The sequence below is a fragment of the Ranitomeya imitator genome, chromosome 2, assembly GCF_032444005.1.
Source record: "Ranitomeya imitator isolate aRanImi1 chromosome 2, aRanImi1.pri, whole genome shotgun sequence".
NCBI lineage: Eukaryota > Metazoa > Chordata > Amphibia > Anura > Dendrobatidae > Ranitomeya > Ranitomeya imitator.
The window spans coordinates 456,843,550-456,987,728 of record NC_091283.1 but is presented as its reverse complement, the minus strand read 5'-3'; positions in this window follow the sequence as shown (position 1 = coordinate 456,987,728).

The following is a 144,179-nucleotide window of genomic DNA, read 5'->3' as shown; positions in this document are numbered from 1 at the left end:
TTCCACTATCCCTGAACACCGAAGGTGGTGGTGGACAGTGCAAATCGCTACAGCACAAGCGGTTTGGTGGTTAATGGACCCTGCCTAACGCTATCCCTGCTTCTGACGAAGCGGCAGCAACCTCTCCCTAAGCTCAGATCAGCAGCAGTAAGATGGCGGTCGGCGGGAACGCCCCTTTATAGCCCCTGTGACGCCGCAGACAGCAAGCCAATCACTGCAATGCCCTTCTCTAAGATGGTGGGGACCAGGACCTATGTCATCACACTGCCCACACTCTGCGTTTACCTTCATTGGCTGAGAAATGGCGCTTTTCACGTCATTGAAACGCGACTTTGGCGCGAAAGTCGCGTACCGCATGGCCGACCCCGCACAGGAGTCGGATCGGGTTTCATGAAACCCGACTTTGCCAAAAGTCGGCGACTTTTGAAAATGAACGACCCGTTTCGCTCAACCCTACTTGCCAGTAATGGTCAGCCTTTGCCACAGGTGGGGTACAAGGAGGTCACCATTAAGGTGAATTAAATGCCCAAAGAATGGTGATTATTGATATTGACCGACATGAATGTAACCCTATGATGACCATTGGTACTAATGTTATTGAAAATTGTCTTGCCGAGGTTATTGTCTTGTTACAACAGGTGGCCGAAACTGCTGGCTCCAGTGAGCAGAGAGTCCTGCAAAAAAGAAATCAGAGCCCTGGTACAAAGACAGCAGGTAGAACTATCTGGTGGAGAAATTGGCAGAGTCACAGTGAGTGATCCAATCCCCATTGCAATACCCCCCAGGAGTGAAATGTTAATATGGTGTCAGGCAGCAATAGACCTCAGAGGTAGGGTTGAGTGACTTTTACTTTTATAGGATCGGGTCAGGTTTCACGAAACCCGACTTTTTCAAAAGTCGGGTCGAGTGAAATCGGCCGATCCTATAAAAAAGTCAGGGTCGGCCGAAACACGAAACCCAATGCAGTGCATTGGGTTTCCAATGGTTCCCAGGGTCTGAAGGAGAGGAAACTCTCCTTCAGGCCCTGGGATCCATATTTAAGTGTAAAATAAAGAATTAAAATAAAAAATATTGCTATACTCACCCTCTGACGCGCCCTGGTACTAACCGGCAGCCTTCCTTCCTTAGAATCAGCGCGTGAAGGGCCTTAGATGACGTCGCGGCTTGTGATTGGTCGCGCGACCGCCCATGTGACCGCTCGCGCGACCAATCACAAGCCGCGACGTCACCGAAGATCCTTCAAGCGCTGATTCTTAGGAAGGAAGCCTGCCGGAAAGAAGCAGGGCGCGTCCGAGGGTGAGTATATTCCTATTTGGATATGTGTGGAGGTGAAACCCTCCTGAGTGTGTTAAGGCTTTAGGACTGAGCCGGATGAACTGGACACTTGTTTTTCTTTGCCTGAACCAAAGGCTATTTGCTTTCTGTTGTTTTGCCATATGGTTTATGAAGCAATAAACCCAGTGAACTTTAAGGGAACATGCCTCCTGAGTGTCAGCCGTCGCACCTGAGTGAGTGGAATCCCTAGAATTGGTGGAGAATGTGGGCAGCGTTCCCAGCAGAGACGTAAGTCTATTGTTTAATGTCCTGGGTCAAGTCTGTGGCAAGCCAGCAAGCGTCGCCGGGGAAAATGGAGGACCTGCTGAAACACTTGGTCCAGTTGCAGAGCCAGCAGGAGCAAAGGCAGCAAGAGACCAACAGGCTGTTGATGCAGCAGATACAACAGAGCCAGCAGGAGCAACGGCAGCAGATGCAACAGAGCCAGCAGGAGCAACGGCAGCAGATGCAGCTTCTGGCAACCTCCATCCAGGGCAAGTGAAGTGCCCCAACCCCAGGTCTGGCTGATGACGTCCACGTCCGGAAGACGGTAAGACGCGCATTGCAGAAAATGACCCCCGGGGATGATGTTGAGGCCTTCCTGACAGTGTTTGAGAGGGTCGCTGAGAGGAAAAAACTTCCGCCAGAGCAGTGGGCAAAGGTATTGGCGCCATACCTGACGGGAGAACCCCAGAAGGCGTACTATGACTTGACTGTTGTGAATTCTGCTCCTGGGCTCCCTCCGGTGGTTGTAAGTGGCACTTTTGTGCGTTCTGCTCTTGGGCTCCCTCTTGTGGTTTCAAGTGGTATGGCTGCTCCTTGGAGTTAGCTGTTGTCAGCTGCCTCCACTTATCATCTCCTCTCTCGCCTATTTAAGCCTGGCTGTTCCTTCAGCTAGTGCCACTTGTAAATGGTTCCTGGTTGGATTCACATCTCTTTGGAGTTCCCTGTTATCCTGACCAGTTCTGCAAAGCTAAGTTTTTGCTTACTTTTTCTGTCCATAGTTTGTGGTCTTATCCATTCTGTGCTTTCTTTGTTTGTCCAGCATCTTCAGTTTGAAGTATTTTCTGTCTTGCTGGAAGCTCTGGGAAGCAGAGTTACCCTCCACACCTTTAGTCAGGTGTGGAGATTTTTTGTGAACTCTGCGTGGATTTTTGTAGTGTTTTATACTGACCGCACAGTATTCCATCCTGTCCTATCTATCAAGCTAGACTGGCCTCCTGTGCTCATCCTGGTTTCATTCTGTGTATGTCTTTTTCCTCTCCACTCACAGTCATTATTTGTGGGGGGCTAATCTATCCTTTGGGGATTTTCTCTGAGGCAAGATAGTTTTCCTGCTACTGTCTTCAGGTGTAGTTAGCTCTTAGGCTGTGACGAGATGCCTAGGGAGAGTTAGGAGCATTCCACGGCTGCTTCTAGTGTTGTGTTGAGCTTAGGGTCTGCGGTCAGTACAGTTACCACTTCCCTCAGAGCTCGTTCCATGTTGCTCCTAGACCACCGCATCATAACACTTGACCTTGCAGGATGCCAAGGAGTATCACAAGTTGAAAGCCGAGATTCTCGCACGTTTGGGGGTGACACTGACTGTCAGGGCACAGCGAATTCACTCTTGGGCCTATCACCGGGACAAACCACCTCGTTCCCAAATGTTTGATCTGTTGCACCTAGTCCAGAAATGGCTGCAGCCAGAGTCATCTACGCCTGCTCAAATGGTAGAACGGGTGATGATGGATCGGTTTGTCCATTCCCTCCCGAGGCCTATACAGACTTGGGTTGCCCAGGGTGATCCCCAGAATGCCGACGAGCTGATCGGACTGATTGAGAGGTACCAAGGGTTTGAAGGCTCCTTCGGGAGGCAGCCCATGCCATACTGGGGGTCCCAGAAGGGAGCTGAGTCCCAAAAAGGGGTGGCGCGTCCAAGGTCACAAAGGGCGGGGGAGGTGGTGCCCAAGGTCCCTACGGGTGATATTATCTGTTGGAGGTGCCACGGGCCAGGACATATAGCTGCCCGTTGTTCCAAGACCACTGAGCAGATGGACTGCAGCATGGGACGCCGTTGTTCATACTATGCGTATCCAGCCTGCAGTGTGAACTCTCCGCCCAACGAGGGACCTCAAGCGTGTCCCGTAAAAGTGAACGGTCGAGCAGTAACGGCACTGTTAGACTCGGGGAGCCTAGTGACCCTGGTGAGGGCCACTTTTCCTCTCCACCTGCTCCCGGGAAAGAAGGTCGGAGTGCGGTGCATACATGGTGATGCAAAGGACTACCTGGTGGCCAGGGTGGACATTGAAACGGCATGTGGCACTGAGTCCCACATAGTCGGTGTCGTTCAGGACTTGTTGCACCCTATAATTATTGGCCGCGATTTCTGTTTGTTTTGGGATTTGTGGGGAAAAGGTTCTGAGCTCCCTAGCAAGAGTAGGGAACCAATGATCCCTGGAAGGATGTCGCCACACCCAGAGACAGACAGGTTTCCTTTTTGTGTTCTGGTTGGAGATGAGGAGGAAGTGTCCCCTGCATCTGACATTCTGGAGTTAGAGGTAACCGGTGAAAATTTTGGGACTGCCCAACATAGGGACCCCACACTGAGGGAAGCCTTTAATAATGTCACAGTTATTGACGGGGTGGTACAGGAGCCGGGGGCAGACACAAGATTTCCCTATTTTCTGATGAGTGGGGAGTTGTTGTACCGGGTCACGAAAATAAGGGAGGAGTTGGTAGAGCAGATGGTAGTGCCGGGTCCATATAGACGGAAGGTGTTGGATATGGCCCATTCACACATCTTGGGTGGACACCTAGGGGTGGAAAAAATGCAAGAACGGGTTGTGCAGAGGTTCTATTGGCCTGGGTGTCACCGGGAAATAGTGAACTATTGCAGGTCCTGCCCTACATGTCAGCTAACTGCTCCCACTCCTCATTTCCGGAACCCCCTTGTGTCACTGCCCATTATTGAGGTGCCGTTCGAGAGAATTGCCATGGACTTGGTCGGTCCCTTAGTTAAATCAGCCCGGGGCCATCAGTATATACTAGTCATCCTGGACTATGCCACACGCTATCCTGAGGCAATTCCCTTGAGAAATTCTTCCTCGAAGAGTATAGCCCGCGAGTTGGTCCATGTCTTTTCCCGGACAGGTCTGCCGAAGGAGATCCTGACTGACCAGGGTACACCTTTCATGAGCAAGGTGATGAGGGAGTTATGCAAAGCCCTGAAAATCTCCCAGTTGAGGACCTCGGTGTACCATCCCCAGTCAGATGGCCTTGTTGAGAGATTTAACAAGACTCTGAAGAGCATGCTGAGAAAAGCTATAGAGAAAGACGGTAGAGACTGGGATTGTCTCTTACCCTATCTGATGTTTTCCATTCGTGAAGATCCACAGGCCTCCACAGGGTTCTCACCGTTTGAGCTTCTATATGGCCGACATCCGCGAGGACTCCTGGATATAGCCAAGGAAACCTGGGAAGCCGAAGTCACGCCCCACAGAAGCGTCATTGAGCATGTGGCCCTGATGCAGCAGAGGATTGCAAAGGTGATGCCTATCGTGAAAGAGCACCTCCTCCAGGCACAAGAAGCTCAGGCCAGGGTCTACAACCGGTCTGCAAGAGTGAGGCAGTTCAATCCGGGAGACCGAGTTCTTGTGTTAGTTCCAACGGTGGAAAGCAAGTTCTTGGCCTAATGGCAAGGGCCATATGAGGTCATCGAGAAACTTGGTGAGGTAAATTATAAAATTCACCAACCGGGAAAACGGAAACCATTCCAAGTTTACCATGTCAACCTCATCAAGCCATGGCAAGATAGAGAGCCGACAGTAACTCCATCATTGTTAAGCAACCCAGAAGATGAGGTTGGAGCGGTTACTATAGCGGAGACGCTATCAAAGACCCAGAAACAGCAGTGCCGGGAGTTACTCCAGAAAAACAGGGACCTGTTTTCAGAGTTGCCAGGATACACAAAGGTCATAGAGCACGAGGTCCTAACAGAGCCACATGTGCGGGTGAATGTGAAACCCTATCGTATTCCTGAGGCTCGTCGAGAAGTTATCTCCAAGGAAGTGGAGCGTATGTTGAAGCTTGGAGTCATTGAGGAATTCAAGAGCGGTTGGTCGAGCCCAATTGTCCTGGTCCCAAAACCTGATGGAGAGTGGAGATTTTGCAACGACTGTCGGAAGTTGAATGAGGTCTCCAAGTTTGACGCTTATCCCATGCCCCGCGTTGATGAGCTCATCGAAAGGCTTGGGCACGCCAGATATATATCCACCTTGGATTTGACAAAGGGGTATTGGCAGATCCCCATGGCACAGGAACCCAAGGAGAAGACGGCCTTTTCAACACCTGATGGATGCTTCCAGTATGTACGGATGCCGTTTGGCCTACAGGGAGCTCCGGCGACCTTCCAGAGGGCTATGGATAGAGTCCTTGCACCCCATAAGGCCTACGCTGCTGCGTACCTAGATGATATCGTCATCTTTAGCCCGGACTGGGAGAGTCATCTGGAGAAAGTCCAAGCGGTGTTTGATGCTCTAAGAGAGGAGGGGTTTACAATAAACCCGAAGAAGTGTGCCTTGGGTAAGGAAGAAGCTAAATACCTAGGCTATATAGTGGGTCGTGGAGAAATAAAGCCCCAAATCAGGAAAGTGGAGGCAATCCAAACATGGCCAAAACCACTCTCCAAAAAGCAAGTTAAAGCCTTTCTGGGAATCGTGGGATATTACAGGAGGTTCATCCCGAACTTCGCCACAGTGGCTGCGCCTCTGACTGATCTGCTAAAGGGAACAAAGTCGGTGATGGTGAAATGGTCCGAAGAGACAGAGTCAGCCTTCCAAGAGTTGAAAGGGGCTCTATGTAAGCAGCCCGTTCTGATGGCCCCAGACTTCAAGAAAGAATTTATTCTTCAGACAGATGCCTCAGATGTTCGGGTAGGAGCAGTCCTTTCCCAAGAGCTACATGGGGAGGAGCATCCTGTTCTCTATCTGAGTAGACAGCTGTCCTCATCTAAAAAGAACTACTCAGTCGTGGAAAAAGAGTGTTTGGCCATAAAGTGGGCGGTGGACACGTTACGGTACTATCTGCTGGGTCGTAAATTCAGACTAATATCTGACCATGCCCCACTTAGATGGATGAGGGAAACAAAGGGTAGAAATGCTAGGGTCACCCGTTGGTTCTTAGCCCTACAGGACTTCAGTTTCCATGTGGAACATAGGGCTGGAAAGCTGCATGGTAATGCGGATGCCCTATCAAGAATCTCTTGTTTAGTGGGGGAAAGTGCCAAGCCCCACGGCTTTAGGCAGAGGGGGGAGGTATGTAGCATGGCTAAAGGGTGTGTAGTCGACGGGAGGTATGTGCCACATAAGTGCCTTGTTGCTGTAATGTAGCCCGGAGTATTTCTTTGTTGCACATAACCATGTATATATGTGTGTTTCAGGACCTGTGGTGATGTCAGACCACATGGCTAATCATGTGATGGGTTACTGGGTGTGGTTAGCTCTATATAAGACAGGCTAATGCTTAACACAGCAGATATGTGTGGAGGTGAAACCCTCCTGAGTGTGTTAAGGCTTTAGGACTGAGCCGGATGAACTGGACACTTGTTTTTCTTTGCCTGAACCAAAGGCTATTTGCTTTCTGTTGTTTTGCCATATGGTTTATGAAGCAATAAACCCAGTGAACTTTAAGGGAACATGCCTCCTGAGTGTCAGCCGTCGCACCTGAGTGAGTGGAATCCCTACAATATATATATATATATATATATATATATGTATATAGAAAGTATATGTATATACAAGTGCCTGTAGTTAGCTGGTGGCAAAATTATAAAAATCCTGTGTCCAACATGTCATACCAAATAGCCCATTAAAGCAGAAAAAATAGAAAAAAACTAGAAAAAACTTATGTGCCAATAAATGCAGGAAAAACTGCAAGGGGGATGGTGTGAGTGTAAAAGGAATACACAATAATTATGCGCGATACACGATGTGTAGCGTGATACAAATGGTGCACAAAACTAAGTGACAAATAACAAGGTGAAATATCAGCCAATGGGCAATATAAGGGGACGCTTACTTTATAGTATATGATTCCGGACACCACCAGTAGCTATCCAGGGCACCCCGACGCGCGTTTCGGACGCACTGTTCCTTCGTCTCCCTGATGAAGGAACAGTGCGTCCGAAACGCGCGTCGGGGTGCCCTGGATAGCTACTGGTGGTCCCCGGAATCATATACTATAAAGTAAGTGTCCCCTTATATTGCCCATTGGCTGATATTTCACCTTGTTATTTGTCACTTAGTTTTGTGCACCATTTGTATCACGCTACACATCGTGTATCGCGCATAATTATTGTGTATTCCTTTTACACTCACATCATCCCCCTTGCAGTTTTTCCTGCATTTATTGGCACATAAGTTTTTTCTAGTTTTTTTCTATTTTTTCTGCTCTAATGGGCTATTTGGTATGACATGTTGGACACAGGATTTTTATAATTGGGCCACCAGCTAACTACAGGCACTTGTATATACATATACTTTCTATATACTTTTTTTATATATATACAGTATATATATATATATATATATATATATATATATATGTATATATATGTATATATACATATATATATATATATATATATAACTCTTTAATATTTTTGTATTGTGTTGTATGGTCTACTTGATACTTAATAAATAAATATTTATATGATCACATTCTCTGCTGTAATGGTTTTATGGGATTTTTCTATGTGGTGAGCATGATTTTTCTTCCTGGCAGAACCTGTATATTCAGATAGTAGGCCCACAATCCTTACAGCCAGAGGGGTGGTTGAAGTCCGCAATGGGAGGGTACCAGTACGTGTCCTTAACTGTGGAGACAAAGAGGTCCACCTAACCAAATATGCCACACTTGGCAAACTGTTTACTGTTGATAATAATGCAATACAGGCAACACAACCCTTGGTCCCGTCTAAACACGCAGAGGACAATGGCTCTGCAGGACAAATGGAGGATTGGTGTCAGAAATTACACGTGTGCACTGACTATCCCATCACACCAAAAACAAGGGGCTTACCAGGTGGTCCATGAGTATGAGCGGGTATTCAGCAAATACTCACTAGTAGTGATGAGCAAATATACTCGTTACTCGAGATTTCATGAGCACGCTTGGGTGTCCTCCAAGTATTTTTTAGTGCTCGGAAATTTAGTTTTTATTGCCTCAGCTGAATGATTTACATCTGTTAGCCAGCATAAGTACATGTGTGGGTTGTCTGGTTGCTAGGGAATCCCCACATGTACTTATGCTGGCTAGCAGATATAAATCATTCAGCTGCGACAATGAAAACTAAATTTCCGAGCACTAAAAAATACTCGGAGGACACCCGAGCGTGCTCGAGTAACGAGTATAATCGCTCATCACTACCCACTATATTTTGGGCAGGTAAAAGGGGTATAACATCACATGCCCACGGGAACTCATCCACCCATCAAGGAGAGGTACCGGCCTGTACCTCCAGCTCATTACCAGTGTGCCAAAAGTATGTTGCGAGAGATGAAGGAGGCTGGGGTAATCCGAGATAGTTGTAGCTCCTGGGCAGCTCCATTAGTCCTCATCAGGAAAAGGATGGCACCATGAGAATGTGTGTTGATTATAGGCAGATAAACTGCATTACACATAAGGATGCATACTCGTTTCCCAGAATTGAAGAGTCATTAGCTACTTTAAAATCTGCTAACTAGTTTTCCACCTTGGATCTCACCAGTGGGTACTGTCAGGTTCCGTAGCAGAGGCGGATAAGGAGAAGACGGCCTTCACAACACCAATGGGCCTCTCTGAATTCAATTACATGCCATTTGAACTGTGCAACGCCCCAGGAATGTTCCAGAGGATGATGGAGTGCTGTCTCGGGCACAAGAACTTCCGTTTTGTTGTACCTGTACGATGTCATCGAATTCTCCAAGACTTATGAGGACCACCTGAAGCACCTGGCCGGAGTGTTTCACCCTCTGTCCAACTTTGGCCTGAAGGTAAAACCATCCAAATGCCATCTGTTAAAGCCCTAAGTGCGGTACCTGGGCCATGTGGTAAGCTCTGAAGGAGTGGCACCAGACAAGGTCACCGTGATCAGAAACTGGCCGAAGCCCAGTAACATCTATAAAGTCCTACAGTTCCTCGGGTTGGTAGGCTACTACAGAAGACTTATTAAAGACTTCACCAAGATAGCTGCACCACTGCAAGACCTGTTATAAGGCCAATTTAAGAAAACCAAGGGTAAGAATACCCCATTTGACTGGAACGACAGGAGGGATCCTTGGCTCAGTTGAAGATGGCTCTCACGGGAGTTATAATCTTGTAAATGGCAAGCAGTATTATAGTTATAATACAGTAGTATATTTTTGTACCGAGGAAGCATTATTATAGTAATTACTATATTTTTTTTTAGCTAGGGGGTAGTATAATAGTAGTTTTATTCTTGTGCATAGGGAGCAGTATTCTAGTAGTTATATTCTTGTACATGGGAGGCAGTACTATAATAGTTATAGTCTTGTATATAGGGGCAGTATTATAGTAGCTATATTATTGTACATTATTGTACATAGGAGGCAGTATTATACTAGTTATATTTAGTTATATTCTTGTACATAGTGGCAGTATTATAGTAGGTATATTCTAGTACATAGGAGCAGTATTATAGTAGTTACATTTTTGTACATAGGGGACAGTATATAGCAGTACATAGTCTTGTACATAGGGTGAGGTATTATAGTAGCAATATTGTTATATAGATTGCACAAGATTCTTTATAGACTTTGTGTGAATAAACTTCTCTATATCAGAACTTTATATAGACTTTATATGTTGCTAGGAGTTGAGGATTATCTAGTTTCTCTGGTAATGGGGGCGGTGTCTGTGCTGCTCTTCTATTGTGCTTTCTGTATTGCACACACTGTGATGTTTTCGCATGGCCTTGGCTTTTTCCATGCAGCTTTAGAGCTCTGATTCATCATGGAGCTACTTTCCTGTTGTATAACTGCAGCCAATCTATATCATCTTTATGTGTCATCTACGTCTTGTTGATTTAATCTTAGCGGGGTGTTAAATTTAATTTATTTCTGTAACGTCAGTGGTACTTGTGGATACAATGACACATTAGAGCACAATAAAGCACATTTTAGCAGAAGCTCAAGCTATGAGAAGAGAATGTCTCAGCTCGGTCATTGTGTGATGCATTTCCAGGCATCATCTCCTTTAGAACAAAATTTTGCAGAAACATGTAACTCCTAAGGGTATGTTCACGCATTGTGTTTTTCTCCTTATATTCCCCAATACATTTTACTGTGCTAAACTCAGCATTTCATTGTTCCAGCAAAGTGAATTTGATTTCTGAAATTTCATGCAAATGTTGCTTTTTTTTCCTGCAAACGGCTTGAAATTGGCAAGATGTTAATTCTTTTAGTGATTTTGCAGTATTTTTCACCCATTCTAATGACTGGAAGAAACACAGAAAAACAATATCAAAACACATGCAAAAATGTGCAGTGTTTTTACTGCAAAGAAACATGTTTTTCAGCATGTTTTCACATTTCCACCACAGAAGCCGATAACAAATGTCACTCACACAGCATGGGGCACAGTATCCCCACAGGTGGGGTTGTAGAGTAAATACAGTGGTTTTTGCCATAGTACTCCCACAGGCAGGCTTGCAGAGTACACATGGGTAATGGGGAATCAGGGTTTATTCTGGAGAGGCAGCCTGATAAACGGGTACCACATCCAAGAAATTAGCAGTCAAGCAAATTAAACACTTCTCAACTGAGTCAGCAGCAGTTGATGTAGCGAGACAAAATAGCCATCCATGATAATTAAGAGGCTCTGTAATTGTAATCAGTAGTTAAATCTTTTAAAGGGAACCTGTCACCCCCAAAATTGAAGGTGAGCTAAGCCCACCAGCATCAGGGGGTTATCTACATTCTGTAATGCTGTAGATAAGCCCCCGATGTATCCTGAAAGATGAGAAAAAGAGGTTAGATTATACTCACCAGGGCGGACAGTCCGATCCGATGGCTGTCGCGGTCCAGTCCAGCGCCTACCATCTTCTTACGATGATGTCCTCTTCTTGTCTTCATGCTGCGGCTCCGGCACAGGCGTGCTTTGTCTGCCGTGTTGAGGGCAGAGCAAAGTACAGCAGTGCGCAGGCCTCAGGAAAGGCCAGACGCCTGTGCACTGTAGTACTTTGCTCTGCCCTCAAAAAGGCAAACAAAGTACGCCTGCGCCGGAGCCACAGCGTGAAGACAAGAAGAGGACGTCATCCTATGAAGATGGGAGAACCCGGACCGGACCGCAACACCCATCGGACCTGACCGCAGCAGGACTGCCCCTGGGTGAGTATAATCTAACCTCTTTTTCTCATCAATCAGGATACATCGGGGGCTTTTCTACAGCATTACAGAATGCTGTAGATAAGCCCCTGATGCCGGTGGGCTTAGCTCACCTTCGATTTTGGGGGTGACAGGTTCCCTTTAACGAGCATTAAGGCAGGTCAAAAAGTTAAATTAGTTTTTAGGCACACTGCTCGTACAGACACGGCTGCACAGCACACAGAAGCTTTTGGGCACAGTACTCCCACAAAGTCTGATAATAAATTTCACTTACAGAGCATGGGGCACAGTATCCCCACAGAAGCTGGTAACCAATTCCAACCACAGAACTTGGGGCACAGTATCTCCACAGAAGTTGATAATGCAGCGTCCCAGAGTCCTGGTCGTTGCAGTAATGTCGCTCTGCCACTAAGGGGAGTGATGTTATGTCTGATTGCACTAAAGGAGTTCACCTGACCAGGTATCACAAGCACACATTACACTTCACACTCCGGCCACTAGGGGGAGCAAAAGGCACTATGTATTAGGCCACTCCTCACACTGGTAAAACTAGGGGTCGGATAGGAAGTTAGGACAGAACGCAGCCTGGGAGAGCTCCAGGGAGGACCTGTCAGGGGTGGGTTCCTGACAGGGGCCTAGCAGAAAGAATAGAGAGTGACGGAACGGCGCCTGCACTACCTTGCGGCGGTATCCCAAGAAAGGACACGAAGAGAAGGATATTGTGGAAAAGTGAGAAACGAGATCAAAGCACAAAGGAGAGCCAGTAGGAGTCGTGCCCCGAGAACGGCAACATCCTACTGAGGCGCATAGCCGGTGACCGGAACACTGAGGAAGTAACTGACCTCAAGCACTACTTCAAATACCGCAGGACAGTTAATTATAGGTTGGCTGTCTACCATACATCACCTAAGAAAACATAGGTGGCGAGCGTGGAGAGGGGCGTCTCTAGGGTCCCAGAATAGCTCCGAGCCTTCCCGTCAAACGGGTGCGTCCTATCCAGATAAACTTGGGGGACGGAGAGAGAGAGAGAAAGAACGAACACGAGAGTTGTGAGGACTATCCCGAATGCTAAGCAGGGAAGAACTACAACACACAGGCGCTAGTGGTAGGCACTGATTTCCACCTGCAAAGGGAACTCTGGATGTGCCTTCGGACCGGCCGGTCTCAGACAGCCCAGTTAGCAGTGCTCTGGATTGAGGATCCCGAAGTCTTCAGTAAAATGTAAAGAGACTGCAACACTGTGTCCTCGTTATTAACTGCGCCTCACACCATCACCACCTACACTATTGGGAAGCCCTGGGGATATACTTCACCTGTGGGAAGGTATATCATCTAGCTGCCATCACATCACCCCAGTGGACCCCAAGCAGCGTCGCTCACCCTGACCGAATACCACAGTTGGCGTCACGAAACCTTAGCCGACTTTCATCACCCCTTTTATTGGACACCCCTTAGCAGGGTCACGGACCAGGTCCAGCCACCGTGACAATCCTAGAACTGAGACAGAGAGGACCGGTACCGAGTAACCCACGGCCCTGCGTCTGGGGGCGCTCCAATAACAAATTTCACCCACAGCGCATGTTTTCACATTTCTCTCACAGAATCTGATAACAAATTTCACCCACAGAGCATGGAGCACAGTATCCCCACAGAAGCTAATAATACATTTCATCCATCTAGCATGTTTTCACATTTCCACCAGAGAAGCTGATGAAAAATTTCACAAAAAAAGAAAATGGAGCACAATACACCCACAGGCAGGGTTTCAGAGTACACACAGCGGCTTAACCCCTTTCTGCTATTGGACGGAATAGTACGTCAGATGGCAGAACCCCTGCTTTGATGTTGGCTCCGGCGGTGAGCCTGCATCAAAACCGGGACATGTCAGCTGTTTTGAACAGCTGACATGTGCACACAATAGGTGCGGGTGGAATCGCGATCCGCCAGCACCTTTTAACTAGTTAAATGCCACTGTCAAACTCTGACAGTGGCATTTAACAAGCGCTTCCAGCCATCTAGGCCGGAAATGTGCACACTGGTGACCCCCGCCACGTAATCTGTTGATGCTAGATTGCGCTCATAGCAATGCTGTAATTCCACTACAAAGAGGCAAACTGATTATCGCCTCTATGTAGCAGAAGCATGCCAAAATGAAAAAAAAAATGTTTTTAAAAATTCTAAAAAAATAAAAAAATATAAAAGTTTAAATCACCTCACTTTCTCCCCATTCAAAATAAAACAATAAAAAAATAAAACCTACACATATTTGCTATCGCCGAGTTCAGAATCGTACAATTTATCAATAAAAAAAGCATTAACCTGATCGCTAAATGGCGTAGCGAGAAAAAAATTAAAAATGCCAGAATTGCGTTTTTTTGGTCGCTGCAACATTGCATTAAAATGCAATAACGGGCGATCAAAAGAACGTATCTGTACAAAAATGGTATAATTAAAAACGTCAGCTTGACATGCAAAAGATAAGCCCTCACCCAACCCCAGATCACGAAAAATGGAGACGCTATGGGTAATGGAAAACTGAGCATTTTTTTTTAGCAAAGTTTGGAATTTTTTTTCACCACTTAGATAAAAAAGAACCTTGACATGTTTGGGGTCTATGAACTCATAATGACCTGGAGAATCATAATGGCGGGTTAGTTTAGGCATTTAGTGAACCTATTATGAAACATAAGAAATATTGGAGCAAAAGTCCAAAAAGTAATCAAAATGTAAATTTATTGAAAGTAATACACAATAAGTAAACAGACTAGGATAAGGTAATAAAAACAAGGACAGTGGTATCCTGACAGAAGATGTTATTATTTAACATGGGTAAAGTGCTCAAGTGCAGATTAGTTTAGCCATTTGGATACTTTTATCTTTTCTACTTACCAAGGACCTGCAAGGACCTGCTGGTCTTTTTCTTGCTGCACTTGAGCACTTTACCCATGTTAAATAATAACATCTTCTGTCAGGATACCATTGTCCTTGTTTTTATTACTTTATCCTAGTCTGTTTACTTATTGTGTATTATTTTCAATAAATTTACATTTTGATTACTTTTTGGACTTTTGCTCCAATTTTTCTTATGTTTCATGTTATGCTTAGGAGTGTCCTATAGGTGCACCTTTGAGATACCCACATGGGTTTTGGTCTCTGTGGCACCCCTTTATTTATGTTGCCCTGAATGGTATATGTTTATCTATTTAGTGAACCTAGCAAAAAGGCCAATCAAAAAACAAGTGTGGGATTGCACTTTTTTTTGCAATTTCATTGCACTTTAAATTTTTTACCATTTTCTGCTACACAACATGGTAAAACCAATAGTGTCGTTCAAAAGTACAACTTGCCCCGCAAAAAATAAGCCCTCACATGGCTATATTGACGGAAAAATAAAAAAGTTATGGCTCTGGGAAGGAGAGGAGCGAAAAACAAAAACGCAAAACCGAAAAAAGGTCCAGGGGTTAAGGGGTTAAAGGCACAATACTCCCACAAATATGGGGAGTTAAAGATTACAACAGTGGCTTTTGGCACAGTTATCCCATAGATATGGGTTAAAGAATACACACAGCGGCTTTTGGCACAGTACTGTCACAGACATGGTTGCATAAGAGTAGAAGAATGTTTAGTTGCAAATTTCTCCCAAAGACACAGTTGAAGATTATAATTTTTTTTTGGTATGCACGGTACTATCACAGACACGGGTGTAAAGTAGGATTGAGCGAAACGGATCGGACAAATTGAAAAATCACCGACTTTCGGCAAAGTCGGGTTTCATGAAAGCCGACCCGATCCTAGTGTGGGATCGGCCATGAGGTCGGCGATCAGCGCGCCAAAGTCGCATTTCGTATGATGTTTTCAGCGCCATTTTTCATCCAATGAAGGAGGACGCAGAGTGTGGGCAGCGTGATGACATAGGTCTCAGTCCCCACCATCTTAGAGAAGGGCATGACAGTGATTGGCTTGCTTACTGCAGCGTCACAGGGGCTATAAAGGGGTGTGCATGCCGACCGCCATCTTACTTCTGCCGATCTTACCATAGGGAGAGGTTGCTGGAGCTGCATCAGAAGAAGGAATATAGTTAGGGAGGGAAGATTAAGCCCAGAAACTGCTTGTGCTGTAGCAATTTCCACTGTCCAACACCACCTTTTCTTTGCAGAGACAGTGGCGTTTATATTTTTGTGCATCAGCGCTGTAGCTTATTAGGCTGCCCTATAAGGCTCCCTGATAGCTGCATTGCTGTTTGCACGCCGCTGTGCAAACCAACTGCTTTTTTAAAAGCAAAAATCCTGTTGCTCCTTTCTGCACAGTTCTCTTGTTTATTTGTCCACACTTTTGTGTGCAGCAGTCCTTTTTATTGCTGCCATACTTGTCCTAAGATCATTGTAGGGAGATTGAAATTGTACTACAGCCCTTGTATTTTTTGGAATATCTTCCAGCCACGTTCTGCCCCTTACATTGTGTAGGCCTGAGTTTTGTTGCAGTCTCCCCCCCAAAAAAGGGAGATTTAAATTGGCACTAAGTGGATCTACGTCAGTTCTGTTTGTCGTATATGTTCCAGCCATGTTCTGTCACTTACATTGTGTAGTGTAATACACTGGACCTGAGTTTTGGTGCAGTCTTCCCCCCAAAAAAGGGAGATTTAAATTGGCACCAATTGGATCTACGTCAGTTCTGTTAGTTTGTCATACATCTTCCAGCCACGTTCTGCCACTTACATTGTGTAGTGTAATACACTACGCCTGAGTTTTGTTGCAGTCTCCCCCCAAAAAAGGGAGATTTAAATTGGCACTAAGTGGATCTACATCAGTTCTGCTAGTTTGTTGTACATCTTCCAGCCATGTTTTGCCACTTACATTGTGTAGTGTAATACACTGGGCCTGAGTTTTGTTGCAGTCTCCCCCCCAAAAAAGGGAGATTTAAATTCTCAACAAGTTTATATACACCTTCTACCTTGTTTCACAGTACCATATAACAGTTGTTATTTTGGTTAGATTTTTCCAAAAATGAGGAAGTCTGGTGGAAGAGGCCGTGGGCAGTCGTTGCCAGCTGGTACTGGTGATGGTGGTGGTGGTGGAGCATGTGGTGGTAGTGGGAAAAGCAAAATAGCACCAAAGGCTCGAGGTGTTGAGCCAGCGTCATTGTCTGGCTACGCAAGGCCTCAAAGGCTCCCTTACCTGGGAGTAGGAAAACAGCTTTTAAAGCCGGAGCAGCAGAAAAATGTTTTGGCTTTCCTTGCTGACTCAGCCTCTAGCTCTTTCGCCTCCTCTTCTGAAAGTTCGAAATATAAAAGCAGTGAGTCACCAGTGGATGCTCCTTGTGTCCTTCACCCAAACCAAAAGTGAAGGATGCGGCAGGCGACACTGCAGTTTACTCCATGGAGCCCTTTACACATACCGTGCCTGGGTTAGAGAGGGAAATTGTTAACAGCTCATTACTAGATGAATCGGACATGGAGTGCACAGATGCACAGCCACAGCTAGATTATTATGCTGTTCCATTGACTCAGATCACTACATTGCCCTTGCAGTTTACTGAGCCAGAATATGACCCTGATGAGACTATGGTGCCCCGTCCCGAACGCTATAGCACCTTACACGGTGACACAGAGGAAGGTGCACATGACATTGAAGAGAAGGTGATAGATGACCCAGTTGTTGACCCAGATTGGCAGCCATTGGGTGAAGAGGGTGCCGCTGCCAGTAGCTCAGAAGCGGAGGAGGAAGATCCACAGCAGCCATCTACATCGCAACAGCTTTCCTCTGGCAGGCCCATATCTGGCAAAAAACGTTTGTCAAAACCAAAAACAGTTTTAGGACAGCGTGGCAATCCGGTTAAAGTAGCACAGCGTGCAATGCCTGAAAAGGTATTCCATAGTAGGAAGAGTGCAGTGTGGGAATTTTTTAACCAAGATCCGAATGATCAGTGCAAAGTTATCTGTAAGAAATACTCAAAGACCTTTAGCAGAGGGAAGAATCTCCAAAATTTAAATACAACATGCATGCTTAGACATTTAACCAGCATGCACTTGCAAGCCTGGACTAACTACCAAACATCCCGTACCGTTGGTGCACATGCTCAGAATGAAGGTAGTCAGCAACGCTACATTGCTTCCCTCACTGTAAGCCCACCGGTTAGGACAACACCAGCAGCAAATGTGGAGGTATCGTCGCAAGGCCAAAGTAGTCAGGGAATCACAAGGTTCTTGGTAGGAAACACTGTATGTAGGCCAACATCAAGAATACCATCACCAACCCTCTCTTAATCTGCCATGTCCACCACCACCCCCGCTAGTTCCACCATATGCAGCTCTCCAGTCCAACTCACCCTACAAGAGACTCTCATTAGGAAAAGAAAGTACTCATCCTGTCATCCGCGTACACAGGGTTTGAACGCCCACATTGCTAGACTAATCTCGTTAGAGATGATGCCCTACCCTTTGGTTGAAAGTAAAGCTTTCAAAGCCCTGATGGCCTACGCAGTACCACGCTATGACCTACCCAGTCGATACTTCTTTGTGAGAAAAGCCATTCCAGCCCTCCATCAGCATGTCAAAGACCGCATTATCCATGCACTGAGGCAATCTGTCACTAGAAAGGTGCACCTCACAACAGATGCATGGACCAGTAGGCATGGCCAGGGACGTTACGTGTCCATCACAGCACACTGGGTTAATGTGGTGGATGCAGGGTCCACAGGGGACAGCCATAGTGGGACAGTTCTGCCTTGCCCACGGTCTAGGAAACAGTTGGCTGTAGGCGTTCGCCACCTCTCCTCCTCCTCCTCCTCCAGAAGCGAAAGCTCGTTCACAGAGTGCAGTCACATGACCACTCCATCCGCAGCTGCCAGTGTTGCACACGAGGTGTCCCATTATGGAACAGCTAGTGGTAAGCGTCAGCAGGCTGTGATACAAATGAAGTGTTTGGGCAACAACAGACACACCGCGGAAGTACTGGCCGAGTACTTGCAGCAACAAACTCAGTCATGGCTGGGCAGTGTACATCTTGAGGCAGGCAAGGTAGTCAGTGATAACGGAAAGAATTTTATGGCTGCCATAGCCCTTTCAGAACTGAAACACATTCCTTGCCTGGCTCACACCTTGAACCTGGTGGTGCAGTGCTTCCTGAAACATTATTCGGAGTTACCAGCTCTGCTCCTGAAGGTGCGAAGACTTTGCTCGCACATCCACCGGTCGCTCGTACACTCCAGCCGTATGCTGAACCATCAGCGATCGCTGAATCTTCCCCAGCACCGTCTAATAATCGACGTTGCAACAAGGTGGAACTCCACACTGCACATGCTTCAGAGGCTGTGCGAACAGAGGCGTGCTGTCATTTATTTGTGGGAGGATACACATACACGGGCAGGCAGTTGGATGGCAGACATGGAGTTGTCTGGTGTGCAGTGGTCGAAGCTACAAGACCTCTGTCAAGTCCTTCAGTGTTTTGAGGAATGCACATGGCTGGTAAGCGCAGACGACGCCATCATAAGCATGAGCATCCCACTAATGCGTCTGCTGATGCAAAGTTTGATGCACATTAAGGAGCAGGCGTCTGCAGCCGAGGAGGAGGGAAGCCTTGATGACAGTCAGCCATTGTCTGCTCAGGGAACTCTCCTGGATGAGGTGGCGAAGAGGAGGAGGAGGATGATGATGGGGATGAATATTTATGGGAGGAGGATGCTTCTCAGGGGGCAATAGACACTGGTGGCGTTGCAAGGTCAGGCACAGGGTTTTTGTGGGCCACAAGTGATGTTGATTTGCAAGTAAGTGCTCTTCAACCCAGCACAAGCAGTGAATTGACACCTGGAAAATGGGCCCACATGGCTGAGTATGCCTTGCGTATCCTAAAAAGGGACCCCCGCATTATCAAAATGATGACCGATGACAATTACTGGTTGGCCTGCCTCCTGGATCTACGATACAAAGGAAAATTACAAAATATCATGCCACATGAGAACCTTGAGCAAATATTGGCTACCAAACAAGCAACTCTTGTAGACTGTTTGGTTCAGGCATTCCCAACACACAGCGGCGGTGATGGTTCTCACACAAGCTGTAGGGGGCAACATGGCAGAGGTGTTAGAGGTGCACAAATCCGAAGTTGCGTTGGACAGAGGGGTTTTATGACCAGGTTGTGGAGTAATTTCGCAATGACCGCAGACACGACAGGTAGTGCTGCATCGATTTAAAGTGACAGGAGACAGCATTTGCCCAGTATGGTTACCAACTATTTTTCCTCCCTTATCGATGTTCTCCCTCACAGCCTTTGATTACTGGGCATCTAAAATAGACACCTTGCCTGAATTGACTGAATATGCATAACAGGAGCTCGCTTGCCCAGCAGCTAGTGTGCTATCAGAAAGAGTCTTCATTGTTGCTGGTTCAATACTGACCAAAAAAAGGACACGTCTGGCTACCAGAAATGTTGATGATCTAACCTTCATTAAAATGAACTAATCATGGATTTCTAATTATTTTGCCCCACCTTCCCCTGCTGACACGTAGCTTGCCTGAAAAATGTCTTGCTTTTGGCCTCCTCTTACTGACTGCTCCAATTCCTCCATTTGCAGCTGCTGAATGTCCACCATAGGCCATTTTTATACCTCCCTAAATGAGCTGACTCCCTCCACAGGGCCGTGGTCACCACTTGGCGCAAGCACCCGTGCGAGTGCCGTTTGCTTGGACAGGTGGGTGTGCCCACTCTTGGACGACGGCACTGGCACAGGGTCCCTCATAGTACAATAAAGTGTCTCTGATGGTAGTGGTGCACAACCAACGTCAGACACACCATCGTAATATGAGGGGCCCTGTGCCAGTACCGCCGCCCACGAGAGAGTGTTCCCCCAGCTCGAACAGTGCTCTACCAGTTGCAAAACTTACCTCTCCCTGGTCCACCACTGTGTAGTCTGTGCTGTTAAATCCTTCAATGGGTCTCTGTCTGTATATATTTCTGTCTACAAAAATCTGTGGCAACTTTGAAATTCTTTGTTTAAATAAAACCTGGCATATACCTTTTTTCGCATCATACCAGTATTGTGTGCGGTAATTTTTTTCTATTTGGATTAACTGGACCACACGGTCCGTTTTACCAGCACCTGCTTGTCCCTGACCTGAGTGCACACCATTATCCCTATATAAATCCTTCAATGGCACTGCCAATACAAATTTGTTGAAATGATAGATGATAGTAAAAATATACAGGGGCCCTGGCCTCTATTTAGACCAGTTAATACTTTGCGCCAACTACCACTGTCTGCTACTCAGCAGAGGAGCCCACCCCTGTACCTAGCTATGCCACCAGTTTATTTATGAACAATTTTTTGTCAGGCATTTAACCCACTTTATTATTTTGGCCTACTAACTGTGTCAGCCACTTATTACAGTTGTCCTCCACTGAACAAAGCTATGCCGCCTGTGTACTCCTCTTACCAATTTTGAACTGCATTTAGCCTACTTACTTATTTGGGCCTAGTAACTGTGTCAGCCTCTCATTACAGTTGTCCTCCGCTGACCAAAGCAATGCCTCCTGTGTACTCCTGTTACCAATTTTGAACTGCATTTAGCCTACTTACTTATTTGGGCCTAGTAACTGTGTCAGCCTCTCATTACAGTTGTCCTCCGCTGACCAAAGCTATGCCGCCTGTGTACTCCTGTTACCAATTTTGAACTGCATTTAGCCTACTTTTTTATTTTAGGCCTTCTAAGTCTGTCTGAGCCACTTATTACAGCTGTCCTCCACTGCACAAAACAATGCCGCCTGTGTACTCCTCTTACCAATTTTGAACTGCATTTAGCCTACTTTTTTATTTTAGGCCTTCTAAGTCTGTCTGAGCCACTTATTACAGTTGTCCTCCACTGCACAAAGCAATGCCGCCTGTGTACTCCTCTTACCAATTTTGAACTGCATTTAGCCTACTTACTTATTTGGGCCTAGTAACTGTGTCAGCCTCTCATTACAGCTGTTCGCCGCTGACCATAGCAATGCCGCCTGTGTACTCCTGTTACCAATTTTGAACTGCATTTAGCCTACTTACTTATTTGGGCCTAGTAACCGTGTCAGCCTCTCATTACAGTTGTCCTCCGCTGACCAAAGCTATGCCGCCTGTGTACTCCTGTTACCAATTTTGAACTGCATTTAGCCTACTTTTTTTATTTTAGGCCTACTAAGTCTGTCTGAGCCACTCGTTACAATTGTCCTTCACTGAACAAAGCAATGCCCCCTGTTTAGTCCTGTTACCAATTTTGAACTGCTTTTAGCCTACTTTTTCATTTTTCGGCCTATATCTGTGTTTCCTCCTCATCCTGCCCATTGCCCAGCCACTGCTAGATGAGTCTGCTGGTACATTGACCCAAACTACTACATTCCCCTTACACTCTACACAGCCAGAATCTGACCCTGCTGAAAGTCAGGTTCCCTCATCAGGTGGGGGGGCATACTCGTTGGCACTGGCACAGGGCCCCTCATAGTACCCAAAAGTGTCTCTGGCAGTGGGAGGTGCCACCCGGTGCCACATCGCCGTACTATGAGGGGCCCTGTGCCAGTGCCAACTAGTGAGCCCCCTTGCTTGCTCAGGATCGCAGCACTTGCAATGTTGAAATACTTACCTCTCCCTGCTCCACTGCCGTGACGTATTCCACGTTTCCTGGGCCCACGAAAATCTTGAGCCAGCCCTACCCCCCCACAACTTTAGCCAAATGAGCGCCTATTTTCAATGGCTAACTATTATTATAAAGTAAATTAAGATTGACAAGCTTCAGTAATACGAATTGATGTTTTTGGCATTAAAATGGGCACTGTAGGTGTTTTCCTGTCCTCCACTCACTGCCGACTTTGATTCCCCATTGACTTACATTGGGTTTCGTGTTCCGGTTGGCCCACGACTTTTCGCAATAATCGGCCGATTTCACCTGACCCGACTTTTGAGAAAGTCGGGTTCGCGAAACCCGACTCGATCCTAAAAAAGTAAAAATCACTCAACTCTAGTAAAAAGTACACATAGAGTGTTTTTGGAAAACTGCGTACATGCAAAACCTAATACTATATCACACTGCAGCTGCGTCCTGTCTCTGCGCTAAGCAGAGCAGAAAAAAAAGAATCTTGAGCCAGGAGGAACAGATCCAAGTGGAAGAGGAGGCGGACATGGCAGGATAGGTAGAAGAGGCAGGGCAGCTCAGTGGTTAGCACTGCATGCTTGCAGCACTGGGGTCCTGGGTTCAAATCCAACCAAGGACAAGATCTGCAAGGCGTCTGTATTTTCTCCGTGTGTATGTGTGGCGCCCCTGAGGATTCATTCGCCACAGAGGTGCGGCGCCCCAGGGTCCTGGTCGTCGCAGTGGTATTTCTTTCCTCTCAGGAGAGTGATGCTACGTTTGGAGGCAAAGAAGGATAATTGCATCCAGGTATCACAAACATGCAACGCATTTCACACTCCAGGACACCAGAGGGAGCTCTTTCTCCTATTTATTAGGTCTCTCCCCACATAGGTAAAACTGGTCGCCTGTAGGGAAAGTTAGTCAGTTGCTGGCTGAGCTCCGCTCAGTTAGTTGGTCCCTGACAGGGGTGGGATCCTGTCAGAAAACTAAGGAGAAGGACACAGGGCTGTGCATGCCATCAGAGCTGCAACTCCCAGAAAGAGACATCGAAGGCAGAACTGTATTGCAGCGAGCGTGAAGGAAGTCATAGCAAAGGAGAGAATACCAGAAGGGGACCAGCCCTACACAGGCTGCCTCCTTCTGAGGCGCAGAATCCCAGTAGCCAGAATACCAAGGGAGTGACGACCTTTATGCTTTGCTCCAGAGACCAGCAGGACAGCTAATTTCACATTACCTGTCTGTCCAACACCCAGGAGGCACGGTGGCACCCCTTAGAGGCTTGGGCATGTTAGAGTCCCTATAAACCGCCTCAAGCCACCAGTCATACTGGTTTGTCCTATCCTATATGGGGGACAGAGAGAAAGACTTTCCATCTGGACAAGGGGACTCTGGACTCGCCTCCAAACTGGCCAGACTCTGCCTGTCCTGTGACCTGGTGCCCTGGACTGTGGATGCTGAAGTCTTCAGTAAAGGTAAAGAGACTGCAACCTTGTGTCCTCGTTCTTCTCTGCGCCTCTCACCATACCACCATCTACACACCGGGAAGCCCTGGGGACATACTTCACCTGTAGGAAGATATACCATCCAGCTGCCATAACATCACCCCAGCGAACCCCTTAAAGCAACGTCGGTCACCCTGACCGAATACCACAGGTGGCGTCATGAACACAAACTTTATCCCTTTAAAGACCTTTCCCTTTTACACGGACGTCCCAGGGCCACGGACCGGGTCAGCCACCGTGACATCCCCCTGTGAACCGCAGGACCCAGTACCGAGTACCCCACAGCCCCATGGGGGCGATCCCCATTAACAAGGCATATAAACAATATAATTAGGCTGATCACATAGCAATAACAAAAGCCCAAGAACCCTAACCCTCCCCAATCCCTCCCCAATTCTTCTTCTCCACAAACTTTTATTTTTGTGTATTTTTTAAAAATAGTTTTTATTTATTTTTTAAAACAACTTGTTTTTTAAAACAAGCTAACGGTTACAAAATGAAAACTAGCGATCTAGAGCCAGGAGGCGTAGGTCCAAGTGGAGGAAGAGGTGGACATGACGGTATAGGTGGAAGAAGCAGGTGAGGAGTAATCCAACACTGTTTGTGTTTTGTTTTTTCTTTTTTTGGGGGTACTGACTTAAAATAACAAAGAATGAACCCAAAATAAACTAACAAGCTACAACCAGACGGCAGAGGTCCAACTGGAGGAGGAGGTGGAGGAGGTTGCGGTGTAGATGCAAGAGGCGGAGGAGAAGGTAGCCAATTCAGTTTTTTTTAAAATTTGAAGAGGAGTCACACAAATGAAATGAATGGCAAGCAGAGTTGAAGACTCACTTGGTGCTGCTGTTAGAGTTGTCTAGTCAGCCAAAGGTATGGACAAGTCCTATAGGATCTAAGCCATTTTAAATTATGTTAGCTTCCCCACGTTGGATGTGGACAGGCGGATCCGCCTGTCTGTGATGACACCCCCTTCCATGCTAAACACATTCCGACAGTACACTTTTGCAGGGCAGGCCAGCACCTCAAAGGCATAAAGGGCAAGCTCAGGCTATGTATCCAATTTGGAGGCCCAGAAGTTAAATGGATGGAGCAGACTCATCAGATATATGGAGACATGTGGACACATGTCCTCTTCCATTATGTTGTTGTAATGCTGCTTCCTGCTAATACATACTTTATCAGGTGGTGTTGATGGGTGTTGTGGCATGTGGAGAAAGTGCTGCCACATTTCGGCGATGCCAACCCTGCCTTCCGAGGTGCTGGCGGTGCCCCAGCTGCATTGGCGACCTCCTTCTCTGCATTGCTCTTCCACTCAGCCTCCACTGTCAGGTGGGAAAACCAGCAGTAGTGCAGCGCCCCAGAGTCCTGGTCATTGCAGTAATGTCGTTCTTCCACCAGGGGGAGCGATGTTACGTCTGATGGCACCAAAGGAGTTCACCCTGCCAGGTATCACAGCCACACACACACTTCACACGCCGGTTCACCAGGGGGAGCTAAAGGTTCTATGTACTAGGCCACTCCTCACAATGGGTAAAACTGGTGGGTTGGTTAGGAAGTCAGTCAGTTGGAGCCAGGAGAGGGAGAGGGAGAGAAGCAGACTGGGCTCGGCCCAGGGAATTCCTGTCAGGCAGACAGAGGAACAAGGAAGTACATCAGCGGCTCAGTGGGAAAGAAGGACACGGAGCTGCGCCTGCAACCCATGTGGCAGCCTCCTAAGAAAGGACAAGAAGGGAAGTGTGCCGTAGTGAGTGAGCACAGAAGTCATAGCAACAGGAGTGAAACAACAGTGGGAGTCCAGCTAGAAGCAGGCTGCCTCCATCTGAGCGCAGATCCGGTGGCCGGAACACCGAGGGAGTAATAGACTCTACGCTTTACTTCAGAGACCGGCAGGGCAGTCGATTCCAAGTTGGCTGTCCGACCTAAACACCTAAGCAGACAAGGTGGCAACGCGGAGGAGGGGCGTCTCTAGGGTCCCTATAAAATAGCCTCAGGCCACCACCGTCATACGGGTTTGTCCTATCCATCTGGGGGACAGAGAGAGAGAAGTAACAACAGTGAGGACCTTATGGTAGCTAATGCAAGTAGGGACCTACTACGTTACTGTGCGCAAGGGGAAGGCTACTGATTTCTACCTGGATAAGGGGACTCTGGAATTGCCATCAGACCAGCCGGACCCTGCCTACCCTGTCATCCGACACTCTGGACTGTGGATGCTGAAGCCTTCAGTAAAGAATTGAAAAAAATGTACAGAGCCAATCCAAGATACCAAAAAATAATATATAAAAATAACAAAATCAAATAATAAGATACTAGGATATGGCCAATACACAAGAAAAAAGAAGTGGCTAACCACTGGGGATATATAGCAAAAAACCCTACAAACAAGAAACTCAGAATAATATAGACCTGAATAAAGAAATATATATAAGGACAAAAATAGGTATAAAATAAGCCTTTATTTAGACATATTGGCAATGGCACCAACAGTGTGCCTGTATACGGAGTAAAATTACAGATATATTATATATATAAAATAAGGACGGACTAAATACACATTCAAATTACAATATGGCTATCCCAAAATGACCGCCAGAGTCTATAACAGGACCAATGCATATGTATGATCTGACAAACAAAAGTGCATAGTGTCAAGAAATTGCAAATCTCAAGCTGATATCAAAAAACATAACTATGATGCTGCATCAAAATGAAATATAATAAATAATAATGTGCAACTTAAACACTGTGTGAACAGGATACTAATATGTGTTAATGTAAAAATATAAATGAAATATGTGAACAAAATGAAGTATGTGAAAAAAAAAAGTGTGTTAAGGAAATGTATATATACATATATATAGGGCCTGAAGAAAGACTAAAAAAAAATATATAGTGGCGGGTGTAGGTGCTCCGTATGTTTAAAATGTACCCAGGAAACCACACCTAGGTACAAAGAAACCACAGAGCAACTAATTAAATGATAAAATAGGCTGGGAGGAGCATTGTGTGCTTAAAAACCATGCAACAGTATATGATAAACCACTATGTGGCTACGTGTAAGTGTACTTAATGGCTAAACATAGTTAAGTGCTTATAGCACCTGCTACACAAAGGGATTAGCCACCAGAATCCGATCAATAATATGGATTACAACCCAGCACACAAAGGGTGGCATAAGATAAAGGATATACCTGTATAAGTCCGTCCGCTCCAAAATACAATGCACCCCGACGCGCATTTCGGACGCTACTCCTGCTTAAAGAACTGTGTATTGCCATTTACCGCCAAAAGATTCCCGCCAAAATTGCCGCCATTACTGCGCCACGAGGAGCGCATAAGAAGAAGAAGAAGGGCGTGGAGTTGTGGGCGTGAACGAACTGAGAAGCGCGAAAAACAATGGCCGCCCAGTCTAAATATTTCTGTATCTTGAGGACGTGTCCGTCAGCAACCGAAGTCCGCCTCCTGATTCTCCATGGCGGGCGGGGACAGCAAAACCAAAACCGTTCTCCAGAGGAAGGAATGGAGCTGGAGATCGGTGGGGATTCCCGAAAGGGAATGGCCCCGCATCGACTCCCGTCACCGGAGGATTACACCGGTATGCCCCCGCTGGAGAGAGTGGACCCCTGGGAGCTGTCCCCAGGAGCTCCGTTGCCGGCACCAGCTCTGGCGCCAACCCCAGAGGAGTGGAGTGGCACCGGAAGAACCACTCCATGTGCTGGGGCTCAGCATCCTGACATTCCGGGGTTCTATCTTCCTCCCGCCTTTACCCCGATCACCGCCGCAGTTGCTGGAGCCCCGGGGACTCCGTCACAGGGTCCCGATGTGCGCAAGCATAACCTGGGATCCTTCCCATGGGGAGAATACCGGCGGCATCAGATTGCGGAGTACAAGAAGGAGGTTGAGCAGGAGGCTCAAGGAGAACTGCTGGATAACCCTCCACCGAAGTGGCATGTTGTGGTGGTATACCAACCCCAGATGGAATATGGATTCATCCAGGAAATCGGGTCATCGGTGAGAGTCCACGTCACCCAGGAGGAAATGGAGTCCTGCCTGTGCGGAGACAACGCGGGTTCTGTCTTGAGCCCCGGGGATGCTGTGACCTATCGCCGGTACCAAAAAGGAAGCAGTTGGTGGTCTCGGGATGTGCAGAGATGCACAGCTTTGTTGACGGTGTCTGGAACCCTGGCAGGAGAACTTACTACTGACTTGGCTGCAACAACACCGGCTGTAACTTGCATCATCCATCAGACCACTCAGACTTTTATTTCTGCGCACGACCTGATCGTGCATGAAAGGCAGACTCACGGTGTGCACCTGGCTCCGGGAGTGATCTTGGATCGGAACCATCCCATGCCACAGAGGGCTACGTGTCAGGTAAAGCCCTGGTGGAGACCGCCAGAACTCGAGTAAACCTCGAAAAACCGAAACTGTACATAGTTCCTTTAAACTGCTTTTTCTTTACTTCAAATCCGTCCAGGGTTAATCCTTAAAGGGATCACTTCGTTTACCCGGGATCCCTATTTGTTCTAGTTTTGCACAAGTTATCATGGTTTTAAAGAACTGCGGAATCATGAACTGAGCGTGGTCACAAACTGTTCCTGTACATAGTTTGCACCTTCTTAAAGATGCTCTCTACTGGTTTTACAAGCAAGAAGACTTTGCGAAGAAACTGTTCCTGATGATGACGTGAAAGTTTCTATGGTCTTAAAGTTTATTACTGACTTGTTGATTGTTTGCACTACCTCAGAAAAGACTAGTTTCCCTCTTAAAGGGAATGTTCGGTTGTTGCACCTTAATAATGTTTACATAGTTGATAATATGTATCTAGATAGTGATGACGTACTTTAAATAAAAGTGAGGTTTTAGGAAGAAAGATGCAGTAGGCCCGTGGGGGTAGACAGATAGTCCTACATGTGAAAAAAAAGAAAAATAAAGACAATGTTGAAATTGCACATTAAGGGTTAATGATAGTATACCCTTAGAGGGTAATTGCACTTAGTAGATAGAATACCTGTATGGGTAATTGTATGCCATAGTATGTTAGTAATTGTTCCTTTTCTACTTTTGCCTTAAAGGGTAATATGCACAATGTAAATATGTTCTTGTTTGAAACGTTCAAGTGTTCTGACCTCCCATAAAGGGAAGCATTGTTAAATTAATTTGTTTCATAGCATTTCAAAAATTTTGCGTGTCTTTTGCTAACCTGTAATTGTTGTGTTCTTTTCCCAGCCCGGGAGTGCTGGATTTAACGGGGGGGGGGGGGGTGGGAGGGTATTGGGGGGAGTGCAGCTCCCCAGAGTCCTGCCTGGTCATTGCAGTAATGTCGTTCTTCCACCAGGGGGAGCGATGTTACGTCTGATGGCACCAAAGGAGTTCACCCTGCCAGGTATCACAGCCACACGCACACTTCACACGCCGGTCCACCGGTCCACCAGGGGGAGCTAAGGGTTCTATGTACTAGGCCACAGAGAGAGAGAAGTAACAACAGTGAGGACCGTATGGTAGCTAATGCAAGTAGGGACCTACATGCATTACTGTGCGCAAGGGGAAGGCTACTGATTTCCACCTGGATAAGGGGACTCTGGAATTGCCATCAGACCGGCCGGACCCTGCCTACCCTGTCATCCGGCACTCTGGACTGTGGATGCTGAAGCCTTCAGTAAAGGTAAAGAGACTGCACCCATTGTGTCTTCGTTATTTACCGCACCATGCACCATCCACCATCAACATCTACACTTCTGGGAAGCCCTGGGGATATACTTCACCTGTGGGAAGGTATACCATCCAGCTGCCATTCCATCACCCCAGCGGACCCCTAAGCAGCGTCGGTCACCCTGACCGATTACCACAGGTGGCGTCACGAACACTACCGTTATCTACGAACTCTGCCTTTTATTGGGCGCCCCTCATAGGGCCACGGTCCGGGTCGGGCCACCATGACATCCTCGCTGAGGGAACTGAAGGACCCAGTACTGAGTACCCCATTGACCTTACGTGGGGGTGATCCAGTAGTTTCTCTACCACCATGTTTTTATAGTCATGCATTTTGAGATCACGCTCCAGTGACGGAAGTAATGATCGTACGTTGTTTTTGTAGTGGGGATCCAACAGGATGGGCAACCAAGAAATCAGCATTTTTTACAATATGGGCAATTCGTTGGTCATTAAGCCGGCACAGCATGTATTGGCTCTTGTGTGCCAGCATGCCCAGAGGCAACAAAGAGTTGTCCTCTGTGAGAGGTGTATGGTCTGGGTCTTCAGTATCCCCTCAGCAACGCTACAATCATGCCCCTGAGCTGATTTGAGTGCCACCCTGCTGTAAATACGGTTGTTCATCGTCCACCTCATCCTCCCAAACCGTCACATGGCTGTATAGTTAAGTACCTGGCCACTAACCCACCCTCCGAGCCATGTATGGATGACAAGCCTGATATCAGTGTGAATTTGCCCCGCTCCTCTTCCTTCTGTGCCACCTTCTCATCCATCATGTCTTGAATTTTTTTTTACAGCAGGCATATACTGTATGTGGTATAGTAACGCTGATTATGTCATCATGAGCGCTGGGCATATTGGTGGAATAGTAAAAGCAGCACAACACAACACACACATCCTGCATGGAGGCCCACTCATGAGAGTGAGATACAGTACATCTGACTCAGAGCAAGTCCTATTCTCATCTGATTTTCAGATCTGACTCGGCCATTCAAGTCTATGGGGATCCATGAGAAATGTATGCAAATTGGAAGGCTTCCAATTTTCTTTAATTTTGCATTTGTGTCTCACTGATCTGTTGCTTAGTCATAAACTTGAATAAAAATGTGACCTTCTGAAGGGTTATTTATTAGCTTGGAAGCAAGCACCTCTTCAGTGAAAAAGAACAAAAGCGAAAAAAGCAGAATCTACAAGAATGACACATGAGAAAAAATTGGTCCTTTTCTGTCTTAATACCAAATCTGGCCCTGCCCACAGATATTGGTTGCAGAGTTTTTATTTTGGATGACCTCCACATAGCCTCCAATATACAGCGTGAGCCCCACATTGCCTGGAATATACAATGTAAGCCCCACATAGCCAGCAATATATAGTGTGAGACCCCACATAGCCTCCAATATACAGTGTGAGCCCCACAAGGCCTCCCTATATACAGCATGAGCCCCACATAGCCTCCTTATATACAGTGGCGTGAGTCTCACATAGCTTCCCATATACAGCATGAACCTCACACAGCCTCCCATATACAGTATGAGCCCCAGACTCCAATATACAGTGTGAACCCCAGATAGCCTCCAAAATGCAGTTTGAACCTCACCTAGTCTCGAATATGCAGTGTGAGCCCCACACAGTCTGCAATGTACAGTATGAGTCCAATATAGCCTCCCATATACAGTGTGAGCCCCACATAACCTCATATATACTGTATAAGCCCCTACATAGCCTCCTATATATAGTATGAGCCTGTCCCCACATAGCCTCCATTTATATAGTGAACCCCACATAGCTTCCTTTATACAGTACGAGCCCCCACATAGCCTCCTATATGTAGTATGAGCCCCATATTGCCTCCATATATACAGCATCAACCCTACATAGCCTCTTATATGCACTATGAGCCTCACATAGCCTCCATATTTACAGCATGATCCCCACATAGCCTCCTGTATACAGCATGAGGCTATGTACAAACATCCCACATGAAAAAAACACCACATACTCACCTTGCTCCCGTTTACCCAGCGCTCTGCTCCTGTCTCCGGAGCACTGACTGTCCGCAGTGCACATCTGATGCGATTAAATGACGTCATCGCATCAGCTGCCTCACACTGATTGGTGGAAGAAGGGACTGGCGGCCCCTTCCTCCATTAATGTATTTATCGATGTCTGCATGAAGGGGATGCGGATTGCGGTGAAAGCGGGCAGTGGCTCCAGATGGATGTCAGGTGGGGGAGGGCATGGAGAGACCCTTGGGCCACTGTTTCAGGCCTTCGGCTGTCTTAGACATCCGGCCGGATGTGGCAGCACTTTACCCTGATCTGCATTATAGGGTGGCAGTTGCTCCGGGTGGGTCTCTCTGAGTTAGGGTTCCGAAGTTACTGGTCCCTCTGCCCTCTGCCCGGTAGCTATGCTTCTGGTCCAAAATATTCACCACAATCTCTTTAAACTGCTAGTTTGCATCTCAATCTCTCAAAGCTCATGTTCCCATACTATGCTCAAATTTTAAGACAATTTCATTAATAATCATGGACATAAATCTCTTATCTAAAGTTATAGAAAATAGACTAATGCCACTACTTCTTAAATTAATTATTTACGACCAAGGAAGCTTTATGCATGTGTCACGGGTTTACCGTGAGGAGCCAGAAGACCGCAGCGTCTGATTTCTCCTAGTCCTACACTGCACTTCACCTTCATATTAAATGGTGTAAAGTCTCTCAGCTGCTCACTGTTAGCCACTACCATCTCCTATATAAACTGGGCCCTGGCTAGCACTCATTGTCAGAGTTAGCTTTTGTTGCATGGCTGGAGGTTGTTGGTGGTTGTAATTGGAGAAGGCGTTTGATGGATTTATCTGAGACTGTTGTTAGGTTTTGAGTGTGCGATAACTTCCTTTCTTCTCCTTCTTTGGTTTATCCCCACCCTTCACACCCTGCATACCTTTTCTTGTCTGTGTATTTTTGTATGTTTGGTAGTTTTCGTTATCCCTGTTCTTATTACCTTGTTAGTCTGGTTGGTGTAATGTGGTACACCACTACTCCCCTCTGGCATCTTCACCATCAGAAATAATCTAGGAAACAGGGCAAGCTAGGGCGCCCCTAGTGTTAGGGACAGGAAAGGAGCCCCTGGGCCCAGGGACACCCGAAAACAGAGTCGTGACAGTATGGCAGGAAGGCATATGACAATACCAACCCATAAAAGAGCAATTTCTCTTTCCCTGGTTTCTGTCAATGAAAAAGCATTAAACAGGATCCATTGGTAATTTACGACAAGCTCTCTCAAAAAGATCTAAATAGTTCCTACCCTTCTGGTTCTCTTATTCTACCAATGCCCTATTGCTAAAGAGCACTACTAAACACACAACTTGTAGTAAGCAATATTGCATTAAAAATATAGTCTCAATAAATACACGCTATAAATCTTGAAAGGATCCATTGGATATGCATTTATTAACATCCACATACAATAAAATAATAATTTCCATCATATTCATCATCGATGTGTCTCAGTATAGTGAAGATTTTGCTATTTGTTACCTCATAAGTTTAATCGGAGCCAGTGGAAGCCATTTTTTGGGATAAAACCATACCAGTGGTGGAAATTTATTATCTTATTGTAGGTGGATATTAATAAAAAAATATCTAATAGATAATTTCAGGAAAATCATTGCAACAATAGGAAACTTATGATGTATGTTTATTGTAATTTTACTATTACTAGAGTGTCAAGAAATGTTATCTGCTCCCTCTTCCATTGTTAAGGATACCCTCGATCGCTCTTCTACTCTATAATTGTCTAAGGGTCACTTCCGTCTTTATGTCTGTCTGTCTTTCTCTCTGTCTGTAACGGAAATCCCAAGTCGCTGATTAGTCACGGCAAAACAGCCACGACCAATCAGTGACGGGCACAGTCCGACGGCAAAATGGCCGCCCCTTACTCCCCGCAGTCATCGCCCGCTTCATACTCCCCGCAGTCAGCGCTCACACAGGGTTAATGGCAGCGCTAGCGGACCGCGTTATGCCGCGGTGTAACGCACTCCGTTTACGCTGCTATTAACCCTGTGTGACCAACTTTTTACTATTGACGCTGCCTATGCAGCATCAATAGTAAAAAGATCTAATGTTAAAAATAATTTAAAAAATAAAAAATAGTTATATACTCACCGTTTGTCGGCCCCTCTGATCCAGAACAGGCCTTTCCCACTCCGCGCGACGCTCCATGCATTGTGATCTCGCGAGATGATGACGTAGACCGCTACATCATCATCTCGCGAGACCGCAATGCACTCTTGGGACCGGCGCGCGCGAGGAGCATCGGTAAACGCTTCTCCTGGATCCCGGGCCAACGAAAGGTGAGTATATAACTATTTTTTAACAGGGATATGATGCCCACATTGCTATATACTACATGGGCTGTGAAATATACTACGTGGGCTGTGCAATTTACTACGTAGGCTGTGCAACATACTACGTGGGCTGTGCAATATACTATGTGGGCTGTGCAATATACTACGTGGCTGTGCTATATACTATGTGGCTGTGCTATATATTACGTGGGCTGTGCTATATACTACGTGGGCTGTGCAATATACTACGTGGGCTGTGCAACATATTACGTGGCTGTGCAATATATTACGTGGCTGTGCAATATCCTATGTGGCTGTGCAATATCCTACGTGGCTGTGCTATATACTACGTGGCTGTGCTATATACTACGTGAGCTACACTATATACTACGTGGCTGTGTTATAAGACAGTATAAGACATCTAGGTTCCATCACACTTATCCAATATACCCTTAGTGGACAAAATAAAGTGGTCTCTCAAGGATTAATACCTAACAACCCTCAGCTATCTATTTTTACATGAATTTGGAATAATGTCTTGCCACAATACCTATTTCTGTTCCAGACATTTCCTACATGCATTCCGCAAGCATATTTCCCACAGCTAAATACAGCTATTAAACTTTTTTTCTGGGAATCTATTAATTGGTGAATAATTGGTGGAGAAAAGTTGAACTTGATGGACCTAGGTATTTTTTCAACCAAGGGTATATAACTATATTTTACTTGTAAGCCTAGAATAAAGAAGCAAGTCTTATTTTGTCCCAGTGCCCCAGACACAAATGAGGTGAAGCCTTACCAGACAACGCCCAGTCTATACCATACTATTCAGACTAGCACCATAATTTCCATCTGAACAGATGGATTGAGTTAAAGTCTTTGCTGATATTGAGTTCACTGGGCTTTCTACTATGGGTAGGCACTTTGGTGCGACCATGAGACTTTTCTTTTCCTCTGTCAATGTAAGGAGGTGGCTGGGACCCTCATGTACCTTCTCTCTCCTATACACCGAGCACATGTGTCACCTGCAGCACCCTGATGGTTTCCTAATGTTTCATACTGTTATGTCATTGTCATATGCTCAGGTACAGTTTGCATTTAATGTGGTCTTGCTTTTAATATATTTAGAAGGCCGTAATGCCACAGCGAATATAAAAAATGTAGAGTAGGACTGCCCCATTATGAGAATGCCTTGGCGTGGCGGGGTGGCTCAAAGAATTGCTCAATTGTTTGCTAAATGTCCCATTTTGAAATACAGTTAGAAATCAATATGTGCATGTGCACTTTATGTATTGGGGTCTGACCATAAGCAGCGCTGGCTTCTCCCCTTTTTTATTATACCATTGTCATATGTTGTATTCTAAATGTGCATGTACTTGTATATAATTACTTTAGGGTTAGAATGAGCTAAACTGTTTGGGAGGAGTTAAAAAGGGGGTGGTGCAAAATCTTAGAATGTAGAGAGAGGACTTCCTGCTCCCAGAGCAAAGCCCAGGCAGGCTTGCCCAGGGCAGGACATGCACCGTAGTAAGGACAGAAGATTCCCCGGTTGGGGGATAAAGGCTGCCCTAGCTTGATGGGCAGTGTGGACGTACACTGGCTCAAAGGGATTGGCATCAGGAGAGATGCGGGGTTCGGGACCAGGACTGGAGCTGGTGTTGTGCAGTCTTCTGAAGTCACAGAGACAGAGCAGGAAGCATTGTTTTGTTTGCACTGTGTTCAGTAAAGCTCTGCCAATGGAACAGAACTTTGGATTGTGGTGTTTTCCTAAGTCTTCGTCCCCTGCAACCTGAGTGACTGTGAACTGAAGGTAACTGACTGTACTGCAGGACTGGGACTTTACCTGTCGTTTTATGTGCAAGGTGCCGACTGACTGTGACTTAGTAGACTCCCCATGACTACCACCCCGTGCCACCTGGTTACATTAACACAACACTTCATCACTGCATGGGAATGGATAGTTTGATAAAATCAGATGTCATCTGTGTGCAGTTCAATGGTTTCCTTGCACTCATTGACTTGCTTTGCCAAATAAGATCCCAATATTGGATCAAACCCATGCATGCAACTAGCTTTCCCTCGGACAAAGTTTGTCCGAGGAAAAATCAGACATCTGCACGGCCCCATAGACTAACATTGGCCCAGGTGTGGTCCAATGTTTTATCATATCACACTCAGACTAATAATATAATCATCTGCACAAGCCCTTAATCTTTTCTTGCTTTGTTCAATCATCTTGGATGCATGCACCCATTGCTTCTCCCCCTACATATATCCACATTTTAGATTCAGGAGAAAAATCTATAAGATCTTAACTCGTTGTTATAGATGTCCATCAGCATGTCATGCACCCTTCTGTTCCTGAAACATGCTGTCATTGCAATGCAGGAGTGGGCCCATGCTTCACATACAGTAGAAATAAAACGATTACACACCCCTGTTAAAGTGCCAGGTTTCTGTCATGTAAAAAAACATCATACCAAGAAGAATCATTTCAGAACTTTTTGCACCTTTTAATGTCACCCATAATCTGCACAAATCCATTGGGAAACAAACCAAAATCAATTTGGGTGGCAAAATAAGAAGAAAATAAAACTAAAATAATGTGATTGATTCATTGTGAACACCCTCTTTTAATTGGGGATGTGGTTGTGTGCAGAATTAGCCAATCACATTATACTCATGGAATAAATGGCGCTATAACAATAAATAATAATAATAATACTCATGTCACATGGTAGCCAGTATACTGCTGCCAACATTTACAGTGATTCTGATCAACGCCATATATAGTTTAGCTGTTTTAGTAAGATTTTCTTGACATTTTCTTAGTTGCATTTTACAGCAAAAGTCATGGTCCATAAACTGCTTACAACCCATCAAAGAGATCTTATTGAAAGTTATTAGTCAGGATAAGGGCACAAAAAAATTCTGAGACATTAGGTAAAACATGGAACTCTGTGAAGACGGTTATCAAGAATTGTCTTAAATTTGGCACAACAGTGATATTACCTGGAAGTGGACATCCCAGTCAAGACTTGATGAAAAGACAAAAAGAAAATTGGAGGTTTCCAAAAGGCATAAAGCTATATTAGGGGGGGGGGGGGGGGGGAGGAGGGGGCTGCAGGAATATCTGGTAAGTACTGGTTGTGTGCTACTTGTGACAACAATCTCCCATATTCTTCATATGTTTGGCCTGTGGGCTGGGGTGGTGAAATGTAATTTCTCCAAAAGAAAAACATACAAGTTCTGCTATATATTTCCAAAAGCTACACAGAGTCTGCCAAAAGCATGTGGAAAAACATGTTAAGGACTGATGAGACAGAGGTTGAACTTTTTGGCCATAATTGCAAAAGGCATGTTTAGCTCAAAGCCAACACTGTGCATCACCCAAACAGCATCATACCCACAGTAAAGTATTGTAGAGGCAGCATTATGCTTTGGGGCTGTTTTCCAGCAGCTGGAGCTGGGACTTTAGTCAAGGTGTAGGGAATTCTAAACAGTTCCATATATCTATCATTTTTACATCAAAACTTTCAGGATTCTGCTAAAAATCTGAAGGTGAAAGGGAATTTCACAATTCAGCACAATAACGACTCTAAACTTAACTCAAAATCAAACAGAGAATGGCTTCACCAGAAGTAGATCAAAGTTTTGGAATGGCCCAGCCAGAGCCCAGTACTGAATCTGATTGAAAATTTATGGGTTGGCCTGATGAGGGCGCTGCACACAGGAGATGCCCTTGCAATCTGACAGATTTGAACTGCTACTGCAAGGGAGAATGGCCAACTATTGCCAGTTGTAGATGTGACAAAAAGAGTGAATGCTGTCAGAAATTCAAAGGATACCTTATTTTTCAGACTATAAAACGCGCTGCTCCACACCACAAATTTGGGAGGAAAATGGGGTGCATCTTATAGTCTGAATGTAACTTACTGGGGGGAGGATGGGTCACCACTGCAGGAAGCCGGCAGTGGCAGTTTAGGGAGGAGAGCCACACTTGCGGTCTCTCTTGCATGTCTGGGCCGAAACTGTCTGGGCTGTTTCATGGGGAAGAGATTTCAGACTGGAGCAGTTCAGGCCACCTGATTGATGGGGGCAGGTCCGACATAAATAGCAGTCTGAGGGGGAAGACGGCAGACTTGGTGGGGAACGAGCTTGTGAGTAGTGAGACGGTTGATTCACTCTCGACGGACCCACGCCAGCTAGATGTACCTGTATCCCCGGCTAGCGATACTGCCGACACATACTACCCCCAGCCCAGAGAGACATCCGCGGTGACCAGGATAGAGTGCATACCTTGGCTTCACTCACCACTGTGGAGGCACCGCTTAGTCCCAATCTTGCGAGGCCTGCTAAGAACCGGCCTGTGCCTGTGGCTGTGTCCACTGGACTGTGTGCTTCAACTGTGGCCTTGTCTACTGAACTTTCCGCTTCTTCCACTGTGCTGCCGACCATCATCTCTACCTCACCATGTGCCCGGATCAGGAGCTCACGTGCCAAAGGACCTGGAGGATTTGTCATCGCCAGGAGACAGTGCATCGCCCTTCTACAGGACCGGATCAGAGATATCTTGAGCCACCTGCGGCGCCGCTGAGGGATCTTCCAGCCACCTTCCTCCAGCGCACAGAGACTGATAAGTTAACCTGTTACTTTCTTCTGCATTTGACTTTCCCCATCCTCAAGTTCACATCCTTTACCCCCTGCTTGCACCATTACTGTATATATATATACAGTGGGGCAAAAAAGTATTTAGTCAGTCAGCAATAGTGCAAGTTCCACCACTTAAAAAGATGAGAGGCGTCTGTAATTTACATCATAGGTAGACCTCAACTACAGGAGACAAACTGAGAAAAAAAAATCCAGAAAATCACATTGTCTGTTTTTTTATCATTTTTTTAGCATATTATGGTGGAAAATAAGTATTTGGTCAGAAACAAACAATCAAGATTTCTGGCTCTCACAGACCTGTAACTTCTTCTTTAAGAGTCTCCTCTTTCCTCCACTCATTACCTGTAGTAATGGCACCTGTTTAAACTTGTTATCAGTATAAAAAGACACCTGTGCACACCCTCAAACAGTCTGACTCCAAACTCCACTATGGTGAAGACCAAAGAGCTGTCAAAGGACACCAGAAACAAAATTGTAGCCCTGCACCAGGCTGGGAAGACTGAATCTGCAATAGCCAACCAGCTTGGAGTGAAGAAATCAACAGTGGGAGCAATAATTAGAAAATGGAAGACATACAAGACCACTGATAATCTCCCTCGATCTGGGGCTCCACGCAAAATCCCACCCTGTGGGGTCAGAATGATCACAAGAACGGTGAGCAAAAATCACAGAACCACGCGGGGGGACCTAGTGAATGAACTGCAGAGAACTGGGACCAATGTAACAAGGCCTACCATAAGTAACACACTACGCCACCATGGACTCAGATCCTGCAGTGCCAGACGTGTCCCACTGCTTAAGCCAGTACATGTCCGGGCCCGTCTGAAGTTTGCTAGAGAGCATTTGGATGATCCAGAGGAGTTTTGGGAGAATGTCCTATGGTCTGATGAAACCAAACTGGAACTGTTTGGTAGAAACACAACTTATCGTGTTTGGAGGAAAAAGAATACTGAGTTGCATCCATCAAACACCATACCTACTGTAAAGCATGGTGGTGGAAACATCATGCTTTGGGGCTGTTTCTCTGCAAAGGGGCCAGGACGACTGATCCGGGTACATGAAAGAATGAATGGGGCCATGTATCGTGAGATTTTGAGTGCAAACCTCCTTCCATCAGGAAGGGCATTGAAGATGAAACGTGGCTGGGTCTTTCAACATGACAATGATCCAAAGCACACCGCCAGGGCAACGAAGGATTGGCTTCGTAAGAAGCATTTCAAGGTCCTGGAGTGGCCTAGCCAGTCTCCAGATCTCAACCCTATAGAAAACCTTTGGAGGGAGTTGAAAGTCCGTGTTGCCAAGCGAAAAGCCAAAAACATCACTGCTCTAGAGGAGATCTGCATGGAGGAATGGGCCAACATACCAACAACAGTGTGTGGCAACCTTGTGAAGACTTACAGAAAACGTTTGACCTCTGTCATTGCCAACAAAGGATATATTGCAAAGTATTGAGATGAAATTTTGTTTCTGACCAAATACTTATTTTCCACCATAATATGCAAATAAAATGTTAAAAAAACAGACAATGTGATTTTCTGGATTTTTTTTTCTCAGTTTGTCTCCCATAGTTGAGGTCTACCTATGATGGAAATTACAGACGCCTCACATCTTTTTAAGTGGTGGAACTTGCACTATTGCTGACTGACTAAATACTTTTTTGCCCCACTGTATATATATATATATATATACATATATATATATATATGTACATATATATGTACATATATATATATATATATATATATAAAGAACCTGTTAACCCTTGCTCTTCCTCCTGTTTGTCACTGCATCCTACTCACCTGCTAGCATTCTACACTTGGCATGGTTGACAGGATGCAGTCCAATAGAATGCAGGTGGCAGACCAAGCAGTTGGGTGTGGCCCCAGGACTAGCCTTTCCCTGGGGGCTATGCTGAGATATTTGCCCAAATTCACGAAGAGCAACACTATGCTGTGGAGCTGGATTGAAAGCCTTAGAGGCATGATGAGAATGCACCCCATGACGCCTGCGCTGGAGGCTGAGGTGGCACTGGACAGAGAAGTCAGGGATTCAGTAATGTTACAGACCCCACGAGACAGGGATACCTTTAACAAGGTGCTACAGATCTTGGAGGAGACTCACGGAGACCCCACAGACGTCGGGGAACTGAGAACACATCATTTTAGCAGAATTCAGAGGGAGGGGGAGGCCGTAACTCACTATATGAATGCACTACAAGAGTTACACACTGCAATTATTAGAAAAGACGGCAGGGGAGTAGGACCCACAGACATAATGCTATGAGTAGTGTTGAGCACTCCGATACCGCAAGTATCGGGTATCGGCCGATATTTGCGGTATCGGAATTCCGATACCGAATTCCGATACTTCCCGCGTATCGGATACCGGAATCGGAAGTTCCCAGAATTCAAACTGAATGCAGCAGCCAATGAGGAATGATTGGAAGTGTGGGCACATCCTGTTTAGCATGGTGGGCATGTAAGTACTGGCAAGGCTGTGATTGGCTGCTGAAATGATGTCACTCTGCACTATAAAAAACGCTGCTGCCATTTTGCGCTCACTCTGCTGTGATTTCAGTTAGGGACAGGACGCTGTGTTCTAACTGAGGGCCAGTTGAGCTAGCTAATTGCTTTATTTTCCTTTCCAAAGGCTAATTTAGCAAAACGCTGTGTGTTCTTCACTGTTCACCTTGCTCTTGCCTTGCAGCGCTGTTTTAACAGCGTTCTGCAAGGTCTCTGTGTGTGTGTGTGCAGCTCACTCTGTAGTCTGTGTGCAGCCATATACCCGGTTGTATTCAGCTCAGGGGGGGTTCACACTGCCTCACACAGTTGTCCTTTTTTGCTCATAGTGCAGCCTGCTGCACATTTTTTCTCAAATTTCCTATTAGTGTTTTTCCACCCGTCTCCAGCTAAATTGTGGAAAAACACTACATAGGATAACCTAGAGGGGGGTTTTTGGGCCTTGCAGCGCCATTTACGGCTGTCTGCACGGTCTCCGTGTGAGCCCAGCTCGCCCTGTAGTCTGTGTGCAGCCATAGCCGGTTGGATTCAGCTCAGGGTTCGTTACTGGCTCATACCTTGAGAAAAATTTTCCTTTTTTTCAAATAGTGCAGCCTGTTTAAAAATTTAAAAAAAAATTCCCTATTAGTGTTTTTCCACCCGTCTCCAGCTAAATTGTGGAAAAACACTACATAGGATAACCTAGAGGGGGTTTTTTGGGCCTTGCAGCGCCGTTTACGGCTGTCTGCACGGTCTCCGTGTGAGCCCAGCTCGCCCTGTAGTCTGTGTGCAGCCATAGCCGGTTGGATTCAGCTCAGGGTTCGTTACTGGCTCATACCTTGAGAAAAATTTTCCTTTTTTTCAAATAGTGCAGCCTGTTTAAAAATTTTAAAAAAAATTCCCTATTAGTGTTTTTCCACCCGTCTCCAGCTAAATTGTGGAAAAACACTACATAGGATAACCTAGAGGGGGGGTTTTGGGCCTTGCAGCGCCGTTTACGGCTGTCTGCACGGTCTCCGTGTGAGCCCAGCTCGCCCTGTAGTCTGTGTGCAGCCATAGCCGGTTGGATTCAGCTCAGGGTTCGTTACTGGCTCATACCTTGAGAAAAATTTTCCTTTTTTTCAAATAGTGCAGCCTGTTTAAAATTTAAAAAAAAAATTCCTATTAGTGTTTTTCCACCCGTCTCCAGCTAAATTGTGGAAAAACACTACATAGGATAACCTAGAGGGGGTTTTTTGGGCCTTGCAGCGCCGTTTACGGCTGTCTGCACGGTCTCCGTGTGAGCCCAGCTCGCCCTGTAGTCTGTGTGCAGCCATAGCCGGTTGGATTCAGCTCAGGGTTCGTTACTGGCTCATACCTTGAGAAAAATTTTCCTTTTTTTCAAATAGTGCAGCCTGTTTAAAAATTTTAAAAAAAATTCCCTATTAGTGTTTTTCCACCCGTCTCCAGCTAAATTGTGGAAAAACACTACATAGGATAACCTAGAGGGGGGGTTTTGGGCCTTGCAGCGCCGTTTACGGCTGTCTGCACGGTCTCCGTGTGAGCCCAGCTCGCCCTGTAGTCTGTGTGCAGCCATAGCCGGTTGGATTCAGCTCAGGGTTCGTTACTGGCTCATACCTTGAGAAAAATTTTCCTTTTTTTCAAATAGTGCAGCCTGTTTAAAATTTAAAAAAAAAATTCCTATTAGTGTTTTTCCACCCGTCTCCAGCTAAATAGTGGAAAAACACTACATAGGATAACCTAGAGGGGGTTTATTGGGCCTTGCAGCGCCGTTTACGGCTGTCTGCACGGTCTCTGTGTGAGCGCAGCTCGCCCTGTAGTCTGTGTGCAGCTATAGCCGGTTGGATTCAGCTCAGGGTGCGTTACTGCCTCATACCTTGAAAAACAATTTCCTTTTTTTAAAATAGTGCAGCCTGTTTAAAATTTAAAAAAAAAAATTCCTATTAGTGTCTTTCCACCCGTCTCCAGCTAAATAGTGGAAAAACACTACATAGGATAACCTAGATGAGGGTTTTTTGGCCTTGCAGCGCCGTTTACGGCTGTCTGCACGGTCTCCGTGTGATTTAAACTAGCTCTGTAGCCCGATCTGCACAAAAAAAAAGTAAAGTTCACCAAACACAACTTAACACTTGTGTAGGCCACATTTGAAAAATAATAAAGTTTAGTCCACACTTTACAACATTAGTGTTTCTTACACCTGTTAGGAGGAGCATTTCAGGAATAAGCACACTAAGGCCTTAGTACTTTTCTGCTTATCTTTATCTGTCAACCAAGATGAAGAGGGCAGGGAGTAAGGCATGTGGGCGTGGGCGTGGAGCAGGGAGAGGAGCAGGGAGAGGACGTGGTGATTCTGTGCCTGCTGCGGGCGCCGGTGACTTGTCGTCACTCAGTTTCAGCAGGGAACAGTCCTTCATGCGCAGCTTTGTCGGAGAGCGCCGTGCACCGCTGCTGCGTGAAGACCAAATTGAAGCCGTTGTCGGGTGGATGGCAGCTAACGCCTCGGCATCGACTTCAGTTAGTGCCACATCCTCTCAGGCACAGAGCACTGGAGAGCAGCCATCTGTCTCTTCGCCACCTGCCAAATTGGCCAGGCAGTCAGAGAGCCCAGGACAGGAGCCATCTCTACTTCTGTTCTCTGAATCTCTTGGCTTGGAAACAGGGGGCCAGCCAAGCAGCATTGGAGAAATGGAAGAAGAGGCAGTGTGCAGTGATGCCCAACAGCTTTTTCTCTCTGACTCTGAAGAGGCAGGTGGGCCAGTGCCTCCGGTGACCACAGCGCAGTACGCATCTGATGATGAAACTCAGGTGCCGCTTTCTGATGCGTACTGTGCTGCCGAGACTACCCAGGAGGAGCAGTTGGTGGCAGAGGGTAGTGGAGATGATGAGGTCCTTGACCCATCGTGGCGTGAGGAACAGGAAGGTGGTGGGAGCAGCTCTGAGGAAGAGCTTCCCCTTACGGGCCAAAGAGGGAGAGGGAGGGGGAAGACTGCGGAGCCTGTAGCCTCCACTTTGGCACCCGTTAGGAGCCTGTCTCTTTCCAAAGCCAAAAAGGGCGCTCCCAAGACTTGCAGTGCCTGGTCCTTTTTTGACACAGTTGCAGATGACATTTGTTTTGTCAAATGCAAGCTGTGTCATCAGAAAGTAAAAAGAGGGAAAAATGTCAGCAACCTCAATACCACAAATATGTGGAAACATGTGCGGACCAGGCACGCGGTGGAGTTACAGAAACAGACTGAAGATGTAGGCCAACCAACAGCGGCAGCTACCACCTCTTCAGCTCGTGTTGCCTCTTCCTCCAGCTCACGCACAGCTGGTTTGGCTTCCTCCCAGGATCGCCATGGAAGAACCTCTGGCACTGTTGTCCAGAGACCTTGTGTAATTCCACCCACAGCACCACCTTCCCAGTCATCCTCACACTCCCAGTCTACTCTACAGCCATCGGTAGTACAGGCATGGGAGAAAAGGCGGGCATTCTCGGCCAACCACCCCCGAGCACAGGCTCTGAATGCAGGCATTGCCAAACTGTTGTCCCTGGAAATGCTCTCGTTCAGGCTGGTGGAGACTGACAGCTTCCGTGACTTGATGGCATTGGCAGTCCCACAGTACAAGGTGCCCAGCCGCTTTTACTTCAGCAGGCAGGCTGTCCCTGCCCTGCACAGGCATGTTGAGGCAAACATAAAACATGCGCTACTGAACGCCGTCAGTAGCAAGGTCCACCTCACCACCGATGCGTGGACCAGTCAGCATGGACAGTGGCGATATGTTTCCCTCACTGCCCATTGGGTTAATGTTGTTGAGCCAGGTACAGTTCGTGCGAGTGGCGCAGGACGTGTCCTGCCCACTCCAAGGATTGCAGGAATCCAGTCTGTACGCATCGACTCCTCCTCTTACACCAGTTCCTCAGATTCCTCTCTGCAGGATCCGTCACAGTCCACCTCCACATGGACCCGTGAACGTTTACCTATGACCGACATGAGCACAGCCGTGGCCAAACGTCAGCAGGCCATCTTGAAACTAGTTTCATTGGGGCATCGAAGCCACACAGCGCAGGAGCTCTGGAATGCCATCAAGCAGGAGAGCGATGTGTGGTTACTGCCAGCGAATCTCCAGCCAGGCATGGTAGTGTGTGACAATGGCCGAAATCTGGTGGCAGCTTTGGCCCTTGGCAACCTCACTCACATCCCATGTCTGGCACATGTGCTCAATTTGGTTGTGCAGAGTTTTCTGAGGGACTATCCGGATCTTGATGCCCTGCTGTACAAGGTCCGCCTAGAGTGTGCTCACTTGCGGCGTTCCAGCTTGGCCAGATCCCGCATTGCTGCTCTGCAGCGCCGATTCCGCCTTCCGGAACACCGCATCATATGTGACCTACCTACCCGGTGGAATTCCACGTTACATATGTTGGAGCGGTTGTGTGAGCAGCAGCAAGCAGTTATGGAGTACCAGCTGCATCAGGCGCAAAGAAGTCGCAGTCAGCGCCGATCAGACTTCACAACCACAGAGTGGGCCACTCTGAAGGACGTCTGCCAGGTTTTGCGTCCTTTTGATTATTCCACGCGGATGGCAAGTGCAGATGATGCACTAGTCAGCATGACTGTCCCCCTTATCTGCCTGCTTCAGCAAACTTTGCAAGGGTTAAGGGATGATGTTGTGGAAGAGGTGGAGGATGAGGAGTCACCTTTTCCATCAGCTTCTGGAGAGTCAGCGCCACGTGGTTCCTCACAAAGGGGTACGCAGGGGCCAATTTGTGAGGAGGATGAGGAGGAGTCAATGGAGGAGGAAGAGCTCCGTCCAGAGGAGGGAGCGACACAATTGTCCAGTGGTCAGTGTGTACAGCGAGGGTGGGGTGATGACGAGCGGGCAGAGATCATGTCTCAAGCAGGGGACAGCGTTTCTGGGCCAGTTGGCACTCTGCAGCACATGGTGGATTTCATGCTGCAGTGCCTGAGAAATGACCGCCGCATCGACCACATTCTCAACATGCCTGATTATTGGGTGTTCACCCTCCTCGATCCTCGCTACCGGGACAACGTCCAAAACCTCATCCCTGCGTTGACCCGGGAGCGTAAATTGCGGGAGTACCACGACACACTGGTGAATTCCATCATCTTCTCCTGTCCAACTGAGACGAGTGCTGCTAGTGCTTTACAAAGCAGCTCAGTGCGTCGAGGCAGTGGGGGAGGCTCTGCCCAAAGAGGGAGCAGAAGCAGTGCCTCTGCCCAAGGCAAGCCCAGTATGGCACAACTCTGGCACACTTTTGTGTGCCCGCCCCAAATGTCTACACCATCACCGGCGGCTCCAGTCAGCAGGAGGCAACGGTTCCGTCAGATGGTGACAGACTACATGGCTTGCCCTCTTACTGTACTCCCAGACGGCTCTTCCCCGTTCAAGTTTTGGGTCTCTAAGCTGGATACATGGCCAGAGCTAAGCCAGTATGCATTGGAGGTGCTGGCTTGCCCTGCGGCTAGTGTCTTATCGGAACGTGTCTTTAGTGCCGCAGGTGGTGTACTAACAGACCGTCGCATGCGACTATCCTCCGATAACGTTGACCGGCTTACTTTCCTGAAAATGAACCAGGCCTGGATCTCGCAGGAATTTGCCACTCCTCTGCCTGATTAAGTAATTGGGTGTCATCCAGGTCTCCTGCTGTGTTCATCTTTCTACCACCTGAACTGCTATTCCTGGGCTCCAACACCGCCAGTTGCGGCTCAGAAGTGTAGGCTGCACAGTAAAAACATACGACCCAGTGTTATTGGGTTTCAGTAACGTCAGCTGATCCCCAGCTGTGTAGCCAGCAATGTGTCCTGCGACCGCCACGCTGGCACAGCAACCTAAATGTAAGGGAACCTGCCCCCCCCCCCGTCGTTTGTTACTGAAAGAGCCATCTTGTGCAGCAGTAATGCTGCACAAGGAAAAGGTAGCTCTTTTTTTTTAGCTCCTTGCACACGCAGAACTTAACACTTATAAAATGTGTTCACTGATACCGTTATACTGTCCCGGAGCTGGGACTTTCCTTCGTAATGTGATGCAGCACAGCCGTCATTCCTACCCCCTTGGTGCCATGCGCTGCCTCCTCAGCGTTGTTTTAAGCTGTCACGGAGCCTGCGCTGTTCTGTTATCCCTTGGGCATGCCCTATTTGCGCTGCCTGTCTTCTGACATAATTTGGTGTCAGGCTGGCTGCGCCTGTGCGGCCGCGCTGCCCGAGATCCCGCCTCGCAGTGTCTTCTGATTGAGTCACACTGCGGGCCTGGGATCCATGGGCATGCGCAGTGCATATCTTCCCCTCGGGCTCTCGCTCATTTCCCTCCGCCTTTTTTAGACTGTGCGCCGTCAGCTGATCCCTAATAGCATGCCACGGCCGTGACACCGCACAGTCTGAAGAAGAGGGAAGGAGGGGAGTGAGAGTCGAGGATATGCACTGTGCATGCCCATGGTTCCAAGGCCCGCAGTGGGATTACGTTAGACGAGACTGCGAGGTGGGATCTGGAGCAGCGTGGACGCACAGGCACTGACAGCCTGACACCAAATTATGTCAGAAGACAGGCAGCGCTAATTGGGCATGGCCAAGGGCTAACAGAACAGCGCAGGCTCCGTGACAGCTTAAAACAACGCTGAGGAGGTAGCGCACGGCACCAAGGGGATAGGAATGACAGCTGTGCTGTGTCCCATTACGAAGGAAATTCGCACCTCCGGGACGGTATAACGGTATAAGGGGACACATTTTTAGTGTTTACTTCGGTGTTTGCAAGGAGCATAATTAAAAGAACCACCTTTTCCTTTTGCATCCTTAGTGCTGCACAAGATGGCTCTTTCAGCTACAAACGTCTTGGGGGGGGGTTAAAGGTTCTCTTTCAACTTGCTCCAATCAGGCTTCGGCCTACACTCTGTTCCTCTGCTCCTCCTGCTGTCCCTGGGCTCTAACACCGCCAGTTGGTGCCTGGAAGTGCTGTGTGCACAGTCAACAGTCGCTCCTCTGTTATTGGGGTTCAGTAACGTCAGCTGATCCCCAGCTGTGTGTGCGGCAATACCTCCAATCTGCTCCTCCTGCTGTCCCTGGGCTCTAACACCGCCAGTTGGTGCCTGGAAGTGCTGTGTGCACAGTCAACAGTCGCTCCTCTGTTATTGGGGTTCAGTAACGTCAGCTGATCCCCAGCTGTGTGTGCGGCAATACCTCCAATCTGCTCCTCCTGCTGTCCCTGGGCTCTAACACCGCCAGTTGGTGCCTGGAAGTGCTGTCTGCACAGTCAACAGTCGCTCCTCTGTTATTGGGGTTCAGTAACGTCAGCTGATCGCCAGCTGTGTATCCGGCAACGTGTCATGCGACCGCCACGCTGGCACAACTAAAATGTAAGGGGACCTGTCCCCCCCCCCAGGCGTTTGTTACTGAAAGAGCCACCATGTGCAGCACTAATACTGCACAAGGGAAAGGTCGCTCTTGAAATTATGCTCCTTGCAAACGCTGAACTACACACTCATGTAATGTGTCCCCTCACACCGTCCAACCGTCCCGGAGGTGGGACTTTCCTTTGTAATGTGACGCAGCACAGCCGTCATTGCTACCCCCTTGGCACCGTGCGCTGCCTCCTTAGCGTTGTTTGATTCCGTCATGGACCCTGCGCTGTTATGTTATCCCTTGGCCATGCACAGTTTGTGCTGCCCGTCCTCTGACATCATTTGTTGTCGTCCTGGCTGCGCCTGTGCGTCCACGCTGCCCGAAATCACACCTTGCAGTGTTGTCTAATGTGATCCCACAGTGGGCCTGGTATCCATGGCCATGCGCAGTGCATATACTAGCCTCTCACTCCCTTTCTTCACGCTTCTTCATACTAGGCGGCGTCAGCTGATCCCTAATAGCATGCCACGGCCGTGACGCCGCACAGTCTGAAGAAGCAGGAAGGAGGTGAGTGAGAGGCGATGATATGCACTGCGCATGCCCATGGATCCCTGGCCCGCAGTGGGACTACATTAGATTACACTGCAAGGTTGGATCTCGGGCAGCTTGGACGCACAGGCACTGCCAGCCTGACACCTACATGATGTCAGAAGACGGGCACCGCTAACTGTGCATGGCCAAGGGATAACATTACAGCGCGGGCTCCGTGACAGAACCAAACAACATTGAGGAGGTGGCGCCCGGCACCAAGGGGGTTGGAATGACGGCTGTGCTGTGTCACATTACAAAGGAAAGTCCCACTTCCGGGATGGTTTGACGGTGTGAGGGGACACATTATATGAGTGTGTACTTCAGCGTTTGCAAGGAGCATAATTTTCGGAGCCACCATTTTCCATGTGCAGTATTACTGCTGTACAAGATGGCTCTTTCAGCAACAAATGCCTGGGGGGGGGGGGGTTAAAGGTTCCCTTTCAACTTGCTCCACTGCAGGCTTCGGCCTACACTCTGCTCCTCTTTGATTCCCTGGGTTTCAACACTGTCAGTTGCCACCTGGAAGTGTTGTCTACACAGAAAAAACACTAGGTGATGTGTCAGTGGGGTTCAGCACCGCCAGCTGTTCCCCTGCTGTGTAGTCGGCAACGTGTCCAGCACAAGCCACGCTGGCACAACAGAACAAAAGCTGCCACCAGTGCAGGCTTCGGCCTACACTCTGCTCCTCTCCTCCTCCTGCTGACCCTGGTCTCAAACACCGCTAGTTTTTGCCCGGAAGTGCTAGCTGCACAGAGAAAAACACCAGCCAATGTGTTAGTGGGGTTCAGCAACGCCAGCTGTTCCCCTGCTGTGTAGCCGGCAACGTGTCCAGCACAAGCCACGCTGGCACAACAGAACAAAAGCTGCCACCAGTGCAGGCTTCGGCCTACACTCTGCTCCTCTCCTCCTCCTGCTGACCCTGGGCTCAAACACCGCTAGTTTTTGCCCGGAAGTGCTAGCTGCACAGAGAAAAACACCAGCCAATGTGTTAGTGGGGTTCATCAACGCCAGCTGTTCCCCTGCTGTGTAGCCGGCAACGTGACCTGCAAACGCCACGCAGGCACATGAACTGAAATTAAAGGGAACCTGGCCCCACCCCCCCAGGTGTTTCTATGTATAACAGCCACCTAGTACAGCAGTACTGCTGCATTTGTACAAGGTGGCTGACTTTTTATCCTTGCCCACGTGGAACTCAACACGTACAAAATGTGTCTCATTGAGACCATTCCACTGTCCCTGAGGTGTGACTTTCCTTTCTAATGATACGCAGCACCCCCTTGGTAGCGTTTCCCGTCTTTTGACATCATGGTTAGCTGGCTGCGCCTGTGCATCCGCCCTGCTAGAAACAACGCCCCTCGTTGGCATATTTATTTTGTCAGCGAGGGTGTGGTTTATGGGCACGAGCAGTGCATATGTTCGCCTGTCTTAACTCATCTCCTTCCGCCTTCTTCAGACTGTGCGGCCTCCTGGCCGTGGTAGGCGATAAGGGATCAGCTGAGGCCGCCCAGTCTGAAGCAGGTGTAAGGACATGTGTGAGCGGCAAACCTATTTACTGCAAAAGGCCACGAATCCCAGCCACGCAGTGTGTTTTTTGGAAAACACACTGCGGGTCTGGGATTCATATTCATTCCTAACCGCAACGGCCAACATGAAATGAGGTGAGAAGACAGGCAGCGCTCACAGCGCATGGCCAAGGGATCACAATAGCGCAGACTCCTGTACAGCTAATAACAACGCTCATGAATCTGCGCCCAGTACCTAGGTGCAAATTTTGACACCTGTGCTGCGTCTCCTTAAAAAGACAAGTCACGCCTCCACAACTGTTTGACAGTATAATGGGCTAAATAGTGTACGTGTTTTATTCAGCGTGTGCAAGGAGCAAACTAAATAGAGCAACCTTTTACTTGTGCAGCATTAATGCTGCACAAGGTGTGGCTCTTGTACCTTGCAACACCTGAGGGGGGGTTAAAGGTAACCTTTGATATTGGTTCAACTAGGCTTTGGCCTACACTCTGCTCCTCTCCTCCTCCTGCTGACCCTGGGCTCTAACACCGCCAGTTTTTGCCCGGACATGCGATCTGCACAGAGAAAAACACCAGTCAATGTGTCAGTGGGGTTCAGCAAAGCCAGCTGTTCCCCTGCTGTGTAGCTTGCATCGTGTCCAGCACAAACCACGCTGGCACAACAGACCAAAAGCTGCCACCAGTGCAGGCTTCGGCCTACACTTTGCTCCTCTCCTCCTCCTGCTGACCCTGTGCTCTAACACCGCCAGTATTTGCCCGGACATGCGATCTGCACAGAGAAAAACACCAGTCAATGTGTCAGTGGGGTTCAGCAACGCCAGCTGTTCCCCTGCTGTGTAGCTTGCATCGTGACCTGCAAACGCCACGCAGGCACATGAACTGAAATTGAAGGGAGCCTGCCCCCGACCCCCAGGTGTTTCTATGTATAACAGCCACCTTGTACAGCAGTACTGCTGCATTTGTACAAGGTGGATGACTTTTTCTCCTTGCCCACGTTTAATTAAACACGTACTAAATGTGTCTCATTGAGACCATTCCACTGTCCCTGAGGTGTGACTTTCCTTTCTAATGATACGCAGCACCACCCTTGTTAGCCCTGCCCGTCTTTTGACATCATTGGTTAGCTGGCTGCGCCTCTGCGTCTGCCCTGCTCGAAACAACGCCCCTCGGTGTCTTATTTTTTTGGACAGCGAGGGTGTGATTGATGGGCATGTGCAGTGCATATGTTTGCCTGTGTTCACTCATCTCCTTCCGCCTTCTTCAGACTGGGTGTCCTCATGGCCGCGGCAGACGATAAGGGATCAGATGAGGCCGCCCAGTCTGAAGCAGGTGTAAGGACATGTGTGAGCGTCAAACATATTTACTGCACAAGGCCACGAATCCCAGCCACGCAGTGTGATTTTTTGAAAACACACTGTGGGTCTGGGATTCATGTCCATCGCTAACCGCAACGGCCGACATGAAATGAGGTCAGAAGACAGGAAGCGCTCACAGCGCATGGCCAAGGGATCACAATAGCGCAGACTCCTGTACAGCAAATAACAACGCTCAGGAAGCTGCGCCCAGCACCTAGGTGTAAATTTTGACACCTGTGCTGCATCTCCTTCAAAAGACAAGTCACGCCTCCACTACTGTTTGACAGTATAATGGGCTAAATAGTGTACGTGTTTTATTCAGCGTGTGCAAGGAGCAAATTAAATAGAGCAACCTTTTACTTGTGCAGCATTAATGCTGCACAAGGTGTGGCTCTTGTACCTTGCAACACCTGAGGGGGGTTAAAGGTTACCTTTGAAATTGGTTCAACTAGGCTTCGGCCTACACTCTGCTCCTCTCCTCCTCCTGCTGACCCTGGGCTCTAACAACGCTAGTTTTTGCACGGAAATGCGATCTGCACAGAGAAAAACACCAGTCAATGTGTCAGTGGGGTTCAGCAACGCCAGCTGTTCCCCTGCTGTGTAGCTTGCATCGTGTCCAGCACAAGCCACGCTGGCACAACCGACCAAAAGCTGCCACCAGTGCAGGCTTCGGCCTACACTCTGCTCCTCTTCTCCTCCTGCTGACCCTGGGCTCTAACAACGCTAGTTTTTGCCCGGAAATGCGATCTTCACAGAGAAAAACACCAGTCAATGTGTCAGTGGGGTTCAGCAACGCCAGCTGTTCCCCTGCTGTGTAGCTTGCATCATGTCCAGCACAAGCCACGCTGGCACAACCGACCAAAAGCTGCCACCAGTGCAGGCTTCGGCCTACACTCTGCTCCTCTCCTCCTCCTGCTGACCCTGGGCTCGAACACCGCCAGTTTTTGCCCGGACATGCGAGCTGCACAGAGAAAAACACCAGTCAATGTGTCAGTGGGGTTCAGCAACGTCAGCTGTTCCCCTGCTGTGTAGCTTGCAACGTGACCTGCAAACGCCACGCAGGCACATGAACTGAAATTGAAGGGAGCCTGCCCCCCACCCCCAGGTGTTTCTATGTATAACAGCCACCTTGTACAGCAGTACTGCTGCATTTGTACAAGGTGGATGACTTTTTCTCCTTGCCCACGTGGAACTCAACACGTAAAAAATGTGTCTCATTAGAGACCATTACAATGTCCCGGAGGTGTGACTTTCCTTTTTAATGACACGCAGCATCCCCCATTGTTAGCGCTGCCCGTCTTCTGACATCATTGGTTGGCTGCCTGTGCCTGTGCGTCCGCCCTGCCCGACACAACGCCCCTCGTTGTCTCATATATTTTGGCTGCGAGGGTGTTATTGATGGGCATGTGCAGTGCATATGTTCGCCTGTTTTAAGTCATCTCCTTCCGCCTTCTTCAGACTGTGCGGCCTCATGGCCGCGGCATGCGATAAGGGATCAGATGATGCCGCTCAGTCTGAAGCAGGTGTAAGGACATGTGTGAGCGGCAAACATATTAACTGCACAAGGGCACGAATCCCAGCTGTTCCCCTGCTGTGTAGCCGGCAACGTGACCTGCAAACGCCACGCAGGCACAAGAACTGAAATTAAAGGGACCCTGCCACCCACCCCAAGGTGTTTCTATGTATAACAGCCACCTTGTACAGCAGTACTGCTGCATTTGTACAAGGTGGCTGACTTTGTCTACTTGCCCACGTTTAATTAAACACGTACAAAATGTGTCTCATTACAGACCATTACAATGTCCCTGAGGTGTGACTTTCCTTTTTAATGACACGCAGCACCCCCCTTGTTAGCGCTGCCCGTCTTCTGACATCTTTGCTTGGCTGGCTGCGGCTGTGCGTCCGCCCTGCCTGAAACCACGCTCCTCGTTGTCTTACTTATTTTGACTGCGAGGGTGTGATTGATGGCCACGACCAGTGGATATATTCGCCTGTCTTTACTCATCTCCTTCCGCCTTCTTCAGAATGTGCGGCTTCATGGCCGCGGCATGCGAGAAGGGATCAGATGAGGCCGCCTAGTCTGATGCAGGTGTAAGGACATGAGGGACAGGCGACAAAATTTACTGCGCAAGGTCACGAATCCCAGCTCAGCAGTGTGACTTTATTAAAAGACACTGCGGGTCTGGGTTTCATGTCCATCGCTAACCGCAGCGGCCAACATGAAATGAGGTGAGAAGACAGGCATCGCTCACAGCGCATGGCCAAGGGATAACAAGAGCGCAGACTCCTGTACAGCAAATAACATCGCTCAGGAAGCTGCGCCCATGCACCAAGGTGTTATTTTCGACACCAGTGCTGCTTTTCTTTAAAAAGACAAGTAACGCCTCCACTACTGTTTTACAGTATAATAGGCTAAATAGTGTACGCGTTTTATTCAGCGTGTGCAAGGAGCAAAATTAAGAGAGCAACCTTTTACTTGTGCAGCATTAATGCTCCACGAGGTGTGGCTCTTGTACCTTGCAACACCTGAGGGGGGTTAAAGGTTACCTTTGAAATTGGTTCAACTAGGCTTCGGCCTACACTCTGCTCCTCTCCTTCTCCTGCTGACCCTGGGCTCTAACAACGCTAGTTTTTGCCCGGACATGCGAGCTGCACAGAGAAAAACACCAGTCAATGTGTCAGTGGGGTTCAGCAACGCCAGCTGTTCCCCTGCTGTGTAGCTTGCAACGTGACCTGCAAACGCCACGCAGGCACATGAACTGAAATTGAAGGGAGCCTGCCCCCCACCCCCAGGTGTTTCTATGTATAATAGCCACCTTGTACAGCAGTACTGCTGCATTTGTACAAGGTGGCTGACTTTTTCTACTTGCCCACGTGGAACTCAACACGTACAAAATGTGTCTCATTGAGACTAGGGTTGAGCGAAACGGGTCGTTCATTTTCAAAAGTCGCCGACTTTTGACGAAGTCGAGTTTCATGAAACCCGATCCGACCCCTGTGCGTTGTCGGCCATGCGGTACGCGACTTTCGCGCCAAAGTCGCGTTTCAATGACGTGAAAAGCGCCATTTCTCAGCCAATGAAGGTAAACGCAGAGTGTGGGCAGCGTGATGACATAGGTCCTGGTCCCCACCATCTTAGAGAAGGGCATTGCAGTGATTGGCTTGCTGTCTGCGGCGTCACAGGGGCTATAAAGGGGCGTTCCCGCCGACCGCCATGTTACTGCTGCTGATCTGAGCTTAGGGAGAGGTTGCTGCCGCTTCGTCAGAAGCAGGGATAGCGTTAGGCAGGGTCCATTAACCACCAAACCGCTTGTGCTGTAGCGATTTCCACTGCCCAACACCACCTTCGGTGTGCAGGGACAGTGGAAGCTACATTTTTTTTTTTTTATCCCCTCAGCGCTGTAGCTCATTGGGCTGCCCTAGAAGGCTCCCTGATAGCTGCATTGCTGTGTGTACGCCGCTGTGCAAACCAACTGCTTTTTTCAAAGCACAAATCCTCTTGTTCCTTCCTTTCTGCACAGCTATCTTTTTTGTTTGTCCACACTTTTTATTTAATTTGTGCATCAGTCCACTCCTTATTGCTGCCTGCCATACCTGGCTGAGATTACTGCAGTGAGATAGTAATTGTTGGACACTCCCTGTTTTTTTTTTTTTTTTTGTGGGAGATTAAGATTGACATTTCTGCTAGAGTGCCATCCCTGTGTGTGCCATCTCTCACTCAGTGGGCCATAGAAAGCCTATTTATTTTTTTGCATGATTTGGGTTATAAAATCTACCTGAAAAAATCACTACATCAATCAGTGGGAGAAAAATATTGGCCTCAGGGCTTGTGTGCCACTCCTGACTCCTGTGTGCATCATCACTCACTCAGTGGGCCATAGAAAGCCCATTTTTTTTTTTTTTGCTTTATTTGGGTTCTAAATTCTACCTGAAAAAATCAATAAATCAATCAGTGGGAGATTAATATTGGCCTTTGGGCTTGTGTGCCAGTCCTAAGCGTGCCATCTCTCTCTCTCAGATAGTGGGCCATAGAAAGCCTATTTATAATTTTTTTTATTGGGTTTATAAATTTTCCCTGAAACAAAAAAAAAAAAAGTGGGAGATTAATATTGGCCTCTGGGCTTGTGTGCCAGTCCTGAGCGTGCCATCTCTCTCACAAATAGTGGGCCATAGAAAGCCTATTTATTTTTTTTGCTTGATTTGGGTTCTAAAATCTACCTGAAAAAATCACTACATCAATCAGTGGGAGAAAAATATTGGCCTCAGGGCTTGTGTGCCACTCCTGACTCCTGTGTGCATCATCACTCACTCAGTGGGCCATAGAAAGCCCTTTTTTTTTTTTTTTGCTTTATTTAGGTTCTAAATTCTACCTGAAAAAATCAATAAATCAATCAGTGGGAGATTAATATTGGCCTTTGGGCTTGTGTGCCAGTCCTAAGCATGCCATCTCTCTCTCTCAGATAGTGGGCCATAGAAAGCCTATTTATTATTTTTTTTATTGGGTTTATAAATTTTCCCTGGAACAAAAAAAAAAAGTGGGAGATTAATATTGGCCTCTGGGCTTGTGTGCCAGTCCTGAGAATGCCATCTCTCTCACAAATAGTGGGCCATAGAAAGCCTATTTATTTATTTTTTTTTGGTTTTATAAATTCTCCCTGAAAAAAAAAGGGAGATTAATATTGGCCTTTGGGCTTGTGTGCCAGTCCTAAGCGTGCCATCTCTCTCTCTCAGATAGTGGGCCATAGAAAGCCTATTTATTATTTTTTTTATTGGGTTGATAAATTTTCCCTGGAACAAAAAAAAAAAGTGGGAGATTAATATTGGCCTCTGGGCTTGTGTGCCAGTCCTGAGCGTGCTATCTCTCTCACAAATAGTGGGCCATAGAAAGCCTATTTTTTTTTTTTTTTGGTTTTATAAATTCTCCCTGAAAAAAAGAAGGGAGATTAATATTGGCCTTTGGGCTTGTGTGCCAGTCCTAAGCGTGCCATCTCTCTCTCTCAGATAGTGGGCCATAGAAAGCCTATTTATTTTTTTTTTATTGGGTTTATAAATTTTCCCTGAAAAAAAATAAAAAGTGGGAGATTAATATTGGCCTCTGGGCTTGTGTGCCAGTCCTGAGCGTGCCATCTCTCTCACAAATAGTGGGCCATAGAAAGCCTATTTATGTTTTTGGTTGATTTGGGTTCTAAATTCTACCTGAAAAAATCAATAAATCAATCAGTGGGAGATAAATATTGGCCTCTGGGCTTGTGTGCCACTCCTGACTCCTGTGTGCGTCATCTCTCACTCAGTGGGCCATAGAAAGCCTTTTTTTGTTTTATTTGTTTTCTAAATTCTCCCTGAAAAAATCATTTTATTTTATTTGGTTTCTAAATTCTTCCTGAAAAAATCATTTTATTCTATTATTTTTTTTTCCTAAAGTCTCCCTGAAAAAAAAAACAATAACAAATCAGTGGGAGATTAATATTGCCCTTTCTGCTTGTGTGCCAGTCTTGACTCCTGGGTGTGCCATCTCTGTCTCTCTCCAATTGTGGGCCATAGAAAGCCTATTATTTTTTTAGCTTGATTTGGGTTCCAAAATCTACCTGAAAAAATCACTACATCAATCAGTGGGAGATAAATATTGGCCTCTGGGCTTGTGTGCCACTCCTGACTCCCGTGTGCGTCATCTCTCACTCAGTGGGCCATAGAAAGCCTTTTTTTGTTTTATTTGTTTTCTAAATTCTCCCTGAAAAAATCATTTTATTTTATTTGGTTTCTAAATTCTTCCTGAAAAAATCATTTTATTCTATTATTTTTTTTTCCTAAAGTCTCCCTGAAAAAAAAAAAAAAACAAATCAGTGGGAGATTAATATTGCCCTTTCTGCTTGTGTGCCAGTCTTGACTCCTGGGTGTGCCATCTCTCTCTCTCTCTCTCCAATTGTGGGCCATAGAAAGCCTATTATTTTTTTAGCTTGATTTGGGTTCCAAAATCTACCTGAAAAAATCACTACATCAATCAGTGGGAGATAAATATTGGCCTCTGGGCTTGTGTGCCACTCCTGACTCCTGTGTGCGTCATCTCTCACTCAGTGGGCCATAGAAAGCCTTTTTTTGTTTTATTTGTTTTCTAAATTCTCCCTGAAAAAATCATTTTATTTTATTTGGTTTCTAAATTCTTCCTGAAAAAATCATTTTATTCTATTATTTTTTTTTTCTAAAGTCTCCCTGAAAAAAAAAAAAAACAAATCAGTGGGAGATTAATATTGCCCTTTCTGCTTGTGTGCCAGTCTTGACTCCTGGGTGTGCCATCTCTCTCTCTCTCTCTCCAATTGTGGGCCATAGAAAGCCTATTATTTTTTTAGCTTGATTTGGGTTCCAAAATCTACCTGAAAAAATCACTACATCAATCAGTGGGAGATAAATATTGTCCTCTGGGCTTGTGTGCCACTCCTGACTCCTGTGTGCGTCATCTCTCACTCAGTGGGCCATAGAAAGCCTTTTTTTGTTTTATTTGTTTTCTAAATTCTCCCTGAAAAAATCATTTTATTTTATTTGGTTTCTAAATTCTTCCTGAAAAAATCATTTTATTCTATTATTTTTTTTTCCTAAAGTCTCCCTGAAAAAAAAAAAAAAATCTAATCAGTGGGAGATTAATATTTACATTTGTGCTTCAGTGACAGTCCTGCGTGTGTGGCATCTCTCTCATTTGTTGCCACCAACAACAGAGTGTGTAACATTGTGCCTGATTTTCGTTGTGGTCTCACTCACCTGTAAAGGGGTAGCTAAATCATACTGAAGTTATAGCTCACCGTGTAAGTTGTGTGACAGCAACAAATACCGTTAGTTTGTTTACGTTTTTAAAACAATGAGGAAGTCTGGTGGAAGAGGTCGTGGCCGGGTGCGTTCATTGTCAGCTGGTAATGAGGGTAGTGGTAGTGGTGGAGCATCAGCTGGTCGTGGGAAAAAAAATATTGCACCTAAGTCTGGAGCTGTGGAGCCAGGTTCGTCGTCTGGCTACACAAGGCCTCGAACGCTCCCTTTTCTGGGAGTAGGAAAACCGCTTTTAAAGCCGGAGCAGCAAGAGCAAGTTTTGGCTTATTTTGCTGACTCAGCCTCTAGCTCTTTTGCCTCCTCTCGTGAAACTGGTAAATGTCAAAGCAGCGCGTCGTTAGTGGATGTTCACGGTCAGGGACAAGTCGCTTCCTTGTCCTCTTCAGCAAAAACAACAACAGAGAAGAATGCAGCAGGCGACACAACGGGTTACTCCATGGAGCTCTTTACACATACCGTCCCTGGCTTAGAAAGTGAAGCAGTTAACAGTCCATGCCCATTACAAGTTGAATCTGACATGGAGTGCACTGATGCACAGCCACAGCCAGACTACTATGCTGGTCCTTTGACTCAGACCACAACATTGCCCTCGCAGGGTAATGATCAAGAATCAGACCCTGATGAGACTATGTTGCCCCATCACGAACGCTATACCACCGACCGACACGGTGACACAGACGAAGTTGCACACGAGCTACAAGAAGAGGTAATAGATGACCCAGTTCTTGACCCCGATTGGTAGCCATTGGGGGAACAGGGTGCAGGCGGCAGCAGTTCTGAAGCGGAGGAGGAGGGGCCGCAGCAGGCATCAACATCGCAACAGGTTCCATCTGCCGGGCCCATATCTTGCCCAAAACGCGTGGCAAAGCCAAAACCTGTTGGAGGACAGCGTGGCCATCCGGTTAAAGCTCAGTCTGCAATGCCTGAAAAGGTATCCGATGCTAGAAAGAGTGCAGTCTGGCATTTTTTTAAACAACATCCAATTGATCAGCGCAAAGTCATCTGTCAAAAATGTTCAACTACCTTAAGCAGAGGACAGAATCTGAAAAGTCTCAATACAAGTTGCATGCATAGACATTTAACCACCATGCATTTGCAAGCCTGGATTAACTACCAACTGTCCCTTAAGGTTGTAGCACCCTCGGCCAATGAAGCTAGTCAGCAACGCAACATCCCTTCCGGCAGTGTAGGGCCACCATTTTCCGCACCACCTGCAGTATCTGTGCAGGTTTCTTTGCAAGGCCAAAGCAGTCAGGGTCAGGGAATCACCAGTTTCGTAGTAGGAAACACTGCATCTAGGACACCGGCGGTAACAATACCATCTCCCACCGTCTCTCAGTCTGCCATGTCCACCGGCACCCCCGCTAGTTCCACGATCTCCAGCTCTCCAGTGCAGCTCACCCTACCTGAGACTATGGTTAGAAAAAGGAAGTACTTAGCCTCGCATCCGCGTACACAGGGTTTGAACGCCCACATAGCTAGACTAATCTCGTTAGAGATGATGCCCTACCGGTTAGTTGAAAGCTAAGCTTTCAAAGCCCTGATGGACCACGCTGTACCACGCTACGAGCTACCCAGTCGACACTTCTTTTCCAGAAAAGCCATCCCAGCCCTCCACCAGCATGTTAAAGAGCGCATCGTCCATGCACTCAGGCAATCTGTGAGCACAAAGGTGCACCTGACAACAGATGCATGGACCAGTAGGCATGGCCAGGGACGTTACGTGTCCATCACAGCACACTGGGTGAATGTTGTGGATGCAGGGTCCACAGGGGACAGCAAGTTTGGGACAGTTCTGCCTAGCCCACGGTCTAGGAAACAGTTGGCTGTAGCCGTTCGCACCCCCTCCTCCTCCTCTTCGTCCTCCTGCAGAAGCGAGAGCTCGTCCACAGACCGCAGTCGCACAACCACTCCATCCGCAGCTGCCACTGTTGCACACCAGGTCTCCCATTATGGGGCAGCTACTGGCAAACGTCAGCAGGCTGTATTGGCTATGAAGTGTTTGGGCGACAACAGACACACCGCAGAAGTTCTGTCCGAGTTCTTGCAGAAAGAAACGCAGTCGTGGCTGGGCACAGTAGATCTTGAGGCAGGCAAGGTAGTGAGTGATAACGGAAGGAATTTCATGGCTGCCATCTCCCTTTCCCAACTGAAACACATTCCTTGCCTGGCTCACACCTTAAACCTGGTGGTGCAGTGCTTCCTGAAAAGTTATCCGGGGTTATCCGACCTGCTCCTCAAAGTGCGTGGACTTTGCTCACATATCCGCCGTTCGCCCGTACACTCCAGCCGTATGCAGACCTATCAGCGTTCTTTGAACCTTCCCCAGCATCGCCTAATCATAGACGTTGCAACAAGGTGGAACTCAACACTGCACATGCTTCAGAGACTGTGCGAACAGAGGCGGGCTGTTATGTTTTTGTGGGAGGATACACATACACGGGCAGGCAGTAGGATGGCAGACATGGAGTTGTCAGGTGTGCAGTGGTCGAAGATTCAAGACATGTGTCAAGTCCTTCAGTGTTTTGAGGAATGCACACGGCTGGTTAGTGCAGACAACGCCATAATAAGCATGAGCATCCCCCTAATGCGTCTGCTGATGCAAAGTTTGACGCACATAAAGGATCAGGCGTCTGCAGCTGAGGAAGAGAAAAGCCTTGATGACAGTCAGCCATTGTCTGGCCAGGGCAGTGTACAGGACGAGTTAGCGGGCGAAGAGGAGGAGGAGGACGAGGAGGATGATGGGGATGATTATATTTTTAATGAGGAAGCTTTTCCGGGGCCACTGGAAATTGGTGGCGCGGCAAGGCCGGGTTCTGGTTTTTGGAGGGACACAAGTGACGTGGATTTGCCTGAAACTGCCCCTCAACCAAGCACAACCGCAGATTTGAGAACTGGAACTTTGGCCCACATGGCGGATTATGCCTTACGTATCCTCAAAAGGGACACACGCATAACTAAACTGATGAACGATGACGATTACTGGTTGGCCTGCCTCCTTGATCCTCGCTATAAAGGCAAATTGCAAAATATAATGCCACATGAGAACTTGGAACTAATATTAGCAACCAAACAATCAACTCTTGTTGACCGTTTGCTTCTGGCATTCCCTGCACACAGCGCCCGTGATCGTTCTCACACGAGCTGCAGGGGCCAGCAGACCAGAGGAGTTAGAGGGGCAGAAATCAGAAGTGGCGTTGGCCAGAGGGGTTTTCTGACCAGGTTGTGGAGTGATTTTGCTATGACCGCAGACAGGACAGGTACTGCAGCATCAATTCAAAGTGACAGGAGACAACATTTGTCCAGTATGGTTACAAACTATTTTTCATCCCTTATCGATGTTCTCCCTCAACCGTCATTCCCATTTGATTACTGGGCATCAAAATTAGACACCTGGCCAGAATTGGCAGAATATGCATTGCAGGAGCTTGCTTGCCCGGCAGCTAGTGTCCTATCAGAAAGAGTATTCAGTGCTGCAGGTTCAATACTAACAGAAAAAAGGACTCGTCTGGCTACCCAAAATGTAGATGATCTAACCTTCATTAAAATGAACCACATCTGGATTTCGAAATCTTTTGCCCCACCTTGCCCGGCTGACACCTAGCTTTCCTATGAAAAGGTCTTGCCTGTGGACTATTCTGAATGCCTTTTCCAATCTCGTAATTTTCTGCACCTGATTGTCCAGCATACGACATGTTTACACCTCACTAAATGGCCAAACTCCCCACACGGGGCCGTGGTATCGACACTTGGCGACAGCACCCGTGAGAGTGCTGTTTGTCTGAAGAGGTGGGTGTGCCCGCTTTTGGTCGACGGCACTGCCACTGGGTCCCTCCTAGTACAATAAAGTGTCTCTGGCGGTGGTGGTGCGCACCCAACGTCAGACACACCGTTGTAATATGAGGGGCCCTGGGCCTGTACCGCCGGCCACAAGACAGTTTCCCCCCCCCAGCTCAAACAGTGCTCTACCACTTGCAAAATTATCTCACAGCTCCACCAATGTTTAGTCGATGCGCTGACATCCTTCAATGCCTGCCACTGACAATACCATTGTATTGACATTTTTGCTATGTTAGGCCTTCGAAGCCTGTCTGCGGTCACTCCTTCCACTATGCCCCCACTGACCACACCACTGCTGCCCATGTACCCCTGGAACCAATTTAAAATTGCCTACAGCCAGCCCAATTTTTTTATTTTAGGCCTTCGATGCCTGTCTGCGGTCACTCCTTCCACTAGGCCTCCACTGACCACACCACTGCTGCCCGTGTACCCCTGGAACCAATTTAAAATTGCCTACAGCCATGTGTTATTATTTTAGGCCTTCGATGCCTGTCTGCGGTCACTCCTTCCACTAGGCCTCCACTGACCACACCACTGCTGCCCGTGTACCCCTGGAACCAATTTAAAATTGCCTACAGCCAGCCCAATTTTTTTATTTTAGGCCTTCGATGCCTGTCTGCGGTCCGTTCTTTCTACTACTACTACACTGACCAGGCCACTGCTGCCCGTGTTCCCCTGGAACCAATTTAAAATTGCCAACAGCAATGTGTTATTATTGTTAGGCCTTCGATGCCTGTCTGCGGTCACTCCTTCCACTAGGCCTCCACTGACCACACCACTGCTGCCCGTGTACCCCTGGAACCAATTTAAAATTGCCTACAGCCAGCCCAATTTTTTTATTTTAGGCCTTCGATGCCTGTCTGCGGTCACTCCTTCCACTAGGCCTCCACTGACCACACCACTGCTGCCCGTGTACCCCTGGAACCAATTTAAAATTGCCTACAGCCATGTGTTATTATTTTAGGCCTTCGATGCCTGTCTGCGGTCACTCCTTCCACTAGGCCTCCACTGACCACACCACTGCTGCCCGTGTACCCCTGGAACCAATTTAAAATTGCCTACAGCCATGTGTTATTATTTTAGGCCTTCGATGCCTGTCTGCGGTCACTCCTTACAATATGCCTCCACTGACCACACCACTGCTGCCCGTGTACCCCTGGAACCAATTTAAAATTGCCTACAGCCAGCCCAATTTTTTTATTTTAGGCCTTCGATGCCTGTCTGCGGTCCGTTCTTTCTACTACTACTACACTGACCAGGCCACTGCTGCCCGTGTACCCCTGGAACCAATTTAAAATTGCCTACAGCCATGTGTTATTATTTTAGGTCTTCGATGCCTGTCTGCGGTCACTCCTTCCACTAGGCCTCCACTGACCACACCACTGCTGCCCGTGTACCCCTGGAACCAATTTAAAATTGCCTACAGCCAGCCCAATTTTTTTATTTTAGGCCTTCGATGCCTGTCTGCTGTCCGTTCTTTCTACTACTACTACACTGACCAGGCCACTGCTGCCCGTGTTCCCCTGGAACCAATTTAAAATTGCCAACAGCAATGTGTTATTATGTTAGGCCTTCGATGCCTGTTTGCGGTCAATCCTTCCAATAGTTCTCCACTGACCAGACCAATGCTGGCCGTGTACCCCTGGAACCCAGCTGAAAGTGCATGTAGCCTCCTTTTTTTCTTTGTTTTATATTTAGAAAGCCCAGATGAACTACGCTGTGCAACGGTTCAAGCTACCCAGTCGACATTTCTTTTGCGAGAAAAGCCATCCCAGCCCTCCACCGGCATGAAAAAGTCTGCATTGTCATAGCACTCAGGCAATCAAACAGTAGAAAGGTGCACCTGACAAGAGACGCATGGACCAGTAGGCATGTCCACAAAAAGTTACGTGTCCATTACGGCGCACTGGGTTAATGTGTTGGATGCATGGTCCACAGGGGACAGCCTACAAAGTCTGTCTGCAGTCCCTAATTCCAATTTTCCTCCGCTGACCACACCACTGCTGCCCGTGTACCCCTGGAACCAATTTTACAGTGTCTACAGCCTAATTTTGTTATGTTAGGCCTACTACGCCTGTCTGCGGTCCCTCCTTCCAATACTCGTCCACTGACCACACCACTGCTGCCCGTGGACCCCTGGAACCTATTTTTAATTGCATAGAGCATCCTTTTTTTAATAGTAGGCGTACAAAGTCTGTCTGCGGTCCACTATTGAAATTGTCCTCCACTGCCCAGAGCACTGCTGCTTGTGTACCCCTGTAACTTTTTTAAGCTGCAGTGAGCCACATTTTTGGGTTAAGTCCTACTACCTGTGTCTGTCTGCGCCACTCAATTCAGCTGTGTTCCTTTGAAAAAAGCTGAGCGTCAATAGTCTTGTTTTCAGCCTCTAGGAATTTTAAAACTGCATTGGGGGTACAACTTTGGTAGGGCCTACAAACGGTGTCTGCCTCCCCAAGGTGTGCCCCAGGTTTCCTCGCCATTGCTTCGATCTTAATGCTCCCGTTTAGTAGTTGTTGGAAACTACACTGCATTAGGCCTACAAATTGGGTATGGGGTGTAGAGAGATGGTGTGTTCCACTCCAAGGTGTTCCCCAGGTTTCGTCCACATTGCTTCGGTCTTCCGACTCTCGTTTAGTAGTTGTTGGAAACTACACTGCATTAGGCCTACAAATTGGGTATGGGGTGTAGAGAGATGGTGTGTTCCACTCCAAGGTGTTCTCCAGGTTACCTTTCCTGAGCTCCGATCTTTCGGCTCTCGTTTAGTAGTTGTTGGAAACTACACTGCATTAGGCCTACAAATTGGGTATGGGGTGTAGAGAGATGGTGTGTTCCACTCCAAGGTGTTCTCCAGGTTGCCTTTCCTGAGCTTCGATCTTCCGGCTCTCGTTTAGTAGTTGTTGGAAACTACGCTGCATTAGGCCTACAAATTGGGTATGGGGTGTAGAGAGATGGTGTGTTCCACTCCAAGGTGTTCTCCAGGTTGCCTTTCCTGAGCTTCGATCTTCCGGCTCTCGTTTAGTAGTTGTTGGAAACTACGCTGCATTAGGCCTACAAATTGGGTATGGGGTGTAGAGAGATGGTGTGTTCCACTCCAAGGTGTTCCCCAGGTTTCCTCGCCAATGCTTCGATCTTCATGCTCTCGTTTAGTAGTTTTTGGAAACTACACTGCATTAGGCCTACAAATTGGGTATGGGGTGTAGAGAGATGGTGTGTTCCACTCCAAGGTGTTCTCCAGGTTACCTTTCCTGAGCTCCGATCTTCCGGCTCTCGTTTAGTAGTTGTTGGAAACTACACTGCATTAGGCCTACAAATTGGGTATGGGGTGTAGAGAGATGGTGTGTTCCACTTCAAGGTGTTCTCCAGGTTGCCTTTCCTGAGCTTCGATCTTCATGCTCTCGTTTAGTAGTTGTTGGAAACTACACTGCATTAGGCCTACAAATTGGGTATGGGGTGTAGAGAGATGGTGTGCTCCACTCCAAGGTGTTTTCCAGGTTGCCTTTCCTGAGCTTCGATCTTCCGGCTCTCGTTTAGTAGTTGTTGGAAACTACACTGCATTAGGCCTACAAATTGGGTATGGGGTGTAGAGAGATGGTGTGTTCCACTCCAAGGTGTTCTCCAGGTTGCCTTTCCTGAGCTTCGATCTTCCGGCTCTCGTTTAGTAGTTGTTGGAAACTACGCTGCATTAGGCCTACAAATTGGGTATGGGGTGTAGAGAGATGGTGTGTTCCACTCCAAGGTGTTCTCCAGGTTACCTTTCCTGAGCTCCGATCTTCCGGCTCTCGTTTAGTAGTTGTTGGAAACTACACTGCATTAGGCCTACAAATTGGGTATGGGGTGTAGAGAGATGGTGTGTTCCACTCCAAGGTGTTCTCCAGGTTACCTTTCCTGAGCTCCGATCTTCCGGCTCTCGTTTAGTAGTTGTTGGAAACTACACTGCATTAGGCCTACAAATTGGGTATGGGGTGTAGAGAGATGGTGTGTTCCACTCCAAGGTGTTCTCCAGGTTGCCTTTCCTGAGCTTCGATCTTCATGCTCTTGTTTAGTAGTTGTTGGAAACTACACTGCATTAGGCCTACAAATTGGGTATGGGGTGTAGAGAGATGGTGTGTTCCACTCCAAGGTGTTCTCCAGGTTGCCTTTCCTGAGCTTCGATCTTCCGGCTCTCGTTTAGTAGTTCTTGGAAACTACACTGCATTAGGCCTACAAATTGGGTATGGGGTGTAGAGAGATGGTGTGTTCCACTCCAAGGTGTTCTCCAGGTTGCCTTTCCTGAGCTTCGATCTTCCGGCTCTCGTTTAGTAGTTGTTGGAAACTACGCTGCATTAGGCCTACAAATTGGGTATGGAGTGTAGAGAGATGGTGTGTTCCACTCCAAGGTGTTCTCCAGGTTACCTTTCCTGAGCTCCGATCTTCCGGCTCTCGTTTAGTAGTTGTTGGAAACTACACTGCATTAGGCCTACAAATTGGGTATGGGGTGTAGAGAGATGGTGTGTTCCACTCCAAGGTGTTCTCCAGGTTGCCTTTCCTGAGCGTCGATCTTCCGGCTCTCGTTTAGTAGTTGTTGGAAACTACGCTGCATTAGGCCTACAAATTGGGTATGGGGTGTAGAGAGATGGTGTGTTCCACTCCAAGGTGTTCCCCAGGTTTCCTCGCCAATGCTTCGATCTTCATGCTCTCGTTTAGTAGTTGTTGGAAACTACACTGCATTAGGCCTACAAATTGGGTATGGGGTGTAGAGAGATGGTGTGTTCCACTCCAAGGTGTTCTCCAGGTTGCCTTTCCTGAGCTTCGATCTTCCGGCTCTCGTTTAGTAGTTGTTGGAAACTACACTGCATTAGGCCTACAAATTGGGTATGGGGTGTAGAGAGATGGTGTGTTCCACTCCAAGGTGTTCTCCAGGTTGCCTTTCCTGAGCTTCGATCTTCCGGCTCTCGTTTAGTAGTTGTTGGAAACTACGCTGCATTAGGCCTACAAATTGGGTATGGGGTGTAGAGAGATGGTGTGTTCCACTCCAAGGTGTTCCCCAGGTTTCCTCGCCAATGCTTCGATCTTCATGCTCTCGTTTAGTAGTTGTTGGAAACTACACTGCATTAGGCCTACAAATTGGGTATGGGGTGTAGAGAGATGGTGTGTTCCACTCCAAGGTGTTCTCCAGGTTGCCTTTCCTGAGCTTCGATCTTCCGGCTCTCGTTTAGTAGTTGTTGGAAACTACTCTGCATTAGGCCTACAAATTGGGTATGGGGTGTAGAGAGATGGTGTGTTACACTCCAAGGTGTTCTCCGGGTTGCCTTTCCTGAACTTCTATCTTCAGGCTCTCATTAAATTGTGGTTAAACGGAACAACTGCATTTGGCGTACTAGTTGGTTTGGGGCCTACTATCGGTGTCTGCCACTCCTTGCTGTTCTCCTGGTTTCCTGTCCTGACATTCCATTTTCAGGCTCTCGTTAAGTAGTTGTTAATGTTAGACTGCATTTGGCCTACTAGTTGGGTTGGGGCCTACTATCGGTGTCTGCCACTCCTTGCTGTTCTCCTCCACTGAACAAAGCTGTGCCGCCTGTTTACTACGGTTGCCAATTTTGAACTGCATTTCGACTACTTACTGATTTGGGCCTACTCTCTGTGTCAGCCTCTCATTCCAGTTGTCCTCCACTGCAATGCCCCCTGGTTAGTCCTGTGTTACCAATTTTGAACTGCATTTAGCCCACTTTATTCTTTGGGCCTATATCTGTGTTTCCTCCTCATCCTGCCCATTGCCCAGCCAGTGATAGATGAGTCTGCTGGTACATTGACCCATAACGCAAAATTCCCCGTGCACGCTACACAGCAAGATTGTGACCCTGCTGAAAGTCAGGTTCCTCTTCCCGCATACCATACCACCTTACACGGGGACAAAGAGGAAGGTGCAGATGAAAGTGCAGGTTCCTTCATCAGGTGGGGGGAGGAATACTAGTTGGCGACGTCACTGGCACAGGGCCTCTCATAGTACGCAAAAGTGTTGCTGCCGGTGGGAGGCGCCCCCGCCATGCAAACACACCGCTGTACTTTGAGGGGCCCTGTGCCAGTGCCAATGCCAACGAGTGGGCCCCCCCTGCTTGCTCAGGATCACAGCACTTGCAAAGTTGAAATACTTACCTCTCCCTGCTCCACTGCCGTGACGTGGTCCAGATTTACTGGGCCCACTAATTACTTGAACCAGCCCTACCCCCCACAACTTTAGCCAAATGACCCCCAATTTCTAATGCCTTCCAATTATTATAAGGTAAATTACGATTGACAAGCTTCTTTAACAAGAATGGATGTTTTTGCCATTAAAATGGGCAGTGTAGGTGTTTTCCTGGCCTCCACTCACTGCCGACTATGCTCCCCCATTGACTTGCATTGGGTTTCGTGTTTCGGGCGATACCCGACTTTTCGCGATAATCGGCCGGTTCCACTCGACTCGACTTCTAAGATAGTCGGGTTTCGCGAAACACGGCTCGACTCTAAAAAGGTCAAGGTCGCTCAACCCTAATTGAGACCATTCCACTGTCCCTGAGGTGTGACTTTCCTTTCTAATGATACGCAGCACCCCCCTTGGTAGCGTTTCCCGTCTTTTGACATCATGGTTAGCTGGCTGCGCCTGTGCATCCGCCCTGCTAGAAACAACGCCCCTCGTTGTCATATTTATTTTGTCAGCGAGGGTGTGGTTTATGGGCACGAGCAGTGCATATGTTCGCCTGTCGTCACTCATCTCCTTCCGCCTTTTTCAGACTGTGCGGCCTCATGGCTGCGGCATGCGAAAAGGGATCAGATGAGGCCGCCCAGTCTGAAGCAGGTGTAAGGACGTGTGTGAGCGGCGAAAATATTTACTGCTCAAGGCCACGAATCCCAGCACCGCAGTGTGACTTTATGAAAAGGCACTGTGGGTCTGGGATTTATGGCCATCGTTAACCGCAGCGGCCAACATAAAATGAGGTCATAAGACGGGCATCGCTAACAGGGCATTGCCAAGGGATAACACAAGAGCGCAGACTCCTGTACAGCAAAAAACAACGCTCAGGAAGCTGCGCCAAGCACCAAGGCGTTATTTGGGACACCTGTGCTGCGTCTCCTTAAAAATACAAGTCACGCCTCAACTACAGTTTGACTGTAGAATGGGCTAAATTGTGTACGTGTTGCATTCAGCGTGTGCAAGTAGACAAATTAATAGAGCAACCTTTTACTTGTGCAGCATTAATGCTGCACGAGGTGTGGCTCTTGTACCTTGCAACACCTGAGGGGGGTTAAAGGTTACCTTTGAAATTGGTTCAACTAGGCTTCGGCCTACACTCTGCTCCTCTCCTCCTCCTGCTGACCCTGGGCTCTAACAACGCTAGTTTTTGCCCGGAAGTGCTAGCTGCACAGAGAAAAACACCAGCCAATGTGTTAGTGGGGTTCAGCACCGCCTGCTGTTCCCCCACTGTGTAGCCGGCAAAGTGTCCTGCAAACGCAATGCAGACACAAAGCTGACTCCAGTGCAGGCTTCGGCCTACACTCTGCTCCCCCTGCTTACCCTTTGCTCCAACATCGCTAGTTGGGGCTGTAGGAAGCCAATCTTTGATAGGCAACGCATCTGGGTTCCAGCTCCGCCAGCTGGTTCTCGGCAGTGTTCTTGTCACAGGTACTCCCTCGTGCCAAGCCTGGTTTCAGCACCGTCAGCTGTTTCCGGGTTGTGTCAAGCTCACTGAGACGCCTATGCTTGCCCCGTCGTGGTGCGGTCGGGTTAGCCAACTCCAGGGTGCCTCCAGTTTAGGAGCTTCCTATGTGGGCTGCGTGAACTGGTAGTCAAGGCTGGTTCTGTAGTGCCAGTAGGCCCAGCTCCCCCTGTAGGACTGTTGGGGTTCGGTAACTGCGGCTGCCTCGCGGCCTAGCTGTTCTCTCCTCTCCTGTGGGCCTTCGGGTCCACCTCCTGGTTCCAGCACCGTCAGCTGGTTCCAGGCCGAGCCTTTGGCTTAGGTGCCTCCTCCTGGGTATCCGAGTTCCGCCAGCGCCAGGCGGTCCTTGGTAGTGCTTTTAAGCGCGGGCACCTACAGCTTAGTAACCGGGTTCCAGCACCGCCAGCTGGTCCTCGGTGCCATTGGCTCTTGCACACTGGGGCAACGCATCTGGGTTCCAGCAACGCCAGCTGGTTCTCGGCAGTGTTCTTGTCACAGGTACTCCCTCGTGCCAAGCCTGGTTTCAGCACCGTCAGCTGTTTCCGGGTTGTGTCAAGTTCACTGAGACGCCTATGCTTGCCCCGTCGTGGTGCGGTCGGGTTAGCCAACTCCAGGGTGCCTCCAGTTTAGGAGCTTCCTATGTGGGCTGCGTGAACTGGTAGTCAAGGCTGGTTCTGTAGTGCCAGTAGGCCCAGCTCCCCCTGTAGGACTGTTGGGGTTCGGTAACTGCGGCTGCCTCGCGGCCTAGCTGTTCTCTCCTCTCCTGTGGACCTTCGGGTCCACCACCTGGTTCCAGCACTGTCAGCTGGTTCCGGGCCGAGCCTTTGGCTTAGGTGCCTCCTCCTGGGTATCCGAGTTCCGCCAACGCCAGGCGGTCCTTGGTAGTGCTTTTAAGCGCGGGCACCTACAGCTTAGTAACCCGGTTCCAGCACCGTCAGCTGGTCCTCGGTGCCATTGGCTCTTGCACACTGGGGCAACGCATCCGGGTTCCAGCACCGCCAGCTGGTTCTCGGCAGTGTTCTTGTCACAGGTACTCCCTCGTGCCAAGCCTGGTTTCAGCACCGTCAGCTGTTTCCGGGTTGTGTCAAGCTCACTGAGACGCCTATGCTTGCCCCGTCGTGGTGCGGTCGGGTTAGCCAACTCCAGGGTGCCTCCAGTTTAGGAGCTTCCTATGTGGGCTGCGTGAACTGGTAGTCAAGGCTGGTTCTGTAGTGCCAGTAGGCCCAGTTCCCCCTGTAGGACTGTTGGGGTTCGGTAACTGCGGCTGCCTCGCGGCCTAGCTGTTCTCTCCTCTCCTGTGGGCCTTCGGGTCCACCTCCTGGTTCCAGCACTGTCAGCTGGTTCGGGGCCGAGCCTTTGGCTTAGGTGCCTCCTCCTGGGTATCCGAGTTCCGCCAACGCCAGGCGGTCCTTGGTAGTGCTTTTAAGCGCGGGCACCTACAGCTTAGTAACCGGGTTCCAGCACCGTCAGCTGGTCCTCGGTGCCTTTGGCTCTGGCACACTGGGGCAACGCATCCGGATTCCAGCACCGCCAGCTGGTTCTCGGCAGTGTTCTTGTCACAGGTACTCCCTCGTGCCAAGCCTGGTTTCAGCACCGTCAGCTGTTTCCGGGTTGTGTCAAGCTCACTGAGACGCCTATGCTTGCCCCGTCGTGGTGCGGTCGGGTTAGCCAACTCCAGGGTGCCTCCAGTTTAGGAGCTTCCTATGTGGGCTGCGTGAACTGGTAGTCAAGGCTGGTTCTGTAGTGCCAGTAGGCCCAGCTCCCCCTGTAGGACTGTTGGGGTTCGGTAACTGCGGCTGCCTCGCGGCCTAGCTGTTCTCTCCTCTCCTGTGGACCTTCGGGTCCACCACCTGGTTCCAGCACTGTCAGCTGGTTCCGGGCCGAGCCTTTGGCTTAGGTGCCTCCTCCTGGGTATCCGAGTTCCGCCAACGCCAGGCGGTCCTTGGTAGTGCTTTTAAGCGCGGGCACCTACAGCTTAGTAACCGGGTTCCAGCACCGTCAGCTGGTCCTCGGTGCCTTTGGCTCTGGCACACTGGGGCAACGCATCCGGATTCCAGCACCGCCAGCTGGTTCTCGGCAGTGTTCTTGTCACAGGTACTCCCTCGTGCCAAGCCTGGTTTCAGCACCGTCAGCTGTTTCCGGGTTGTGTCAAGCTCACTGAGACGCCTATGCTTGCCCCGTCGTGGTGCGGTCGGGTTAGCCAACTCCAGGGTGCCTCCAGTTTAGGAGCTTCCTATGTGGGCTGCGTGAACTGGTAGTCAAGGCTGGTTCTGTAGTGCCAGTAGGCCCAGCTCCCCCTGTAGGACTGTTGGGGTTCGGTAACTGCGGCTGCCTCGCGGCCTAGCTGTTCTCTCCTCTCCTGTGGACCTTCGGGTCCACCACCTGGTTCCAGCACTGTCAGCTGGTTCCGGGCCGAGCCTTTGGCTTAGGTGCCTCCTCCTGGGTATCCGAGTTCCGCCAACGTCAGGCGGTCCTTGGTAGTGCTTTTAAGCGCGGGCACCTACAGCTTAGTAACTGGGTTCCAGCACCGTCAGCTGGTCCTCGGTTGTGCCATTGGCTCTTGCACACTGGGGCAAAGCATCTGGGTTCCAGCAACGCCAGCTGGTTCTTGGCAGTGTTTTTGACACAGGTACTCCCTCGTGCCAAGCCTGGTTTCAGCACCGTCAGCTGTTTCCGGGTTGTGTCAAGCTCACTGAGACGCCTATGCTTGCCCCGTCGTGGTGCGGTCGGGTTAGCCAACTCCAGGGTGCCTCCAGTTTAGGAGCTTCCTATGTGGGCTGCGTGAACTGGTAGTCAAGGCTGGTTCTGTAGTGCCAGTAGGCCCAGCTCCCCCTGTAGGACTGTTGGGGTTCGGTAACTGCGGCTGCCTCGCGGCCTAGCTGTTCTCTCCTCTCCTGTGGACCTTTGGGTCCACCACCTGGTTCCAGCACTGTCAGCTGGATCGGGGCCGAGCCTTTGGCTTAGGTGCCTCCTCCTGGGTATCCGAGTTCCGCCAACGCCAGGCGATCCTTGGTAGTGCTTTTAAGCGCGGGCACCTACAGCTTAGTAACCGGGTTCCAGCACCGTCAGCTGGTCCTCGGTGCCATTGGCTCTTGCACACTGGGGCAACGCATCTGGGTTCCAGCACCGCCAGCTGGTTCTCGGCAGTGTTTTTGTCACAGGTACTCCCTCGTGCCAAGCCTGGTTTCAGCACCGTCAGCTGTTTCCGGGTTGTGTCAAGTTCACTGAGACGCCTATGCTTGCCCCGTCGTGGTGCGGTCGGGTCAGCCAACTCCAGGGTGCCTCCAGTTTAGGAGCTTCCTATGTGGGCTGCGTGAACTGGTAGTCAAGGCTGGTTCTGTAGTGCCAGTAGGCCCAGCTCCCCCTGTAGGACTGTTGGGGTTCGGTAACTGCGGCTGCCTCGCGGCCTAGCTGTTCTCTCCTCTCCTGTGGGCCTTCGGGTCCACCTCCTGGTTCCAGCACCGTCAGCTGGTTCCAGGCCGAGCCTTTGGCTTAGGTGCCTCCTCCTGGGTATCCGAGTTCCGCCAACGTCAGGCGGTCCTTGGTAGTGCTTTTAAGCGCGGGCACCTACAGCTTAGTAACCGGGTTCCAGCACCGTCAGCTGGTCCTCGGTCGTGCCATTGGCTCTTGCACACTGGGGCAACGCATCTGGGTTCCAGCAACGCCAGCTGGTTCTCGGCAGTGTTTTTGACACAGGTACTCCCTCGTGCCAAGCCTGGTTTCAGCACCGTCAGCTGTTTCCGGGTTGTGTCAAGCTCACTGAGACGCCTATGCTTGCCCCGTCGTGGTGCGGTCGGGTTAGCCAACTCCAGGGTGCCTCCAGTTTAGGAGCTTCCTATGTGGGCTGCGTGAACTGGTAGTCAAGGCTGGTTCTGTAGTGCCAGTAGGCCCAGCTCCCCCTGTAGGACTGTTGGGGTTCGGTAACTGCGGCTGCCTCGCGGCCTAGCTGTTCTCTCCTCTCCTGTGGGCCTTCGGGTCCACCTCCTGGTTCCAGCACCGTCAGCTGGTTCCAGGCCGAGCCTTTGGCTTAGGTGCCTCCTCCTGGGTATCCGAGTTCCGCCAACGCCAGGCGGTCCTTGGTAGTGCTTTTAAGCGCGGGCACCTACAGCTTAGTAATCGGGTTCCAGCACCGAAAGCTGGTCCTCGGTGCCATTGGCTCTTGCACACTGGGGCAACGCATCTGGGTTCCAGCACCGCCAGCTGGTTCTCGGCAGTGTTCTTGTCACAGGTACTCCCTCGTGCCAAGCCTGGTTTCAGCACCGTCAGCTGTTTCCGGGTTGTGTCAAGTTCACTGAGACGCCTATGCTTGCCCCGTCGTGGTGCGGTCGGGTTAGCCAACTCCAGGGTGCCTCCAGTTTAGGAGCTTCCTATGTGGGCTGCGTGAACTGGTAGTCAAGGCTGGTTCTGTAGTGCCAGTAGGCCCAGCTCCCCCTGTAGGACTGTTGGGGTTTGGTAACTGCGGCTGCCTCGCGGCCTAGCTGTTCTCTCCTCTCCTGTGGGCCTTCAGGTCCACCACCTGGTTCCAGCACCGTCAGCTGGTTCTCGGCAGTGTCTTTTGCTCTTGTACCTTCTGCTCCCCATCCTGGTTCCAGTACCGTCAGCTGGTTCCGGGCAGAGCCTTTGGCTTAGGTGCCTCCTTCTGGGTATCCAAGTTCCACCAACGTCAGGTGGTCCTTGGTAGTGCTTTCAGGCACGGGTACCTCCTGCTTAGTAACCGGGTTCCAGTAACGTCAGCTGGTCCTCAGTAGTTCCATTGGCTCTTGGACCTTCGGCTACCCATCCGGGTTCCAGTACCGTCAGCTGGTTCTCGGCAGTGTCTTTTGCTCTTGTACCTTCTGCTCCCCATCCTGGTTCCAGTACCGTCAGCTGGTTCCGGGCAGAGCCTTTGGCTTACGTGCCTCCTTCTGGGTATCCGAGTTCCGCCAACGTCAGGCGGTCCTTGGTAGTGCTTTTTAGCACGGGTACCTCCTGCTTAGTAACCGGGTTCCAGTAACGTCAGCTGGTCCTCGGTAGTTCCATAGGCTCTTGAACCTTCGGGTAGCCATCCGAGTTCCAGTTCCATCAGCTGGTTCTTGGCATTTTCTCAGCCTTCTTGTACCTTCTGCTACATTTCCAAGTTGAAGACCCTACAGTCGACGACCCGGAAGACCACCCCGATGACGACGACGACGACCCGGAAGACCACCCCGATGACGACGACGACGACGGCGGAGACGACGACGGCGGAGATGACGACGGCGGAGACGACGACGGCTGAGACGACGACGGTGGAGATGACGACACTGGAGACGACGACCCTGGAGACGACGACATGGAAGACCGAGAAGCAAAAGAACAAGAGGCTGCAGAAGAAAGAGCAGAAGAACATTAAGCATAAGACTTAATATCAGAGCAAAAGATATTATCTAAATTATATGCAGAAGAAGACTAAGCAGTGTATGGGGGTGAGTCCGTTCCTCCTCGTGGTGCCCCTGGATAAAGCCTGATGCTGCAGGCCAAACTGAACGCGGACAAATGTAACTTTTGTGACTGGCAGAACGGAAGGTGTAATCTTCCAACTTTTATAGATAACAACTACGGGAATGCCTGTCACAAATGAGAATATGATGAAGAAGTAGAATAGGAAGAATAATAACAGTGGAATAAAAAGAATATGTAGAATAGGAAGAATAATAATAGTTGAATAAAATGAATATGAAGAATGTAATCAAAAAAAAAAAAAAAAAGGTAAAGGATGAAGAAGAAGATGAATAAGGTGAAGAAGAAGTTGATGTCAAAGATGCTGATGATGATGAAGATGAAAGTGTGGGAAAAGAAAAAAAAAAGAAAAAAAAGAAGGGGAAGGGCGTGGAATAGTGAAACATCAATATCTGACAGAATAAAAAAAAAAATTTACATAGTCAATATCTTTGTCACTCCAAACGTCTTAAAAAAAAAAAAAAACATGCTATTCTATTTGATTGGGATAAACCTCTATGACTTTAATGTCTCCGCCACCTCCCCAAATACATCCGGCATTATTCTTAGTTGTTTTCCTTCATGTAGAATGAACCTACAAGGCAAGAAAGGGTTTATTTTAATTCCGATATTTTGGTCCCATTGACTTGCATTGGGATCGGGTATCGGCGATATCCGATATTTTTTGAATATCGGCCGATCCTATCCGATACCGATACTTTCCGATATCGGAAGGTATCGCTCAACACTAGCTATGAGACCTCCTAGTGACAAGTTTGTGAGACGTGCTGACAAGCAAACAAGCCCTGAGAGAACGTGTACGGGTGAATCCCCAAATGACTTTCCCTTGAAGTAGGGAGTGAGACACGTATGCATGAACAGGAGCAGGGGGTGACAGTCCTGGTGGGGAAGGTCCAGAACATGGGGGTGTCTGTAAACGCCAGTGATGAACCCCAATGGGTGGAAGAACTGAGGAGAGAACTTCTGAGTGTGAGTGTGAAAGTAGAACTGGTTGACATAAAGAAGAAAACGGAGGCTACCAGTAATTCTCCAGAGAGCAAGGAAGGCCCGGAGTCCTCTCGTGACTCCAGAATGCTTTGCCGGCCGAGGCTCATCACTTGTTACAACTGCTTACTACCGGCAACACTTTCCCTGAGCAAACAGGCCTGAATGGGGTACTGAGATAAAGCTGATGGTAGCCAACCAACTACCCATCCCGGTCGCAGGTGTGGTATGGATGCAAGTGTCTGTCTGTGGGAAAGACCTGGGACGGAAAGGCGTGCTGCTGACACAGGGAGAAGTGAAATATGGACCCCCTGTCACCTTGGGAATGAATGTGCTGAAGGAGTTTGGAAGCCTCAGAGACCCCGCCAAAGGGACCCTAAAACAGTGGGGCCCACATACACCACAGAGGAGAATTTTTCAACAACTAGCATGAGCAGCACAAGTACAGGAGTCTAACTGTGAGGGAGGAGTGTTAGGAAAAGTAACTGTCCTGGCCTCAAACAAAATTGTTCTTCTACCAGGACAAACAGTACTGTCTCTGCCCTTTCATGCTTGTGTCCTCTTGGAGGGGGTTGAGGTCCAAATTGAACCAGCCTCTTCTGAACAACTACCCACGGGGCTCCTAGTGGCGCATACATTAGCCATTGTGCGGGAAGGGACTGTTCCGGTGCGGTACATTAACTTAGGGGATCAGGACATTACTCTTGTTCCCAGAAGTGTGGTAGCCCGAATAACGAACCTACCTGAGGAAATAATGCTCCTCCAAACAGTTCAACTGGAGGTACAACCTGGAGACCCCTGGACTGTGTCAGTAAAACTCCATCCCTGTTCCAGAACCTCATTACATCAAGGAGGACCAACCCATACTGGAACGAATGCAGGATGAGTTGGCCGAACTCAAACCCACTCAGGTACAGCAGGTAGAAGCTTTGCTGGGAAGGTATAAAGAAGTTTTCATCCTTCACAAGGATGATTTTGGCTGCACCACAGCCATTATGCACAAAATACCAACTGGGAGCACTCTGCCCATAACAGAGTGTTACTGGCAAATTCCCCCACAGTTGTACCAGGAAGTGAAGAGCATATTGAATCAGATGTTGCAGGGCTGCCCCAATTGTGCTGGTATGGAAGAAAGAAGGCACCTTGCGTATTTGTGTTGATTCTTGAAAACTCAGCGCCATTATAGTGAAAGACTTGTACCCATTACCCCGAATTGAGGAGTCCCTGTCTGCTCTGGGGAAAGCCAGGTTCTTCTCTACACTGGATCTCAACAGTGGCTACTGGCAAGTCCCTATGTCTGAACAAGATCGAGCAAAGACTGCCTTCATTCTTCCCATGGGCCTCTATGAGTTCAACCGCATGCCGTTCGGCTTAACCTACGCTCCCGGAACTTTTCAAAACCTCGTGGAGCGGTGCCTAGGGGATTTGAACTTTGAATCGATGCTCATCTACCTGGATGACTTTATAGTTTTTGCGGCATCATTCGAGGAACATCTGCAATGCCTGGAACAAGTGTTGGCCCACCTTCAGAAACATGGAATAAAGGTGACGCCTCAGAAGTGCCATTTGTTCCGGACGCAAATTGAATACCTGGGCCATGTCGTTCCTACCGAAGGGATAGAACCCTCCAGAGAGAAGGTCGCCATGATTCAAGACTGGCCCACTCCAGAGACCATGAAAGATATGCGGGCGTTCCTGGGACTGACCGGTTATTACAGGCGGTTTGTGAAGAATTTTGCTCGATGGGCAAGGCCCTTAGAGGAACTGTTGAAAAAGGTACCCTCGGGTGCCAAGAACTGGAAGATCTGCTGGAAGGAGCCCCAAGAAGAAGCCTTTCAAGTTCTAAAAAAGGCACTCACCAAAGTTCCTATCCTGGCTTACGCAGATTCCTCTCAACCGTTCATTCTCCACACTGACGAGAGTCTGCTGGGACTTGGGGCTGTGTTGTCACAGATGCAGGACGGAAGAGAGAGGGTGATCGGTTATGCAAGTCGGTCCCTTTAGGATTCCAAACGCAATCCAGACAATTACAATTCTTTCAAGTTGAAAACAAAGAGAACAAAGGAGTATAACGGGTATGCAAATTTATTAAATATACAGAGTATAAATACACGCAAAATAAAGACAGTACATAACAATAGTATGTTTACAAAGACTTAAATACGCAGTGCAAAGGGAAACAGGCATCCCACCAGTGTGCATAGCCCAAGATATCCACCTGTCTGATAGCATCAGCAGGCTGGTAAAGTGCTAAGCCACAAGCAACCACTTAAAAGATTAGTACAGTGAGGTGGAAAAGCAGTCACTCATAATAGGCATATAAAATATGGCGCTTACCGCAGGTATGATGGGCTGACAAGTACACCGGACTGGAACCAGGATACAAAGACCCCCGACGCGCGTTTCACTTAAATCATTTATCGCTTTATCAAGTGGAAGTACTGTGTAGTGCCGAAAAGGACCTTAATATGGGCCGGACCCGGGGCATGTGACCTTTCACATGCTAAGGGGCGGCCAATGACAGGCGGAAAAAGCGGCGCATGCGCGGATCACACCGCAGGTCCTGCACCAGAAAGCGGCGTCCAGCGTCCCAGCGTGTGAGCGGCCACAATATATCACAATTAAGATTCCAGGTGATAGAACAGGTCCAAACCCCCCCCGCCCCCGCCCGGCGTGGTGGCAATAGAATTCTTCATCTCAAAAAGCATGAGGCCTATTGGATCTACACTTTGGACACCATGAGTCCTAAGGGCCTCAATAGAGAGTATGAATTGTCAGCATTTCTATGGTACAGATCTCATTAGGTGTCCCCACTACTGATGTAGTCATAGATAAGTCTACGACGTAAATCACGCCATACCTTATTTATTTAATGCAATTCATCCCATGACTGTATGTGGTTTTCCAGTATCGTATGCTTGGTCTAAAACCTTTTTACTAATAGCGACGCTCCACTGCTAGAGAGCAATCTTTGCGGCAGATGGAACACACGGCCATCTTGTTCCGGTTTGTGGCACGTCCTATACCCACACCGCTATTGGCCACTCCACTTCCGGGTACCGCCCCTTCCCTTTTTAAACCCACACGCTGACACACCACCGACAGATGAGCGGTAGAATCCGCATGTTTGCTTTAGGTAACATAGTGTACAGCTGGATACTCGTTTCCCACATTACATGATTGTAATCAGCTGAATACCTCATATTTTTCTAGGAACTACCACATAGTGTCTTTTACCCGCAGCCAATATTCGCTGCATTAAGAGTTTTCATAAGTAAGTGTTATCTCCTCCCTCCTTTTGTGGCAAGCACTACTGGGCACCTCTATACCTATGTTATCTAAACCTATTGTTTCCACATAGGCTTAATATGTATGGTACAACAGATCCATATGCATCTACTGCATAGGGTTGTGCAAGAAATCTGGCTCTGCAATTATACATTTACTAGATGGTGGCCCGATTCTAACGCATCGGGTATTCTAGTATATGTATAGTAGTATATAGCACAGGCCACAAAGTATATAGCACAGGCCACATAGTATATAGCACAGCCCACACAGTATATACCACAGCCCATGTAGTATATAACACAGCCCATGTAGTATGTAACACAGCCCATGTAGTATATAACACAGCCACATAGTATATTGCCCAGCCACGCAGTATATTGCACAGCCACATAGTATATAGCACATGCCACGTAGTATATAGCACAGACGTAGTATATAACACAGGCCATGCAGTATATAACACAGCCCATGCAGTATATAGCAATGTGGGCACCATATCCCTGTTAAAAAAAGAATTAAAATTAAAAATAGTTATATACTCACCTTCCGTCGGCCCCCGAATCCAGGTCAGGCATTTAACGACGCTCCTCGCGACACTCCGGTCCCAAGAATGCATTGCGGTAATAACACAAGATGATGTAGCGAGACCGCTACGTCATCTCCGGTCATTGCCGAAATGCATTTTTGGGACTGGAGCATTGCGAGGAGCGGGAAAGGCAGCGGAAGGTGAGAATATGGTTTTTTTTTTAAATTATTTTTAACATTATATGTTTTTACTATTGATGCTGCATGGGCAGCATCAATAGTAAAAAGTTTGTCACACAGGGTTAATAGCAGCGTTAATGGACTGCGTTACACCGCGTTATGCCGTGGTGTAACGTAGTCCGTTTAACGGACAGCTAAAACCCTATGTGGTCGCTGACTGGAGGGGAGTATGGAGGGGGCACTGACTGGAGGGGAGTAGGGAGGGGCCAATTCACGGCCGGACTGTGCCTGTCACTGATTGGTTGCGGCCAGCCGGCCGCAACCAATCAGCGACCTGGGATTTCCGTGACAGACAGACGGAAGTAACCCTTAGGCAATTATATATATAGATTATGTATCATGACCTTGTGCTAATTTTTGTATATACTTTGGTTATTTAAATGCTATTTGTTTCCCACTATTTTATGCTTTATTTTGGTTTTTGTATAGTTATACTTATGTTTGTAACTTTATTTACCCATGTAGTAACTGATGAAGGCTGCTATGGACTGAAACATTTTCGTGTATACTACAATAAATCTTCCTGCAATATATATGTTTAAGTTGAGTGCTAGGCTTCTTACTTATAGTCTGTATGGTTTGGGAACCTAACCTTAGCACCCTCGCTTTTTCTTAGTTTTGCTCACGCTATTTTTCTACACTCGTTCTAACAACGTCATTGTCTGAAATTGCTGTCGCTGCACACGAACAAGGAGCCCACTTTAGTGCAGAGAAAACATTCCAATGGCTTCAACGGTTCATCTTCCACCCCCAATTGAGGATGAAAATGGATGAAACCTGTAGAATGTGCCGGACATGTGAACTGGCTAAGCCGCCAGATAGAAAGTTCCCGTTCAGTCCATTGTAACCTCCGCTCCTCTTGAACACTTCACAATAGACTATCTAACGATCGGTCCGCCCCTTAGGGCTATGAACATTGCCTAGTAATGGTGGATCACTTCACAAAATTAGCCGTGGTGACTTTGATCTGGGATCAGACTGCAGAGTCCGCAGAGTACGCAATATGCAAGAACTTCATCCAACCCTATGGGTGTCCCAAGAGGATTCACTCCAATCAGGGAGCTTGATTCTTGGGAAGAGTAATGGATGAATGGCACTAGCTGTACCGGATTGACAAGTCCCACAACACACCGTACCATCCTCAGGGTAATGGTGCCTATGAAAGATTTAACCGTACACTGATTCAGAAGAACTCTAGAGGAAGAATGGAGGGCCCGGTGGCCAGAGTACATTTCTGAACTGGTGTGGATATATAATAATCGAGTACATTGAACCACGGGATATACTGTACACCTTACTGTCTTCTGTTCGGCTGAGAAGGAAAAGGAATAACCGAGTTGGCATTGGACCCAGAAGAGGACTACCCATGGGTGGAGGTGTCCTCCTGGGTTCGGGAACCTTGCAGCGGTTGGTCCAGACCAGATTACAGGAGCTAGAACATGCAGAGAAGACCACATCTGGAGCAACAGAGTTTCGAGTTGGAGAAGCGGGAGTTGCGGGAGAAGCGCCCTCGAGACAAGCTGGAAAATCGTTGGGAGAAAGATCCGTATCGGGTAAAGAGAAGAGTTAGTCCAGGCTGAAGGAAAGGAAAATGTCCCCACTTGAATTCTTCACCGGAATATGCTCCGACCCTGCCTGTCTAAGAACCTTGTCCAAGTAGAAGAAGAGCCCGAGGTTCCTGACATGATTCATACGCCAGTGGAAGGAGAGGATGAAGAAGGGGGTGAGGGATTAAGCTCCGAGAGGTTGGAACCAGAGGAAACAGGCTTGCCCATGGCTCTTCCCCCACAGCAAGATTCAACTCCACAAGAGAGCTCCACTACTTTTCCTGATCTAACATGCTCACAACGAACAACAGCTGGCAAGCCCCCCAATTGCTATGACCAAAAAAACTTCATCTGACAACAATCCGCACAGAAAAGGAGAAGACAGTCACACACTCCTCAAAGAGTCTCGCCCATGGAATTGCAAGGAAAAAGAGTGGGGGAGTGTAGGGAGGAGAGCCAAGCTTGAGGTCTCTCTTGGGTGTCTGGTGCGAAACTGTCGGGGCTGTCACCAGTGTTTCAGGGGGAAGAGATTTCAGACTGGAGCAGTTCAGGACACCTGATTGATGGGGGCGGGTCCGACATAAATAGCAGTCTGAGCGGGAAGACGGCAGACTTGGCAGGGAATGAGCTTGTGAGTAGTGAGACGGTTGACTCCCTCTCGATGGGCCCACACCAGCTAGCTGTACCTGTATCCTCGGCAAGCATTACTGCCTACACATACTACCCCAGTCCAGAGAGACATCCGCACCCGATAGTGACCAGGATAGAGTGAATACCTTAGCTCCGCTCACCACCATGGAGGCACCACTTAGTCTCATCCTTGCAGTGCCTGCTAAGGACCGGCTTGTGACTGTGTCCGCTGGACTGTGTGCTTCAACTGAGGCCTTGTCTACTGAACTTTCCGCTTCTTCCACTGTGCCGCTGACCATCATCTCTACCCCACCGTGTGCCCAGATGAGGAGTGTAGTGAATTCTGTGGTCGAGCTCCCTCCTGTGGTCATGAGTGGTACTTCGGCTGGTTCTGTCTATGAGCTTCCTCTGGTGGATGTGAGTGGGGCTGCGGCTTCTGAGTTTCCTTCCTCAGGTGACGAGGTTAAGTCGTTAGGTGCTGCTCTATTTAACTCCACCTAGTTCTTTGTTCCTTGCCTCCAGTCAATGTTCCAGTATTGGTCTTGCTCTCTCCTGGATCGTCTTGTGGCCTGTCTGCCCTGCATAAGCTAAGTTCTGCTTGTGTTACTTTTGTTTGCTATTTTTTCTGTCCAGCTTGCTTTATTGGTTTGTCTTGCTTGCTGGAAGCTCTGGGACGCAGAGGGAGCACCTCCGTACCGTTAGTCGGTGTGGAGGGTCTTTTTTGCGCCCTCTGCGTGGTTGTTTGTAGGTTTTTGTGCTGACCGCAAAGTTATCTTTCCTATCCTCGGTCTATTCAGTAAGTCGGGCCTCACTTTGCTAAAATCTATTTCATCTCTGTGTTTATATTTTCATCTTTAATCACAGTCATTATATGTGGGGGGCTGCCTTTTCCTTTGGGGAATTTCTCTGAGGCAAGGTAGGCTTATTTTTCTATCTTCAGGGCTAGCTAGTTTCTCAGGCTGTGCCCGAGGCGCCTAGGTCTGGTCAGGAGCGCTCCACGGCTACCTCTAGTGTGGTGTGATAGGATTAGGGATTGCGGTCAGCAGAGTTCCCACGTCTCAGAGCTCGTCCTATGTTATTAGTAACTATCAGGTCACTTTGTGTGCTCTTAACCACCAGGTCCATTGTGTTTCTGAACCACCAGTTCATAACAGAGGAGGTCATGGGCCGAAGGACCCGGAGGATTCTTCATCGCCAGGAAACAGTGTATCGCCCTTCTGCGGGACCAGATCGGAGATATCTAGCGCAGCCTGCGCCACGAGGGGTCTTCCAGCCACCTTCCTCCAGTGCAGAGACTGATAAGTTAACCTGTTACTTTCTTCTGCATTTGACTTTCCCCCATCCTCAAGTTCACATCCTTTACCCCCTGTTTGTACCATTACTGTATATATATATATATATATATATATATATATATTAACCCTTGCTCTGCCTCCTGTGTGTCACTGCATCCTACGCACCTGTTGGCATTCTACAGCAGGAATGGGGCCATGCTGCAGGCCATTGACTAGAAGGAGGGGGTATCCCGGTGGTGTGAGTCAGAGATTGATCTACCTTCGGTGAACTTCAGGAAAATGTCAGTGGTGCAGGGTAGGAGCAAAGTTCCCACTGCGCACATTGATCTTCCAGCAGTGGGTTTCAGGAAAATGACGGCAGAGTAGGTGCATGCACAGATTTAGATCTCGGCTCAATGACGCTATTTCAATTTTAACTAGGTATAACCTAAGAAGAAAAAACGGTTATGCAGGATTAGAGACAAATAGATGTTTTCTTAATAAAAAAAAGCACCACACCTATTTACAGGTTGTATGTGGTATTGCAACTCAGCTCCACATCAATGGAGATAAGCTGCAATATCAGACACTAACTGTGGACAGGCAAGGAGCAGTTTTAGGAAGAAGACATTTTATTTAAATCTGCAGAACCTCTTTAAATCATCAAAAAACCATCCTCACACCAAAGCTATTAGAGGCAACATACATGCCGAGTTCACCATAAATCGCAGGGCATCACTAGTAATGGTGTCTGAGATTTAATAACTGCAGCTGCTTCACCAACAAATAACATCTTTACGATTGAGAGATTTTGGAGTTGTAAAGCATTGTGGCGTTTCAAGGTGCAGAAATTGTGATAAATTGCAGAACAGACTTAATCTGTATAGGTCTGACAGAGTGCAGGGTAAGTGTGGAGATAATTCCAATTCCTGACTTTTAAAGCACCACTCTAGCAGGTATTTTATAATTTACAACTGGAGTGCTGCCACTAATTTAAGTTCCCTGCTTCCAGTCTTATACTTACCAGCAGCTGTCTACTGTTATCGGCGCCGCTTCAGTCATTTTCTTTAGGTTGTGACCTGCCAGCTCGCCCCTTGACGAACCGGAAGTCACAACTCATTGTAAGCCTATGAGAGCTAGAACAAGAGTCTCAAATATTAACATTTAAGAGATTTCTTGTGCGGACAGTGCTTTTTTGAATGAGGACAGTAGTTCAGGTGATGTGTACCTATAAACTCCAGGGCAAATTGACTTTTCTACACTGTTTTCTGTTACTTAAAAGTTTCATACTCCTGTCACATTCAAATCTGCATTCAAAATTTTTCTGGTTTCCTACAAGTAGGTGTTGAAATTCTTAATGGGGTTATCCACTAATTAAATATCAATGACCATCGATATTAGATCGGTAAGTGTCTGACACCTGGCACCCCCATCGAATTGCTCTTTGTAGCAATACTGGTAGCCTAATGTAACAGTATTGGAGTGAATTACCCTAGTAAATATGGCGCTGTGTCCTTCAGAGTAGCTCTGCGCAATCGCGTGCCTGAGCATTGTGGGTGTCTGGCACAAACGTCATGGATATGCGCAGGAGGTACATGAGGACGCCGAAGACATGGCGCGCACAAGAAATATGTTATTGCAAGTGCAGTCTAATCATGTTTCATGGGACAGGGACACCTGAATGTGGTAATTTGTTTAATTGATTACTTAGTGAATTTGTATTACTATCACGCATCACCTAATGTTTTCTTTATATGAATAATGAATTTGAACGGATTGATTAAATATGCTCTAATGCACTTTATGAATCACTCGCTATTAATGCACTATTTTCTAGTTTTTTGTCATTGATTCTAATGATTTTATTAATGAGAAATGTATGTATTTCCTATAAAAGTTTGTTTCACCTATGTGTTCAATGCTTAAAAAAGGATATCACATCCGAAATGTTGCCACGCCATTTGGGCAATAAAGTACACTTTTTTTTCAGTTTTTTGTGCTGCTTTCCTTGTTTATTTCTATTTTGAAAGCCATTTGATCATTGGTTGGGAAAGCTTTGCACGACAACCAAGGTAGTATCAGATGCTGTTCCAATTTTTTCTCTTTATATATAACGTTAAAGCTCAGGCGAAACGCGCGTCGGGCAGGTGCGGGCTACCACAGGACCACTCATATGGTTAAGTATTCCACTATACTATATGGTCTTTTCTCCTTTCTGTCTTATGGGCTCCAGATGTATCGGACATAGAATAACCACATTGTGCTGCTATATAAACAATCGCATTGTGCTGCTATATAAACTTAGTGTGCATTGTTTGTTGCACTTTTTGTGGTAATATAATTTTTGTGGTAATACATATTTTTGATCCATGTTGCCCTTTTACAGACATGGTATTTGTAACCATATATTTTGTGGATGCTGACATAGGAGTAACTGTGTGCATATAATTTAGTGTCCATTGAGGATATACTCATATTTATTATTGACTTTATGAGCCACACTATATATATTATATTGGTCTTTGTGATACCCCGTACCTTTTTTCCACCTGGTTTTTGTTTTCCCTTTTATATATGTTATGTTATACCTTTATGATTAATAAAATTACGTTTACTATAATTTTTTGAGTTGTGCATTATGTTGTAGGTTTAATATATTTGTTGAATGCACGTCATATATTTACTTTTGTATATATGTGTATTCATTTTTCTTCATAGTTTGTAAGCTCTTGTGAGCATAGCCTTTATATTTTTTATTTGAATTATTTGAAAGTCTTATTCTGTTTATTCATGTAGTATATGAATTGCAAAGTGCTGCAGAATATGCTCAGGGTATATAAGTAAAAACTATCATTACTTCAGCTAGAGACCATTACATGAATGTTATGAGCTGTGAATGGCTTGAACTTGAAATGCGTCAATACTGACACCAGCCTAAGGCACACATCAAAAACAATGATTTCTGGCAATAATACCATACATAGACCATGTGATTACTATTCACCTTCGTGAGAACGGCTTTGGCTGAAAGCTGTTACCTAGAGACATGATCCGTCTCTGTCAGTCAGGGCATCTGAATTCACTGCGCACGTCTTACCCGCTCCTCTGCCAGGCTCGTTATCAGATTATTAGTGCATAATGATTGCCAAACAGCATCGTTTCCTGTTAGACCTCTTGGGTTTCTACTTGAAGTGTTACCATTTACCACATCGCACATTAACAGACAGCGCACAGCGTGAAGTTGTCTCCGCACCATCACTTGATACTGCACCCACACACATTAATTGGTGCCTGCTATGTTGATACTGCATTAACTTTTCATCGACTGGCAGTTGTGTCACTTGCGCTTTCAGATAATAATGTAAGCAATAAAATTAGCAGTCACACATCTGGATTGTGGTCTGCATCATCAGTCACTCCAGTAAAGCGTGAATGTGGCTGCAAAATCACTTATCTTACTTTTTCACTAATCTTATTTTTTTTCCAAAGCTGAAATCAATTTCCTGTAAATTTGTCTAGGAGCCCACATAAACTGGAGCCAGAAGTTGAACAATGATTGCTAATAATAATTATACAGTGGGGAAAATAAGTATTTGATACCCTGCCAATTTTGCAAGTTTTCCCACCTACAAAGAATGGAGAGGTCTGTAATTTTTATCGTAGTTACACTTCAACTGTGAGAGACAGAATCTAAAAATAAAATTTAGAAAATCACATTGTATGATTTTTACAAAATTGCCTTTTATTGCATGAAATAATTATTTGATAGAAATATTTTTTTACAATAGAAAAACAGAACTTAATATTTGGTACAGAAACCTTTGTTTGCAATTACAGAGGTCAGAAGTTTCCTGTGGTTCTTGACTAAGTTTGCACACGCTGCAGCAGGGATTTTGGCCCACTCCCCCATACAGATCTTTTCCAGATGTTTCAGGTTTCGGAAATGTCGGGGTTTTCAGCTCCCTCTAAAGATTTTCTATTAGTTCAGTTCTGGAGACTGGCTAGGCTAATACAGGACCTTGAAATGCTTCTTACGGAGGCCACTCCATAGTTGTCCTGGCTATGTGTTTCGGGTCATTGTCATGTTGGAAGACCCAGCCATGACCCATGTTCAATGCTCTTATTGAGGGAAGGAGGTTGTTGGCCAAAATCTCGCGATACATTACCCCATCCATCCTCCATTCAATACAGTGCAGTCATCCTGTCCTCATTGCAGAAAAACACCCCCAAAGTATGTTTCCCCCACCATGCTTCAAGGTTGTGACTGTGTTGTTGGGATTGTACTAATCATTCTTCTTCCTCCAAAAATGGCGAATGAAGCTGATACTAAAAAGTTCTATTTTGGCCTCATCTGACCACATGACATTCTCCCAAGCCTCCTATGGATCATTGAAAAGGGATTGGCAAAAATCAAACGGGCCTGGACATGATGGTGTAGTGTGTTAATAATGGTAATGCTTGATACTGTGGTCCCAGCTCTCTTCAGGTCATTGACCAGGTCATCCATCCTTACCCCACAAGGTGAGATTTTGCTTGGAGCTCTAGAAAGAAGAAGATTGACAGTCATCTTGTGTTTCTTCCAATTTCTAATAATTTTGCCAACAGTTGTTGCCTTCTCATGAAACTACTTGCCTATTGTCCTTTAGCCCATCTCAGCCTTGTGCAGGTCTAGAATTTGGTCCCTGGTGTCCTTAGATAGTTCTTTGGTCTTGGTAATGGTGGAGAGATTGGAGTGTGATTAATTGAATGTGTGGACAGGCATCTCTTATACAGGTAACAAGTTCAAACAGGTGTAATTAATACAGGTAATAAGTTCAGAGTAGGAGGGCTTCTTAAATAAAAACTAACAGGTCTGTGAGAGCCAGAATTCTTGCTGGTTGGTAGGTGATCAAATACTTATTTCATGCAATAAAATGCTAATTAATTATGTAAAAATCATACAATGTGATTTTCTGGTTTTTATTTTTAAGTTCTGTCTGTCACAGTAGAAGTGTACCCGCAATAAAAATTACAGCCCTCTCCATTCTTTGTAGGTGGGAAAACTTGCAAAATCAGCAGTGTATCAAATGCTTATTTTCCTCACAATATACTCTCCTTAAAGAAACTTTTCCTCAAAACTTTTTGTAGCCTAAACCTGTGTAAATGGATTATGGTGTATGTGCAGTAATATACTCATCCATCGCTGTCTTCTCCGGTTCCCAGTGTTACTCCAGTCCTCTTCTCACTAACTTAACTTCTATTCCGACTTTCCACCTACATTGGTATTTATATGTGAGCCGGAATATCAGAATAGAAGTCACGTAAGTAGGAAGATGACTGGAGCGGTGCTGGAAACTGAAGAGGACAGCGATTGATGAGTATAGTACTGCACTTACACTATACTACATATGCATTTAGACATGAAGGGCTGATAGAGACTGACACACTCCACACTACACTTGGAAAGCAGATACTAAATGACAGACCCCACGCTACACATTGAGGTCTCACGTGACCACTAGTGTTGAGCATTCCGATACCGAGGTCCAATACTTTCAGTATATCGGATACCGGAATCGCAAGTGCCCATAATTCAAAGAGCCCGAATTCAGCCAATGAGGAAAGATTAGAAGTGTGGGCACATCCTGTTCTGCATGGTAGGCATGTAACTACTTTACTGTTGTGTAGGCCACATTAGCTCATATAAAAGTCTAGTCCACACAGAAAATTAGTGTTTCTTATACCTGTTAGGAGCTGTTCAGGAATAAGCACACTAAGCCGTTAGTACTTTTCTGCCTATCTTTATCAGTCTACCAAGATGAAGAAGGCAGGGAGTAAGGCACGTGGGTGTGGGCGTGGAGCAGGGAGAGGACGTGGGGATTCTGTGCCTGCTGTGGGCACCGGTGACTCATCACCCAGTTTCAGCAGGGAACAGTCCTTTATGCACAGCTTTGTAGGGGATTGCCGTACCCCGATGCTGCGGGAAGAATAAATTGAAGCCGTTGTCGGATGGATGGCAGCTAACGCATCGACTATAATTAGTGCCACATCCTCTCAGGCACAGAGCACTGGAGAGCACCCATCTGTCTCTTCACCACCTGCCAAATTGCCCAGGCAGTCAGAGAACCCAGGACAAGAGCCATCTCTACTTCTGTTCTCTGAATCTCTTGGCTTGGAAAGAGGGGGCCAGCCAAGCAACATTGAAGAAATAGAAGAAGAGGCAGTATGCAGTGATGCCCAACAGCTTTGTCTCTCTGATTCTGAAGAGGAGGATGGGCCAGTGCCTCCGGTCAGCACACCTCAGTACGCATCTGATGATAAGAGTATAAACACATTTCCAAATGGTAAATACCAAGAGAAAAATGAAGTGAAAAGGGAGTATGATTTAAAACAATGAATTTATTCAGAACTTATTCTAAAAAGGTGTATTTACACATGGTATAGAATTAGACAAAAAGCGGGGGGAACGGAAACCTCCAAATACCAGGGGAGGCACACCACAGTCTATCACAGTCCTGAGGTACTAACAATAATCCAAAAAGGTCAGCTAGATGAATCAATTACATGTGTGTTTAAGGGATCAAAAAATGCTTCAAGGATAAGAGTACCAAGGAATAATGTGCAACGCACAGAGCTAAATAACAGATGGTAATATATAACCTTAGAGAGGGCGTGTAACCATAAGACCATGAGCATAAATACCCAGTAAGTTAGCATGCAATATGCTGTGAGAAACTCTGGGGAGTGAGCTAAGCACTATATATGCAGGTGGAGTGTACGGTACAGCACCTATCTGAATGCAATGGGTAAAGTATTTACCTGAAATATATAGATGTGAGGAACCTGTGCATAGAAGCAGGATAGTGTGGAGGCCTCCCGCGCCCAACAAGCGCCGTTTCGCAATTAAGCTTCTTCCAAATCCACGCCCCATTTGGAAGAAGCTTAATTGCGAAACGGTGCTTGTTGGGCGCGGGAGGCCTCCACACTATTCTGCTTCTACGCACAGGTTCCTGACATCTATATATTTCAGGTAAATACTTTACCCATTGCATTCAGATAGGTGCTGTACCGTACACTCCACCTGCATATATAGTGCTTAGCTCACTCCCCAGAGTTTCTCACAGCATATTGCATGCTAACTTACTGGGTATTTATGCTCATGGGGTTACACGCCCTCTCTAAGGTTATATATTACCATCTGTTATTTAGCTCTGTGCGTTGCACATTATTCCTTGGTACTCTTATCCTTGAAACATTTTTTGATCCCTTAAACACACATGTAATTGATTCATCTAGCTGACCTTTTTGGATTATTGTTAGTACCTCAGGACTGTGATAGACTGTGGTGTGCCTCCCCTGGTATTTGGAGGTTTCCGTTCCCCCCGCTTTTTGTCTAATTCTATACCATGTGTAAATACACCTTTTTAGAATAAGTTCTGAATAAATTCATTGTTTTAAATCGTACTCCCTTTTCACTTCATTTTTCTCTTGGTATTTACCATTTGGAAATGTGTTTATACTCCATGTCGAAGTGACTTTAGCCATTGTTAAATATAGGACTATGGGAATAATCTGATTATAAGAGTCAGGGGCCACTTTCTGGTGCGTACTGTGCTGCCGAAACTACCCAGGAGAAGCAGTTGGTGGAAGAGGGTAGTGTAGATGATGAGGTCCTTGACCCATCGTGGCGTGAGGTACAGGAAGGTGGTGGGAGCAGCTCTGAGGAAGAGATTCCCCGAATGGCCCAAAGAGGGAGAGGGAGGGGGAAGACTGCGGTGCCTGTAGCCTCCACTTCGGCACCCATTCGGAGCATGGCTCTTCCAAAAGCCAAAATGGGCGCTCCCAAGACTTGCAGTGACTGGTCCTTTTTTGACACAGTTGCAGATGACATTTGCCAAACGCAAGGAGTGTCATCAGAAAGTCAAAAGAGGGAAATGTGTCAGCAACCTCAGTACCACAAATATGTGGAAACATGTGCGGACCAAGCACATGGTGGAGTTACAAAAACACACTGAAGACCTAGGCCAACCTACAGTGGCACCTACCACCTCTTCAGCTCGTGTTGTTGCCTCTTCCTCCAGCTCACACACAGCTGGTTTGGCTTCCTCATAGGATCGCCATGGAAGAACTTCTGGCACTGTTGTCCAGAAACCCAGTGTAATTCCACCCACAGCACCATGTTCCCAGTCATCCTCATACTCCCAGCCCAGTCTACAGCCATCGCTAGCACAGGCATGGGAGAAAAGGCGGCCATTCTCTGCAATCCACCCCCGAGCACAGGCTCTGAATGCTGGCATTGCAAAACTACTGTCCCTTGAAATGCTGTCATTCAGGATGGTGGAGACTGACATCTTCCATAACTTGATGGCATTGGCAGTCCCACAATACAATGTGCCCAGCCGCTTTTATTTCAGCAGGCAAGCTGTCCCTGCCCTGCAAAAGCATGTGGAGGGACACATAAAACACGCGCTACTTAACGCCGTCAGTAGCAAGGTCCACCTCAACACCGATGCGTGGACCAGTCACCATGGACAGGGGCAAAACCTTTCCCTCACTGCCCAATGGATTAATGTTGTGGAGCCGGGTACAGATCGTGCGAGTGGTGCAGGACGTGTTCTGCCAACTCCAAGGATTGCAGGAATCCAGTCTGTACACATTGCCTCCTCCTCATACTCCAGTTCTTCAGAATCATCGCTGCAGGAGCCATCGCGGTCTACCTGTACCTTGACCCGTGAACGCTTACCTGTTACGACCGATTCGAGCACAGCCGTGGCCAAACATCAACAGGCCGTACTGAAATTAATTTCTTTGGGGAATCGAAGCCACATAGCGCAGGAGCTCTGGAATGTCATCAAGCAGGAGAACGACATATGGTTTGTGCCAACGAATCTCCAGCCAGGCATGCTAGTGTGTGACAATGGCCAAAATCTGGTGGCAGCTCTGGCCCTAGGCAACCTGTTGTGAATTCTGTTGTCGAACTCCCTCCTGTGGTCGTGAATGGTACTTCGGCGAGTTCTGTCTATGGGCTCCCTCTGGTGGCTATGAGTGAAGCTGCTGCTTCTGAGGTTCCTTACACAGGTGACGTGGTTTATCCTTTGGTTGGCTTCTCTATTTAACTCCACTCAGATCGTTACTCCATGCCAGCTGTCAATGTTTTAGCATTGGTTCAGTTCGCTCCTGGATCTGCCTGGTGACCTGTCTTCTCCTGCAGAAGCTAAGTTCCTTATTGTTATTTTTGCTCATTGTTTCTTTGTCCAGCTGGTTATCCTGATTTTGTCTTGCTAGCTGGAAGCTCTGGGATGCAGAGTGGCCCCCCCCCCCCCCCCGCACTGTGAGTCGGTGTGGAGGTCTTTTTTGCACACTCTGCGTGGTCTTTTGTAGGTTTTTGTGCTGACCGCAAAGATTCCTTTCCTATCCTCTGTCTATTTAGTAAGTCTGGCCTCTCTTTGCTGAAACCTATTTCATTTCTGCGTTTGTGACTTTCATCTTTTCTCACAGTCATTATATGTGGGGGGCTGCCTATTCCTTTGGGGAATTTCTCTGAGGCAAGGTAGGCTTTATTTTCTATCTCTAGGGCTAGCTAGCTCTGAGGCTGTGACGAGGCGCCTAGGGAGCGTCAGGAGCGCTCCACGGCTATTTTTAGTGTGTGTGATAGGATTAGGGCTTGCGGTCAGCAGAGCTCCCACATCCCAGAGCTCGTCCTGTATGAGTTTAACTATCAGGTCGGGTGCTCCTAACCACCAGGTCATAACAGCAACCTCACTCACATCCCATGTCTGGCACATGTGCTCAACTTGGTCGTGCAGAGTTTTTTGAGGGACTATCTGGATCTTGATGCACTGCTGCATAAGGTCCGCCTAGAGTGCGCTCACTTGCGGCGTTCCAGCATGGCAAGATCATGCATTGCAGCTCTGCAGCGCCAATTCCGCCTTCCGGAACATCGCATCATATGTGACCTACCCACCAAGTGGAATTCCACGTTACATATGTTGGAGCGGTTGTGTGAGCAGCAGCAAGCAGTAATGGAGTACCAGCTGCATCAGGCGCAAAGAAGTCGCACTGCGCGCCGTTCAGACTTCACAACCACTGAGTGGGCCACTATGAAGGACGTCTGCCAGGTTTTGCGTGCCTTCAATGATTCCACACGGACGGCGAGTGCAAATGATGCACTAGTCAGCATGACTGTCCCCCTTATCTGCCTGCTTGAATGAACACTGCAAGCGCTAAGGGATGATGTTGTAGAAGAGGTGGAGGGTGAGGAGTCACCAAATCCATCTGCTTCTGGACAGCGCAACGTGGTTCGTCACAAAGGCCTAGGCAGGGGACACTTTGTGAGGAGGATGAGGAGGAGTCAATGGAGGAGGAAGACATTGGTCCAGAGGAGGGAGTTACACAATTCTCAAGTAGTCAGTGTGTAGAGTGAGGGTGGGGTGATGCAGAGCAGGCAGAGATCACGCCTCAAGCAGGGGACAGCGTTTCTTGGCCAGTTGGCAGTCTGCAGCACATGGTTGATTTCATGCTGCAGTGCCTGAGAAACGACCGCCGCATCGCCCACATTCTCAACACGGCTGATTATTGGGTGTACACCCTGCTAGATCCACGCTACCGGGACAACTTACAAACCCTCATAACACCATTGAACCGGCAGCGTAAAATGCGGGAGTACCAAGACACACTGGTGCATTCCGTCATCTTCTCCTGTCCAACTGAGAGCAGTGCTGCTAGTGCTTTACAAAGCAGCTCAGTGCGTCGAGGCAGTGGAGGAAGGTCAGCACAAACAGGGAGCAGAAGCAGTGTCTCAGCACAAGGCAAGACCAGTATGGCCCAACTGTGGCAAACTTTTGTGTGCCCGCCACAAATGACTACACCATCACAGACGGCTCCAGTCAGCAGGAGGCAACGTTTCCGTCAGATGGTGACAGACTACATGGCTTGCCCTCTCAGTGTACCCCCAGACGGCTCTTCCCCCTTCAAGTTTTGGGTCTCTAAGCCAGATACACTTAGCCAGTATGCATTGGAGGTGCTGGCTTGCCCTGCTGCTAGTGTATTATCGGAACGCGTCTTTAGTGCCACAGGTAGTGTACTGTTATGATCTGGTGGTTAGAACAAATAGTGGACCTGGTAGTTAGAGCACCAGAAAAGACCTGATAGCACATTAATACAGGACAAGCTCTGGGAAGTGGAACCTCTGCTGACCGCAATCCCTAATCCTATCACGTACACTAGAAATAGCCGTGGAGCGCTCCTAACATGACCTAGGCGCCTCGTCACAGCCTCAGAACTAGCTAGCCCTAGACATAGGAAAAATAAGCCTATCATGACTCAGAGAAAATTCCCCAAAGGAAAAGGCAGCCCCCCACATATATTGACTGTGAGCAAGATGAAATCACAAACACAGAGATGAAATAGATTTAGCAAAGAGAGGCCCGACTTACTAAACAGACAGAAGATAGGAAAGGTCACTTTGCAGTCAGCACAAAACCCTAAAAAAGCCACACAGAGAGTGCAGGGAAAAATACCTTCCGCACCGACTAACGGAGCGGAGGCGCCCCTCTGCGTCCCAGAGCTTCCAGCAAGCAAGGCAAAATTCACATAAGCATGCTGGACAGAAAAAATAGCAAACAAGAAAAAAGCAAAGCGAAACTTAGCTTCTGCTGGAGAAAACAGGTAACCAGGAAGATCCAGGAGCGAACTAGACCAATGCTACAACATTGACAGCTGGCATCGGACAAGGATCCAAGTGGAGTTAAATAGAGCAGCCCACTAACAAATTAGCCTCGTCACCTGTAGAAGGAAACTCAGAAACACCCACAGGCATCAGAGAAAGTCCATGGACAGAACCAGCCGAAGTACCATTCATGACCACAGGAGGGAGCCCGAAAACAGAATTCACAACAGTGTACTAACAGACCGTCGCATGCGACTATCCTCCGATAACGTTGACCGGCTTACTTTTCTGAAAATGAACAAGGCCTGGATCTCGCAGGAATTTGCAACTCATCTTCCAGATTAAAAAATTGGTTGGCTGCAGTATCCAGATCTCCTGTTGCATTCATGTTTCTACCACCTGAACTGTAATCCCTGGGCTCCAACACTGCCAATTGCTGCTCAGAAGTGCCGTCTGCACAGTCAAAACACATGGCCCAGTGTTATTGGGTTTCAGTAACGTTAACTGATCCCCAGCTGTGTATCCGGCAATGTGTCCTGCTACTTCCACGCTGACACTACATCTGAAATTTAAGGCAACCTGTCCCCCCAGGCGTTTGTTACTGAAAGAGCCACTTTGTGCAGCAGAAATGCTGCACAAGGAGAAGGTGGCTCTTTTAGTTCTGCTCCTTGCACACGCTGAACTTAAGACTTATAAAATGTGTCCCCTCACACCATGAAAATGGGCCTGAGGTGGAACTTTCCTTCCTAATGAGACACAACGCAGCCGTCATTCCTACCCCCTTGGTGCCAGGCGCCAGGCGCCGCCTCCTCAGCGTTGTTTGAATCTGTCCCATAGCCTGCGCTGTTATGTTCAACCTTGGCCATGTGCAGTTAACGCTGCCCGTCTTCTGACATCATTTGGAGTCAGGCCCTCACTCATCTCCCTCAGCCTTCTTCAGACTGTGCGCCATCCGCTGATCCCTAATAGCATGCCACGGCCGTGACGCTGCACAGTCTGAAGAAGCCTGAAGGAGGTGAGTGAGAGGCGAAGATATGCACTACACATGCCCATGAATCCCAGGCCCGCAGTGTGATTAAATCAGAAGACACTGCGAGGCGGGATCTCGGGCAGCGCGGCCGCACAGGCGCAGTCAGCCTGACACCAAATGTTGTCAGAAGATGGGCAGCACTAACTGCGCATGGCCAAGGTTGAACATAACAGCGCAGGCTACGGGACAGATTCAAACAACGCTGAAGAGGCGGTGCACGGCACCAAGGGGGTAGGAATGACTGCTGTGTTGCGTCCCATTATGAAGGAAAGTCCCACCTTCGGGACGGTTTCACGGTATCAGGGGACTCATTTTAGAAGTGTCCTGCCACCGCCATGCTGACACTACAACTGAAATTAAAGGGAACCCTCCCCCAGATATTTGTATCTGAAAGAGCCACCTTGTGCAGCAGTAATGCTGCGCAAGGAAACAGTGGCTCTTTTAGTTATGCTCCTTGCACAGGCTGAACTTAACACTTATAAAATGTGTCCCCTCGCACCGGGAAAACAGCCCGGAGGTGGAACTTTCCTTTCTAATGAGACGCAACGCAGCCGTCATTCCTACACTCATTCTTGCACAGAGAACAACACTCGTTCCTGTGTTAGTGGGGTTCAGTAACGCTAGCTGCTCCCCTGCTGTGTGTGCAGCAAAAACTAAAGTCTGCTCCTCCTGCTTTCCCTGGGCTTCAACACTGCCAGTTGTTGCCCGGAAGTGCTGTCTGCACAGTCAACACTTGCTCCTCTGTTATTGGGGTCCAGTATCGCCAGCTGTTCCCCTGCTGTGTGTGCGGCAAAAGCTAATGTCTGCTCCTCCTACTTTCCCTGGGCTTCAACACCGCCAGTTGTTGCCCGGAAGTGCTGTCTGCACAGTCAACACTTGCTGCCGTGTTATTAGGGTTCAGTAACGCCAGCTGCTCCCCTGCTGTGTGTGCGGCAATAACTAAAGTCTGCTCCTCCTGCTTTCACTGGGCTTCAACACCACCAGTTGTTGCCCGGAAGTGCTGTCTACACAGAGAAAAACACTCGCTCCTGTGTTAGTGGGGTTCAGTAACGCCAGCTGCTCCCCTGTTGTGTAGCCGGCAATGTGTCCTGCAACCGTCATGCAGACACAACAACAGATCTTAAACTGCCTCCAGTGCAGGCCTTGGCCTACACTCTGCTGCTCCTGTATTCTCTGGGCTCCAATACCGCCAGTTGGTGCTCGGAAGTGCTGGCTGCACAGAGAAAAACACTCGCTCATGTGTCAGTGGGGATCAGTAACGCCAGCTGTTCCCCTGCTGTGTAGCCGGCAAAGCGTCATGCGACCACCACGCAAACACAACAACAGATATTAAACTGCCTCCAGTGCAGGCCTCGGCCTACACTCTGCTCCTCCTGGAATCCCTGGGCTCCAATACCGCCAGTTGGTGCTCGGTAGTGCTGGCTGCACAGAGAAAAAAAACTCGCCACTGTGTCAGTGGGGTTCAGTAACTTCAGCTGTTCCCCTGCTGTGTAGCCGTCAATGTGTCCTGCGACCGCCACGCTGACACAACAGCCATTACACTGCCTCCAGTGCAGGCCTCGGCCTACACTCTGCTCCTTCTGTATTCCCTGGGCTCCAATACTGCCAGTTGGTGCTCGGAAGTGCTGACTGCACAGAGAAAAACATTCGCTCATGTGTCAGTGGGGTTCAATAATGCCAGCTGTTCCCCTGCTGTGTAGCCGGCAATGTGTCCTGCGACTGCCACGCAGACACAACAACAGACATTAAACTGCCTCCAGTGCAGGCCTCGGCCTACACTCTGCTCCTCCTGGATTCCCTGGGCTCCAATACTGCCAGTTGGTGCTCCGAAGTGCTGGCTGCACAGAGAAAAACACTCACCACTGTGTCAGTGGGGTTCAGTAACGCCAGCTGTTCCCCTGCTGTGTAGCCGGCAACGCGTCCTGCGACCACCATGCCAACACAACAACAGATATTAAACTGCCTCCAGTGCAGGCCTCGGCCTACACTCTGCTCCTCCTGGATTCCCTGGGCTCCAATACCGCCAGTTGGTGCTCGGAAATGCTGGCTGCATAGAGAAAAACACTCGCCACTGTGTCAGTGGGGTTCAGTAACATTAGCCGTTTCCCTGCTGTGTAGCCGGCAATGTGTCCTGCGACCGCCACGCTGACACAACAACAAATATTAAAGGGAACCTGCCCCTCCCCCAAGGCGTTTGTAACTAAAAGAGCTACCTTGTGCGGCACTAATGCTCCACAAGGAAAAGGTGCCTCTTTTCATTATGCTCCTTGCACATGCTGAAGTTAACACTTATAAAATGTGTCCCCTCATACCCTGAAACCGTCCCGAAGGCTGGAGTTTCCTTCTTAATGAGACGCAGCACAGCTGTCATTCACACCCCCTTGGTGCAGTGCGCCGCCTCCTCAGCATTGTTTGAATCTGTCCCATAGCCTGTGCTGTTATATTGTCCCATGGCCCTGCACAGTTAGCGTTACCCGTCTTCAGACATCATGTGTTATCAGGCTGGCTGCGCCAGTGCGGCCACCCTATCCGAGATCACGCCCCGCAGTGTCTTCAGCTTTATTGACACTACGGGGCTGTGATTCATGGGCATGCGCAGTACATATCTTCGCCTCCCACTCATCTCCTTCCGCCTTCTTCTGACTGTGCCGCGTCACGGCCGTGGCATGCAATTTGGGATCAGCTGGCGCGGCACAGTCTGAAGAAGGCGGAAGGAGATGAGTGAGAGGTGAAGATATACACTGCGGATGCCCATGAAACCCAGGCCAGCAGTGTCTTCAGATTTATTCACACTGCGGGCCTGTGATTCATGGGCATGCGCAGTGCATTTATTCGCATCTCACTCATCTCCTTCCGCCTTCTTCTGACTGTGCCGCGTCACGGCCGTGGCATGCAATTTGGGATCAGCTGGCGCAGCACAGTCTGAAGAAGGCAGAAGGAGATGAGTGAGAGGCGAAGATATGTGAAGCGCCCCAGGGTCCTGGTCGTTGCAGTAATGTCATTCTTCCACCAGGGGGAGTGATGTTACGTCCGATGGCAATAAAGGAGATCACCTTACCAGGTATCACAAACCACACAACACACTTCACACTCCAGTCCACCAGGGCGAGCTATGCTCCTATTTAATAGGGCACTCTTCACAATTAGGTACAACTGGTGGTCTGGATAGGAAGTTAGGCAGAAGCTGACAGGGCATTGACCCAGATGGAATCGGACTGGGCTTGACCCAGGCAGCACCTGTCAGGCAGACAGGGGGAAGTAGGAACATCTAAAAGCTGCAGACAGAGAGGTCCCTAACAGGGGTGGGATCCTGTTAGACGCCTAGCCAGAAGGCCACGGAGCTGCGCCTGCCCCACGTGCGGCAGCATCCTAAGAAAGGACACAAAGAGAATTGCGTTGCTGAGAGTGAGAAACGAAGTCATAGCACAAGGAGAGGAATCCAGAGGGAGTTCTGCCCTGCAACAGGCTGCCTCCCTCTGAGGCGCAGAAGCCGGTAGCCAGAACACCGAGGGAGTAAGGAACTCTATGCTTTACTTCAGAGACTGGCAGGACAGTTAATTCCACGTTAGCTGCCCGACCTTACACCCAGGAGGCACGGTGGCAACTTGTGGGGGCTGGGGCATCGTAGGGTCTTTTGCTCTTGTACCTTCTGCTCCCCATCCTGGTTCCAGTACCGTCAGCAGGTTCCGGGCAGAGCCTGTGGCTTAGGTGCCTCCTTCTGGGTACCTGAGTTCCACCAACGTCAGGTGGTCCTTGGTAGTGCTTTCTGGCACGGGTACCTCCTGCTTAGTAACCGGGTTCCAGTAATGTCAGCTGGTCCTCGGTAGTTCCATTGGCTCTTGTACCTTCGGCTAGCCCTCCGGGTTCCAGTACTGTCAGCTGTTTCTCGGCAGTGTCTTTTGCTCTTGTACCTTCTGCTACATTTCCAAGTTCAAGACCCTAAAGATGACGACCCTGAAGACCGAGAAGCTGAAGAACAAGAAGCTGCAGAACAAAAAACAGAACATCTATAATATAACGCTGGGAGCGTCACTCTGTCCGAAGCCTTTATAGACTGCGCAAGTGCAAGCACCGGCGCAGTCTGGCCCCCACAGAGTGACGCTCCCAGGAGATCGCTGTATGCGTAAACACTGAACGCACACCGCGATCTCCAACAGAGAAGTAGGGACCGCCAGGAGGATAAGTATCGGCTATATTCACCTGGCCCCGTTCCACCGCTGCGTGCCGCCATCTTCCGGTTCCTCTGCCTGTGACGTTCAGTTCAGAGGGCACGATGACGCACTTAATGCGTGCCGCCCTCTGACTGAACAGTCACAGCCAGAGGACCCGGAAGATGGCGGCGCGCAGCGGTGGAACGGGGCCAGGTGAATATAGCAAGTGCTGGGGGGCCTGAACTAGCGGCGACTCCGGCACCTGACCCCCACAGCGCGCCAGTGTCCCTGCCTGCTCAGGCCCCCCAGCACTCGGCGCCCAGCGACGATAGGTGAGTATGGTATTTTTTTTTTCATATATTGCAGCAGCATACAGGGCATATACCATGGAGCATGTTATGGGGCCATAAACCATAATGGAGCAGTGTACGGGGGCATATACAATGGAGCATCTTATGGGGCCAGAAACCATAATAGAGCAGTGTACGGGGGCATACACTATAGAGCATCTTATGGGGCCCATAAACCATAATGAAGCAGTGTACGGGGGCATACACTATGGAGCATCTTATGGAGCCATAAACCATAATGGAGCAGTGTACGGGGGCATATACCATGGAGCATCTTATGGGGCCATAAACCATAATGGAGCAGTGTACGGGGGCATATACAATGGAGCATCTTATGGGGCCATAAACCATAATGGAGCAGTGTACAGGGGCATATACCATGGAGCATCTTGTGGGGGCCATAAACCATAATGGAGCAGTGTACGGGGGCATATACAATGGAGCATCTTATGGGGCCATAAACCTTTATGTAGCAGTGTACGGGGGCATATAATATGGAGCATCTTATGGGGCCATAAACCATAATGGAGCAGTGTACGGGGGCATATACCATGGAGCATCTTATGGGGCCATAAACCATAATGGAGCAGTGTACGGGGGCATATACAATGGAGCATCTTATGGGGCCATAAACCATAATGGAGCAGTGTACAGGGGCATATACCATGGAGCATCTTATGGGGCCATAAACCATAATGGAGCAGTGTACGGGGGCATATACCATGGAGCATCTTATGGGGCCATAAACCATAATGGAGCAGTGTACGGGGGCATATACAATGGAGCATCTTATGGGGGCCATAAACCATAATGGAGCAGTGTACGGGGGCATATACAATGGAGCATCTTATGGGGCCATAAACCTTTATGTAGCAGTGTACGGGGGCATATAATATGGAGCATCTTATGGGGCCATAAACCATAATGGAGCAGTGTACGGGGGCATATACAATGGAGCATCTTATGGGGCCATAAACCATAATGGAGCAGTGTACGGGGGCATATACCATGGAGCATCTTATGGGGCCATAAACCATAATGGAGCAGTGTACGGGGGCATATACAATGGAGCATCTTATGGGGGCCATAAACCATAATGGAGCAGTGTACGGGGGCATATACAATGGAGCATCTTATGGGGCCATAAACCTTTATGTAGCAGTGTACGGGGGCATATAATATGGAGCATCTTATGGGGCCATAAACCATAATGGAGCAGTGTACGGGGGCATATACAATGGAGCATCTTATGGGGCCATAAACCATAATGGAGCAGTGTACGGGGGCATATACCATGGAGCATCTTATGGGGCCATAAACCATAATGGAGCAGTGTACGGGGGCATATACAATGGAGCATCTTATGGGGGCCATAAACCATAATGGAGCAGTGTACGGGGGCATATACAATGGAGCATCTCATGGGGCCATAAACTGTAATGGAGCAGTGTACGAGGGCATATACAATGGAGTATCTTATGGGGCCATAAACCATAATTGAGCAGTGTACGGGGGCATATACAATGGAGCATCTTATGGGACCATAAACCATAATGGAGCCGTGTACGGGGGCATACACTATGGAGCATCTTATGGGGCCATAAACCATAATGGAGCAGTGTACGGGGGCATATACAATGGAGCATCTTATGGGGTCATAAACCATAATGGAGCAGTGTACGGGGGCATATACCATGGAGCATCTTATGGGGCCATAAACCATAATGGAGCAGTGTACAGGGGCATATACAATGGAGCATCTTATGGGGGCCATAAACAATAATGGAGCAGTGTACGGGGGCATATACCATGGAGCATCTTATGGGGGCCATAAACCATAATGGAGCAGTGTACGGGGGGCATATACCATGGAGCATCTTATGGGGGCCATAAACCTTTATGGAACAGCGTACGGGGACATATACTATGGAGCATCTTATGGGGCCATCAACCTTTATGGATCAGTGTACGGGGCGTATACTATGGAGCATCTTATGGGGGCCATAAACCTTTATGGAACAGCGTATGGGGCATATGGATGGGAGCAGCAAATTAAAGAACGGTGGCGCAGGATGGGAGCAGCACATGTCAGAATGGAGGCGCAGGATGGGAGCAGCACATGACAGGATGGGGGCGCAGGATGAGAGCAGCACATGACAGGATGTGTGCAGCACATGACAGGATGGGGGCACAGGATGGGTGCAGCACATGACAGAATGGGGGTGCAGCATGGGAGCAGCACATGACAGGATGGGGGCGCAGGATGGAGCAGCACATGACAGGATGGGGGCGCAGGATGGGTGCAGCACATGACAGGATGGGGGCGCAGGATGGGTGCAGCACATGACAGAATGGGGGCGCAGGATGGGTGCAGCACATGACAGGATGGGGACGCAGGATGGAGTAGCACATACCAGGATGGAGACCATATACCAATATAAATGCTCGCCTCCCGGGTGTAGAACGGGTTCAGTAGCTAGTTAAGTATAAGACTAAAAATCAGAGCAAAAGATATTATCTAAATTATAAGCAGAAGAAGACTAAGCAGTGTATGAGGGTGAGTCCGTTCCTCCTCGTGGTGGCCCTGGAAAAAACCTGCTGCTGCAGGCCAAACTGAACGCGGACAAATCCTGTTGTAAATCTTTTGTGACAGGCAGAACAGAAGGTGTAATCTTCAAACTTTTATATATAACAACTACAGGAAGGCCTGGCTGTAACAAATAAGAATATGATGAAGAAGAAGAAGATGAAGAAGTTGATTATGAAGTATAATAGTTGAATAAAAAGAATATGAAGAATGTAAAAAAAAATAATAATACGAAGAAGGTGACGAACGAAACTGTGGTGGAATAGGGCATCTTTTGGACAGTACCTGACTCGGGATCTAATCCCAAGGGGCCTGAGAATCCAGATTTTCCCATCATTTTTGGTCAATGATGAAAATTTTAAGAGGGATTGGGAGAATCTGGCTACTAAGTGCTCCCGGGGTTTCATGGAACTGCTAATGAAGGCAGATGAGATGAAATTAGGTGATATTGAAAAAGAGATTGATGATATACAGGGTATTATAAAGGATGAACTTACATCCGAGGCCCTGGAACAACTAAATGGTGACATAGAGAAAGACTTCTCAAAGTGGGAGCAGGAAATTGGAGCTGTTAAAACAAAGAAGTTACAGCAGGACAATTCTGATTATCAGGAGAATAGAGTATACCGCTGGAAAAATAATAAGAGATCACGTCCCACATCCCAGTTAAGGACAGGCTCTATGTCATCACTAACATAAATGGAAGAGTCCAGTGTGACATCTGATCAATCTAGATCAGCAGGTGGAGAGGGGGTTAGAAAAATACAACCTGGGAGGACCGCCAAGAGACGGTATAACAACAAAAGGAAAATCTCACCCTCACCAGCATATGACCGTAAAGCGAAAAGCACACATTTGGAGGTAATTAATTTATCATCCCACCCCCTCTCAGAAACACAAGTGGATTTATTGAAGCTGGGCTTAAATTTTGTACCTTCTAATAACTTTGATTTTTTCACAGCTCTAAAAGACGCGCACCTATTTTGTCACAAACTGATTTAAAAAAAATTACATAGTCAAAGAGATTTAAACCAAGGTCCCTCTAATGATGTGGAATGGGAATCCCTTGAAGCATTGGAGGATTTACTGAGGGAACAACAACCTGAGACTCCAGGTAATTTTCCCTCATCCGTTGTGTCCAAATCTCTCACGTTCCCTCCCTTGTCTCTGTGCCCTCAAGTTGAGATTTTCTGTAAACTTGGGATTGAGGATTTGAGAAAAATACCAAATTATGTTTGTAATGATAACCTTACCAGTATGCAGAGGAAAGCCTTGAGGGATTTACAGTCACTGGAGTCAGTGGTCATCAATCCAGCAGACAAGGGAGGGAACGTGGTCATTTGGCCAACTGAGAAATATGAGAAGGAGGCATTCCGCCAGTTAAAGAATAAATCTATATATCAGGCTTTACCTCAGAACCCCATTCTGTCTTATTTCAGGGAATTGGAATCCATTTTGTCATACGCGAGCGAGTCCGGCATTGTCCCAAAGAAAGTCCTCGATGGGTTGCTACCCAAGTTCCCCAAGATCGCCACGTTCTACCTTCTGCCAAAAGTGCATAAGGATATGACAAACCCCCTGGGCAACCAATTGTCTCTGGCATAGGACAGCTGTGTGAAAATGTATGTAAATTTATTGATCACTATTTGAAATCATTGGTGGAAACGCTCCCCTCCTATGTCAGAGACACATCCGATGTGCTCACCAAAGTCGACGGTCTGTTCCTCGAGGCGGGATGCTACTGGTCACTATTGATATCGAGTCTCTTTACACCTCGATCAGGCATGAAGATGACCTCAGGGCGGCCCGCTTCTTCCTTGAGATGGCGAACTGGGATGGCCATTTTGTGGAATTTATTTTGGATTTACTCAAATTTATTTTGACACACAATTTTTTAGTTTTTAAGGATAGGGTTTTTTTGCAGGTGCAAGGTACTGCGATGGGCGCGGCATGTGCTCCGTCGTATGCAAATTTGTTTTTGGGTTATTGGGAAAGATTTATTTTACAAGGCGACGGAGCGCATGCTGCGGACCCAGTGATGGGCTGGTTTCGTTACATTGATGATGTCCGGATGATTTAGAACGGTGACGAGGCCAACCTATCAAAATTTATGCAGGAGTTGAACAAGAATCCTTTCAATCTTAAGTTTATTTATTCTCTTATTCTTGTAATCGGAGAAGAGTGGATTTTCTTGATATTTCTTTAATTGTTGCGGAGGATGGTTCGATTGAAACAGATTTGTTCTGTAAAGAGACATCGGCACACAATTACTCAATTATCAAAGCCATCCCAGTTGGCCAGTTCCTGAGGAACAGGCGGGTCTGCTTAACTGAGGCCTGCTTTGAGGAACAGTCCGGTGTGTTGACTGATCGGTTTAAGGCCAGGGGGTATAGTCGCCGATGCATTAGGGCGGGCTATAGATGGGCTAAATCAAAACGGAGGGAACACTTGTTACTGCAATCCAAAAAATCGGATCGAGAGGGTAAATCAGAAATTAGGTTTATCTCTACTTCCAATTGCCACTGGGAACAGATCCGTGGGATCTTGAATAAACATTGGTAGGTTTTGCGTACTGATGGAGCTCTGGCAACCCATTTATCCCCATTTCCACGCATGACACAGGGGAAAAATCTTAGAGATTGTCTGGTGAAAAGCCACTACGTGGCAAAACAGAAATCTTTCTTCACGAGTAGGGGTCCCAAAGTGGGCTGTTTGGCTGGGTTCACATTGCGTTAGTGGGTGTCTGCTGACGGAATCCGTTACATGGCGCAATTAACGCTATGTAACGGATCCGTTAGCGCACCCATTGAGCGCACTGTATGCCATTTTTGGCATGCGCTAGCGATGTCCCGTTACTTTCTGACGGACCGCGAACACTGCTTGCAACGTTCGAGGTCCGTTTCTCGCTAGCGCAGATCGGGCATCTGCACTAGCGGGATCGCCAAACGCAATCCTTTTTTGAACATTGCGTTAGCGCATTCCGTTAGCATATGCGCTAAATGGATTGCACTAACACAATGTGAACCTAGCCTTTCCCCTGCGGGACGTGTGTCGCGTGTCCCAACATCCTGAGAAGTGAGACCTTTAGATCATCTGACGGGAGGGAATATAAGATCAGGGAATATATCTCATGTAACACGACACATGTGGTATACTATGCCACCTGTCCCTGCTCCCTCATATATATTGGTCTCACTTCGAGGGAACTAAAGGTGAGGACGCGCGAACACGTACGGGATATCTTGGCTGCCAGAGAAACATCCGATATAGCTGCGCTAAAAACCTTACCAAGGCATTTCTTAATGCACCACGGGTCCGATCCCAGTGGCTTGAGAGTGAGGGGTATTGATAGGATTCATGGAGGCATTAGGGGTGGAAATTTGAATCGATTACTGGCACAATGTGAGTGCAGGTGGATCGTTACACTTGACACTATAACACACAAAGGGCTCAATGAAAAATTGAGTTTTGCCTCCTTCTTATAGCCCATTTGCCTCGAATAAAAACGTCCCAAAAAAAACCCCTCCTCCCCTCTTCCTCCATCTTTGGTAGATAGAACCATTTACGCTATCCGCCACTTTTTCGTTCTCTATGTGGATTATACACATATTATTGCTTATTCCGCAATCTAAGATGTGTTTACACTTTTATGTGACCTCTTGTCTCCATCCTCTCCTATATACGAATCATTTCCACCATTTTTGTATTTTATTCTATTTTAATCATTGTTCGTCTTTTTCAGTGACTCATGTTTGATTCATACTGTCTGCACGGCTCCGTTTATATGGGTTGATCTGCGGCCGTTTTGGAGTCCTAGGATCGCTTTGCTGCCCCAATAAAGAAAAGGATGTCTTTTTTCAAGACATACTACTTCACATCGTTTTTATATATTATGCTATATTACTATTATGAATATATATGCACTATTGTCACTTTATTATATATATATTTTTGTGATATATTGCTTTTTATGTTTAATACATTCTATTTATATTTACACGTCTTTTCTACAAATATGTGACACTTATCACAAACTGATTATTGATTCTGTCACTGAGTTGCCATATACTAATGTTGGGTTTGATCACAAGATGAGGGTAGCGATCAGGCCATTATTTCATCTATGTATTCTTCTTTTTCTCCCATACAATGGCCGCATGCATGGTCTTCAGAAAGATGGCCACCGACAGTGTGCACGTGCGCTCTGGGTCCCGGATTGTCTCCTCTCCCTCTGCGGCTATCACCATCTGCTGTGCACGCATGTCACTTGACGTCAGATGGCGGGGTTCCGCCCACATGCGAGCACGGCTCTGACAGCTGCGGGGGGAGATGGACCAGGGTCCCAAGCGCGCGTGTGCCGGAAGTCGGGTGCAATTCCGGTATGTGAGGTATTTATACAAGTGGGATTGATCAGTGATTAACCCCCTTTTGAGAAAGCTAGGTGGCAAAACGTGCGTCAAGGGGCTGCTGAGTACCTTGGGGAACCACCCGGTCACATTATGGGTAAGCTCATGGCAATGACTGTTTGACTGCCTGATTGGGAGCAATGATGGAGTGTCAAACTCATATATACTGGCATTGGCATTAACAATTACCTACTATTCCCATGTAATCTCCTTTGGGTGTATTAGTTTCCCTTTAGGTTACTCATTTTTCCTGTATGTTTCCTCCCTAATCTCCTTCTGTATTTGCTATAACAGCAGTTTACTGAATTTATGTTTTTTGTTGATATGATTTTCTGTAAAAATAAAGTACTATTTTATCTTATTATGCTTTGCGGGACAGGTTTACACCCTTCTCTTGTTTTATAGAAGAAGGTGAAGAAGAAGAAGATGAATAAGGTGAAGGAGAAGTTGATGGAAAAGATGATGCTGCTGAGGATGATGAAGAAGAAAGTGTGGGAGGAGTTAAAAAGAAGGTGAAGAGCATGGAAGTAGTGAAACATAAATATCTGACTAAATATAAAAAATCGTAACATAGTCAATATCTTTGTAGCTCCGAATGTCTTAAAAAAATGAATTCCTGCTATTCTATTTGATTGGGCTAAACCTCTATGCCTTTAATGTCTCCTCCACCTCCCCCAATACATTCTACATTATTCTTAGTTGTTTTCCTTCATGTAGAATTAACCTACAAGGAAAGAAAGGGTTTATTTTAATACTGATATTTTGGTCCCATTGACTTGCATTGGTGTTGGGTATCGGTATCGGCGATATTCAATATTTTTTGAATATCGGCCGATCCAATCCGATATCGATACTTATGGATATCGGAAGGTATCGCTCAACACTAGTGACCACTCAATGCAGTTAAAATAGTTAGCACATTCTTCAACCATTTTGCAGTTTGCTAGGTATGATTGTACTAAAGTCTTGGATGGCACCAATGGTGCCGAGCTGTTACTGTACTTGTAATGAACATAAGAGGGGTCTGGCTATGATTACTAACCTCACTGATAGCACCCAAAGCGTTAAAGTGCTTGGATTTCTACATATGGCACTCAAACTCTATACTGAATAAATCAAGATGTTTTTATTGTTTTGACATTTTTTCATTATTTGCATATTATTATAATTTTTTTTCAGTGACCTTCAACTCGATCTCAAGACATGGGGACTTTTTGGATGGACAATCAATGGCTCAGTCTAATCATGTGATTTCCATAATTCCACGTCTTTTCCTACTCGGTGTTGCAATTTCAGTATTGAGAAGTGTCTATTAGACTGAAGCCATTAGGTAAATCTTTAGCTGTAGAACTACAATTCCCAAAACGCCCCATTTGAAAAAAAGAGACATACTGTCACTTTTAGTTCCAGAATAAATGTAGAATCGGGTTAGCCGTGCTGTCCTATGACTGTCCACTGACTATCGGGCAGTGGCATACTGCCAATAGCGGTAGACCATGTGGCTGCTATTGGGCCGGTGAGCCAGGGGGCCTGGTGCCCGCACAGCACCACCTCTCTCGCCTAGCATTGTATTATTATTATTTATTTATATAGCACCATTAATTCCATGGTGCTGTACATGAGAAAAGGGGTTACATACAAGGTTATAGATAACGTTTACAGTAAACAAATTTACAATGACAGACTGGTACAGAGGGGAGAGGACCCTGTCCTTGTGGACTTACTTTCTACAGGATAATGGGGAGGAGACAGAAGGTCAGGGGAGCGGCAGCTCTGGTGGTGGTGAGGCGGCAGCTCTGGTGGTGGTGAGGTGGCAGCTCTGTCGGTGGTGAGGCGGTGCCTTCAACTGTGTATCGGTATCCTGAATGGAGGACTACATGGGCTGTAATACTATATGGATGACTACATGGGACCCATAATACTATAATACTGTAAGGGTGAAAAAGACTTAGGTACACTAATAGATCACAGACTGCAACAGTGTGATGCAGCAGCAAAAAAGGCAATCACAGTTCTAGGATGTATTAAGATACGCATAGAGTCTATGACACGTGAATTAATTATCCCTGTCTACTCCTCCTTGGTCAGGCCTCATCTGGAATACTGTGTCCAGTTCTGGGCACCACATTTTGAATAAAATATTGAACAACTGGAGCAAGTTCAGGGAAGAGCTACCAGGATGGTGAGCGAACTGCAGAGTATGTCCTGTGAGGAACAGTTAAAGGATCTGGGAATGTTTAGCTTTCAAAAAGGAAACCTAAGAGGAGACTTAATAGCTGTCTGTCTATAAATATCTGAAGAGATGTCACAGTGTAGAGGGATCATCATTATTCTCAATTGCACATGGCAACACGAGAAGCAATCTAATGAAACTGAAAGGGAGAAGGTACAGATTAGATAGTAAAAAAAACATTGATAGTGAGCATGATCAATGAGTGGAACAGGCTGCCACAAGAGGTGGTGAGTTCTCCTTCAATGGAAGTCTTCAAACAGAGGCTGGACCTACATCTGTCTGAGATGGTTTAGTGAATCCTGCATTGAGCAGAGGGTTGGACACAATGACACTTGAGGTCCCTTCCAACTCTAGCATTCTATGATTCTATGTATGGAGGACTATATGGGTCCCATAATACTGTATTGCAGACTATGTGGGACCCATAGTACTGCATGGAGGACTATATGGGGCATATAATACTGTATGGAGGATTATATGTGACTTATAATAATGTATAGAGGACTATATGTGGCTCATAAGGGCTAGTGGGGACCATTTTACAGTGTGAATGGTTGTGTTGGGGCTATCATACTGAATAGAGGGGTGTGGGTTCCATTATACTGTATGAAGGCCCATTATACTGTATGGAAGTCTGTGTGGCGATCACAGTTGAGGCATTATTCTGTGTTGTGGGTCATCATACTTTGCCAAGGGAGGGGGGTACCATAGGTTCATCATACCATGCTTGTGGAGGGTACTGTGGAAGAATTCATTGTGGGGTATGATAGATACTGTGCTTCGGAGGAACACTAAAGTTGACATCATACTTTTTGGGGGCAATGAAAGGACAATCTATGGGCTTCAATAGGAGGAAAATTACTTTGCAAGTGCTGAAATGTTGTGAGATATGCTCCTCTGTAACCCAGCCGAATATTAAAGATTGTTCGTTTTATGGGGAGGGGCCCAATTAGAACTTCTGCTATGGGGCCTCAAGATTTCTATGCACGTCCATGCCATCAGGTCTCCAAAATTAAGGATAAGACTCCTTTCACCTTGTGTTACACTGTCATTGAAGAGAATGGTAAAGTTGCATGACATATATCAGAATGTGATATTTATTTTGGCAGTGATAAATGCCTATAGGTGTGATAGAGGAATTGAAAGTTGGGAGTTTGGAGGGTATGTATATATAAATGTTCTGATCTGAGGTCTTAATTAAGTTAGGGGTCTGTTATATAATCTACACCCTTCTAAAAAGTGCTCCCATATTTTATTGTGACCTGTAGTTCACATATCACCCTGTAAAGAGCTCTACTGGGGTAACATTTGCAATGTTTCAGCCCATCAATTAAAAAGCAGAAGAAGCATTGCCCGTAGGGTTGAGCGAAACGGATCGTTCATTTTCAAAAGTCGCCGACTTTTGGCAAAGTCGGGTTTCATGAAACCCGACCCGATCCCTGTGTGGGGTCGGCCATGCGGTACGCGACTTTCGCGCCAAAGTCGCGTTTCGTATGATGCGCTTGGCGCTATTTTTTTCAGCCAATGAAGGGGCGTGGGCAGAGTGATGACATAGGTCTTAGGGGCGTGGACGCCTATCGCCATGTTGTCGCTTGTGCGCTGTAGCGATTTGCACTGTGTAACACCAGCTTTTCAGTTCAGGGACGGACGGAGGGGGAGAGGGAGAGAGAGAGAGAGAGAGAGAGAGAGAGAGAAAAAAAAAAAAATTCCCATTGGCTTTGCATTGGGTTTCGTGTTTCGGTCGATCCTCGACTTTTCGCCATAATCGGCCGATTTCACTCGACTCGACTTTTGAGATAGTCGGGTTTCGCGAAACCCGGCTCGACCCTAAAAAAGTCAAGGTCGCTCAACCCTAATTGCCCGCAGTGTATAAGAGCTCTGCTAATGACCTACATGTCTTCTTGTACAATGAGAATAGTACTGTATTTGCAATAAGGACAGAAGGGTCAACCTGTAGCTGAAGGGTATCTGTCAGAGGCATGCATTATACCTGATCAGCAGCACAGCGTCTTTACAAATCATAAAATTCTGGAACATTACATATTATGGAAGGTAGTGCTATGTATGTGAGAATGTATAGCAAATTATGGGCTTAGATATTCTAATGCAGTATCACACCAGTAGACAGCAACACAGGATGAGATACAGTGGCTTTATCTGCATCACAGTATCAAATATGATAACATTAGATATCAGTGCTCAGCAGATTGTATCGCATGCAGGGCCCTTTTTAAACAAAGTGGGGTTTGGGGCAAAAAGTAAAAGTGGTGCCCCAAATGCTAATATTTTTCACCATCACATAGAATTATTTTTGTTGCATTTACTGTACATGGACTGAGTTCAGACTGTTAAACGAGCGTGATTGACTGTATTGAAGTCGTTTGGTGCTTGTTTACCGACCTCTTTATATAAAAGGATAGGGGGGTAGAACGATCACTAATAGATCATTCTGTCTTCGTACAAATCATGTTATCAGCAGCACGTCTCCTGTACACACCGGATGATGTGCTGCCGAGAACAATGATTTTTTATTCCAGCATAAAAATCCAATCAACCTATGAATAAGCATCATTTGATCATCTGTTGGGTGACTGCTGACATGTATACACCTCTGAACTCTCGTCAGAGCTGCCAGTATTAATAATGTGGATCCTGCAAATACAGCTCTGGCAAAAATATAAGAGACCACCACATCAAATCCCTGTCATAGCCAGCCCAATCTCCAGACCTGAACTCCATTGAAAATCTCTGGAATGTAATCAAGAGGATGATGGATAGTCACAAGCCATCAAACAAAGAAGAACTGCTTAAAGGAGCAGTGTGAAAGACTGGTGGAAAGCATGCCAAGACGCATGAAAGCTGTGATTAAAAATCATGGTCATTCCACAAATATAGATTTATGAACTCTTCCTGAGGTAAAATATTAGTATTGTTGTTTCTAAATGATTACACTATGTAACAAATTTGTATTTATTTTTTGTTCCTGGGTCCAAAGTGTGTTTTCCTAACCCGTTATGCCTAAAACAAAGAGAAAATTGTTGTTCCACAAAAACTTTGCTTCTGTGATCAGGACAATGAAGACTACGCAGTATTGAATACGAATGGAGAATTTTCCCGAAAACAGACAAATTTCAAAATTTCATTGTCCTGATCACAGAAGCAAAGTTTTTGTGGAACAAAAACTATTTTCTATTTGTTTTAGGCATAACGGGTTAGGAAAACACACTTTGGACCCAGGAACAAAAAATATATAAAATTTTGTTAATAATGTAGTTTCCTTTTTTTGACACAATATATACTGTACGACATTTTTCTGCCCTGTGGTCAATCAAAGTTTGTGCTGAATGTAGTCATTTTTCCATAGTCTTTAAACATAAGCAGTTGAAATATTACACTTGGAAGCCAGGAACAAAAATTGTGTTACATAGTGTTATTAACTTGTTTTCTTTGCATTATGTGAGGTCTGAAAGCACTGTTTTTTTTTTTTTTTGTAATTTTGACCATTTCTCCTTTTCAGAAAAAAAATACAAAATGTATTGCTTGGAAATTCGGAGACATTTTGCCAGTAGTTTATAGAATAAAAGCAAAATTTACATTTTACTCAAAAATATACCTATAAAGAGAAAAATCAGACAAACTGAACATTTTACAGTTGTCTCTTAATTTTTTCCAGAGCTGTACATACACTAGAAATGAGAAAAAATTCATATGGAGAAAATCATTGATATGGTAGAGGACAAGAGTTTAGCATCGTCCCACACAATACATCAATATCGCAAAGTCAAGGTGTGGAGTACTCCAAATATGATGAGCAAAAGAAGAAATAATGGAGTAGCCATATACCACCAATGAATAAAAAAAAACATTTATTGAAACAATTTATTACAATGATAACCATCTACTATATAATTGTCTAAGCTCCACTTCCGTCTTTCTGTCTGTCTGTCTTTCTGTCTGTAACGGAAATCCCAAGTCACTGATTGGTCGCGGCAAAACAGCCACGACCAATCAGCGACGGGCACAGTCCGGCGGCAAAATGGCCGCTCCTTACGCCCCGCAGTCAGCGCCCGCTCCATACTCCCCGCAGTCAGCGCTCACACAGGGTTAATGACAGCGTTAATGGACCACGTTATGCCGCACTCCGTTAACGCTGCTATTAACCCTGTGTGATAGCATCAATAGTAAAAAGATCTAATGTTAAAAATAATTTGAAAAATAAAAAATAGTTATATACTAACCGTCCGTCGGCCGCTCGGATCCAGAACAGGCCTTTCCCGCTCCTCGCGACGCTCCGGTGACCGCTCCATGCATTGCGATCTCGCGAGATGATGACATAGCGGTCTCGCGAGACCGCTCCGTCATCAACTCGTGAGACCGCAATGCACTCTTGAGACCAGAGCGCACGAGGAGCATCGGTAAACGCTTCGCCTGGATCCGGGGCCAACGGAAGGTGAGTATATAACTATTTTTTATTTTAATTCTTTTTTTTAACAGGGATATGATGCCCACATTGCTATATACTACGTGGGCTGTGCTATATACTTTGTCGACTGTGCAATATACTACGTGGGCTGTGCAATATACTACGTGGGCTGTGCAATGTACTACGTGGGCTGTGCAATATACTACGTGGCTGTGCAATATACTACGTGGCTGTGCAATATCCTACGTGGCTGTGCTATATACTATGTGGGCTGTGCTATATACTACTTGGTTGTGTTATACACTACATGGGCTGTTATATACTACGTGGGCTGTGCTATATACTACGTGGGCTGTGTTATACACTATGTGGGCTGTTATATACTACGTGGGCTGTGTTATACACTACGTGGGCTGTGTTATACACTACATGGGCTGTGTTATATACTGCGTGCGTGGGCTGTTATGTACTACGTGAGCTGTGTTATATGCTACGTGGGCTGTTATAAACTATGTGGCTGTGTTATATACTCCATGGGCTGTGCTATATACTCCGTGGGCTTTGCTATATACTCCGTGGGCTGTGCTATATACTCTGTGGGCTGTGCTATATACTATGTGGCTGTGCTATATACTACGTGGCTGTGCAATATACTACGTGGCTGTGCTATGTACTAAATGGCTGTGCTATTTACTACGTGGCTATGCAATATACTACGTGGCTGTGCTATGTACTACGTGGCTGTGCTATTTACTACATGGGCTGTTTTATACTACGTGGCTGTGCTATATACTACTTGGCCGGCCGCGAACAATCAGCGACAGGCGCAGTCCGGCCGCGAATTGGTGCGGGATTTGAACCACGCTTTGCGAATTGGTCGCGGTTGGCCGAATCCTGTGTATTCAATGTATTATTCTAAAATCTTCATAAATAAACTACATACATATTCTAGAATACCCGATGCGTTAGAATCGGGCTACCATCTAGTACATTTATAAACGTGTCAAATAATGGACACGGAACAAGTAGATTCAGCATATCAAACAACACTAAATGTGCAATAAGCCCATATAATCAATATTAATATACCATATATAATAAAGGGCAAGGTAGCTATGAATCAGATTGACACGTCCCCTTGAGAAAGCCGTACGCGAAACGCTCGTCGGTGCTGCACTGGCGGGCCAATACTGATCCTTTATATCTAAAGGATAGATATATATCTATATATAAAGGGGAGCCCTTTATAGGTAAGCAATATTACATGTAACCCATCTCCTCGGTCTCTCTTTATATTAATGGCTACCTTGCCCTTTACTATTTATGGGATATTGAGATTGATTATATGGGTGTATTGCACATTTAGTGCTGTTTCATATGCTGGATCTACTTGTTGTTCCCCGCCATTATTCCTCCTTTTTTGACACATTTATAAATGTATCCTTAACATTTTAAGAAATTGTTTCAATACATGTTTTTTAATTCACTGCAAAATGCAATGAACTTTATATAATTTATACAATGTAATTTTCTGGATTTTATTTTTGATATTCTATCTCTCAATGTTAAAATTAACCTACCCTTAAAATTATAGACTGTTCATGTCCTTGTCAGTGGACAAACTTATAAAATCAGCAAAGGATCAAATACTTATTTCCCCCACTGTATGTACAGTATATATGCAGTGCACATACATGCATCTGTATACAGAGAACATTTATGCACATACACACATGTATACAGAGCAGATATATACACATGCACATGTGTACAGATCACATAGATATATACACACACCATTTATTCCATGGCGTTTTATATGTGAAAAAAGGTATACATAAAAAACAAGCACAATAATCTTAAGCAATACAAGTCACGACTGGTACAGGAGGAGAGAGGACCTTGCTCAGGAGGGCTCACAATCTACAAGGGATCGGTGAGGATACAATAGGTGAGGGGAGAGCTGGTTGTGCAGCGGTTTGGTGGATTGGTGGTTACTGCAGGTTGTAGGCTTTTTGGAAAATGTAGGTCTCAGGTTCCTTTTGAAGGTTTCCATGGTAGGCGAGCGTCTGATATGTTGGGGTAGAGAGTTCCAGAGTAGGGGGATGCACGGGAGAAAGCTTGTATGCAATTGTGGGAAGAGGAGATAAGAGGGGAGTAGAGAAGGAGATCTTGTGAGGATCGGAGGTTGCATGCAGGTAAGTACAGGGAGACTATGACACAAATGTATGGAGGAGACAGGTTGTGGATGGCTTTGTATACTATTGTTAGGGTTCTGAGCTGGAGTCTCGGGGTAATGGTAAGCCAGTGAAGGGATTGACAGAGAGGAGAGGCCAGGGAATAGCGGGGGGATAGGGGGGTTAGTCGGGCTGCAGAGTTTAGGATAGATCGGAGGGGCGACACAGTGTTAGAGGGGAGATCACAGAGCAGGAGGTTGCAGTAGTCAAGGCAGGAGATGATGAGGGCATGCACTAGTTTTTGCAGATTCTAGGTTCACGAATGTATGGATCTGGGAAATATTTTTGAGTTAAACTCAGCAGGAAGTGGAAAGTGCTTGGCTATGTGGTTTTAAGGAGAGATCAGAATCAAGGATTGCTCCAAGGCAGCGAGGAACTGGGAAGAATGAGCAGCCATTTACTTTAATTGATCGGTCTGTTTGGGGATTTGAGTGAGATGGGGGAAAGATGATGAATTCTGTTTTGTCCATGCTAAGTTTTAGAAATCTAGCGGAGAAGGATGAAATAGTGGACATACATTGTGGGATTTTGGTTAGTAGGGAGGTGATATCTGGTCCAGAGAGATAGATCTGTGTGTCATCAGCATAGAGGTGATACTGCCGTTAGATTCTATGAGCTGTCCCAGGCTGAAGGTGTAAACGGAGAAGAGCAGGGGCCCTAGGACTGGGCTCCGACAGATAAGGGGCGAGGTGAGGAGGTGGTGTGTGAATGGGAGACACTGAATGTCCAGTCTTTTACTGAATGCTGCGATCCAAGATAGGGCCAAGTCTGTGATGCCAAGAGATGAGAGGGTCTGTAGTAATAGAGAGTAGTCCACTGTGTCAAAGGCAGAGGACAGGTTCAGGAGGACAGAGTAGTGTCGCTTGGCTTTGACAGTCAGTAGGTCATTGGTGACCTTAGTTAGGGCAGTTTCAGTGGAGTGATGCAGTCGGAAGCCAGATTTTAATCAGTCGAAGAGGGTGCAAGAAGAGAGGTGGGAAGACAGTTCAAAATGGACATGTTGTTCCAGCAGTTTTGAGGCATAGGGAAGAAGTGATATGGGATGATGGCTAGTTATAGAGGATGGGTCAAGAGAAGGCTTTTTGAGGATGGGTGAGATTGAGGCATGTTTGAAGCATGACGGGAAAACACCAGTTGTTAGTGATAGGTTGAAGAGATGGGTTAGGGTTGGGATGAAGACTGTGGTGAGGTTTGGGATGAAGTTGGATGGGATTGGGTCAAGTGCACAGGTGGTGAGATGTTATCTCCAGAGTAGAGCGGAAAGTTGGTCTTCTGTAATGCTGGAAAAGCTTGGTTTGGAGGAGGATGGCTGAGTAGTTAGGAAGAGGGTTTGTGGGGGATGTAGGCTAAAGATTTCTCTGATGTCATCAATCTTCTGTTTGAAGAACGAGGCATAGTCTTCAGCTGAGATAAATGGAGAGGGAGGAGGTGCTTAAGGTGTTGAATAGCTGTTTAGGGTTGTGAGACAGAGAGTACATGAGAGATGAGAAGTAGATTTGTTTTGCTATGGCGAGTGTGGCCTTGAAAGTAGTGAGGGATGTGAACTGTTTGAATGTGAAGTTCTCATTTGCGTGTGATCTTTTCCATCTCCGCTAAGCAACCCTGGAAGCCCGCCTCAGTTCTTTGGTCAGGCTGGTGTGCCAGGGTTGTCTGTTGCTTTTGCGAGCTTTGATATGTGTGAGAGGGGCGAACAATTCCAGAACTGCAGCTATTGTGGTGTTATATAAAGCGGCAGTGGCATCCGCATTGTGTGAGATTCGGTGAGATTCACTTACAGTCTCTGAATGGCTCTCACTGTGTAAAATGACAATCTGCAGCAAATGAAACCCCTTGCCACACTGCCAAAACCTTGCCCACTCAGGCTAGGTGTAGATGGGAGGGGTATCTGCCACAAAATGGAGCCAAGTGATCCAGATTATCAAAAAGAGCTGGAATACTCATCACTACTATTCAGTCCTTCTAGACTCCTGCAGGGTACAGGACCTTTGGTCACATGATGGTTATGTGACCGTGATGTAACCAAAGTTCTTGTTGTACTTTAAGGCTGCGTGTCCACGGTCTGGATTGTTGGCGCTTTGGACGGTGCGTAAAACCCGTGCCGCCCCTTCTGTAGGCGCGGTGATTCTTGATGTTTTCATTGAACAAATCCGGAATCGCCGCACCCTATGCATATGACTGTGTTATTTACCTTGTGGCGACGGAGCATCGCTAATACATGCTGCGTTCTAAAAAGACGCACCGCATGTACGAAAATGCAGGGTCACCGGATGTGTGTTCGCACACATAGTGGAGACGGGATTTCATAAAATCCCCCTCCACTATACTGTAACATCTGGACGCTGCGGGTTGAACGCTGCGGCTGAATGCAGCGTTCAATCCGCAGCTAATCCGGATGTAATTCGGCCCGGGGACATATACCCTTAGCATCAGAAACTGCACTATTATGAAGTACTGCCATTATTAGTGCAGTTTCTGCAGATAAAGGCGGGAGGCCATTATGACTGTGGAAGTCCTGGGCAATTACCCAGTTTTATCCTCTCCTTAACGCCAACCATGATCACATGTGATAGAATTAGATACATTGATTTAACAGAGTACACATTTGTTTCAAATTACAAACAACTTTGAACAGTAAATTACAGCTTAAAGCGTATGTGAACCATGTTTTTTTTAATTGAAGAAATCACATAAGGGAAGCAGTCAGATTGCATATAGTTGAGAAGTTGGCAGTGATTATAGATGTTTCTTAACAAAGATGACAGCAGGTTTTCTGTGAAATGCAATATATGGAAGAGATGGATCCAAGATACCTTTCAGCACTAATAGAGTAAACAGGAGAAAGAAAACAAATGAAATACAGGAAATGCACACAACTAGGGTTGAGCGAAACGGATCGTTCATTTTTAAAAGTCGCCGACTTTTGGCAAAGTCGGGTTTCATGAAACCCGATCCGACCCTTGTGTGGGGTCGGCCATGCGGTACGCGACTTTCGCACCAAAGTCGCGTTTCAATGACGCGAAAAGCGCCATTTCTCAGCCAATGAAGGTGGACGCAGAGTGTGGGCAGCGTGATGACATAGGTCCTGGTCCCCACCATCTTAGAGAAGGGCATTGCAGTGATTGGCTTGCTGTCTGCGGCGTCACAGGGGCTATAAAGGGGCGTTCCCGCCGACCGCCATCTTACTGCTGCTGATCTGAGCCTAGGGAGAGGTTGCTGCCACTTCATCAGAAGCAGGGATAGCGTTAGGCAGGGTCCATTAACCACCAAACCGCTTGTGCTGTAGCGATTTCCACTGTCCAACACCACCTTTTGTTTGCAGGGACAGTGGAAGCTACATTTTTTTTTCCTCAGCGCTGTAGCTCATTGGGCTGCCCTAGAAGGCTCCCTGATAGCTGCATTGCTGTGTGTACGCCGCTGTGCAAACCAACTGCTTTTTTCAAAGCACAAATCCTCTTGTTCCTTCCTTTCTGCACAGCTATCTTGTTTGTTTGTCCACACTTTTTATTTCATTTGTGCATCAGTCCACTCCTTATTGCTGCCTGCCATACGTGGCTGAGATTACTGCAGGGAGATAGTAATTGTAGGACACTCCCTGTTTTTTTATTTTGTGGGAGATTAAGATTGGCATTTCTGCTAGAGTGCCATCCCTGTGTGTGCCATCTCTCTCACATAGTGGGCCATAGAAAGCCTTTTCATTTTTCTGTTTTTTTTTGTGGGGTTTATAAATTCTCCCTGATAAAAAAAATACAGTGGGAGATTAATATTGGCCTTTGGGCTTCTGTGCCAGTCCTGAGTGTGCCATCTCTCTCTCAAATAGTGGGCCATAGAAAGCCTATTGATTTTTTTTTTATTGGGTTTCTAAATACTCCCAGAAAAAATATAAAAAAAAATCAGTGGGAGATTAATATTGCCCTTTCTGCTTGTGTGCCACTCCTGACTCCTGGGTGTGCCATCTCTCTCTCTCAACTAGTGGGCCATAGAAAGCCTATTTTTTTTATTGTGTTTCTAAATTCTCCCTGAAAAAATCAAAAAGAAATCAGTGGGAGATTAATATTGCCCTTTCTGCTTGTGTGCCACTCCTGACTCCTGGGTGTGCCATCTCTCTCTTTCAAATAGTGGGCACTGGGCTATAGAAAGCCTTTTTTTTTATTGTGTTTCTAAATTCTTCCTGAAAAAATCAAAAAGAAATCAGTGGGAGATTAATATTGCCCTTTCTGCTTGTGTGCCAGTCTTGACTCCTGGGTGTGCCATCTCTCTCTCTCAAATAGTGGGCACTGGGCCATAGAAAGGCTTTTTTTTTATTATTATGTTTCTAAATTCTCCCTAAAAAAATCAAAAAGAAATCAGTGGGAGATTAATATTGCCCTTTCTGCTTGTTTGCCACTCCTGACTCCTGGGTGTGCCATCTCTCTCTCTCAAATAGTGGGCCATAGAAAGCCTATTTTTTTTTTATTGTGTTTCTAAATTCTCCCTGAAAAAATAAAATAAAAAATCAGTGGGAGATTAATATTGCCCTTTCTGCTTGTGTGCCAGTCTTGACTCCTGGGTGTGCCATCTCTCTCTCAAATAGTGGGCACTGGGCCATAGAAAGGCTTTTTTTTTTTATTTGGTTTCTAAATTCTCCCTGAAAAAATCATTTTATTTTATTTGGTTTCTAAATTCTTCCTGAAAAAATTATTTTATTTTATTTGGTTTCTAAATTCTTCCTGAAAAAATCATTTTATTTTATTTGGTTTCTAAAGTCTCCATGAAAAAAAAAAAAAAATCAGTGGGAGATTAATATTGCCCTTTCTGCTTGTGTGCCATTCTTGACTCCTGGTTGTGCCATCTCTCTCTCTCAAATAGTGGGCACTGGGCCATAGAAAGCCTATTTTTTTTTTATTGTGTTTCTAAATTCTCCCTGAAAAAATCAAAAAGAAATCAGTGGGAGATTAATATTGCCCTTTCTGCTTGTGTGCCACTCCTGACTCCTGGGTGTGCCATCTCTCTCTCTCTCTAATAGTGGGCCATAGAAAGCCTATTTTTTTTTTTATTGTGTTTCTAAATTCTCCCTGAAAAAATCAAAAAGAAATCAGTGGGAGATTAATATTGCCCTTTCTGCTTGTGTGCCACTCCTGACTCCTGGGTGTGCCATCTCTCTCTTTCAAATAGTGGGCACTGGGCTATAGAAAGCCTTTTTTTTATTGTGTTTCTAAATTCTTCCTGAAAAAATCAAAAAGAAATCAGTGGGAGATTAATATTGCCCTTTCTGCTTGTGTGCCAGTCTTGACTCCTGGGTGTGCCATCTCTCTCTCTCAAATAGTGGGCAGTGGGCCATAGAAAGGCTTTTTTTATTTTTATTTGGTTTCTAAATTCTCCCTGAAAAAATCATTTTATTTTATTTGGTATCTAAATTCTTCCTGAAAAAATCATTTTATTTTATTTTGTTTCTAAAGTCTCCCTGAAAAAAAAAAAAATCAGTGGGAGATTAATATTGCCCTTTCTGCTTGTGTGCCAGTCTTGACTCCTGGGTGTGCCATCTCTCTCTCTCTCAAATAGTGGGCCATAGAAAACCTATTTTTTTTTATTGTGTTTCTAAATTCTCCCTGAAAAAATCAAAAAGAAATCAGTGGGAGATTAATATTGCCCTTTCTGCTTGTGTGCCACTCCTGACTCCTGGGTATGCCATCTCTCTCTTTCAAATAGTGGGCACTGGGCCATAGAAAGCCTTTTTTTTTTTTTTATTGTGTTTCTAAATTCTCCCTGAAAAAAATCAAAAAGAAATCGGTGGGAGATTAATATTGCCCTTTCTGCTTGTGTGCCACTCCTGACTCCTGGGTGTGCCATCTCTCTCTTTCAAATAGTGGGCACTGGGCCATAGAAAGCCTATTTTTTTTTTATTGTGTTTCTAAATTCTCCCTGAAAAAATAAAAATAAAAATCAGTGGGAGATTAATATTGCCCTTTCTGCTGTGTGCCAGTCTTGACTTCTGGGTGTGCCATCTCTCTCTCTCTCTCAAATAGTGGGCAGTGGGCCATAGAAAGGCTATTTTTTTTTATTTGTTTTCTAAATTCTCCCTGAAAAAATCATTTTATTTTATTTTGTTTCTAAAGTCTCCCTGAAAAAAAAAAATAAAAATCAGTGAGAGATTAATATTGCCCTTTCTGCTTGTGTGCCAGTCTTGACTTCTGGGTGTGCCATCTCTCTCTCTCTCTCAAATAGTGGGCAGTGGGCCATAGAAAGGCTATTTTTTTTTATTTGTTTTCTAAATTCTCCCTGAAAAAATCATTTTATTTTATTTTGTTTCTAAAGTCTCCCTGAAAAAAAAAAATAAAAATCAGTGGGAGATTAATATTGCCCTTTCTGCTTGTGTGCCAGTCTTGACTCCTGGGTGTGCCATCTCTCTCTCTCAAATAGTGGGCAGTGGGCCGTAGAAAGGCTATTTTTTTTTATTTGTTTTCTAAATTCTCCCTGAAAAAATCATTTTACTTTATTTTGTTTCTAAAGTCTCCCTGAAAAAAAAAAAAAAAATCAGTGGGAGATTAATATTGCCCTTTCTGCTTGTGTGCCAGTCTTGACTCCTGGGTGTGCCATCTCTCTCTCTCAAATAGTGGGCACTGGGCCATAGAAAGCCTATTTTTTTTTTATTGTGTTTCTAAATTCTCCCTGAAAAAATCAAAAAGAAATCAGTGGGAAATTAATATTGCCCTTTCTGCTCGTGTGCCACTCCTGACTCCTGGGTGTGTCATCTCTCTCTCTCAAATAGTGGGCCATAGAAAGCCTATTTTTTTTTTTATTTGGTTTCTAAATTCTCCCTGAATAAATAAAAAAAAAAGTGGGAGATCAATATTGACATTTCTGCTTGAGTGACAGTCCTGCGTGTGTGGCATCTCTCTCATTTTGTGCCACCGAAAACAGAGTGTGTAACATTGTGCCTGATTTTCCTTGCGGTCTCACCCACCTGTAAAGGGATGACTAAATCATACTGAAGTTATAGCTCACCGTGTAAGTTGTTTGACAGCAACAAACACCGTTACTTTGGTTACGTTTTTAAAACAATGAGGAAGTCTGGTGGAAGAGGTCGTGGCCGTGGGCGTTCATTGTCAGCTGGTAATGATGGTAGTGGTAGTGGAGCATCAGGTGGTCGTGGGAAAAAAAATATTGCACCTAAGCCTGGAGCTGTGGAGCCAGGTTCGTCGTCTGGCTACAGAAGGCCTCGAACGCTCCCTTTTCTGGGAGTAGGAAAACCGCTTTTAAAGCCGGAGCAGCAAGAGCAAGTTTTGGCTTACCTTGCTGACTCAGCCTCTAGCTCTTTTGCCTCATCTTTTGAAACTGGTAAATGTAAAAGCAGCGCGTCGTTAGTGGATGTTCACGGTCAGGGACAAATCGCTTCCTTGTCCTCTTCAGCAAAAACAACAACAGAGAAGGATGCAGCAGGCGACACAACGGGTCTTTACACATACCGTCCCTGGCTTAGAAAGTGAAGCAGTTAACAGGCCATGCCCATTACAAGTTGAATCTGACATGGAGTGCACTGATGCACAGCCACAGCCAGACTACTATGCTGGTCCTTTGACTCAGACCACAACATTGCCCTCGCAGGGTACTGATCCAGAATCAGACCCTGATGAGACTATGTTGCCCCGTCACGAACGCTCTACCACCGACTTACACGGTGACACAGACGAAGTTGCGCACGAGCTAGAAGAGGAGGTTATAGATGACCCAGTTGTTGACCCCGATTGGCAGCCATTGGGGGAACAGGGTGCAGGCGGCAGTAGTTCTGAAGCGGAGGAGGAGGGGCCGCAGCAGGCATCAACATCGCAACAGGTTCCATCTGCCGGGCCCGTAGATGGGACAAAACGCGTGGCAAAGCCAAAAACTGTTGGAGGACAGCGTGTCCATCCGGTTAAAGCTCAGTCTGCAATGCCTGAAAAGGGATCCGAGGCTCGAAAGAGTGCAGTCTGACATTTTTTTAAACAACATCCAATTGATCCGCACAAAGTCATCTGTCAAAAATGTTCAACTACCTTAAGCAGAGGTCAGAATCTGAAAAGTCTGAATACAAGTTGCATGCATAGACATTTAACCACCATGCATTTGCAAGCCTGGACTAACTACCAAACGTCCCTTAAGGTTGTAGCACCCTCGGCCAATGAAGCTACTCACCAATGCTACATCCCTGCCGTCACTGTAAGGCCACCATTTTCCGCACCACCTGCAGTATCTGTGCAGGTTTCTTTGCCAGGCCAAAGCAGTCAGGGTCAGGGAATCACCAGTTTCGTAGTAGGAAACACTGCATCTAGGGCACAGGCGGAAACAGTACCGTCTCCAACCGTCTCTCAGTCTGCCATGTCCACCGGCACACCCGCTAGTTCCACGATCTCCAGCTCTCCAGTCCAGCTCACCCTACATGAGACTCTGGTTAGAAAAAGGAAGTACTTATCCTCGCATCTGCGTACACAGGGTTTGAATGCCCACATAGCTAGACTAATCTCGTTAGAGATGATGCCCTACCGGTTAGTTGAAAGTGAAGCTTTCAAAGCCCTGATGGACTACGCTGTACCACACTACGAGCTACCCAGTCGACACTTCTTTTCCAGAAAAGCCATCCCAGCCCACCACCAGCATGTTAAAGAGCGCATCGTCCATGCACTCAGACAATCTGTGAGTACAAAGGTGCACCTGACAACAGATGCATGGACCAGTAGGCATGGCCAGGGACGTTACGTGTCCATCACAGCACACTGGGTGAATGTGGTGGATGCAGGGTCCACAGGGGACAGCAATTTCGGGACAGTTCTGCCTAGCCCACGGTCTAGGAAACAGTTGGCTGTAGGCGTTCGCACCCCCTCCTCCTCCTCCTCGTCCTCCTGCAGAAGCGAGAGCTCGTCCACAGATCGCAGTCGCCCAATCACTCCATCCGCAGCTGCCACTGTTGCACACCAGTTGTCCCATTATGGGGCAGCTACTGGCAAGCGTCAGCAGGCTGTATTGGCTATGAAGTGTTTGGGTGACAACAGACACACCGCGGAAGTTCTGTCCGAGTTCTTGCAGAAAGAAACGCAGTCGTGGCTGGGCACAGTAGATCTTGAGGCAGGCAAGGTAGTGAGTGATAACGGAAGGAATTTCATGGCTGCCATCTCCCTTTCCCAACTGAAACACATTCCTTGCCTGGCTCACACCTTAAACCTGGTGGTGCAGTGCTTCCTGAAAACTTATCCGGGGTTATCCGACCTGCTCCTCAAAGTGCGCGGACTTTGCTCACATATCCGCCGTTCGCCTGTACACTCCAGCCGTATGCAGACCTATCAGCGGTCTTTGAACCTTCCCCAGCATTGCCTAATCATAGACGTTGCAACAAGGTGGAACTCAACACTGCACATGCTTCAGAGACTGTGCGAACAGAGGCGGGCTGTAATGTTTTTGTGGGAGGATACGCATACACGGGCAGGCAGTAGGATGGCAGACATGGAGTTGTCAGGTGTGCAGTGGTCGAAGATACATGACATGTGTCAAGTCCTTCAGTGTTTTGAGGAATGCACACGGCTGGTTAGTGCAGACAACGCCATAATAAGCATGAGCATCCCCCTAATGCATCTGCTGATGCAAAGTTTGACGCACATAAAAAATCAGGCGTCTGCAGAAGAGGAAGAGGAAAGCCTTGATGAGAGTCAGCCATTGTCTGGTCAGGGCAGTGTACAGGACGCGGTAGTGGCCGAAGAGGAGGAGGACGAGGAGGATGATGGGGATGAGTATATTTTTAATGAGGAAGCTTTTCCGGGGCCACTGGAAATTGGTGGCGTGGCAAGGCCAGGTTCTGGTTTTTTGAGGGACACAAGTGACGTAGATTTGCCTGAAACTGCCCCTCAACCAAGCACAACCGCTGATTTGACAACTGGAAGTTTGGCCCACATGGCGGATTATGCCTTACGTATCCTCAAAAGGGACACACGCATTACTAAAATGATGAACGATGACGATTACTGGTTGGCCTGCCTCCTTGATCCTCGCTATAAAGGCAAATTGCAAAATATTATGCCACATGAGAACTTGGAACTAATATTAGCAACCAAACAATCAACTCTTGTTGACCGTTTGCTTCAGGCATTCCCAGCACACAGCGCCCGTGATCGTTCTCACACGAGCAGCAGGGGGCAGCAGAACAGAAGTGTTAGAGGTGCAGAAATCCGAAGTGGCGTTGGACAGAGCGGTTTTCTGACCAGGTTGTGGAGTGATTTTGCTATGACCGCAGACAGGACAGGTACTGCTGCATCAATTCAAAGTGACAGGAGACAACATTTGTCCAGTATGGTTACTAACTATTTTTCATCACTTATCGATGTTCTACCTCAACTGTCATTCCCATTTGATTACTGGGCATCCAAATTAGACACCTGGCCAGAATTGGCAGAATATGCATTGCAGGAGCTTGCTTGCCCGGCAGCTAGTGTCCTATCAGAAAGAGTATTCAGTGCTGCAGGTTCAATATTAACCGAAAAAAGGACTCGTCTGGCCACCCAAAATGTTGATGATCTAACCTTCATTAAAATGAACCACAACTGGATTTCGAATTCTTTTGCCCCACCTTGCCCGGCCGACACCTAGCTTTCCTATGAAAAGGTATTGCCTGTGGACTACTCTGAATGACTTTACCAATCTCGTAATTTGCAGCAGCTGATTGTCCAGCATACGACATGTTTACACCTCCCTAAATGGCCAAACTCCCCACACGGAGCCGTGGTATCGCCACTTGGCGCAAGCACCCATGAGAGTGCTGTTTGTCTGAAGAGGTGGGTGTGCCCGCTTTTGGTCTACGGCACTGCCACTGGGTCCCTCATAGTACAATAAAGTGTCTCTGGCGGTGGTGGTGTGCACCCAACGTCAGACACACTGTTGTAACATGAGTGGCCCTGGGCATGTACCGCCGGCCACAAGAGAGTTCACCCACCCCCAGCTCAAACATTGCTCTACCACTTGCACAATTATCTCTCACAGTTACACCTATGTTTAGTAGATGCGCTGACATCCGTAAATTACTGCCACTGACAATACCATTGTGTTGACATGTATGATGGTACTTAACATAGTCAGGGGCAGTGTCCTATATTTACCCAAGTAAATACTTTGTGCAAAATTACTAGGTCTGAAACTACGCAGAGGAACCCAACCCTGTACCTAATGATTGCACCCTTTTGGTTTTTCTTTTTGTTGTAATGCGAGACATTAACATGTATTGATTTTTTGGGACTACTAACTGGCAGACACTCATTACAATCGGCCGCCGCTGACAACACCAATGGTGCCCACTGCCTGTGTACCCCTGCAAGAGAATTCAAAGTGCCTACAGCCCAATTTTATTATATTAGGCCTTCGAAGCCTGTCTGCGGTCCCTCCTTCCACTAGGCCTCCACTGACCTGTCTACTGCTGCCCGTGTACCCCTGGAACCAATGTTAAAGTGCCTACAGCCCTAATTTATTATGTTAGGCCTTCGAAGCCTGTCTGCGGTCCCTCCTTCCACTAGGCCTCCACTGACCTGTCTACTGCTGCCCGTGTACCCCTGGAACCAATGTTAAAATGCCTACAGCCCTAATTTATTATGTTAGGCCTTCGAAGCCTGTCTGCGGTCCCTCCTTCCACTAGGCCTCCACTGACCTGTCTACTGCTGCGCGTGTTCCCCTGGAACCAATGTTAAAATGCCTACAGCCCTAATTTATTATGTTAGGCCTTCGAAGCCTGTCTGCGGTCCCTCCTTCCACTAGGCCTCCACTGACCTGTCTACTGCTGCCCGTGTACCCCTGGAACCAATGTTAAAATGCCTACAGCCCTAATTTATTATGTTAGGCCTTTGAAGCCTGTCTGCGGTCCCTCCTTCCACTAGGCCTCCACTGACCTGTCTACTGCTGCCCGTGTACCCCTGGAACCAATGTTAAAATGCCTACAGCCCTAATTTATTATGTTAGGCCTTCGAAGCCTGTCTGCGGTCCCTCCTTCCACTAGGCCTCCACTGACCTGTATACTGCTGCCCGTGTTCCCCTGGAACCAATGTTAAAGTGCCTACAGCCATAATTTATTATGTTAGGCCTTCGAAGCCTGTCTGCGGTCCCTCCTTCCACTAGGCCTCCACTGACCTGTCTACTGCTGCCCGTGTACCCCTGGAACAAATTATAAAGTGCCTACAGCCCAATTTTATTATGTTAAGCCTTCGAAGCCTGTCTGCGGTCCGTTCCTTCTACTACTCCTCCACTGACCAGACCACTGCTGCCCGTGTACCCCTGGAACCTATTTAAAAGTGCCTACAGCCCAATTTTTTTATGTTAGGCCTTCGAAGCCTGTCTGCGGACCCTTCTTTCTACTACTCCTCCACTGACCAGAGCAGTGCTGCCCGTGTACCCCTGGAACCTATTTAAAAGTGCCTACAGCCCAATTTTATTATGTTAGGCCTTCGAAGCCTGTCTGCGGTCCCTCCTTCCACTAGGCCTCCACTGACCTGTCTACTGCTGCCCGTGCACCCCTGGAACCAATTCTAAAGTGCCTACATGGCTTGTATGCAGCACACATAAGTAGCTTTGTTACTGTATGCTATACCAATACTGGGGTCATTTATTATTTGTTTATTTCTGTGTGCACCTTAGTTTATCTCTCCAGCCCTTCCTTCATTTCTTTTAATAGCTTATTGTTTTCCCACCTGTAGCTTGCTAGATATTTATCAGGGTTAGTTTGGGTCAACCGGCGTTGAGTGGGGGCGCCAAATCGATCTATTGGGGTGCCAACCTCCACTGGTAGGTAGGGATAGTAGCTAAGTGCTAATTTGACAGGTTAGGTGCACATTTGGATCCTGTTGTTTATCTATTATTGTTCTTCACTGGGAATTGTTTTTTTAAATATATATATAAATAAATTGATGTTTTAAGGGATTATATGTTACACAACTGATTATTTTTCCCTAGGTTGCTTATATTCTTTCTTTGTACGTTTAGATTTGATTCTTTGGTATGGCGAGTTTCCTTTCAGGTCCCATCAATACAGATATTTGGACACAAGATGCAAACTTGTTTTTTTCCACCAGTAGTACTTCTCTCCAGAATACAGATAATCCCTCCCTCCAGAATCTCTTTAAAGATATATATCTTTGTTATAAGGATAACATTAAATCCTGGTGGGAGATAAAAGGGTTAGAAAACTATTGAATACACTAATTGAACAAGCACAGAAACAAAAAGCTGATCCCGAGTTTACTAGGAGGGAAAACTTTCTACAGACATCTATAGAGAAATTCCAAAATAGGTTGAAAGAAAGGAAACATTCACAGTTTATTAGGGATCTGGGTGAGTTTAAGGACAACAAAGCCTACGATTACCAATCTCAGATCACTACGGATATCTCTTCATCAGACATTGACACATCGGACACGGAGCGACAGGAACAAGGTTCCATAATACATCGGAACAATACACCGAGTAATAGATGGCATCCAACCAGAAATCAGCACAGACAAAAAGGGAGAGGAGGGAAGGGAAGAGGGGCAAGGGGTCCCTTTGGTACCACCTTTGGGCCCATACCACAGATATCCTCTTCCTTACATACTTCATCCTCGTCGTCTTTTTTAGATTGCAGACCAGACATGAACTACGACTTGAGGAGAAGGCCCCAATAGTACAAGGGCAGATTATTAATCTTACTCCCTTTGTCTTTTCTGGAGAAGAATATGCTGTCCTACAGAAGGGACTTAACTTTGTCCCTACTAATGCCTTCAACTGCTTTAATTGGGTCAAGGACGTGAATTTGTTTGCACGTAACCTTAAATGGAAACTGTTCTTTAAGAAATATGATGGAGAGAGATGTAGGGAGCTGTGTCTCACTGAGGAGGACATGGAGGGGTATCATGCTCTGTTTGGCCTATTACAAGAGAATGAGAGAGATAGAGGTGAGGGACCATTTACCTCTCTAAAGAACAGAAGCAAAAAAATGCCGCCAACAAGCGACGTGACGAGTGTTGACATTTTTGTCAAATTAGTTGAAGCCGATCTGTGTAAAATCTCCAACAATGATGGTGAGAGAAACCACAATATGACATCAAGTGAGTCAGAGGCTTTGAAAAGATTGGAAAGGAACACCAATCTAATTTTCAAATCATCTGACAAGGGTGGGAATCTCGTCATCATGGATCATAAAAAATATTTGGGAATGTGTGCCCTACTCCTCAATGACCGTCAAACGTATGAAATTCTACCAGGGAATCCAACTCGGATGTATACTGATGATCTTATGTGTATACTTAATCCAGCGGTAGAAAAGAAACTTGTATCACAGAGTGAGTACACCTTCCTTGTTCCAGCCTGTCCCACTGTGCCTACATTCTATGCCCTCCCAAAAGTGCATAAGGGTCTGGACCCACTTAGAGGCCGCCCTATTGTGGCAGGGATTGATTCGATGTCTCAAAATGTTGGAATATATGTAGACCGGATCCTCAGACCCTTTGTGCTCTCATTGCCCTCGTACGTGAGGGATACTCTCCATCTCTTGGGTATGTTGGAGGATGTTGCTGTGGAGCCTTGTGTGAAATTGTCCTCCATTGATGTAGAGGCACTCTACAGCAGCATCCCCCACGATGTCGGTATGAGAGCTATAGAGCACTTTCTCAAAACAAGGGCTGTCGAATGTGGGGAACACAATTTATTTGTTAAGCAGCTTCTTCTTTTCACACTCTCCCATAATTATTTTATCTTCAATGGGAAGTACTTCCACCAGCTCAGGGGCACGGCAATGGGGAGCCCCTGTGCCCCCACTTATGCCAATTTGTTCCTGGGCTGGTGGGAGGAAACCCATATTTTTCCTGAGGAAGAGAAGTGGTGGCAGCCATATATCTGCCTCTGGGCCAGATACATTGACGATATTCTAGTGTTGTGGTCTGGCCCAGGGGCGGAGTTTGACAAATTTATAGAAGAGATTAACATCAACAATATAGGGATGAGGTTCGCGTCCGACATTCAGGAACAGAGTATCGCTTTTCTAGACCTGAAAATCACCAAAAATGAAAAGGGGGGGATCAGTACATGTACGTACCGTAAACCCACTGCAACAAACAGCCTGTTGCAGTGGCAGAGCCATCATCCTACCCCTCTTAAACGTGGTATACCTAAGGGGCAGTTTCTTCGAATAAGAAGGAACTGCTCTGATATAGATACGTTTAAACATCAAGCCAGTGAATTACATCAGAGGTTTAGAGAGAGGGGGTACCCCACGGACATTTTGGCCAGGTCCTATAATGAGGCACTTGGGAGGGATAGATCCTTGCTGTTGAGAACGAGGGAGACTTCTAGAATATCTCCTGACCCCGTTAGACTCATAGGGACATTTGATAGTCAATCTGAAAGAATATTTAAAATCATGAGAAGACACTGGGGGATACTTCGAGCGGATCCATACCTTAAGGATGTTGTTCCATCTACACCCAGTATTACTTACAGGAGAGGGAGGTCAATTGGGGATAGGCTAGTGCATAGCCTCTATCAAAAACCACAGGGCACAGGAACATGGCTAGAGAGAAAACCTCTGGGTTTCTTTAGGTGTGGTAATTGCTCCAAATGCCAATATGCCAAGCAAACAAAACAGTTTACCAGTGCTGCTACTGGTAGAACCTTTGATATTAGGGACTTTGGCAATTGTAAGTCCACTGGAGTTGTATATAAGATCACTTGCCCCTGCCCCCTAGACTATATTGGAAAGACCACTAGGGAACTTAGAACTAGATTTGGAGAACATCTGGGGGACATCAGGCATAGGAGGGACACTCCAGTTGCTCGCCATGTCAACCTAGTACATGGAGGGAACCTGGATGGGCTTACCTTTTGTATGATAGAACTCCTACAACCTAGGATAAGAGGTGGAGATCTTGACAAGGCCCTCCTAAAACGTGAAGCGGAGTGGATTTTTCGCATGCAGTCAGTCTCCCCGAGAGGCCTAAACGAATCCCTTACGTTTACCTGTTTCCTATAAAGTATGCATCTCTGTTATTTTGTCTAGTCCTTTTCTTGCACTGTGTTTTTAGCAAATGAAGATATTGGGAACCGTAGTCGGAACCGCCATATACACTGCATACTGTTTTTGATGCAGTAGTCAATTCTGACCCTATACTATCTCTTCATTATTGTTCAACTCCCTTTATCTATTTATGTATTGTTTCTATGTTTCTTTCATACTAGTTCTATATGGACATCTATATTTAACCCTATCACTGCAACAATACGGTTCTCCGTTTATCTTTAGGTGTGTTTAACATATGATGCTGGATAGAATGCTAATTGTGCCGCTGCATGTGATTATATGGTTACTCTATGTGTTTCGGCGGCTGTTTATATATTAGATTTTTACTTCTGGGGCTCTTTTGGTCTTTTAGCAATCTACCGTGCCTTCTTTCTAAATTGGCAGGAGGCGCATATGTCACCTGTGACTATTCATATCAAATATTTGCTGCCAGTATATGGTGGCCTTTTATGTTATACCGCAATTTATGCATATATTTATTCAGGTTGCAGGCACTGTGGGTCCCATACGCGTGCGCACTGTGCTGCCTTGCCTGTCTCATTTCATTGCGCAGGCTCCCTCTGGCTATGTCACTGCGCAGGTGCGACTCCACTCATTCATCTGATGGATGCGCACTTCCGCCGTTGTGCGCTCCAAGCGTGCGTTCCACTTTGGTGCCGGCGCTTCCTTATGCGCACGGTCTGCGCATGCGGGCTTCGCACGGTGAGTCCTTACTATGGCGGCCCCCACCGCGCCACGTGTATCCTCACGCCGATATGGAGGATGCCATATAGATTAGACATGGTATGTACTGTTTTCTTACATTATGATCCGGTTGAGCCGTGGGTGAGGGAACCACATGCTCTTATGGACAGTTCTTAAATTATCGATCCAATTTATGGATCGGATTATCTGTACCCGGTGTTTTTTTGTCAATTGGGGGTGGGTCTCCACCGGCGAGTCATTACTGGCCGGTGGATCTCATCTTTTACTATAAAATCCCTCCCCCTGTGGGATTTACTCAGGCCTGCCCAAGCATCATGGCGCCTGCATCCATTTCATATGCCTCCTGATATCTCTGCCTCCTGAGGAACCGTCTTGCGGGGAAACGCGTCGGGGCGATTACCTGGCAGCTAAGTTGATTTGGCCTATGTCCTTCTCTAGCTGTCCTGTATATCACGTATACCAATATGCTGAGGCTGTGCATTGCTGATATATTGATCTGTCTTCAGTCTGGTGCTTAGACATGGAATAGATTTTTCTATTGTGCTGTGTGACAATATTATTGTTTTTCATGTCAGCTACAAATGATTGCTATGTCACACCATCTATCATCTACCATGATACTATCGGCACATACTATCTCAGGCTGTGTAAAGAGGGTCTGTTATTAACAGTCTGCTGACATACACCGTATCAGGCTATTCTGAGGATATTTTACCTACCCCAGTTATCAGTATTATTTTTGTTGTAGTCTGTAACCTCTTGAGTGCTGGCTATATTTGTTTATTTCAGTTTTTTTCTTAGCCAGCACACTATGAGCATAGCTCTTATGTGATGGGACCATGGCTTGTATGCAGCACACATAAGTAGCTTTGTTACTGTATGCTATACCAATACTGGGGTCATTTATTATTTGTTTATTTCTGTGTGCACCTTAGTTTATCTCTCCAGCCCTTCCTTCATTTCTTTTAATAGCCTATTGTTTTCCCACCTGTAGCTTGCTAGATATTTATCAGGGTTAGTTTGGGTCAGCCGGCGTTGAGTGGGGGCGCTAAATCGATCTATTAGGGTGCCAACCTCCACTGGTAGGTAGGGATAGTAGCTAAGTGCAGGGCTATTTGACAGGTTAGGTGCACATCTGGATCCTGTTGTTTATCTATTATTGTTCTTCACTGGGAATTGGTTTTTTTAATATATATATAAATAAATTGATGTTTTAAGGGATCATATGTTACACAAATAAAGTGCCTGCAGCCATATTTTATTATGTTAGGCCTTCGAAGCCTGTCTGCGGTCCGTTCTTTCTACTACTCCTCCACTGACCAGACCACTGCTGCCCGTGTACCCCTGGAACCTATTTAAAAGTGCCTACAGCCCAATTTTTTTATGTTAGGCCTTCGAAGCCTGTCTGCGGTCCCTTCTTTCTACTACTCCTCCACTGACCAGACCACTGCTGCCCGTGTACCCCTGGAACCTATTTTAAAGTGCCTACAGCCCAATTTTTTTTATGTTAGGCCTTCGAAGCCTGTCTGCGGTCCCTCCTTCCACTAGGCCTCCACTGACCTGTCTACTGCTGCCCGTGTACCCCTGGAACCAATTATAAAGTGCCTACAGCCCAATTTTATTATGTTAGGCCTTCAAAGCCTGTCTGCGGTCCGTTCTTTCTACTACTCCTCCACTGACCAGACCACTGCTGCCCGTGTACCCCGGAACCTATTTAAAAGTGCCTACAGCCCAATTTTTTTATGTTAGGCCTTCGAAGCCTGTCTGCGGTCCCTTCTTTCTACTACTCCTCCACTGACCAGACCACTGCTGCCCGTGCACCCCTGGAACCAATTCTAAAGTGCCTACAGCCATATTTTATTATGTTAGGCCTTCGAAGCCTGTCTGCGGTCCTTCCTTCCAATAGTTCTCCACTGACCAGACCAATGCTGGCCGTGTACCCCTGGAACCCAGCTGAAAGTGCATGGAGCCTCCTTTTTTTCTTTGTTTTATGTTTAGAAAGCCCAGATGAACTACGCTGTACCACGGTTCAAGCTACCCAGTCAACATTTCTTTTGCGAGAAAAGCCATCCCAGCCCTCCATCGGCATGAAAAAGTCTGCATTGTCATAGCACTCAGGCAATCAAACAGTAGAAAGGTGCACCTGACAAGAGATGCATGGACCAGTAGGCATGTCCACAAAAAGTTACGTGTCCATTACGGTGCACTGGGTTAATGTGTTGGATGCATGGTCCACAGGGGACAGCCTACAAAGTCTATCTGCAGTCCCTAATTCAAATTGTCCTCCGCTGACCACACCACTGCTGCACGTGTACCCCTGGAACCAATTTTAAAGTGCCTACAACCTAATTTTGTTATGTTAGGCCTACTACGCCTGTCTGCGGTCCCTCCTTCTAATACTCGTCCACTGACCACACCACTGCAGAACATCTCAGGTATAGGGTCATATAGTGAACATCTGGGGGAATGGCTGGATAGTATCCTGCAACCCTTAGTCCAGAGAGTTCCAGGCTATCTAAAAGATTCTAGAGATATACTTAATATGCTGAAAAATGTGACATGGAATTCTAACTGGTCTTGGCTCACATGCGATGTCATTTCACTCTATACGTCCATTCCACATCAAATTGCATTACATGCAGTACATCATCATCTCATAAATTATAGTTCTTGCTCTAATGATTTACAGTCTTTCATCATTTCAGTTCTATCTTTTTTGTTGTCACATAATTATTTTATGTTTGAAAACAAATTTTTTTTGCAAAAAAGTGGAGTTTCCATGGGGGCCAAATTTTCACCTTCTGTAGCAAACTTAGTCATGTCATGGTGGGAGGAACAATATATTTTTTTGTAGACAATCCTTTTTCTAGACATATCCAATAATTTTTTAGATACTTTGATGATTTACTATTGGTATGGAACGGAGATCAGGAATCTATCATACAATTTTCATCTTACATAAATAATAATCCTTTTAATCTCAAGTTTACTTTTCTTTCTGATTACAATTCCATATCTTTCTTAGATTTAGTTCTCACGGGATTACCACATCAAATTGTTCAAAGCTGCACACACCGCAAACCAGGTGCCGGGAATACTATTTTACATGCTCAGAGTTTCCACCCATCCCACACAATCCGTGCGATACCAGTGGGAGAGGCTATTAGAGCCAGAAGGAACTGCAGCAATGATTTAGCATTTGAACAGGAAAAACTTGTTATTAAAAAAAGTTTGAGAAATAGAAACTATCCAAATTGGTCTCTTGACCGGGCTTTTGACATAGCGCACAATAGGTCTAGATTAGATCTTATTCAGTCCCCTCACTCAAATCATACATCATCAAATCCAAATCGTAATGTTCTGGACAAACCAGTACTAGTGCTTACGTATAGCACACATTTTAAGTCTATCTCTAATATTGTGTCGAAAAATCTTAACATTTTACGTGATGATCACATTATGGACACAATTCTTCAAAATGGGGTTCGTATTGTATCTAGATGTGCTCCAACTTTAGGTAACATTCTTTCTCCGAATTTTGTGCATTCCAAAAAATATGCAAATTCTTCAAATTGGCTACCTACAAAGGGCTTTTTTAAATGTGGCATATATCCTTGCAAAACATGCACATATGTAAAAAAAAAACCAACATTTTGCGGTTCTAATGACTCAAGGATTTTTTCCATGAGGAATTTCATGAATTGCAACTCTGATCATGTGGTCTATATTATTGAATGCACATACTGCAATTTGTTGTATATTGGTTCTACCATCAGAAAATTAAAAGAAAGATTTCGGGAGCATCTCAATGACATTGTTCAGCCTACTTTACGTCACATTTCTAATGTTTCAAATCATTTTATTAATACACATAACAGACAGACTACATATCTAAGAGTATATGCCATTGAACAAGTACATAGGGATATACGAGGAGGAGATAGAGAGAAAAAACTGCGAGACAAAGAGGCATTCTGGATTTATTTACTTGACACACGTACTCCTACAGGTTTAAACCTTAAAAAAGAAATTACGTTGCATTATTAAATCAAACTTTTTCTCATTTCAAACACATCATATTTATATTACAGTTTATATATTTTGTTTCATTTTGTCATTGTGTTTGCATGTAACGTAATTAATTATTTCTTTTTTTGAAAAATGTTTTGTTTTTTTTCATCACATTTACATTTTGTATTGCATTAGGTGTGTCTTTTCAATTATGTCATGTATTCATTTCACCTGTGATGGATGCTTTTATATGTGAAGTTTTCACTTGGATCACTTGCTGTGGACTAAGAACACCTAGTGTTCGAAACGCGTTCAGCTGTATCATGGTCGTCCTTCCGTTCATTGGATATTGCTGATTTTTGACATGCAGTGTTTCCTCTTTTTTTATATATATCAGCAAGGTGGATAATCCAAAAAATTAGACTTATACTATATAGCAATTGGATACAATAAAACTTTACTTTTATTTACTACTATTAAAAAAATCCTGAATATATGCGACATATATACCCAGACAACAAACAAAAATGTATACGAAGGAAAGGACCAAGGTGAGGAAGTGCCCTATACCCTAACACAGAAGGAAAAACAAACATATACACGAATATAAAAATGACAGTACTGTTGTAAACTTGAACTGGTATATGCCAGCAACCAGTAGTAGTGCAGCACTAGCTACACTATTGGCAGACAATAAGAAAATGCTCTGTGCCTCCTAATCCCTATGGAGAAAATGCAGGTATAATGTCAAAAGAAATAATGCATAATAAAGCTGTCTACCATGGGGGATGTTCTGATGTGGACTGATAACTGCTAATTCCTCTATACAGGCTAAATGTCTAGACATATGTATATCAAAGACACTCAAAGAATACCTGAGGGACATAAATTGCCGACCACAGTGTGATATAAGGAGGCTTTTAAGGGAAAAATAAACACAACATGAATCACTAAAGTGGGTCCATAACTCAGAAGTCACCACAAAGGACTCAGCCGTTATATTGTGCTTATATACATCCCATTGTAAAGCAAAAGATAACCAGTACTGTCAATCTATAGCAGCATAGCAACGGAGCTTCAAAGCCAACATTTCTAGCAAAATGCCCAGTAGTTCAAATTTTTATAAACATGGAACCATCCTGCCCCCTATATCATTGGTGGGCGTTCCCTTATATTAGAACTGCAAATGCTAAGAAATCGCTTAAATATGTGTGCATCAGTAACATTGATCCAGATCGGTATCTAATGTGTATACTGAGTATTCCCAAATAATGGGTGGATCTCACCAAAGATGCCAAAAGAGAGTTCCTAGATGTCTGGATTTCTCCTGCATTGGTGAAGCCGAAAAATAGAAGCCCCGGCTATAGATGGCGTCTCCCGACGCGTTTCTTCTTATGGAGTCATCAGGGGAGTTGAAAGACCTATGCTTGCCACTATCGTCGGTCTGCTCCCTTCTGTGCCGCTTTATACTCTCAGGTTTCTAGCGCGTCTCAGAGGTCCCGCCCCCGGCGTGTGACGCGTACCTGGTTCACAGAAGTACTTCCGGTATGTTCCGAACATGTAGCTATGAAGGAACACCAGCATCCCAGGGAGGTGGAACGCAAGCGCTTCCCTCCACCAGATACCGGCGCTTATGAGGGTCATGTTGTTAACCCCAAACATACCGCAAAGACTAGGGATGCATGGTGCACAGCTGAATATGACAGCGCGCACTGCAAATGGGGACGCATGCACAGATAAAAAGGCTGAATAGGAATAACAGACCTTTATGCATGGGCCCACCACATTAAATAAAGAACGAATACACTCATATTTATTTCGTCACTTATATATCACCTAAGGCATGGTGCAGGTTTAATTCTTTATATTTTGGACACATGAAAAAAGTTCTCGTTGGCAGGATAGGACTATGGTGCTTCTGTACAAGACCAATGGAGTGGTGGCTCAGAACTGTAAAGAGCCAATGTATTTGTATGTACTGTGGACTATATCAATTGTTATCTAGAATATAACAGGAAATCCAGAGAATGAGTCTAGAAAAAGCAGGGGTGGTACGGGACACCACAGATTGAATCAAAAATAGAGGAAAAGTGAAATAGAGAAAGATAGCCTATAAGCCCCTAAAACAAAAAACCCTAAGGACTACCTGCTCCCTGCCTAACAGCGGAGGTTGGCACCCTAGGAGACCCTGCGCAAATGGCGCCCCCACTCAACGGCGGCTGTCCCCAACTGTTAAACCCTACGACAACCCTACTTACAAAGAGAAAAAAGTATAAGTAGGAACAATATGGGTAAAATAGAGACGCAAATAGTGTGATTGGCAAAGCAAAAGGATTTTATACACTAAAGGGCAATATGGTGTAATACCCTCCGGTATAGCTACTGCCTGCTGAAGGGGCATCCCATGTAATTATACGTAGGGCACCCTCTACCTACAAGGCTAGTGCTAAGTTTCAGTGTTTGTGCAGTGCCAATGCAAGGTCATGGGAATATTAGATGTATCAATAACTTATATCAGGAAGTCGATTCGTAACAATGAGTAGAAGAATTAGGGCTACAAAAAACAATTATACGGCTGTATCTCGTTCATGCCCAGAGGTTGAACCGTTCTGAGAGTGAATATCCATCTACTCTCCTTCTGGAGAATAGTTTTGTCCCAATCCCCCCCTCTTGTTGGTACCAGAATTTTGTCTATACCGACAAAGGATATTTTCTGGGGATTGCCCTGGTGGACCCGGTTCATGTGGGTTGCCACGGGGGTTTCTCTTTTATTGGCAATGTCACGGAGATGTTCACCGACTCTTTTACGAAACTCTCTTTTAGTTTTTCCAACATACTCCAAACCGCATTCACAGGTGGCTTTGTATATCACTCCCTTCGAGCGACAATTAATGAAGTGGCGGATGGAGTAAGTGGTGCCTGTGACATTGCCACGAAAGATAGTCGTTTTTGTGATTGAAGTACAAGCCTTACAATCCCCACACTTAAAACAACCCTTCACTTGGTTCATAAAGGTGGGTGTGCAAATGGGCTGGTAATGGCTGTGAACCAATCTATCAGATAGAGATCTGCCTTTTTTGTAAGTGATTTGAGGAAAGGATGAAATGTGTTTCTTTATATCATTATCCATCAGGAGGATAGGCCAATGTTTTAACAAGACGTCTCTGATTTCGCCTGCCCCGTTGGAAAAGCGAGTGATGAAACGAATAAGATTTTCATAGTCTGGTCTCTGTCGGGGAGTTAACAAATGTTTTCTCTCCTTTTTTGCTGATTCATTGTAGGCCTTCCTGAGAACCCCTTCCGGATAACCTCTTTCTAAGAACCTATTTTTTAGGTCTACAGCCTGTTCATGAAAGGTATCCGTATTAGAACAATTTCTCCGGGTTCTCAAGTATTGCCCCTTTGGAATCCCTCTTTTTAGGGGGGCCGGATGATTGCTTTCCCAGCGAAGGAGAGAATTGGTGGCAGTGTCTTTCCTATGGGTTTTTGTTTCTATTTCTCCATCCGCTTTCTTTTCTATGCATATATCTAGAAACGCTAGTTTAGTTGCACTTACTTCATAGGTGAAACGTAGCCCCATGTTATTGTTGTTAAGGCTCTCTACATAATTGTGGTACGGGACACCACAATCTGTGGTGTCCCGTACCACCCCTGCTTTTTCTAGACTCATTCTCTGGATTTCCTGTTATATTCTAGATAACAATTGATATAGTCCACAGTACATACAAATACATTGGCTCTTTACAGTTCTGAGCCACCACTCCATTGGTCTTGTACAGAAGCACCATAGTCCTATCCTGCCAACGAGAACTTTTTTCATGTGTCCAAAATATAAAGAATTAAACCTGCACCATGCCTTAGGTGATATATAAGGGACGAAATAAATATGAGTGTATTCGTTCTTTATTTAATGTGGTGGGCCCATGCATAAAGGTCTGTTATTCCTATTCAGCCTTTTTGTCTGTGCATGCGTCCCCATTTGCAGTGCGCGCTGTCATATTCAGCTGTGCACCATGCATCCCTAGTCTTTGCGGTATGTTTGGGGTTAACAACATGACCCTCATAAGCGCCGGTATCTGGTGGAGGGAAGCGCTTGCGTTCCACCTCCCTGGGATGCTGGTGTTCCTTCATAGCTACATGTTCGGAACATACCGGAAGTACTTCTGTGAACCAGGTACGCGTCACACGCCGGGGGCGGGACCTCTGAGACGCGCTAGAAACCTGAGAGTATAAAGCGGCACAGAAGGGAGCAGACCGACGATAGTGGCAAGCATAGGTCTTTCAACTCCCCTGATGACTCCATAAGAAGAAACGCGTCGGGAGACGCCATCTATAGCCGGGGCTTCTATTTTTCGGCTTCACCAATGCAGGAGAAATCCAGACATCTAGGAACTCTCTTTTGGCATCTTTGGTGAGATCCACCCATTATTTGGGAATACTCAGTATACACATTAGATACCGATCTGGATCAATGTTACTGATGCACACATATTTAAGCGATTTCTTAGCATTTGCAGTTCTAATATAAGGGAACGCCCACCAATGATATAGGGGGCAGGATGGTTCCATGTTTATAAAAATTTGAACTACTGGGCATTTTGCTAGAAATGTTGGCTTTGAAGCTCCGTTGCTATGCTGCTATAGATTGACAGTACTGGTTATCTTTTGCTTTACAATGGGATGTATATAAGCACAATATAACGGCTGAGTCCTTTGTGGTGACTTCTGAGTTATGGACCCACATTAGTGATTCATGTTGTGTTTATTTTTCCCTTAAAAGCCTCCTTATATCACACTGTGGTCGGCAATTTATGTCCCTCAGGTATTCTTTGAGTGTCTTTGATATACATATGTCTAGACATTTAGCCTGTATAGAGGAATTAGCAGTTATCAGTCCACATCAGAACATCCCCCATGGTAGACAGCTTTATTATGCATTATTTCTTTTGACATTATACCTGCATTTTCTCCATAGAGATTAGGAGGCACAGAGCATTTTCTTATTGTCTGCCAATAGTGTAGCTAGTGCTGCACTACTACTGGTTGCTGGCATATACCAGTTCAAGTTTACAACAGTACTGTCATTTTTATATTCGTGTATATGTTTGTTTTTCCTTCTGTGTTAGGGTATAGGGCACTTCCTCACCTTGGTCCTTTCCTTCGTATACATTTTTGTTTGTTGTCTGGGTATATATGTCGCATATATTCAGGATTTTTTTAATAGTAGTAAATAAAAGTAAAGTTTTATTGTATCCAATTGCTATATAGTATAAGTCTAATTTTTTGGATTATCCACCTTGCTGATATATATATATTTACACGTGGCATGGCAGGTTTTCTCACCACAGGGATTGACACTAACCAATGGTTTTCGGAGGCTAGAGATGTGTTTTCTGATAAGACATTTGTACAGAAAAAGTATGTACCCACTTTCAATGCAGCTTTTAAAGAACTCACTAAGGTGTACAAAGATCAGATAGCCTCCTGGTGGGAGGTGCAGAGTTTGGACAATTATATTAAATCTGGTATTGTCCCTAGACATTTGAGAATAACTCTGGCACCAGGCTATCGTTATAAGAATCCCAGTTTATTAGCAAAATGGGAAAAAGAAGCGACAGATAGTTCTCTGAGACTCATGAGACTTCTGCTAGAGGAGGAAAAACAGAATTTAATTGTATTAAACGAATCTTTAAAGGAACAAATTGAAGTAACTAAAAAATTCATCTCTGAACCAGATTTTTCCAAAAAAGAGACACAGTTACAGAACTCTATAGAAAGATTCCAATATCACTTAAAGGACAAAAAACATAAGTTCTTCATAAGGGATCTACAAGAGTTCAAAGAAAATAAAGCTTACTCGTTCTCAACAAGTAGGTTTCCACGAAGAACTGAGACGGACATTTCCTCCTCAGAAGCAGAGGTCTCTGATAGTGAAGCCAGACCAAGTGGACAAAGAGGGAGAGGTAGAGGGAAAGGAAGGGGAGGTAACTGGGGTCGAGGTAACAATAAGAAATCTCCGGCCGGGAACGGTTTTTTAGACCTGAGTTACCCCCTCAGAAGCCGCTCCAACCCACCCACCTAAGTACTCAAATAATTAACCTATCCTCAAGACCACTCAGTGATAACGAACTCAGACTTTTGGGCAAGGGTCTCTCATTCGTACCTACTTCTGACATGGACGTTTTTGAGACAGTAAAAGACCTCAATTTATTTGTAAGACGCCTGAAATGGAAGAAGTTCTTCTTAAAAGAAGATAAGAGACAGTGTACTGAGTTGG